The sequence below is a fragment of the Nyctereutes procyonoides genome, unplaced genomic scaffold (genome assembly GCF_905146905.1).
Source record: "Nyctereutes procyonoides isolate TBG_1078 unplaced genomic scaffold, NYPRO_anot_genome, whole genome shotgun sequence".
NCBI classification, from domain to species: domain Eukaryota; kingdom Metazoa; phylum Chordata; class Mammalia; order Carnivora; family Canidae; genus Nyctereutes; species Nyctereutes procyonoides.
In genome coordinates, this window is record NW_026575126.1 from 36,846,126 (window position 1) to 36,989,457 (window position 143,332).

Below are 143,332 nucleotides of genomic sequence, written 5' to 3' on the forward strand. Positions count from 1 at the left end.
AACTCTACCTCTGAAACTAATAATAAGCTATATGTTAATTAGCTGAATTTAAATAAGATAAAATTTATAAATAAATAGGGCAGGGAAGATGGAGTTGTGGGGTGCCTGCAGGGCTCAGTCAGTGAAGCTCCCAACTTGACTTCAGCTTGGGTCATGATCTCAGGGTTTGTGACACTAAACCCCACATTGGGCTCTGTGTTGAGCATGGAGTCAGCCTGAGATTCTCTCTCTCCTTCTCCCTCTGCCCCTCCCTCAAATGTGATGATTTGAAATATTCCCAGCCCATTCGTGTTACAAAAATAAAGAAATCATGTTTTCAAATAACACTAACTGTATGGCTAAACACTCTTTTAATAAAGAGATTATAGGTTTTTGTATACCTCAAAATCCAAATGTTGAAACCTATTCCCCAATATGATGGTATTTAGAGGTAGGGCCTTTGAAAGGTGCTTAGACCATTAGGATGGAGCCTTTATAATGGGATTGGTGCCCTTCTAAAAATGAGACCCAAGATAGCTCCCTTTCTCCTTCTTCCATGTGGTGATACAGTAAAACAACCAACTATTAACCAGGAAGAGTGCCCTCCCCAGACACCAAAACTGGTGGCATTTTGATTTGGGATATCTTAAGTCTCCAGAACTGCAAAAAAATAATGTATTGCTTATAAACCACCATATTTGTAGTATTGTTGCAGCAGCCTGAATGGACTAAGACAGGATGTTACTCATGGATCCAACCAGCTGTCTCAGCAGAAGCTAGGAATAGAGAGATGGGGTTATACCAGCAGAACATTGCAAGCTTGAAGGAGACAGAGATAGGAAAATATAAAGGCAGGCTATTAGACTTTAGGGGTACTACAGAATTAGACCCCAGGACTATCCATCTGTGAACATATTTTATACTTCAAGAAAAAGGAAGAATGACCCTAAAGGTATTCGGAGATCAAGAAGACTGCCACTGCTATTATGGGATCATAAGGCACAGGTCCAGGGGCCAAGGCTTTGTTTCCTCTGATTCCAGAGGACAGAACCACTTTCTGGTTTCAGATTGCCACCCAGGGCCTCAGAGGCAACACACTACCACCCTATCAGGCTAAGAAGGTGGGATTACTCCCCAGTGGAACTGGAAGACAGAACACTGAGCTAAAGAGGGTTATTCTCCAGTCTTAAAATCTAGTGAAATGTTCCCTGCTAGGTTTTGAATTCTTTTTTTTTTTTTTTTTAGGTTTTGAATTCATATGAGACCATGACTCCTCTCTTCATTATGGTTTCTCTCTTTTGAAATGGAAAGGTCTATCCTACACCTCTTCCATCATTGTATTTTGGAAGCAGATAACTTATCTGGCTTCAGTTTCACAACTGGAGAATTTTGCTTCAGGATGAATCATACTTCCAAGTCTTGCCCACATTTGACTAAGATGATATTTAGAGGAGATTTGGGATTTAGAGTTGAAGATGAAATGAGTCCAGACTTTTGGGCTATTGTGATGTATTTTGTATATAAGTACATGAATTTTGGTGGTTCAGAGTGCGGACTGTTATGGGTTGGATTGTGAGTTCTCAAAATTCATATGATGAAGTCTTAATTCCTAGTACCTCAGAGTAAGACTATTTTGGGAGACAGAGCTTTAAACAGGTAATTGAATTAAAATGAAGCCATTAGGGTGGCCTCTAATCTAATCTGATTGGTGTCCTTATAAGAAAAGGAAATTTGGACAAACACATGTGCATGTATGAGGACATGTGTAAATAACACAGGAAGAAGGCAATCATCTGGAAGCCAAGCAGATGCCTCAGAGGAAACCAAATCTGCTGACATTTTGAAAATGGACTTCTAGCCTCTAGAACTGTAAAAATAAATAAATAAATAAATAAATAAATAAATAAATAAATAAATAAATAAATAAATTTCTGTTGTTTAAGTCACCTAATCTGTGATTTTGTTATGGCAGCCCTAGCAAACTAATATAGGAGTAGAATTTTTCTATTATACATCACATAGAATTTTGGTTTGCTTTTTTTTTTGAAAGATTTTATTTATTTATACATGAGAGACACAGAAAGAGAGAGAGGCAGAGACACAGCCAGAGGGAGAAGCAGGCTCCCTGCAGGAGATCCTGAGACTCCAGGATCACTCCTTGGGCCAAACGAAGGCAGGCACTAAACTGCTGAGCCACCCAGGCTTCCCCTAGTTTAAGTTTTCTATTGCAAATTATATCAGTTTTGATAAACTACAAGTTCTTTTTTTAAGATTTTATTTATTTATTTATTCATGAGAGACACAGAAAAAGAGGCAAAGACACAGGCAGAGGGAGAAGCAGGCTCCCTGCAGGGAGCCCAATGTGGAACTTGATCCCAGGACCCCATGATCATGCCCGGAGTCGAAAGCAGACGCTCAACTGCTGAGCCACTCAGGTGTCCCAGATAAATGAAAATTTCTGAGAACTGACATTTTGTTGAAAATATCAAATTTATTGCTATACATTTATGCAATGTGGTTTATCAAATTTTTGCTCCTTCAATTATCTCCTTGATAGCTAGCTGCTTTTTGTACATTTTCATACTTTTAAGAATGAGTTTAGCTAAAATGTTAATTGATCATTCCTCACAGGATCAGCTTTTTTTTTTCTATTTTCTTTTTAAATCTTTACTTAATTGAAATAAATAAAGAAGTTTAAATCTTAAGCATTCAGTGTGAGTTGACTATTGCATATACCTGTTACTCACATTTATTACAAGATGGAGAATGTTTGCATCATTCCAGTAAAATCTTTGCATTCATTTACTAGAGTCACCATAACAAAGTACCAAAGACTAGGTGGCTCAAAGAAATTTTTCACAATCTTGGATACCAAAAGTCTGGATCAAAGCGCTGGCAAAGGTTAGTTTCTTTCAGGCTTCTCTCTTTGGTTTGTAGATAGCCATTGTTACCCTATACTTTCATACAACCTTCCCATCACATATGTCTATACTCTAATTTCCTCTTCTTCTAAGGACAACTACTAAATCAGATTAGGGTCAACCTAATGACCCTATTTTAACTTAATTACGTACTTAAAGACAGTATCTCCAAATACAGTCATATTCTGATGTACCAGGAATTAAGACTTTAAAATGTAAATTTTGAGGAGATACAATTTGACCCATATTATCCCTCCTGCCCATTTCCAGTTTTTCCCACAAAGGAACCACTTTGACTTCTGTTACCATAATTTTGTCCTATTGTGCTTCAAATAAATGAAATGATAATTATATTTTTATATCTGTGTGGCTTCTTTTGCTTAATACAATGACTTTGTGATTCATCCATATTGTTGTAATTACCTGTAGCTTTTTCTTTTTACTGCCAAGCGGTAAACCATTACATAAATACAACTCAAGTTGTCTATCCATTTTCTTATTGATGGGCATTAGGGTTATTGCTACACCTGGACTATTATTTAAAAAAAAAAGGTTGCTGGAAAGATTCTTGTTACAATCCTATTGTGAACATGTTTCTATTTTTCTTAGGTAAATTCCTGAATGGATTTTGTAGGGCCTCTGAATAGGTATATATTTAACTTTGGAAGAAATTACCAAGCTGCTCTCCAAATTGCTTTACCAGCAACACAATAGGTTATGCCTCATACTCTTATCAATGTTTGGTATAATTGGTTATATTTATGTATACATATGTATATATACATATACACATATGTATGTATATATTCCATATATATATACATACATAGATATCTAATTGGTAATACATATATATGGAGATTTCCACATATATATGTGTGTATATACCTCTCTATATATCTATATATACCTATATATATGTATATATCTCCATACTAGTGGGCATGACATCTGATTCTGGCACTTATTTCTATTACTCCATGGTGTGCATCTTTTCATGTACAGTTTGTCCATTCATATATTTTTCTGTGAAGTATATGTTCAAATCCTTTGCACATTTGACAAAAACAGGATGGTTAATTTTTTTATTTGTTCATGTTCTTTATATATTCTGCAAACAAGTCCTTTGTAAAATATACATAACTGTGAATATATTCACACAATCCGTGGTTTGCCTATTTAGATTCTTAGGGGTATCTTTTGATGAACAAAAACCTTAAATTTTGAAAAAGTCCTTTGTATCATTTTCTTTTATGTTTCTAGAAAAATTTTGCCTTCCCCAATGTCACAAATGTGTCCTCATACATTTTCATCTAGAAGCTTTATGGTTTGGGTTCTTTCCTGTAAGTCTATGAAGCACTTCAAAATGTCTGTTTAGGACTGGGTAAAGGTTGAGGTCACTGTTTTCCATTTGGGTGGTCTGGTTTGTAAAAGCATCAGTTGTTGATGATGATTCAATGATTCTCATTGAATTTTCTTGACTCTGGTTGAAAATCAACGGACTATGTAATGTGTGGTCTATATTAGGACTTTATTATGTTCCAAGGTGTATTTGTCTATCCATATGTCAACACTACATTGCCTTGTTTCCTTTAATTAGAATACATCTTAAAGTTGGATAGTGTAATGTAAGTTCTACAATTTTTAGAAGATTGGTTTTGCTATTCTAGATGTTGTAAATTTCCAAATTTTACAATCAGCTTGTCAATTCAAAATATCCTGCTGGGGTTTTGTTAGGAGTTACACTGAGTCCATACATCAGGTAGAGATTGGCATCTTAACAATATTGAGTCTTCCAACATAGGGATGTGATATACGTTTCCATCTATTTAGGCATTTTAAAATTATTCACAGAAACTTTTGTATCTTTTAGTATAAAGTCTCATACAGTGTCATTAGATTTGTTCCTAAGTATGACTATTTTATGCTATAGATCATATAATTTCAGTTTTCAAGTGTTCATTGTTAATATGGAATTAACAGCTTATTATCATTATCGAACTTCTAACCTATAACCTTTCTAAATTCACTTATTCATTCAAAATTAGTTTGGGAAATTTCATATAATCTTTGTAAATATACAATTATTTTCCTTTTTTCTTAGTCTTTTATTTCTTTTTCTTGCCTATTGTTTTGGGTACAGCTTCTAAGGAGATGTGGTATAGAAGGGGCAGGAGCAGATATTTTTGCCTCCTTTCCAATTCTAGGGGAAAAGGATTTATTTTGTGTGTGTTTTTATTTTTATAAATTTATTTTTTATTGGTGTTCAATTTGCCAACATATAGAGTAACACCCAGTGCTCATCTCATCAAGTGCCCACCTCAGTGCCCGCCACCCAGTCACCCCCACCCCCCCTCCTCCCCTTCCACCACCCCTAGTTCGTTTCCCAGTTAGGAGTCTTTCATGTTCTGTCTCCTTTCTGATATTTCCCACTCGTTTTTTCTCCTTTCTAGGGGAAAAGGATTTAATATTAAACTATTAAGCATGATATTAGCTGTTACACTTTCATAGATGTCCTTATCAAATGGTAAAAATTGTCTATTTTTGGCTTGCTAGGATTTTTTTTCATATTCAGTCTTGAATTTTGTCAAATTATTTTGTTATCTGTCATTTCCCCTTTATGTTAGTTTGCTGAATTATATTGCTGGGGTAAACCCAACTTGATCATGCTATATCATTTTTTTTCATCCTTAAGTTCTGTTTCCTACTATTTTAAATATTTTTGCATCTGTATTCATGAGGGATATTAGTCTTTTTCTTTTCTCATAATATATTTGTCAAGTTTTGTTACTGGGGTTATGCTGCCTTCATAACACAAGTTGAAAACTCCTCTTTATTTCTTGAATGAGTTTGTGTAGAATTGTGTCATTTTTAACCTAAATATTTAGTAAAATTCACCAGTGAATTAATCAGGTCTTCAAAGTTTTCTTATTGGAAAGATATGTAATTACAAATTCAATACTTTAGGGATCCCTGGGTGGCGCAGCGGTTTGGCGCCTGCCTTTGGCCCAGGGCGCGATCCTGGAGACCCGGGATCGAATCCCACGTCAGGCTCCCAGTGCATGGAGCCTGCTTCTCCCTGCCTGTGTCTCTGCCTCTCTCTCTCTCTCTCTGTGTGACTATCATAAATAAATAAAAAAAAATAAAAAAAACTTTAAAAAAAACAAATTCAATACTTTAATAAATATAGAAATATTTTTATATTTTCTTTTTCTTCTTGCATAATTTTTGACAAACTATGTGTTAAAAGGCCATTTTCCCATTTCATCTGAGTGGTTGAATTTCTTGGTAAACATGCTCTTATTATCTTTAACGTCCAACAAGCTATGTAGCGATGTCTTCCTTTTCATTCTTGATATTAGTAATTTGAATTTTCTCTTTTTCATTTGACTGGATTTTTTTGTTTGTTTCCTAGGCTGTCATAACACATTACCATAAACAGAGTGGCTTGAAACTATAGAGATGTATTCTCTAACATTTCTGGAGGACAGAAGTGGAAAATCAAGGCTCCTTTTAAAGGCTGTAGGAGAGAATTATTCCTTATTTCTCACTAGTTTCTAGTTGCAGGCAATCTTTGGCTTGAGGATGCATTAATCCAATCTCTGCCTTTGTCTTCACTTGGCTTTGTTTCTGTATCTATGGTCTTCTTATAAGGACACCACATCACTGGATTTAACACAATTCTCATATGATCTCATAATTAACTATATCTCCAAATACCCTATTTTCAGATAAGGTCACATTCTAAATTTCTAGATGGACATGACTTATGGGAAATACTATCCAAGCCAGTATATTAATCTTGCTAGGTGTTTATCAATTTTAATCATTTTCAAAATCTCACTTGTGATTTTGTGGATTTTCTGTGTTAATTTCCACTGATTGTGGATAAGTTCTCAGTCAATATCAAGTCTTCAAACATTTCTTCTGTACCATTCTTTTTATTTTCATCTTCAGAAACTCAATTATGAGATGGAAGGCCACTTCAAAACTCAAATACTCTGTCTTCCAAGTTTATCCAACCATTTCTTCTATCTGTAGTCCTATCATGTCAAATTCTAGAACTTTGTTTCCCATAGTTTACATGTCTCTGCTGATATTCCTCAACTTATCATGCATGTTTTCCACCATTTTTACCACTTCCCTCAGCGTTTATATCATAGTTCATATACCTCTGATAACTGCAACATCTGGGCAATCTCTGAGTTTGCTTCTATTGACCATTTGCTCTCTGGATCAGATTTCTTACTCCATTGTAGGTCTTATAATTTCTTGCTGTATCCTAGAGATTTTCTATAATAAAACAATGAATATAAAAATAAATAATAGTTACCTTCACAAAAGGGCATGCCTGTTCCTTTGTCAGGATCTTACAGCGGGAAGCTGAATTAATGTAATCTGTAGTTGAGGTGGAGATGAGTTTTGCCACTGATTTAGTTTAACTTTACCATTTGCTTCAGATATTTTAAATGAAAAGTTTCCTTTTAGCAGGGATTGGAATCTGAGTATTGGTGAGATTCTAGTGGAATCTTTGTGCTCTTCAGCTAAACTGCCAGGTTGCCAAACATGGGGACTTACCCTCTGAACTGCATTCCCATAGCATATTTTAGAATTTCTGAATTATTCAGGCTTCCTGAATAGGTGAACTCTCTCTCAAATTACCATGCCTTTTGGAGGATACAGTTGCTTACACTCACAATGCCTCAGAAAGATTTTCTTTGTTTTAGTTCTGTTCTATATTCTTATCTTCCTAGTAGATGAGTGGTTTACTAAAATTAGCAATCTGGCTGATTGAAAAGAAGCAAGACATGCATGGATTTACAAAGATACTAATGAACCAATGTTTGCTGAACTTCATTTCACAGTGAGTCTATATAGGACATTAAAGAGGAAATAAGAAAAATTCTCTTTCACAAATCCACTGAACACTTACAATATATGACACTATTCTGGCAACATACAATATAATCTTAGTAACTGGGATGAATAAAATTGGAGTTCCTAAATTATATATCTCGTTTGATTTTCTAAAATCTAAAATTAGAAGTGAACAGTTCAGGTTCATTTTCCCATGTGATTCTATCATCTCCTTAAATCTTGTCATCAATATCCATTTAATTTAAGGAGAAAAATTGGGTAAGAGCATTCCCATTTTTCAGAATTTTGATATGAAAATGACAAATGTCCATTTCATTTATATTTCACTGGCTAAAATTCAGTCTCATGCTCATATTTAATTGAAAGGTAGGCTGGGAAATGTAGTCTTGCTGTTTATCCAGGAGAAAAATAGATACGCTCAGTTCACAGAATCTGCCAATTTTGTCAGTTTAAGACCTTCTATTCTTTTTTTTTAATTATTTATTCATGATAGTCATACAGAGAGAGAGAGAGAGGCAGAGACAAGGCAGAGACATAGGCAGAGGGAGAAGCAGGCTCCATGCACCGGGAGCCCGATGTGGGATTCGATCCCGGGTCTCCAGGATCGCGCCCTGGGCCAAAGGCAGGCGCCAAACCGCTGCGCCACCCAGGGATCCCAAGACCTTCTATTCTTAAAGCTAAATATTCAATACAAAATTGTTGATTGAATTGAAAAGGAATGCCTTCTCTGTTTATCCAAGCTACTGTACAGACAGTGGAAGCAAGGCATATTTTGAGGGAGGGTGTGGTTATCTTCCATTACTTCAGCCATAAGTGAGGGATAAACACATATTCAAAAATCTCTTTACAATCTCCTTCCGAATTTATTAATATTTTCATCTTCTGTTATGCCTAAGGGTAAAGGTTAAATGATGAGATTAAAATACCATCAAAGTAACATTTTGTCTTAAAATAATTTCTTTAATGTGTTAGTGTATATGTTTTAGTGTATATCTAAGCCTAATATTCTAGGACAGACCTGTAAATCCAATTCTTCCCTGTGCCATCCTCCCTACATGTAATTTATAAACTTTGATTCTATCAATCCTTCTCTCACCACACCATGGTCCTTCACAACTTGAATTTCAGCTTTCCTGATGTAAAATAGCCAGGACTGAATGCTTTTTCTCAGGTGTGGTTGCACCATGATTTTCAGAGGCATGATAGAAATTTTTCATGGTTTGTATCCAAATGTTTTTTCTAGTGGTGCCAGATTTCAATGAATCAATGTTTACTAAAATATCTCCCATGTTTGCTGCTGAATCTTATACGTAAACAGTATTTTATTCCATTTTGTCTTATTAGCTCAGAAGTCTTCAGAAATATTATTTACACAGTCCTGTATCTAGCGACTTATTCCTAATTGAGATCTTGGATTCTACTATATATATATCCATTTTTCTTTAAAAGTGCTCCTTTTTGTACTTCAAACTTATTCTCACCACCTTTTATTTTGGCTATGGAACTGTTTCTTCTAAAATGATTAACCTTGTTAATCTTCTTCAATGACTCTTTTGAGAACCAGTCCCTGAGCACCTCCTGGATAAGCATTTTCTTCTTTTGAATTTTATCTGAATCTGTAAACCATTCTTTATCTGTATAGACAGGGATCCAAGCAGAAGCTATCTGATCATTTGCATGACAGAGAGAGAAAAAACCATTTTGGTGGATACTATATCACGATTATTTTGTACTTTTGGGGGGAGGGGGTTTTTTGGACTGATTTTTGTCCTTTAGAATTTGGGTTCTACAAAGATCACACCCTGTTTAAAAGACTTAATATCTGCCCATTCAAGACTACTTATAAATGATTGTAATTTGCTATAAATGAAAGTCTAAGACACTCAACTGCAGTTTGTGGTCATTTATATCAATCATATCTGCTGTTATTCACAAACTACTCAGCCTTATTTATGAGCACTAATCCTTGTTTTATGTAAAATGCGATTGAATAAATCTACCTATCATTACTTCTCTCATGTGATAGGGATTAAAATCTCATTTCAGAGACTAAGCCTCAGGAAACTATTGCAAGCATGTGTGACAGACCACTTGGTACAGTATTGGGCTTTGGGGCAGGAATCAAATCCATACCTGCAGAATCACTTGGGCAAATCTTAAGTACTGAAAGTACTTCCATGAATTCAGGTCTGCTCCCTTTAATAAGTGGATTCCAGAAGGAAATATTGTATAGACTTTAAGAAATGTATTGAAATGGTAAAACTATTACTTCAAAACCTAATTCTAAAGGAGCTGCTGAGCAACGCTGATGATCTGGGATCCTGGAAAATGTCTTATAAAAGTGCTTCCCAAAAAACATAGTTTACAATGCTTTAGAAAATATGAAAGGCTAGATTTTGTAGACTGCTTGGTACATTTCTTGCTGCTTCTCTTTAAATAAAGTAGGAAAAAAATCTACAATGTTGTAGTCCTTTGGCTTTATTTTCTGGGATTAAAAAAAAAGTATAGGCATTAATGTTTTTACATGGTCTTCTTGAAGATAGCCTTGAAAGTAACTTATCAAATGGCTTTGTTTATATTTCTTGATTATCAGTATTCATCAGTATCACTGTCAACCTTGATTAACTGGTTAAAAATGTCGGAGCAGAATAAGGAACTTTCATGAACATTTCCCCAATCCCTGAGAATCATAATCATCACAGATATATTTCATTCCTTCATCATAAATCTCTAGAAAGTAGCCGTGTTCGTTCATTGTTAACCGGGCAAGGAGCAGTGTCATAGAGGGTTAATCCATGTAAATTGGCTTCCACACGTAAAGAAATTTTCTGTAACAGAAAAGAAAATTATATATAGATGTTTATTCCTTAAAGACATCTTCAATGTCCTCGACATCACATCTTAAATATGTTCTGAAGAATATTTTTGGGATTGGAAATGTAAATCAATTCTTTAAATTTTTTTTTTAATTTTTATTTATTTATGATAGTCACACAGAGAGAGAGAGGCAGAGACACAGGCAGAGGGAGAAGCAGGCTCCATGCACCGGGAGCCCGATGTGGGATTCGATCCCGGGTCTCCAGGATCGCGCCCTGGGCCAAAGGCAGGCGCCAAACCGCTGCGCCACCCAGGGATCCCCGGAAATGTAAATCAATTCTAATAAGTAACAAAATTGAGATAGATGTCGTACTGCCAAAGGTGTCATCTATAGTACCAACAGTTAGGAAAACCAAGCTTTTCTACTCAGAAGTTCTTCGTTTTTCTTTGTTTTTTAAAAGGAATCAGTGAAACTAAATGTTGAGGTTGGCCTAAGTAAACACAGGCAGAGTTGATGAAAATTTGTAAAAAAAGTTTTGCAAATTTACTTGCTTTACAATCCTCTTTTCAAGGCTGAACACCTTACTAATGATACACTACTTCCCCAAACCAGAAACGATTTACCTGAGAATCTCCTCTTCTGGCATTGCTGCCTGTGAAATTAATTTCCAAAAAAGGATGGAGACTTGCCTATAGCAATTAATTTCTTTTATCCCACCTGAGGGAAGTTTGACTGTATATCTAATGCTGTGTTTTCTTACCTGAAAATCACGGATGTAAGTCAGGAAAAAACCAAAGAAGGAGAATGACATAGACCATTCTGCTGCAGTGGTGATCATGTGAAGCACGTAACCCTTGAGGGACAATGGAAAAAAAGAAGAGTTCTGTGAAATTTCATTTGAATGAAGTAGAATTTCTGTCAAATAAAAAACCCATAAAACCTATACAACAATCTGCCTTCTGAAAATCAAAGGCCATAGGTAAACATTAAGGACATATTAATCTACTATGGCCTTTTGTCAAAAACGTACCCATGTGAATTTATTAATTGTAATAAACATGCCATACTAATTAAAGATGTTAATTAAAGGGGTAGGTACAGAATATATTGATAACATAGAACCCTCTGTACTATTTTCACATTTTTTCTATAAATATGAAACTGTTTAAAATAAGGTTTAAAAAGTTTATTTTATTTATATTTAACATTTAATTTCATAACAACTTTCTAAAAAACAAAACAACCTTTAATTTATTAAATATATCTCAAGAATTAAAGATAGACATTAGGAAAGTCCTTCTAAATGATCTAGCTATTGTAACTTCAAATAGAGCAAATAAAATTTCTATCTGAAGAACCAAGAACAGGAGAACTTCTACTCTATAATTGGAAAGTTACTGCCTTTCCCACAGCCATAAGATTCATTAAATGACACTAAAAATGTTTAAGTAAAAAATGTTCATGATAAACTTAGTTTTAGAGCATTAAATAATACATGGATTATGACTGAGAGAATCTAGTAAATTATTTCATTCTTTCATTCTCACAAACATGCCCTATCCAAGGCTAATTCTTTTAAAATAATTCATAATGAAATGCCACTGAGAGGTTTGTGAAAACAGATGAACTTATTTTATCACCTATTTAGTATATGCTTCTCCTCCTTTTCCCCTCAGGATCAAAGAAGTTATCTCTATTCAGATATCCACTATATCGGTGTCCAAATGCAGAGTCCATAATAATAAACTTCTGGATAATAATTCAGAAAATAAGTATTCTAATAATAAAAGATCTCAGTTGGGTATGTTATACATGACATCCATATTTAGGGGAGCCAATTTCTGAGAAAACTCTTTGCCATCACAATTTTCTTCGTGTCTTGAAAATGTTCACTGTTCAAACGTGACAGAAGAATACAGGTGGTTCAACATAAACTCAATCATACATAGAAAATAATCCTAATTTAACAAATTGATTATTCTACTGAAAAAGTTTTTTGTGATGACATGAAAAATACATCAAAATCAACCAAAATAGCCATCTTTTTTTTTTTTTAATTTATGATAGTCACACACAGAGAGAGAGAGAGAGAGAGAGGCAGAGACACGGGCAGAGGGAGAAGCAGGCTCCATGCACCAGGAGCCCGACATGGGATTCGATCCCGGGTCTCCAGGATCGCGCCCTGGGCCAAAGGCAGGCGCTAAACCGCTGCGCCACCCAGGGATCCCCCAAAATAGCCATCTTAAATATAAAACTAAGTTTTATAGATTCCAAGTTCTTACTTTGTCCTCAGGATTCCAATGGAGTTTCTGTACTATATCTGTGCCAAAATTCCCACTGTACAAAAGTGATGAGCAAGTCAGCACTATAAAAAAAGTAAGTCAAGGAGAATCTCAGAGAAGACCTGTAAGTTTAAATTAGATTTAAAATAAAAATAACTTTAAAGGTCCACAAAGATTACTAATACGTTTGTTTCCAAGGTCCAAACCCATTTCCTTAAAGGTTGGATATTATACAGCTGTAGTGAAAATTGAAAATGAACCTGGAGGATTACTATGAAATGGTTTGCACAGTCATTCCCACTGTACTGTCAATTGGCAGTACTACCCTAAAATTCTTCTACATAATTGTTCTCAGGGAGGGCATTAACCCATCCTTCATATCTCTGAAATGAGTACGATCAGGCTAAATGTTATCTTTGTTCCTAGCTCAATTACCGAGGTCCTATGTAGAATGTGAATTTCAGATTTCAAGTCCTCTAATTTAGGGTCACTAACCGAAGAATCTCACCCATAAGATGTCAACAGCGTTCACAGTCAACTCCCTTCCAAGTGTAGCCACATTTTACAGCAAAGGATACTGCTTAATGCACTTACTCCACACCAGATAACCACCAGTAGTCTGATCCAGAAGACTTGTTTGCCATGTATTTTGGGCTGCATTTGGTAGGAAAGGATGGTCTGAACGAACATATATAACGAGCCCATACCAAAGGTGAGCACAGCTCCACATACATGTACAATGAAAAAGGCTGTTTTCTGAGAGGTAAAAAGAAGAAATAAGTAAATAACAGAAACTCAAAACACATTGCCAACACAATATTTAAAAGCACAAGCCAGTGATTTCAAGAGGACAATCACTGAATGGAAAAGCACTATGCATCCTACAGATTATTTCCTGAAGCAATTCTTAGAGTACTCCATATAAACCAGATTAACAAATTGTTCATATGTCACTACTGAAAATATGACAGTAATTATTCATTTACACATTGAATAATCTGTTTATTTCAGTGCCTCTTCTGTGTCAAGCACTGTTCTAAGTACTCAGATGTATCAGTGAACAAAACAGACAAAAATCTGGCCCTCAGAGTTTACATTCAAATGAAGAAGCACAAACAATAACTAACAAACTTTAGAAATAAATAGAGTCCATCATATGTTAGATGGTAATAAGGTCTATAGAAAAAGAAAAGCACACGGCAAAGGAGGATCAGGATGGTTAGGAAGCTGGAGGGAACGAGTTTCAACTTAAATCTAATTTAATGTAAATATAATTAAAGGCTCAAAAAATTAAAACATTCATTCCCTCTTGGCTCTCATTGATTGGTTTTGATAAATTATACAGGGGATTACCATAAATTCTCACTTTTTTCTTCTTTACCTCTTATCAATATCCATTTACATTTTATTATTTTTTTTTACATTTTATTTTTTACCACATATACCCTCTGCTTAAAAGTGACAACAGTAGCTCTCCAAAAATTCTACAAATATTTTCAGTTGAACCACTCTAGTTTTCGAAGCTGATGCAGCCTGTATCTCATTTGGTTGAGAATTCACTGTATAGCACCTGGCACAGAGTGTATGATAGGGTAACGAGGGGAGAGGTTAGGGCTTGGGTCCCTTCTTTTACAATTGGCTGTGCTAATTCACAAACACAGAGCCCAGATTTTTTAATTGAAGCTTTATAAGAAGTTTTTGGTGTAAAGAAGCAAAAGATAACAATGTTTTTGCCAAAGCCATTGGTTTTCTTTTGGAAAGAAAGGGATGCTTTGATTCAGTTTGGGGTGTTATAACTGGCAATAAGTTATGACTGCTGGGAAGGGAAAAAAATGCACACACTTTGGGTAACAAAGAAAGAAAATTCAGCACCTGTGAAACATAAAATGAAATTATCTATCTTCTTATGGGAATTTATCTACATATATGGATGGATAAAGGCTGGAAAATATAGGCAAAAATAAAATTAACTATTTTAGGGCTACAAGCAGGAATATGGGTGAATTTTTCCCCTTAAAAATATTCTCAAATATACTGATGAAGCTAAATACAGAGTAGCCTGATCGATGCCCACCTGTGATCAGTACACAGTCCCAACAAAATCCCGTGAATTAAAAAGTAAAAATAAAGAACGGAGAGCACTTACTTCTATATTTTTATAATTAAAATAAATGCATTTAAAACTGGTCTTAACTGGCAGTACTACTGCTTACATATTCAATTTTATCATTTTAGAGACCAGGAAAACAGCAAAAGATCTTGAAATAGGCCAGAGAGTATTCTTTCAGTGGAATGTTAGAGCCTCTGGGACTGGTTCTATACAAATGGGAGTTTGATTTGCCTTTCATCGAGCTATTTTTCACAGAAAATTTCTGTAATGATAGAAGTTATGTGCAGAGACAGAAGTTAACATATTGAAAACTTGGGCAGCCCAAGTGGCTCAGCGGTTTAGCGCCGCCTTAAGCCCAGGGTGTGATCCTGGAGACCCAGGATTGAGTGCCACGCTGGGCTGCCTGCATGGAGCCTGCTTCTCCCTCTGCCTGTGTTTCTGTCTGTCTCTCTCTCTCTCTGTTTGTGTCTCTTGAATAAATAAAAGTAAAAAGATAAAATAAAAACATTATTAAAAAAATATCGAAAACTGATAGTACTGTGAATAATCCATGTCTATATAAATACAAATTGCATCATTTTAAATGTTATTATCACTCTGTGAATAATGACCAGTTTTGCATCATAAATTTATTTTAGCATTCCTTATCTGACTACAAATGTGTGGTACCTTGACTTCTCTTTTGGGCTGATTTGTAATACCTACCATTTCCCTCATTAATTAAGAAGTTAAATACAATCTTTGACACATGTACAAAAGTCATTATTTATCCTCTTTAAAAATATCTCCTTTAACAAAACAAAGACAACCTGATTCTTTGACAAACACAAGAAAAATCATAGAGATATGTGTGGTCAGGAGCAAATGTCTGATAAAGAACTTATAAATTATATATTGAGTGGTCTGTAATCTTTACCTAAAAGCAGTAGATGAAACTTCAGGAACTAAATTTCTGCTTACTTATCCTCTATCCAAAGTCTTCTTGAAGATAAATTTTATAGGAAGAAAGAATGGCTTGTGACAAGAGAGGCACATATTATAGTTATGTTGCCATGAGCCATGCAATAACAAGGATTACTGGTAGCCATCAGAAACTAGAAAAGAGGCGTGGAATAGGTTTTTCCCTGTGTCCCCAAAAGGGACACATCCCTACTAACATCTTGGTTTCAGATTTCTGGCCTTCTGAACGTTGAGAGAACAAATTTCCATTATTATAAGACACTCAATTTATGGCATTTTGTTATGGTAACCCTAAAAATTAATGCAGATTTCTGCTTATTTAACCCTTCCAAGTTTCCTCCAGGATAAATTTTCTAGGAAGGGAAAAATTCCTCTAAGTAGGCACCGAGGACACTTACCATGTGTTTGTTTTGCTGAATGCTATTATATACGGTTGTTTTCAAAGAAATTAAATTTGTATTTTTTAAGTCAGAGTTTTTCTAACCTCATTAGGTCTCTTTGGCTTCTTTAATAAGTTACTAAGCAATGAGAACATGTTTGTTTGAAGTAGTATGTTAGGTGCTGAATATAAAATGGTGAACAAAACCACTGTACTTATAACTTATGGAGAAATAGATCAACTAAGAACTTTAAAAACCATAGATATAAAATTAGTAAGTGCTATGAAGAATTTGTTTCCAGAGGCTTAGAGAACACAAAGAGAACTCAAATTATATAGGAACAAGTCTATTCACAGAGAAGACCTCCCTGAGAAAGTAGTTTGTGTAGAGATCTTGAAGACATCTAGATATATTTAGGTTTGGGGTTGTGAAATGTCCAACAAAAGAAACATGTGAAATGGAGTGATATAAACTTGTCTTATTTAAGGAACAAAGAAACTCCGGTGCTATATACGGGGAGGACATTAAGTGAGGGAATGATGGGGACACCTGGGTGGCTCAGGGGTTGAGTGTCTGCCTTTGGCTCAGGGGTCTGGGATTGAGTCCCACATTGGGATCCTTCCGGGGAGCCTGCTTCTCCCTCTGCCTATGTCTCTGCTTCTCTGTCTCTCATGAATAAAGAAATAATCTTTCAAAAAAAAAGAGGAGGAATGATGCAGAACAAGGCTGGAAAAGTAGATCATGTGGCTAGATCATGCAAGACCTTTGAATTAATTAAGCAGCTTGGTAGTTTATCAAATTCCTTTTTCTCTCTTATTACATCTTTTTTTTAAATTTTTATTTATTTATGATAGTCACAGAGAGAGAGAGAGAGAGAGAGAGAGAGGCAGAGACATAGGCAGAGGGAGAAGCAGGCTCCGTGCACCCGGAGCCCAATGTGGGATTCGATCCCGGGTCTCCAGGATCGCGCCCTGGGCCAAAGGCAGGCGCCAAACCGCTGTGCCACCCAGGGATCCCTCTTATTACATCTTTTCATGGAACTTTGGAGCTATAGAGCTTTAAGCAGGGGTACAGGGAAACAGAGTGAGATGTATATATAATTCCAAAAGAGTATACTGGCTGCAGTATTAAATGAAAGGGATGTAAGAGTGAACACAAAGGAAGTATTTAGGAGGCTATCGCAGTAGCCCAGGTGAGAGATAATGAAGTCTGAACTGGTTGAGAAGGAGACGGTAGGGAGAGAAGCAGAGATGGAAATGTAGAGAAGCAGATATCTTCAAGAAATGTTTAAGAGGTAAAATCAACAAGTCGCTACTTTAAAACACAGTGCTAGGGGATCCCTGGGTGGCGCAGCGGTTTGGCGCCTGCCTTTGGCCCAAGGTGCGATCCTGGCGACCCAGGATCGAATCCCACGTCGGGCTCCCGATACATGGAGCCTGCTTCTCCCTCTGCCTGTGTCTCTGCCTCTCTCTCTCTCTCTCTGTGTGTGACTATCATAAATAAATAAAAATAAATAAAAATTAAAAAATTAAAACACAGTGCTAGACTCTCTTCCAAGTCAAACTCTAGAACTAGAGTTAATTTCTGCAAGAGATAAGTGGGAAGAGGAGGGAACAATGCACTCACCACTTAAAACAGGCAGTAAAAGTTTACATGAGAAAGGAAGGAAGGACATGAGGTGCTGTTACAGAGTCTGCTTATAAACAGTGCCCAGCAATCAAGCCATCAGTGAAGGATGTAGAGGAAATTCAAAAGGTCCAAAGTTGCATGAAAAGATATGATCAAGAGAGTAAAAGAAATTTGATTCAAAATTACAAAGCCCAGGACCCCTGTGGTGAAGGTAAATTAGAATGAAAGCTGAAAGGAAAACAGTAAAAAAAAAAAAAAAAAAAAAGTATATAAACTGTTTTTGTAGGTGAATGCAAAAAAGGTAGAAAGAAGGGTGCATGAGTAGCCCAGGAACTGCCATTGGAATTCACTGGACTGTATAAACAAATACCAGTTAGTAATAGGGGTAGCATCTTAAGTATGGAGGTCACTTTGGGATTCATTTTTAACATACAGTGATGAGAGATACTGTTAAATTGATAAAGGGACAACTAGAACAAAGAATCACCAGCCATATACTAAAAATTCCCCAAAACATATTTTTAACACTAAGCTTTAGAAATTGATGAGTGAAGGCAGGACACTATTTGGGTCAAGGACAGCTAACCACCAAAAATTTTGTGTCCCTTCTATAGTACACGGTTACCCCCAAGAACTGATGCTCAGTAAGACTTCACTTCCCAGCCCCTCTTGTGTCTAGCAAATAAATGTTAATAGAATGAAGTGAGTCACTGCCACGTCAAGGTTGTTAAGGAGGTGTGATTTCTGCATGTTCTCTTTAACTGTTTCAACTGGCTAGATGCAGAAGATAATAAGGACTTAAGGAATGGGAGAGCTCAAAGATGGACAGTCTCTGAGCCTTAAATCATTGTGGAAGAAAAGCCATCAGCCAAAAATACGTGCAGTGGATGCATGAATATGCCTCTATATGTGTATCTGCAGGAGTGTGTATAAATAATTATTAGATGTCTAAATAGGCTATCAAATGTCTAAACTGAAACTTTGAAGACTGCAAAGATATTAATCAAAAAACACCCATATGCCCAGGATACAACTGTTATTACCAAAGACTCATCTGAAAGAATGTCAATAGAAAGGTATGTGAAGAGTTTGCAAATATTTGTGAAGGTTGACCTGCTACTTTAAGAATTCCCTAAGAAAAACCTGGAAAAGCTCCATATCCTCTCTCTACTTCTGCATATGAGGGGCTCAGCACCTAGAGATAAAGGTGATCAATGGGAATATCTAAACAAGAATGTAAAATAGGTAAATGAGTGTAACTTATTACGTATAATTTTTTCCCAAATATCTTTATTTTTAAGTAATTGCTACACCTAATACGGTGCTCGAACTCACACCCTGGAGATCAAGAGTCACATGCTCTACCAAACGAGCCAGCCAGGCGACCCCTAGCCACATATTTTTTTAAAGTTTAAATTTATAATTGTGTCACTTATAATTTATACCAATTCTCTCTGGTCTTGGAGTAATCTCCAAATAAGTAGTAATGAAGAGTCTAATAAATAGAGGCCTGTGAATCCTTAAAAGGTCGGAATAATTTATAGGTGTTCAGGAGCTTACCGAAAATGCAGTTTTCTCATTGCATGTGTAATGATCTCAAAGATGGCCAAATCATTTAAAGGCAGGGGACTCTACTTTGCTAAGGCAAAAAAAAACAGTGACAGTGTGTAACTGAATGTTTCAGGTTTCCTTTTTAACATGTATGAATTTATGAACCTCAGGAAAATGCCTGTGCTGGTTTAAAACACAAACCTGGAAATTTGCCACAACAGAAAGTCCAAAACAACTCAGTAATCCGAGTACAAGGCCAGCCTTGTTTAATTTGATGATATGAGTCTCTTCAGGACTCAGAGCTTGAACTTGCTTGTAACGAACATAAATGGTAGCAATGCCTGGGAAGAGATAACCCAAAAGACAACAAAGTAATAAGTAACCAGGGAATAAAGTTGCCAATAAAGAGTTAACAAAGGTCACATAATATGAATCTTCCTTTCAAAGTTGGTTTGAAAGAAAAGAAAAAAAACAACAGGAACAGCTGTTGACCTTAAGAACATTTAAGGTTGCATTTTGGAACTAGTAATATCTCTGGCCTCTTGTGGGCCTCACATTTATAAATATTTAGGATAAAATTTAAGAGGTAAGTTTGATGCTTTTGGAAAATCTCTAATGATAAACTTTATAGAAAACAAAATATTCTATATGATTAGCATTAAAGTCTAAAGTAATTGGTGTTAAATATGGGGAAAAAAAACAGACCAAAAAAAAACCCAAAACACCAAAATATGATTTATTAGCCCCACTCTCATTTAGTTTTATTTCAAATTATTACAACAGGGCTGAATCAGATATACCAGTCAATTACACAGAAAACAAAAAAACAAAAACACTCACTTTACGATCCTTGTTAGTCAAGGAAGGGTCAAATCAAATTTTCCATTGCAAAAACATTGCCAAAGAACTTAAAAGTATAGAAAATAAAACAGATATGCTTTTGTAGACATATTTTTGAAAACTTTAGTCATAAGATAAACTTCTATGCACTGAATCATTCATTTCCTTAACTTCAATTTTTGACCCAAGCAGATAATAAATATATGAAGAATGCAAATATTTAAAACCATCATGATTGCTGGAAAAATATTTTAGTAAATTATTAATAAAAGTTTGATTCAAAAAATAAATAATGAACAAGAATGCAAAATACAGTAGAATTTCATTCCTTTGGTGACAGAACATTTTTCAAAACCCAAAGCATGGGGCAGCCCCGGTGGCGCAGTGGTTTAGTGCCGCCTGCAGCCCGGGGTGTGATCTTGGGGGCCCGGGATCGAGTTCCGCGTCGGACTCTCTGCATGGAGCCTGCTTCTCTCTCTGCCTGTGTCTGCCTCTCTTTCGCTCTCTCTGAATAAATAAATAAATAAATCTTAAAACAAAACAAAACAAAAACAAACAAACAAACAAAAAAAAAAACCATGGGGGATCCCTGGGTGGCTCAGCAGTTTAGCACCTGCCTTCGGCCCAGGGTGTGATCCTGGAGTCTCGAGATCAAGTCCCATGTCAGGCTCCCTGCATACCTATGTCTCTGTGTCTCTCTCTCTCTGTCTCTCTTGAATAAATAAATAAAATCTTTAAAATTAAAACAAAACAAAACAAAACATGGTTCCAATGCTACTCTGAAAACTTCTAAATTATTTACCCTAAATGAATTTAGTTGGTGTTAGTTGTGGTCAGTTGGTTTATAGCTTTTTGTCCTCTACTGGTCATGTGAAATCCACTTCACGTCTCAAGAAATATTTGGTTATACCTTACAACTTCTATTTGGAAAATAGCCTCATAGATATTTTTTAAAGATTTATTTCTATAATTTAGCATTTCTAGCAATTGCTTTTCTTTTAAAAGAAACATCTGTGATTAAAATTTAGTGATAACATTCCCTCAGGTATAACCAGAAAGTAAAACAAGTCACGCAAGTGTTTAAAGAAGGAAAGGCCAATTTCACTATTAATTTTGATTTTTAAAACAATTTTCATTACTTACACAGAACTGCAGCAATATTTAACATTGCCCCAAACAAGCATTTTTCTGGAGCTACTGTACCAGTATCACTGAAAGAAAAAAAAAAGAAGGTGTGTGGATTTCTCATACTAGACATACATGTGTATTTTTACTAAGGAATAAGAAATAACAGGGGTTATTTCAAATCCTATATCTTTTCATGTATTTGTAAGTTTAATTCATATAATTTTATGAGAACATGACAGTTTGAGCTCACAGTGCTTACATTGTTTACTTTTTTCTCCTATCAGTTGAAATTATTTCTTTTTCACATAACAGAAATCAATAGAAATTGATTTTAAAAAATAAAATATTTTTTTGTTTTTTACCCTATGCTGGGAACGTTAGGGCTGTGTTACTGATTTCCATCAGTTGGACAGGTATGTTCAACTGTCTCACCTGAATGTTCCCTAAACCAGGTCCTTTCACAACTCAGCTTTTTTCATCTGTTGTTAACCCTGTCTATAATTCCATTAATACCTACTCATTTCCTGTTAATTAAAAAAAAAAAAATACGGGATCCCTGGGTGGCACAGCGGTTTGGTGCCTGCCTTTGGCCCAGGGCGCAATCCTGGAGACCCGGGATCAAATTCCACGTCGGGCTCCCAGTGCATGGAGCCTGCTTCTCCCTCTGCCTGTGTCTCTGCCTCTCTCTCTCTCTCTCTCTCTGTATGACTATAATAAATAAATAAAAATTAAAAAAAAAAAAGAAAATTTATCAAGTACCTACTGTGTGCCCAACAGCATTTTAGGGACAGGAATATAGTAGTTAGTAAATGAGATAAATCTCTTGCCCTCCTGGAGCTTCCATGCAAGACCAATTTTTCCTCCCCCCCATAGCCTTGGCCAACTCCTCTAGCAAAATGAGGACTCACAGAGCATCTGTCCAGACTTCTGTTGAAATCACTTATCAAAATGTATTGGAATGCATTGACTTATATGTTTGTGTTTCAGGGCAGCATGGAAAACACAAATTCGGATCATCAGCCCACCCACCATTTACTGTGGAACCTTGGGTACTCTTTCATCTCTCTATGACTATTGTTTATCTGCAAAATGAGGCTATGCTATTAATTCCCTCCCAGCCTCATCAGCTCAACATGAGGTAACAAAACTGACAATACAGGTGAAGATCTAGCACAGCAGCAGACACAGGGGAGACACCCATTAGATGTTAGTTTCTTTCCCTTCCCTCAAACTAGTAAAGATAAAAAAGATAAAGCCTTTGGCCATGAATTGAAGTACTAGAGGAAAGAGATAATAAAGATCTCAACTAATGCGATGTAATGAGAATAGAAAAGAGATGGAAAGTCATGTCTGGTAAGGAATCAATAAGGTCTGGTGAACATTTGGGTTAGGTTTAGGAAAAGTAAAGTAACACATATAAATTCTAAGGATTGCTCCTTCAGATTCTAAGATGTATCTTTAGAAACAGAAGATTTTGTTACACTGATCATCTTCAGGGAGTGGAGATTATGGTTTTGTTGTTTGTTTCCTCTACCTATCAAATTTTCAAGAATAATGTAAATATATATTCTTCTAATCAGAAAAAATTTTCAGATTTCCTAAAATTTGACTACCTGTATTTCAAGAGACACTAGAGTTTCCAAATATCCCATAAGGAAATAAAAGCACACATTTCCGAGATGGTTAAGTGTGTTCCTGCCTTGGCTCTGGAACAGGCCGATACAAACTGGCCTACAAGTGAAAAGAGCCAAGTCCATCACCCCATCAGCACAGCACTCCAACTCAGTGGTCATCAAACTATTTGAATACCTGCCATCAAAAAAAAAAAGTCTGATTATGTAACTTCAAAATATATGTATTTATTATATAAGTTTAAATATTGAAATTAAAAAATATACATAGAGATTCTAATAATTTGTTCTCGTGCCCTAATACTCATCTTGTGCATTCTCCCTAGGCATCCACTACTTAAACCAACTAAGAGAACACCTGAGGCACACTTGCACTGAAATTGTCTTTGGAGTGAAATTAACATTTGGTTATGTCTTTTGGGACTATTAACAAACCTTTTAGATGAGGTCTATGAACTGAAAGGAACTTTGCAAAGCATCTAGTCTAACTTAATCATTCTGCAGATGAAGGAAATGAGCGAGAAGTAAAATTAAGTAGTTCTGAGTTTAAATGTATGAGAATGTTGAAAAAGATCCCAGGGTAATAATAATAAGGTCAGTAGCAGAAAAATAAAAGGGCAGGAGAGGGACGGAGAAGGAAGTGTCTACAGTACTATAAGAAAGTCACATGCAGTACCATCAGAGAACTGAAACTCTGAAAAAGAACCCAAAGGCCTCTTAAATGATTAAAAGCACTTTAAAGTGAAAGCAGACAAGTTCTCAAAGGGGAAAGAAAAATGCTGAAAGACACTCCAGAATAACAGATGTATGTTCTCTAAAAAGTTACTAAAGAATGAACTGGTTCCCTAAGCTACATGTTCCTCTAGCAAAGTGGTAATCAGGGGTGATTATTCGATTATTCACCATATTGTTCCTAGAATTGGAACCTTAAATTCTAAAGTATCTTTGGTTTTTTTTTTTAATATCTTTGGTTTTTGTACATATTCCCAAAGTGTACCAAATTTGTTGATATCCTTTGCTCCATACCATACCATTGTGGGAACAAATGTAAATGGTAACATTCGATCTTTTCTCAATATTCTAAAAAGATAAATTTATAGCCTCTTGGTTTATCATCTTTTAAAAGTTCATTATTTTCTGTGTTGGAGAGGTTATTTTTCAGAATGTAAACAAATAAATAAATGAAACAACTTATAACAACAAAACAAACTAAGGAAGGCAATCAACCAAACCATTAATTACCTCTGGATGGGAAGGAACTGGAGAGGGGTTGAAACAGACTTTCATTTTTTACTTTTATAATCAGTTTTACTTTTATAATTGTTTAAAATTTGTTAGGGTAAGTATATATTGTCTTTAAAATTGGAAAAAAAGAGTTACAAACATAGCACAAGCAACTGAGTACCCATACTTCCATCATTATTAGTTTTGAAATTTCAAAAATATTACTGATAAATTCTTTTTTTTTAATTTTTTTTAACTTTTTTTTTTTTAATTTTTATTTATTTACGATAGTCCTACAGAGAGAGAGAGAGAGAGGCAGAGACACAGGCAGAGGGAGAAGCAGGCTCCACGCACCGGAAGCCCGACGTGGGATTCGATCCCGGGTCTCCAGGATCGCGCCCTGGGCCAAAGGCAGGCGCCAAACCGCTGCACCACCCAGGGATCCCTGATAAATTCTGATACTTAATTTGCCAGAAAGATCTAGATAATATGTCATAAAGATTAAGAGTAGAGTCTCTAGAGTCAAATTGCCCAGACAAATTGCATTTTGGTTCCATCACTCACTAAGTCATGTGGCCCTCTCTCAAAATAATAATTCTTACTTCAAAGGGTAGTCGTAAGGTTTCAAGTATTCCTCACCTGAAGAATGCTTAGAACATTATTTTGTGCACAGTAAGTAGATCGAAAAATAGTTGTCATTATCATTATCTTATAATCTTATTACTGTTGTTTGCAGCATTTTTTGAATAATTCCACTTCAATCTTTTTAAATTTCAGTTTGCTGACATACATATATGTACATCATTATTTTCCAATGTAGTTTTCAATAATTTGCCAGTTGCATATAATACCTAGCACTCATCACATCATGGGCCCTCCTTAAAGCTAGTCACCCAGTTACCCCATCCGCCCACTGAGTAACCCTCAGTTTGTTTCCCAGAGTTAAGAGTCTCTCATGGTTTGTCTTTCACTCTGATTTTTCCCCACTCAGTTTCCCCTCCTTCCCTTATGGTCCTCTGCACTATTTCTTACATTCTGCATATGAGTGAGACCATATTCACTTTTATCTTCTGAGACAACCTCAAATACTTATTTAGAAGACAAGGCCCTTAAAGTGTCGTAATTCACTAAGTGAATCTTACCGCTGTTTTTACCCCACCTTCCTCTATAACATGGAAAGAGCCAAATGTAACTTCCTCTTTATATTCTTTTTTGGTGTAATGGCAAAAAAAATCTGAATTTTAAAATGTTAACATGCAATGTTTGCTTCGATGTTAAAATGTGAATGATATGTAAACAGCCTCCTATGAAAGAATATGTTTCACTGACCTGATATAAGGCAAAGCAGGGTCAACATGGTGAAGTGTTATGGCCGTAATGTACGAAAATATGAAAGCAGCAGCTGTCCAAATTACTAGGGCAGAAGGGAGGAAACTGAGACCTTGCTGAAACCACCACATCTCAAACAGGTCTTCTGAGGTGGAAAAAACAAATTAGAGATTATTCACAAGTATTTAATCTCCTACTTTAGCCATCCACTCCCACAATCTTTTATACTCATCACCATGAGCTGTTCCACTTCTGAAATCATCCCCCACACCATCTACTAACACCTGGTTGTTTTCAATTTCTCAGTAAATGGAACCAAGCTTCACCCACTGCCATACCCAGAAATATTTTTTCTCCTCCAGCTTTACACACATAATCTAGTAGTTAGTACTGTTTATTCAACCTCCTAAATTTCCTTCAAATCTACCCCTTCTGTCCATCTCCATTACCACTACTCTACCTAAAACATCATCTTTTCTTCTCCAGATTATTATTATAATCTCCCAAATGGTCCTTTTCTAGGGTGGACCACAACCCATCTAGACTCCACCCTAAAACCAGGGTGATCCTTCTAATTCTGAAATACCAATCTGACCACCTGTTCTCCTACAGAGACTCTTTCAGGGCCTCCCTGTGCCCTTATAAATTGTCTTTCCTCCTTAACTTAGTCTATAAGGTCTTTGAATCGTCTGATCTCTACTCACCTTTTGGTAATTCATCTCTGGCTACTTCTCTGTTCCCAATTCCATGCTCTAGCTCTCATCTTCATCACCATTAACAAAAGCAAACACAGAGTCTATTCTCTGTCAGCACGTGCTAAGCGCCTTAAATACACGCTCATTTACTTCTCACAACAGAGTTACAGAGGTTAAGAGAACTGTCCAAAGTCACAGGGCTGGGACTTAGTAGAGACAGAATTAAAACTCAGGCAGTCCTGTTCCAACACCAATCACTATGCTATACTGCTATATATGTTTAAATGTGTCAAGCTCTCTTGTACACTCGCAGACCTTCATGCATACTGCTGTCTGGGTAACAGACACCATGCTATCACCCTCCAGCCCCACTACCACCTATTAACTCCTATATATTTTCAAATACCGACTCTTCTGGCTTCAGCTGAGTGTCTCTACTTTGTTTCCAAGAGCACCCTTTACTTCCTCAATCAGGGCATTCATCTCACTTAACTGTTGCTTGTTTGCTTGGTTTTATCTTCCTCACGAAGCTAGGTTCTGACAGAGCAGGAACCAGCTGTTTTGTTATATTTCTAGCTCCTAACATAAGAGGGGAAAGAAAAAGAGCGTCTAAGTATACACATATCACACATCACCACCTTCTCTCTTAAATTCCAGACTGAGGATGTTATTAAGTAACCATAAGTGAATTTGGAAACGCTAATGTATCTGAATGCACTTAATTTTTAAAAATACAGAAATACCTTCAAATTTTAAGAAATTACCCCTATGCATGTGGAAATAATATCATGTTTGGAGGACTATCTTCTCATAGTTTGATGGACAGAAACTGAATATTTCCTGTGAACTTTATAAGAAAAATTTTTTTTGTTGTGGTCAGCCATTTTTGACTTACGCTTGTCATTTACTTTGATCATCTGACTTGTTGCTAAATATGTATCTTTATTTATTTATTAAAGATTTTATTTATTTATTCATGAGAGACCAAGAGAGAGAGAGAGAGAGAGAGAGAGAGAGAGCGCTAGAGACACAGGCAGAGGGAGAAGCAGGCTCTGCGCAGGGAGCGGGGATGCGGGACTCGATCCCTGGTCTCCAGGATCACGCCCTGGGCTGAAGGCGGCACTAAACCACTGAGCCACCCAGGCGTCCCTTCTTCATTGGATTAAACATGGCAATTCCTTGCCACATTCCTATAGTGCTTTCCCTGGCATAAGTTCCTGGGACAATAATTCTCAATTTCTATAAATTTTTATTTACTTCTAAAATCTTTAATTCTTCTTTCTTTGAACATTATTTTAATTTGTTTTGTATAATTCTAACATAATATCCTTAGAGGAATCTACTTTCATATTGTTGATTTCACTAACCCTTGCACCTGTTTTATTTTTATTTTTTTTTTAATTTTTATTTATTTATGATAGAGAGAGAGAGAGAGAGAGAGAGAGAGAGAGAGAGACATAGGCAGAGGGAGAAGCAGGCTCCATGCACCGGGAGCCCGATGTGGGATTCGATCCCGGGTCTCCAGGATCGCGCCCTGGGCCAAAGGCAGGCACCAAACCGCTGCGCCACCCAGGGATCCCTTGCACCTGTTTTATAGCTTTTGACTATAAACTTGTATTAGGACAATTTTAATTGGGAGTATTCTAAAAGGCTTGGTTTTAAGGGTAAATCATTCCAGGGAAGGTCTATATTTTTATCAGGCACTCTGGCATATTACCAACCCGGGCCAACTTTAATTTCCTAACTTCCAGGTTTTTTTAGACCATGCAGATATGTACATTTGAACCCCGAATCTGAGTGGTACCAGACTCTGTAGTTTCAAGTTCTCAAGGGGTAGCTTTACTCCCTGACCTGGATCTAGGTGAAAATAAACACATTTCTTTGTGATCCCCCTTTGCCAGGAAGGAGATACTTTTCCTAGCCCTCCTTTCACTGAGTAGATTTTTGAGGATCCCGGTCACATTTGGAGGAAGGTGGTTCTTCAAGGCCATGGGTTGTACAATTTCAAGTAGAAATACTCCTGTTTAACTTTTACGAAAAAATCACTCCCTGAAACACATTTATACAAACTACCACGTGAATGGTGCCTCTTGGAGTTATATACCTGGGAGGTCAAAGGGGTATGAATTCTCTTTCTACCTTGGGTGGTGAGCAAGAGGAAACCTACCACCTGTCCTTAATTGTGCTTTACTTCTGCTACCAGCCAAACAAGAAGACACTCTGCTAGTTTATTACTCTGATTTCTACTCTTTTTTGACCTTTTAGGCCTGGGGATTTCCCTTTCTGTTCTACAGGCCTGCAATGCATTTTAAAGGCTAATATAATTTATCCAGCATTTAGGTATTTTGGCAAAAGGAATTTTCAAAACATTTGTGTCCACCTCACTGCCAGAAGCATAGCCTCTTCCTCCTTTAACCATTGTTGTATGCCCACATCCTTCCTAGTCTTTAAAATCGAGCTCAAATATATCTTCTTCCACACATGACCTTCCCTAATCTCTTTGCATCTGTAAATAAGCATTCCTTCCTCTAAGAACACTTGATTTGCACATCTCTTATGACTTACTGTCTTCTACAGTATGATAAATAAGGAAAAGGTCTTAAGTGGATAAAATCCTTGATGAGAGACTCTACTACCTATACACAATAGAGGGCCTTGCCCATAGTACTCACTAAATATTTTCTGAATGAACAAACAGCCAAAAACAAATCCTCTTAAACTCCAAAAAGGTTCATGATTTTTCTATTTCAGTAAACAATATTGCCATTTTCCCAGGTTATCCAGATTCTAAGACCTTAGAGTAACCATAAGTCCCAAACAGTATCCTCTAGCCACACATGGCTATTTAAACTAAAAGTTCAATTGGCTAAAACAAAACTTAAAAATTCCGTCATTCAGTCATACTAGCCATATGTCAAGTCCTCAAAAGCCACATGTGTCTAGTGGCTACCACTAAAGGATGGTGAACATATAGAACATTCCCATTATCATGGAAAAGTCCTATTGGTCTATGCTGAACAGCTATTACAGGGATTGCATGACAGCACAAGTAAAGAAACACATTACTGATACATAATAAGGGGTAGCTCTTAGTACTGTTAAATGGTCTAAAACAGTACATACTCCAAGGTTTATGCAAGAACCATATGTAAAATACTGTCACAGATGATCAGTAAATGGCTGTTTCTCTTTTAGACTGTAAGAGATGAATTACCTGTTTTACAAGTTCATAAAATATTGGTCTTCAAATCTCCATAAACCTGCACCTTTTTAAATCCTGAAATCTACATACAAAGAAAATAAGAACGTTTCAAACCACATTCTTTTAAACATGGACAATTTCAAGTCAATGCACCAATATTTGTTCATGGGTGGGACACTATGCTATAGAATTGTTAATAAGCTATTTTTTTTAGAGTCAATACTTGTGTGTTTTTTTAAATTAGTTTGGTGAACATACAGGGTTATATCAGTTTCAGGTGTACGATACAGTGATTCAACACTTCCATACAACACCTGGTGCTCATCAGGTTAAGTGTACCAGTGTGCTTTAAAATAATGTACCATCTGAAACTAAGTACTATTTTAAATCTAGGATATCAATTTTCCTACCCTTTCTCACAATAGACACCTTTTGCTGATCTCAAAAAAGATAAAAGGGAAAACACTGAAATTTCCTATGGAAGGAAAGACAAAAATGAGGAAAGAAGGATAGATTAGGCAAAATAAAACATTAACTAGTCCATGTGGTGCAACGGAAAGAACACAGCTATGTGATCAGCTTTACCCAACTGCAAATCCTAGCTTTATCAAGTCCCAGCTGTATGATTTTAGAAAAGTTACTAAGCTCTGAGTTACAGTATTCTGATTTGTAAAGTAGCTATCTCAAAGGGTTTTTTCCTAGAGTAGAACAGAAAAAGCATACAATATAACAATGACAGCTAGATTTACCAATTCTGTACAACTGTAACTAGCCACAGGGATCCAGAACAACACTTACTTCTTTGCATGTATGAATCATCTGGGATTCCTATCTCCTCAGGCTTTGAGGGTTCTTATTGTTTAAACAGTTTAGGAGAGAAGCAAGGCTTGAAATGATTTACCAGTATGCTAATGACAACTGAAAAATTTAAGCGCACTGACTTGATGAGAAAAGACTCTTATGCCCATGCATTTTCATAGTTGAAAGCTGGAAGTAAGGCTGGCTAACTGCCAAGCAAACAAAGTTAAAATTTTAATGGTTAATAATTTAAGAAACCTTTGAAAATATGCAGGAATAACCTTCATACAGTAGTAAGAGTGCTTAACGAAATATTCTTGCATCTCTCACCTACCTTCCCTGCTTTCTTTGAAGATCCATGAAATCAGAACTGCAGTTACAATTCTTAAATTTCACAAATATTTGAATGGCACTGGTAATAGGAATTCCTTAATACTGTCCCCTCTACGTGGTGACTGCTAAAAAACAATAAGAAAGTAAATTCTGGATATTCCACGTGAAGAAAGCCCTAAACTCTTTATAAAAAATCCACAGAACCATAAGGCCCAAAGAAAGCATAAGAGAAAACAGTTATTTTTCTTAAGTCTAACTTGGTCTTCTGACAAATGTGATATTCTTGTAATTGTTAATCCTAAAGAGTCTAGAAGATTAAGTAACTTTTTTTTAGTAAATTGGATCAAATGGGTTAAAATCTGATGATGTCACAAGAACTACAGAACTGCCTTTGCGGACTGATTTATAAAATTAAAATTTGGGGGAACTGGACCAATCATTTCCCCGGTGTGTTTTCTGGTTTTCAAATGTATCCTAACGTAAAGAAAGCACAGAGTGAGGATGCAAAAGAGCAGCATTAGGCTTTCTGCCTTGGACCCACAGACCCCTCAGTCCACGTAGATGAGCTTCAGATAAACACAAGATCACCGCAGGTCTCAGCTTCAAATCTGCCCCCAATCCCTTTGCCAAGGAATCCGAGCCCAGCAGTGAAAACTGCAACGCGTACCTAACCGCAGTTTTTCTGGGACTGGGGCGACGGTTCTTGGTAGCCGTTTAAAACAAAACCAAGGCATTATTTGCCAAAGCCCCGGGACGCGGATTTCCGCCGGGCTCTGCCTGAGGCCCAGGAAAGGATGCGGGGGGCGGAGCCTGGCCCTGCCCGCGCGCCGGGGGGTGAAGAGGACGCGAAAGGAGCCGGGAGGCTGCAGGATGGGCAGGCGACGGGGAGGCGCGGAGAGCCGACCCAACCGCACCTGCCCGCCCTCCAGGTCCCCCAAGCCCGCACCTGCCCGTCCGCCCTCCAGGTGCCCCCAGCCCGCGCCTGCCTGCCCGCCCTCCAGGTGCCTCTAGCCCGCGCCTGCCCGCCCTCCAGGTGCCCCCAGCCCGCGGCCGCCCGCCCTCCAGGTGCCCCAGCCCGTCCGCGCTCTGGCCCCCAGCGGGCGCCTCTCCCGCGCCCCGCACCGTGCGGTCCGGTGAGGCAGGGCCCCCGCCACGCGCCTCGCGCTGCCCGCCGGCCCCCGTGCCCCGCCCGCCCGTCCGTCCGCGGTCCTCCACCCGCACCGCCCCCGGGCGCTGAGGCCGGCCTCGCCCGCTATTCGGCCTACCTTGCTCGCCCGCCGCGCCGGTGCGGGCCGCGTCCCAAGCCCGCGGGCGGGACGGACGCGGGGTGGAGCACAGGGCGCGCTCCCGAGCGGCCGGGCCGGGCCGGGGCACCACCCCCGAGGAGCGCGCTCCCCGGCGCGCTCCCCGGCGCGCTCCCCCACCCCCACCCCGAGGGGCGCGCTCACCCCCCAGGAGCGCGCCCGCGCCGCCGCTCGTTTCCGCCCCGTGTCCCTCCTTTACGGCAACGCGAAAGCGTCGCGAACGGGTCGCCGCCGCTCGCAGAGGCTCGGCCGTCTGGAGTCGGAGGTCTTATTTCTAGAGGTGTGATTCCGGGGTCGGGGTAAGGCTGCGGGGCTCGGCCCTGGGAAGATGGCCGGGTGCGACGGCCGTGCTGGGGGGCGCGACTGTCGAGAGGCTTGGCGAGCGCTGCGTGCTCTGGGGTGGGGCCCTGGAGGCTAGGTGTGTATGGGCTCGGCCCGGCGAACGCAGGGCTTCCCGGCGCCGCCGACCCCGCGCGCGGCCTTGTGGGGCGGGTGGGGTCCGGCCCGCGACCCGGGGGGCACGGGGAGGGGCACCGGGGGGCGGGCGCGGGCTGGGGCTCGGCCGGCGGGACGGGGGCTGCGGGGGCGCGGCCGGGGATGGGGGGGCTGCGGGGGGGCTCGGCCGGCCGGGCGGGGGTGCTGCGGGGTGGCACGGGGGCGCGGCCCGCGGGGAAGCCACCTGGCGCTGCCAGGCCCGCCGCCTCCTGCGCAGGTACCCCGAGCCCCCAGCCGTGATGCACCCGGGCCGGGCGGCCTGCCTTTCGGATGCGGTGCTGGCGATTCGCGGCTGGGCCGCGCTTCAACTTTTCTAGAAATTGCAGCGTACATTTACTTATACACAGCTAGGGTTTATTTCAGCAGTATTCTTTGGAGGAGGGAGGACAGGAGGGTTCCGAGGCTTGCGGGTGTTTCCAGGAACCCCGCATGAGCAGCATCTTTACAGCTCGCTGTATTCAACATGTTTTCTCCGACTCGGTGCTTGCGGTTGTGTCATTTTGCTGTTTGCCTCCTTGGTATCAAACGTACAGTTTTGTGTGACGGCTCTTCGTTCATTGATGAATCCGTATCATGATAGGCAAGTTCATAGTTGTGTTTCAGCAAATATCAGCGTCTTGTCTTGTGTGTGGGCAGAGAATATAGTTTCTACCCTCACACTAGTAGGGTAGGAATGTGTTCAGTGTGTGTGTTTCACCGTCCTAGGTACATTTAGCATAACTGCTTTAGAAAATTGGTGTTCGCATAAAGTTCCAGTGATTGACGTTCTAAAAGCGTTTGTTTTGCTGCATACTTGTTCTTTGCTTTGGAAAACCAGCCAGAACCCCTGTACGACTCGTCTGCACAGTGCTTCCACTTGAGAAACGAATTTGATAAATCTGCCTCTTGGTTTAACCTGTTCTGTCCCGCCAGAGGCATCTTTATTTCTTGTCCGGTTAATAGATTGTTCTGAATGTTTACAACTTTGGTTTCATGAATTTATTCTCCTTCCTTTCCCACACCCAATCTCTTTTCAAAGTTATATTGTAAACAATTAAATGTTTTTATATATAAACTCTAAACTTTTTTATAAGCCATATTACGTTTTATTGCATATTCAATTTGTTTTCTAGGCAGCAAAAGAGTTCTTTAAGCTGGCTAAAGTGCTGCTGGTGCTGTTGAGGGTCATGCTGTGCTGCCTTTTTAGAGGGAATATGAAAATCTATAAAATGACAGGCTTTTTGCTCTTTTTTCTTTTTTTTCTTTTGGAGGAGGTTGTTTCCCTTTTTCTAAAGAATGCAAGATTTCACTTCAGCAAAACAGTAGATCTAAATTGTATTACACAGTACTGTTTTTGCTTCCAAGTCTGCTGAAAAGGCTTTTGTTTTTCCTAACTTGTTCTGTGTATCACTTGTTAAATAATGCTGAATGTAATCCTGTGATCCTATTAGTTTTCCTTTTTTTTTTTTTTTTAGACTTTTTATAATTTGCTCTGCCTTCCAAATAGTGTTGGCTATTGTACTTCACTTTAGTAGTGCCATAGAGGTTAGAAAGAGCTGTGTAGTCACTAATTCCTGTGAAAGAACTGTAAACATACTGCTGAATCAGTGCAGCTCGAAACTTGGAGCCTTTAGACTTGTGGGGGAATGGGAATTCGGGAATTTCACACTACAGGTTGGATATTGTGTAAGCTTACCTTATGCTCTGCTGAGCAGTTGGAGATTCCTTTTTTAGTGGGCTACTTCTCAGATGTTTCCCAAAGCTGAACACAGGAATAATGTAGGCAGCATGCCATTTTCCTCAGCTGCTATAAGCACAGATGTTCTGTGACATAGATTTAGCTTTGTAAATTGTGTGTAATTTTAGTAAAGGTATTCATTAAATCTCTCCGATTATATTTTTGTACCTTTGTTGGGCTTTTCACATAAATATTCATGCCTGCACAAAGAAAATTTTTTGTTAGACCATATGTGCCCCCCCCTCCTCTGGACTCCCACTATAGTTTGTTCACAGCACATCATGACTGAGCTCCTTATAAGACTCCTCTTCACCCCCCTTGAGTTTCTTGGGGTCATGGATGGCATAGTTCAGTCTGTTTCTTCAAGGTCTAGAGCAACAAGGTGCTCATTAAATACTAGATGAACCATTTTTGTTCTTTGTTTCATGAGTAAGTCCTAATTACTTAATGTTAGATATGGTAGGAAAGTTTGGAGAAAGAATCTTAAGGGATCCCTGGGTGGCGCAGCGGTTTAGCGCCTGCCTGCCTTTGGCCCAGGGCGCGATCCTGGAGACCCGGGATCGAATCCCAGGTCGGGCTCCCGGTGCATGGAGCCTGCTTCTCCCTCTGCCTGTGTCTCTGCCTCTCTCTCTCTCTCTCTCTCTGTGTGACTATCATAAATAAATAAAAATTAAAAAAAAAAAGAGAGAAAGAATCTTAAGATGAGCATGGTCTCTGCATTTGTGGAGCTTATAGACCAGTGTGGAGAAAAGACCAAAAACAATACAACAAACAAAAGTTCAAAATGTGATGAAGTGCTGTGAAAGGAGTATTGCACTAGAGCCAGGTTATAACAGAAAAGGGGAATTTGCTGATTACAAGTGGAAAGGTTACAAAAGCTATGGCCCTGTGATCAATATTACACTAAAATGAATTCCATATGATGGGCAGTTTTTGAGTTTAAAATACTTCTATTAATGATTTATGAAAACATCCTGTTAATAAATAGATTTTGTATTACAAAATTACAATTTTTTTATAAGCTCATTGGTGACTTTTCAAAACATCAACAAAATCTCAATTCTTTATCATGGTCTATAAACCTCTGCATTGTCTGGCTTTTCAGACTTTATGTCACTCTTCCATCTGATTTATTGGACTACGGCTGTCCAACCGTAGTGATCTCAAAGGTACTTGAACAAGACCAGCTCCTTCTTGCCTCAGGACCTATTCCCTTTTCTTGGACTCTTCTTCTTCCTGCTTTTGGAACGGCTAGCTCCTTTTCTTCCTCAGAATTTGATTTAAATGCTACCTCTTCATAGATTTCAACCACCTTATCTAAAATGTGCACCCCTAACTATTTTTTGGCTCCACACTTTTCCTTTTAGCACCCATCACAGTGTGTAATGCTATTTGCTTGTCTACCTGTTTTTATTTTCCAATTGGACATGGGAACCAGGACCATGTCTGTCTTGTTTACTGCACTCAGTATTGGCTTGGAACTTGGAATTAATTTTCTCAGAAAATCTTATGACTGGTGGTTACCAGGATAGCCAGCAATAAATTTTAGCTCCTTATATTATTTTAGTTCCTTATAGTGTGGCACAGGGAAAGGACAGTTTTCTCTTCACTCTTTTAGGCATAGGCCTGACTCTAGGTAAAAAATCTCAGGTGGCTAGAATAACTTTAGTACTATTTGTTTCTCCATTTCATATTCCCATCCCACATCTTATTTCCCTTTTTCCCCATAAAGTTCAGTCATCTTGTTATAGTCACCTACCCTGTTGCACTCCCTTGAGATATGCTTACTTTCATTTGCTAAAGTTCAAAAGCTCCTGTTTTCCTGAGATGGTTTGAATGCAGTAACCTCTGGGTCTCAGATATGATCAGATGAAGGAAGAGTGGAGATGAATTTGTGGCAGTGATAGCAACCTCTTTGTTCATCAATGTGTATTGAAAGCAAAGTAGATACCTATATGTCAGGCTTCATGTGTCTGAATTTATATTTGCAAATTTGTTGCTAATAGCTTCACAGAGACAGTGTTGCCAAATTGAAATTAAAAACTCACTGGCTTTTTTATTTATGCATGAATTATGTAATGGATAGATCTAGAAAGGTTAGTCAAAATTTAGATTTTTCTAAAAGAGAAATAAAAGGTAAAAAAAAAAATCTAGGTCAGAAGGGGGAAACACTCAGAAGGAAGGTATCAGTTTATCATATAATCCTGCCAAATGCTCAAACTTAAAACCATAGGATCAGTTGCTTGTAGTTGTTTAGTGCCAAAAGCAGGCCAGCACCCTCAATACGTCACTTGTTTTTTTACAGTAGGAAAATGGAATGCTACAATAATAAAATATAAATTGAGATGACTAAACTTTTTATCCCATTTTAAGTTGAATTTTGCAAAAGCTGATGGATTATAGCTCACCAAACATGAAGATGCATCTTTTAATTTGACTATAGAAAATTTGCCTACTATAAAGTTAAGTTTTTGGCAGTTATCTGTCACTTTCTTTAAAATGATCTTATAACCAGTTTGACATTAGTCAATTGTTTTGTGATACAGTTGGGCGTGTGGAAGAATTCTTTGAAATAATAGTAATTTTTATTTACCTTGGTTTGAAAATTATTTCAGTATATTTTTTCAGAGCACCTTAAGTGAATTGTGGCACTGATGATTCTTTTAAGACTTTTGAAATTTTATTTAAGGCAATTGAAAATTACAGAACTTTTTTGCTGAGCCTATTATTGAGATACACAATTGAGATTTTGGTTGTCAATGTAGATTCTTAGTGACATTGGAACTTTGGAACTTGATATGTATGGGAATAGAGAGTAGTAGTCTTGGGCATGTTTGATACTGGGTCCATTGTTGAAATGTCCTACTTTCTGTATCACCTTCTGCATTCCCATAGTGGAACATTTCTGGTAATTTCATGTTGCATTCTAGATAGCTTTCTACCAAAAGATCAAAGTACACCTCTTTTGGTTTGATGCCACTACCCTTTTAGTTCTATTGAAATCCACCACCACCACCACCCCCGTTTGTTCTTTTATGGCTTCCATTTCTTCTGCTGTGTAACCCTAAGTTTCCTGCAAGTTCTTTATTATTTTCCTTTTTTTCTTCATACTTAATCCTTTTGAGAACTTTTCTAATTTAAGAAACAAAACAAAACTAGACTTCATCCAGAGTTGGTAACTTGAAATTTTCATCACTTGCTTAAACTCCAGGATTTTGAGCTTGTCTAAAACATGTCTCCTTAAAAGTTACTGTTATGTCTTTCTAACCTCCATTTCCAGATTCCCCTTCCATCACCCTCCAAGCCAAAATAATTGGTTTTCTTTCCTAACTTCCCTTTTTTAGTCTCTGTTGATTCATGTTTTCTCTGTTCCTTCCTCACCTTTCATGTTTAATTCCCTAAGTGCTTTCCCTTGATTCTTCCTTCTAAGTAGAAATTACATATAGATTTGACTGGCTTTCACATTTTTATTTTTATCACCCTCTTAGGTGCTTACCACTTCAAACATTTGAAGTCATCATACTAGTTTTTGAGTGTTCTCACTACTTTCCGCTGATAAATATATTTAATTACCCTTTAATCTTGAAAATAGTTTTGTCATTATTTTCTTATGTTGCTTAGGAATTTATAATAATTATATTATCTGTAATCTTTTCTAAGTCAAGTGTAAGTACCTCAGGGATTAAACTCAGTGTCCTTTATGAACAGTCATCACTTAATACACTTAACACTTCTTACTACCTCAGTTCATCAGGTCACTTTGGTAATACATATATTCTGTCCTCTGACACTTAGGGTTGTGGGGTTTGGTTTGGTTTTGTTTTGTTTTGTTTTTCCCCCCGCTCTTCATCCCTGCCTGATAGGTTGCCAATATATATCCCTTTCCACTTCATAAGTTTTTTCTTTCAGTTTATCTCAGGTAGAAATCCTGTGTTCGTATGAACCTCATTTACCAGCTGTATGAGTTTGGGCAAGTTAATTAGCTCCTGTGCCTTACTTTCATTTTCTGTAAAAATGGGAATAATTAATAATCCTTACCTTCTAGATAGAGTTGTTATAAGGATTAAATGAGTTAATATATGAAATGTGCTTCGAGTGTTAGTATATAAGTGCCCAATTAGCATGAAATAAAAATCTTATGTAAGACCCATGTTATTCAAATCATTCCTCTGATACACTAATTTGCTAGGTATCTTTGGGGATGCCTTTGGACCTGTTGTCCACGTATTTGAAATGATTAGGTTTAGAAATCATTTAGAAATGATTTCTAAAATTTGTTCCATTATATTACTGAAATTAGTGTGAGATAAAAAAAAATGGGAGAGCTTTGAAGTCAAACTATAAGGTATCAAGAAGCATATTACTATAAAAATCCCTTAATATTTTTCACCTGAGGGCAGCCCTGGTGGCGTAGCGGTTTAGCACCGCCTGCAGCCCAGGGCGTGATCCTGGAGACCCGGGATCGAATCCCACGTCAGACTCCTTGCATGGAGCCTGCTTCTCCCTCTGCCTGTGTCTTTGCCTCTCTCTCTCTAGCTGTGTCTCTATGAATAAATAAATAAAATCTTTAAAAAAATATTTTTCATCTGAGGGTGAAGTTATTTGACTTCTTTTGGCTCACACCATCAGTAAGAACAAGAACTAAAAACAAATTCCTGGTGTTCTGATAGCATTACTATTACCAGTTTTTAAAATTTACTGACATTGATATAAATAGTGATTGACAGATGTATCTTTTTCTCTTTTTTCAGGTAAAGATCAGCCACAAAAAGCTGTGAAACAAGATAAATTATTCTTTTAAATAAAAGGCAGCCAAGATCCATGAGTGGGCATCGGTCAACGAGGAAACGATGTGGAGATTCTCACCCGGAGTCCACTATGGGCTTCGGTCATATAAGTACTCCAGGATGTGTATTAAATAAATTGTTTCAGTTACCTACACCACCATTGTCAAGACACCAACTAAAGCGGCTAGAAGAACACAGATATCAGAGTGCTGGACGGTCCCTGCTTGAGCCCTTAATGCAGGGGTACTGGGAATGGCTAGTTGGACGAGTTCCCTCCTGGATTGCCCCAAATCTCATCACCATCATTGGATTGTCAATAAACATCTGTACAACTGTTCTATTAGTCTTCTACTGTCCCACAGCTACAGAGCAGGTAAGATTAATTTTTTAACAAATTTGAGCATCTGTTATATACCCAAAATGCTGTAATTGGGATTCTTAGGTTCATTTTAGCTAAAGATAAGACAATTTGACAGCTACATATCAACTGCTTTGAAATATTGTATCACCTATACTATTAATAAAGCTCATGACTACAATCTATTTTATACTCTGTTTATGAAAACTAGAAGCAAAGGGTAGAGTCTGATTCTAGTAGGTAAATTAATATTACCAAGGATTAATGTGTACGATATTCCTTTTAAAATTAGTTAATCTCAATATAAAAAAGTTTTTAAAAATGACTGAATTTTTTTAAAATTTTTTTAAGAGCTGAATGAATGAAATCTTAGCAAAGTTTAAAATGATGAGAGAAAAAGTCTCTGGTAGTGAAATGGCGCAGCTATAAATCAGTCTTAACAAAAGTGATTTGTTTCCTCTCCATTCCAGTGAGAATTGTTTGAATATCCTTTTTTTCTTCCTGTAAATATATGTGACTGATAGACCTCAGGTATATCTCTATTCTAACAAGGCAAAAGATATATAAGAAAATGTCAACATAACGCATTTCCTGTTCTGTATCCTGCAATGGCTGCTGTTAAGAAAGAGAGCAGTTGGGGATCCCTGGGTGGCGCAGCGGTTTGGCGCCTGCCTTTGGCCCAGGGCGAGATCCTGGAGACCCGGGATCGAATCCCACGTCAGGCTTCCGGTGCATGGAGCCTGCTTCTCCCTCTGCCTGTGTCTCTGCCTCTCTCTCTCTCTCTCTCTGTGACTATCATAAAAAAAAAAAAAAAAAAAAAAGGAGAGCAGTTACTGCTGACAAAGACTATTTTTCCTGGGCCTTCTTAAATACAAGTCTCTACTGCTGGTCCTTCTTTTATTTATTTTTTTTATTTTTTTTATTTATTTGTGATAGAGAGAGAGAGAGAGAAAGAGAGGCAGAGACACAGGCAGAGGGAGAAGCAGGCTCCATGCACCGGGAGCCCGACGTGGGATCCGATCCCAGGTCTCCAGGATCGCGCCCTGGGCCAAAGGCAGGCGCCAAACCGCTGCGCCACCCAGGGATCCCTGGTCCTTCTTTTACCCTCTCTACTCATTACTTAAAACCAAAACTGGAAACTAGAACACTTCATTGGAATAGGTAAATTAATGTTTATCTCTTTGGTTTTAAAATGTCCTTGATAAAAAGGAAATGAAAGTAGCTAGATAAATGGAAGAGAATCAGAAACATTTGTTTTGCCTATATTAATCCAAGTGATCAGTCCCAGATAACCAAGATAGAAGGTGATCCTCAACTAAAGGTGTCAGAGGTACCTCTGAACCTTATGAACTCAAAATGGTCACATTATGGACTTTACCTTGAAGTAATCATTTTTAAGTAGTCTTTTCAGATGATTTGTTCTTTGCGATAAAACTATCACCATTCAAACCTATCTATCCCTTTCTATTTCCATCAATTTATTTCCACTTATAGCTCTTAAAGTTAATGGCTACTGAACATCACAGTTACCTGTAAGATTTTTTTTATTCAGTCTTCTCCCAGGTGTTCATTTCCTTCTCACTCTTGAATACTTTTAATTCCTCTTTTACTATACAAATCCAGTCCATACACATTTTATGGGTATACTTCTGATTTTCTGTCATCTTATTTTGCTTTATATCAATCAGGAAACTTAAAAACCAAAAATCAGTATGGTTGTTGTGTCCTGGGATTCTTCTTTTTTTTTTTTTTTTTTTTTTTTTTTTTAGGATTTTTATTTATTCGAGAGAGAGAGAGAGAGGCAGAGACACAGGCAGAGGGAGAAGCAGGCTCGACGCAGGTAGCCTGACATGGGACTAGATCCCGGATCTCCAGGATCACGCCCTGGGCCGAAGGCGGTGCTAAACCGCTGAGCCACCGGGCTGCCCCATGTCCTGGGATTCTTTATCACATGCCCTTTGAACTATTTTATCTGTGGCTTATTTGAGGACCTGATAGATCCTTCCAGAGGAATTTGGTCCAGCTCTCACACATCCTTAGAGATTCAGCAGAAAAACAAGTTGTGTTGATTCAAAAGAAACCTTCCAACAATTCTAAGCTAGTTCCATGATCAGGGACTGAGGGCAAGTTCAAAGGTAGTTCAACCATTAATAGTCATTTCTTGAATACCCTAGAGTGTACCAAGTACCTACCATGTTCCTTATAGTACTTTTCTTCAGCCTTTGTACTTAAGTGATTTGGCATTATTGGAGTAATCCTATAATTAGTTTAAATCTTTGAGGAAACTTACAGAATGGGAACCATTCTAATCAGAATTGAAGAGAAAAGAGAACTTTTCAGAATTGCTGCTAAGAAGAATTAAGGTATGATTCTGCAAGGGAATCATATGATTGAGCCACTGTCTGGTGCTCTGCAAGGGAAGGTAGTGTCCTACAAAAGCTATGCCTAGATGCATTTATAGCTGCACAGTAGAAATCCTTGTTAGGCTTTAGATCACAGTGAGTTAAATAGGCCATGGTTGTCTTCCATGGTATGTCCTTATTATCTCTGTAATCTTCAATAATTTATGTAAATTCTCCAGGTCACAGTTTATCCTTTGAAATTTTATTTTGTAGTATAAGAGAAATAAGATTATCCATTCAGAGTGCCTAACATAAAATGTTCAACAGGTGGTTATATTTCATTGGTCAAAAACATTAAGTATGTACATTGTTCTTCCCCACAACCTCCCTCTTGTTGTGAAGAGGGGTCACAATCAAGAAATTCTTGATTTCTTCTAATAATATATATGGAATCACAATTTATATAAGTCCTTATTCAATTTCTTATATTGTTTTATTTATCACTGTTTTGGAGTCAAAGAGTTCCATAAATTCATTACCCAGGGAACTTTCTCATTCATTTCAGCTCTGATTCCTTTGGGCCTTGTTCCAGTGGGTGAATATTAAATTTCATATCCTCAGGTATTACAAACTTTCCATATATTTTTTGTGTTACTGATTTTTTTTTAATACATTAGCGTTTCAGATACTGATCTTTCTAGTAGAAAAGAATGTTACTATTGTGATGGTGTCAGTGGAGTTTGCCTTTTTGTCAGAAAAAAACCTCTTCAGATAAGAAAGGAAAAATCACCCCTTATTTTTCACATTTCTGAGGTAGAAATGTAAACTTAACCCCTTTTATATGGATACCAAAATATCCTCATGATCTGTTTCTGAGACTATTTAAATCTCATCAGCTAGTAACTCTGGCTTTAGTTTCATGAGTTAATTTGGAATTTATCTTGCAGTTGATGTGTTATACATACGCTTCAGTTACCCTGGCCACATAAGACAGGTAAAAGAAATTGGTGTTAGCTATTTTATACACAGGAAAACCAGAACTGAGCCATGTGCTATTACCAATAAGAGCTTTAAGTGTGTGTGTGTGTGTGTGTGTGTGTGTGTGTGTGTTTACAACTTTTTGGAATATGATCATAAGAGTTTTTTGTTTTCATTTTGTTTTTATATTGCCAAATTTAATGTTTTTCAACTAACTCACTGAAAAACTTTAGATTTTTTTTTTTAATCTAGAAGAATGGAAAGAAAATTAAAGTGCCACATTGCCCATAATCTCATTGCCCAGTTAATTCCTACTGACATTAAAAAGGAAAGGGGAAACATTACATAGATGAAAAATTCAAACAAAAGTATAAAACAAAAGTAAAATCTCTTTTACTCTCCTTCCCACGCCTTACCTCTAATTTCTCTTCTCATGCATAACATAAACAAGTTTTTTGATGTATCCTCCTAGAAAAAGAAAAAAAACAACACTATTGCATCAGCATAGGTACACATTTGTACATATGTAAACCCCACAGTTCTGTTTCAGAAGCTCAGTAAAACCATATTTCTTAGAATTTTTCACCTGAGTTGTCTCATATAAGAACACCTCTGCAAGATTTTGCAAGTCAGTTCATTGCCTGTTTGTGATAAGATTATTTGCCTATTCTGGTTCTTCCCCACCCACCTACTAGGGTGTGATGAATCCCTGAATGATACATGTGTTCCTTTATTGATTCAGTGTATCTCTCAGACTCTTAACCCAGCTGAGACCAGGCCTGTTGTTGAATGAGAAAGCTTTCTTCCTAAAACACTTCCAAGTTGTGAAACAGTGAAAACAAAGAAAAGATATATAAATATTAGTATTCTACAGATTGACAGTAAGAATCGTCTGAAGACCACAAGACCTTGCTTTCTCGGGATCCCTGGGTGGTGCAGCGGTTTGGCGCCTGCCTTTGGCCCAGGGCCCGATCCTGGAGACCCGGGATCGAATCCCACATCGGGCTCCCGGTGCATGGAGCCTGCTTCTCCCTCTGCCTGTGTCTCTGCCTCTCTCTCTCTCTATCTCTCTGTGACTATCATAAATAAATAAAATAAATAAATAAATAAATAAACCTTTCTTTAAAAAAAAAAAAAAAAGACCTTGCTTTCTCTTAAAATATACGTGGTTACTATCTCAACATTTTCTAGGATTGCATGTATACTAATAGTTGAAGTTGTCTCTATTGCAGACTAACACATTGCCCCCATTAAAATCCTAAGTTTAGACCCCAAGAAGTCCCTAGCTTTCTGGTCCTGTAAAACAGTATTGTCCGATAGAAATTTCTGTGATGATGGTTATGTTCTGTGTCTGTTTGATCCAGTATGATAGCCATGGCCACATCTAGCTGTTGAACGTTTGAAATGTGCCTAGTGTAGCTGAGGGACTGAGTTTTTAGTTTTATTTAATTTTAGTCTAAACTAAAATAACTGCACATGTCTAATAGCTACTGTGTATGACAGTGTAGCTCTAGAGAGTTACTAGATTGCTTTAGGAGCAAGAGGAGGTAGACTCAAAGTCTGGAAGGTGGGGTTCTTAATCATACAAGATTAATCGGTCCAGTGAGCTTGCAATAAAGCATGCTTACATAATCACAGTGATTGTTTTCAGGGTTTGTAACTCTGGCTTATGCTATGGTCCTTTTGACAGCTTCAGTGTTCTAATATGAGACTCAAGGAAAATGTTTAAGAGAAGATTCTTACCTTTAATATTGAGAACTAAATAGAATTTTGAGAGAAACCTCTTTGCAGTGCAGAATATGAATATTACTTGCAGCTCTGAGTAGTTTTAATTTGCTACTGTGGGCATTTAACACTCAGTTTAACTTGATAACTGATATTTGAGAAAATACCTTGTGATTATAGAATTTTTTTCATGGCTCAGGCATGGGAAAATAGTGAAAAGTAATATAAGACACTCTTCTATATTCTTGAAGAACAACATGTCAATTAGAAGCCCTCCTTTCTTAACACCCAACATTTAAATCTGTTATTAGTGGTTCAATTGCTGTCTGGGAAAAGAGAAATTATTCCTTGAAAATGTGACCATAAATATTTGAAAAATAATGTTCTAAGCACTCTGTGTACTAGCTCATCATTTCGCTGGTGCTGTTCCATGGAACATTGAAGAAGTGTGTTGAAAATAGGTTACATGCTCTAATAAATTTGGAAAAAGACAGCATATCATGTCCCCCTTCTTGAATATCCATAATGTACATGAGCAACCTGAAGGACTAGAAGTCGTCCTGCAATAGAGAAGTCTCTAACATTGTGTAACCCAGTGTTTCCCAGAGGAGGGTAGCATGAGATTCATTTTCTTCATGTAAGAACTGTAGACATCTTGAAAGATACAACTTGGAATAAACTATATTAGATTATTTTTTGATTGACTCTTAGAATTTAAACATTAAGAAGAATCTTATGGAAGTTACCTAGTCTGATCTCTTATATAACCTTATGAAGCAGTTATCCAACATCTGTTTGAGCACCTATACAAAGCACAGAATTGGATTCTTTTATAGTTCCGATTGTCTCAAAAAAAGTTTTTCCTTAATTAGCCTTTGGATTCTCTCCCATAGCTTCCAACCAGTAGTACTTCTCTGGAGAATGAAGATAAAGTATCTGCAAGTAAAAATGTATCAGTGAAAAAAAAAAAAAAAAACAAAAAAAAATAAAAATATCAGTGAAACATAGTAATGAATATCTTAATAACTCTTGTGTTTCTTTGTTTCACAGGCTCCTCTGTGGGCATACATTGCTTGTGCATGTGGCCTTTTCATTTATCAGTCTTTGGACGCTATAGATGGGAAACAGGCCAGAAGAACTAATAGTAGCTCTCCTTTGGGAGAACTTTTTGATCATGGTTGTGATTCACTATCAACAGGTATTGTTGATTTTTTAATGTTAATGATTAATAGTGATAAAGTAATGTGATGAACAATGTTGGAATAAATAAGAGGTTTATGTTATGCTAGTTATCAGAATAAGTGATTTATATCAAGCTTTAAAGTTTTCAAAAGACTATAAATATGGTTAACATTTGTTCATTATTGGCTATATGGGGAAATTTAGAAATTAAGTTAATTTCTACGTAAGTTATTTTTAAACCTAAATATTATTCTTTTGACATCTGTTGTTTTTAAAATCTTAGGGCATAGAGACACCTGGGTGGCTTAGCAATTGAGCATCTGCCTTTGGCTCGGGGTGTGATCCCGGTCTGGGGATCAAGTCCTACATGGACTCCCCGCAGGGAGCCTGTTTCTCCCTCTCCTATGTCTCTGCCTCTCTGTGTCTCTCATGAATAAATAAATAAAAATCTTAAAAAAAAAAAATCTTAGGGCATAATTGTCATCATCAAAAATTTCACAAATTATAGACTAGTACAATAGTGGGAGACTAGGAAATTCGTGGTCTTTATATTTAAATGGATCTTCTGTTGATGTTTAAAATTATGTTGCTGACCTGGACTGGTAATGGACTCAGATAAAAAGACTAAAAAGAAATATACTAAAGGCTAGCAATAGATGAGTTACGATATCTTACATTATAGATAGTATAATTTTGTACTTTAAAAAAATAATAATAATAATAAATAATATTGTACTTTTTTAAAGGGAAAAGAGATTTAGAACTAAATGACAGTTTCTAACTACTCTTCCTGATAGGAATACCCCTATCCCCTTATGCACACACATATTTTTTTTTAGGTTTTCTTTTGGTTTCTTGTCACTTGGCATAGCATTTAAAATATTTTTAAAAGAAACAAACAACCCTGCAATAGTTTTACCTCTTAAACTCAGTTTGCAGTTGTAGGTACATGTGAAAATCATTGTTTTGATACGTCCCAACAATAACCCACTTAGTAGAGGAAAGTGAGTAGCTAAGCACTTACAACTCAGTACTCAAGAAAAATTCAAGACTTCCACTGAATACAGAGGCTTGTTGGGCATCTTGAAAGGACATTATAATTGGGTGACTATGGAATGATAGGTATCCTATTTTTTAAATGATAATTTTTTTTAAGATTTTATTTATTTATTCATGAGAGATACACAGAGAGAGAGGCAGAGACACAGGCAGAGGGAGAAATAGGCTCCTTCTAGGGAGCCCAATATGGGACTCAAACCCAGGAGCCCGGGGACACGCCCTGAGTCGAAGGCAGACCCTCAACTGCTGAGCCATCCAGGCGTCCCAAGTAATGATCATTTTTGTTCTATAGTTTGAGTTCTAAACTTTTATAGGAAGTATTTTTCTATATAAGACACTCATAATTATATCTACTACATAAGAAAAGATAGCTATGAATCTAAAATAAAAATCCGTCGTTTTGTGAATTATTTAGGCCTTTAGTTTTTCTTTTTCTCAAAAATCACATAGTATTTCAGGCACTATTTGAAATCCTTTACGATGCTGATTTATTTTTTTCTGGTTTTTATCGTCATGTTAAAAGTAAGGAAACTGAAGTATAGGGGATGGGTTTTGTTTTGTTTCTCACTCTGGCTTGTAATTTTTTACCGTTCATTATTATCACTATCACTAAGTTGGGAGAATACTCAATAAAATGCTCAAGTATTTTAGTTGCTTTTGATTTGGTTTCACTATGTGATATAGTGAAGAAACTGAAATTTGAGGGGAAAGGTAATGTAAAAGATTATATCCTGCTTTCCTGGTACCCTGGATAACTGAGAGAAGATTGTACATTCATAGCAAGTCTTCTTTTTGCCTAATCTAAAATCATTCCCAATAAGGGAAGGGAGAAGAACTGTGTGGGAAATATCAGAAAGGGAGACAGAACATAAAGACTCCTAACTCTGGGAAACGAACTAGGGGTTGGTGGAAGGGGAGGAGGTCCAGGGGTGGGGGTGAATGGGTGACGGGCACTGAGGGGGACACTTGACGGGATGAGCACTGGGTGTTATTCTGTGTGTTGGCAAATTGAACAGCAATAAAAAATAAATTATTAAAAATAAATACAATAAAATAAAAATAAATAAAATAAAATAAAATAAAATAAATAAATCATTCCCAGCTCAGTTAATGTTGATTATTTAGATTGTTCAGTTTTTATTGTAATCTTTCTCTTGCAGTTTTTGTGGTTCTTGGAACTTGTATCGCAGTGCAGCTGGGGACAAACCCTGACTGGATGTTTTTTTGTTGTTTTGCTGGGACATTTATGTTCTATTGTGCACACTGGCAGACGTATGTTTCTGGAACATTGCGATTTGGAATGTAAGTAACGCTTGATGGTAATTTGTTTCCTCTTTCAGATATGGTTTCTGTTACAATTAGGTATTTCAATATTAGGAATTAATTGGAGTACTAAATTAATTTAGCAAATAAAATAAATTTAAAACTCATTATAGCTGCCAGTGGTCTCTGTTGTCCTATCATACTGTTTAAAAGAAAATATTAGAACCTCTCAACAAATATTTTTAAAATAATATGAAAAGCAGTAGCCCCTCCTCACTCATACCCATTTGTTTTTCCCCCAGATAAATTCACTGTATTTTCCTGTTGTTATTCTCCTTAACTCAGTTTTCTTTTGACATACCAAAATGCATTCTCAGGAAAGGTAAGATAGTTATGACAGCAAAGAGCAACTCTCATCTCTAAATATCATAGTTTAATTAGATTTTTTTCTTTTCATATTATTTATGAATCTATGAAAATCTAAGCTCTTGATAATTTGGCTGACATGACAAACCATATAAATTACTACCACCGAGCAGCCCCAGTGGTGGCTCAGCAGTTTAGCACCGCCTTTGGCTTGGGGTGTGATCCTGGAAACCCGGGATCAAGTCCAACATTGGGCTCCCTGCATGGAGCCTGCTTCTCCCTCTGCCTGTGTCTCTGCTTCTCTCTTTCTGTCATGAATAAATAAATAAAATCTTTTAAAAATATAAATAAATAAATAAATAAATAAATAAATAAATAAACAAATAAATAAATAAGTAAATAAATTACTACCACCAACAAAATGCCCGAGAATTTTAAAAATGAAATACAAATTCCTTTCAAACTCTAAAATGAATGGTTGCTACTTGGTCATCAGTATTTTTCTTTAAATATTAATGAGTAAACTAGTCTTGGAATGAGGTAAAGGATGGAATTCATCAACTAGTGTTTAATTAAGTATCACAGATCCTGTTTACACTGCTCAAGCTAGTCTTATTTTTTTCATGGTGTAGGATTAAAAGAGAAAACTTGAGAAAAGACTCTGAATACTTCATGAAATATCCAAATAAAAGTCTCTGATTGAAAATGATAGAACATCTTAACCTAGTCTTTTTAAGATCAATCATTAATGGATATTTAAATTTTAGATTTCTCATAAACTTTGTTATCTAGGTCTTGTAATAGCCAGAATGCACAGAAATTCTTACAAGTTTAGTTCAAATGATTTTTGCTACACTTATTTAAATAGAACTTAAGATGTCCTTAACTTACTACAGTAACAATAATTATTAATATTTTGGATGTTAACTAAAAGCTTGTCCTGGAAGAATTTCATAATAAAGAGGTTTAGAAAACATATTTAAGGCCTATCTTAAGGTACACGTTACTCTTAGTGACAATAGTGGACATGTGTGTCCAGTTGAAAATCATATGCCTGTGTGTTCTTCAGCAGTTTATAGAATGATCAGTGCTCAGAAAATATTAGGGATTTCTGATAGTAAAAAACAGTAAGTGAAATATTGTGTGTAGATATTTCTTCTCAATGCTGTTTTTATAGCCTTTAAGTAAGGTTTTTGTAGTATGATGAAGTGATGTTACAGTTTTCAAAAGTAGCAGAATTTGTAATATCTGGATTCAACATAGTTTATTTCAGTGTTTACTACCTCATAGTTAACTTTCAAGCCCTTATTTGAAAGCTTATTTATCATCAGCCCTAATTAATTTTCTTTCCCTTTCAAGTAAAGCAGTACCAACCATGTATTAGGGGAACTGAAGAAAGGAAAGTGAATGAACCATGGAAGTGGGGAAAGAGTAAATAGTGGTTTTTTGGATTTGTTTTTTTTTTAATATTTTATTTATTTATTCATGAGAGACACAGAAAGAGAGAGGCAGAGACACAGGCAGAGGGAGAAGCAGGCTCCATGCAGGGAGCCCAACGTGGGACTCGATCCCGGGTCTCCAGGATCATGCCCTGGGCTGAAGGCGGCACTAAACTGCTGGGCCACCGGGGCTGCCTGTAAATAGTGTTTTTAGGAGTGATTTGATATCACAGCTTTTTATTTGCGAGTCTTAGAACATCCTTTGTAATATATTCCTGTGATGAAATGTGTACTTTGACAACTATGAACAGTTCCATACTGTTAAATCATAAGATGCCTGTAGGGGAGTGGCAGGAGATAAGGCTGGAGAAGATCCAGAGAATCAGGGACTTCTGTGTCCTGCCAAGAAATATAGGCTTTTGTCCTGAATCTGTCTATTAGCCTTTGCAGGATCTAAACCAGGGAAATGACTAAAGGACCGTTTGGAAGAAGCAGGCTGGCAATATTCAGAGGGTGAATTATAGTGGACTGTGATAGAAGTAAGGAGACCCTTAGGAGTCATCAGCATCATTAACGTGAGGAGTGTGGATGCCTGAGCTAGAGCGGTAACAGCGCAAGCAGACAGAAAGTCATAGGTTGGAGAGAAGCCTAAGAGGTAGAAACTAGGACTACATTTCTATCTGCTTATGGAGAACAAATGAGCGAGCAGAGACTGGAGTAACTCCCTGTTCCCCTCCATGGGTGGTTAGAAGGAAAGTGGAGAAAGGCACCACAGGCAGAGGAACTTGCAACCTATTTGAAAGGAGAAGTTCTACCTAGAACGTGTATGTAAGAGATTTTAGACATCCAAGTAGAATGAAATAGCTTAGAAAACTTAGAAAGCAAGCCTAGGAAGAAGCCTATGAAAATTACTGAACAACCAGAGAAGGAGGCATACCAGAATGAAAAGCCAGAGATTTCAAAAGAGAACAACGCTAAGTGCTGCCAAGACTCAAAAGGAGGACAGAAAATTACATGCTGAATTTGGCAGTTTGAGGCCATCCAGTAGTGTAGAAGCCAGATAGTAGAGGGATGAGAAGTGAAAGGAATAAATAAGCACACATTTAGTACAGGTGACTTACAAAATATGTGGCTGTGATGATGGGAAGGAGCAAGGCATCTATTAGAAGAAAGAACATACGTTCAAAGGAAGGAGGGTTTTATATTTACACAGAAGAACTTGACTAGAGAAGAGATTGAAGATATTTGGGGGGAAAAAGGGAGAGATGGATATATGGAGCTTGAAAATGCAGGACCAGAGTTTATGGTGACAGGCAGAGGGGCTAGATGGGAGGACACTCTCCCACTCGGACTACAGTGCTTCTTTGTAATGCTGTGAATATATATATAGAAATATTGGGGCCAGTTTGAATTCAATATCTCAATTTAAATGACTTGTTAGTATTGCAAAGAATTGGTTTTGATTTGGGAAATTTGAATATAATTTTCTGAAATACTGCATTCATATTAAGGCTGCACCATTTTTTAGAGTAAAAGCAGTTCTCAACATTCATAGAAATGTGCTGCAAGTGCTTACATTTAAGGAGGTATTTATCAAAAAACTAATATAGTGGAGGCATATGGAATAATAGCGATATTCCTAAAGAAATTTTAAAAATGCCATTTTAGATTTCACATTCTTTTAAAGAGTGGAGAGAATAGGCAGATATATAATAGACTAAATATCGAAGTAAAGTTTATATGTATGGAGGAGAAAGTACAAATTTTATTTTCTTTAATTAGAAAAGAATAAGATAAACTCTGAAATGTAATTTGACTAAAAGAAGTTTTTTAAAATCCCTTGCTTTTTCTTACTCTTTTTTGGAGAAAAGTGAAAGCAGCTTTAGATACCTTAGGAATTTTATTTTAAAATACTTGTATTTTGTTTGTTTCATTTTGATGTTTACACACAAGTGAAAAGAATCACGAGGATTTCTTTTTCATAAATAATCAATTCAGGTTGTTGTGTGTTTAATAACCACATAGCATATTTACCAAATAAGAGATTTTTATTTTTTTCTTAATCTCTTAATGTCACTAATTTAGTTGCTATTGTTTGCTCATAGTATCTTGACCAAAAATAGGCACCGTAATTTAATTAATCTCTAACCAAACTGAATAATTTCCATTCAGAGTCAGATACTATGTGAAAGCCAATGTGATTTGGATACATTGTCCCTGAAATTATCAGCTAAATCTTCCAGTATTTTGCTCTGATCACAGCTGAAAGCTGCCTTGTACAGAGAATATTAGTACCTTTCACATCTAGACAGACCCCTGTCCTGACAGTGCTTCTGGACTGAGCTAGTAGAGGTCTGACGGAGATGAGTACTGCTCATCGGGACCCTTCTAGGCCCATCTTTGCCCATTAGGATTTTTGCTAGCCTGGATTTGAAAGACTGGGGAGGGACCGGGCTCAGAGGCTAGAACTTCACAGAAGGATCAGATCAATGGAAGAAAATAAGAATTATGAATTGAAGCTCATTTGTAAACATTTGTAAAATATTATTTAAGATGTTTATGGATTATATTGAATGTAAGAGATCATGTTTCCTCTCGTAAGGCTTAAACCCTATATATCTAGATATTTTAAAATCTGTAATTTATACATGTATGTGTATAGAATCATTTTTTATAAATTAAATGCTTAGAAACTAATAAAACTGTTCATGCAGAAACACTCGCCTTAAAAAAAATCCTCCACCCTATGAAAGGTAGAATTCTACCATTTCAGGGAAAAAATTTTTTTCACAAGACAAAAAAATTATCGTAATAAATTGAACTAGGTCGACCATACCTTGTCTCAAGTGTTATCTCCAAATTATTATCTGTATATTCAGCTTGAGCAAGGCCTATTTCCTAATTTGTAAATCAAGAATTTTGGATTTGATGGTATCTAAGGTTCCTTCTATAAGTCTATTAATTTCACAAATGTTATTTCCAATGTACTTATTATTTATAGTTATAACAGGCAGAGTATTTCTCTTTATTACATTTTCTAATTCGTGCTTCTAATGTTTCACATTTACATTAGCTAAAAACTCTGCCACCACATGTTTATTTCTATGTAAGTAGATAACTTCTGACTTTTTCTTTTCTAGTTAAACGAGAAAAGTGAATAGGCTATGTATTCTGATAGTCTGACCAATCCAATTCAGTTCTTACCCAAGAAACCTTTAAAGAATAAGTATTTGAAAATATCCTAGTAATTAAAAACTGTTAATGTTGTAATCCAAACTGTCTGTTAACATATAATCCACTTTTTGTGGATTAAGAATTAGGAAACTTCCTCTTGAATGCCTATATAGGATATTTATATCCTTAGAAGTTTAAGATTTATCACATAAACTAATAAATATCAGAGATTTTTCCTTTCAGTTTCTAGCTTCCCTGTGTATTTTTTGTTGTTGTTTATAGTGATTCAGTCATTTAGATTGTCCTCATTTTAATTTTATTAAATTGCTGTAGAGCATATCTTAAAATATCTTAAGCATATTAATGTAAAGCCTAGATTGCAGTTTGAACTCTCAGATCATCAGGTAATATTTTAGACTTTTTATCTCCTTTAGCATTCCTCAGCTCTTAATTTTGATTATGTGGTTTTGAATTGAAGCCTGTTGTATACCGCTACTTTTTCTGTCAACAGCTGTGTCCCAAAACTTCTTTAGTGATTGAATTGGACATCTTACTTTTTTTTTTTGAATACAATGCTGATTTTATTCAAAAATATGGAACGCTTCACGAATTTGCGTGTCATTTTTACCACTAATAAACTCATCTGATAAGGAGTTACAATCTTAGTATGGAATTAAAAGAAGAGAAAGAGGAAGAAAGATAAGATTCTGGACTAGAGATTATCAGGAAAACAGGACAAGGAGCTGACTGGATTGATTTGGTTCTAGCCATATCCAAAGAAGTCAGTTTCCCCTTGCCCTTTCCACATACATGTACTAATTCTACTAAGATAGCAGAGGTAGGAGCATGGTGAGATATATGTGGGGCGGTGAAGGGGTGAGGGACAGGGGCTTCTGGGAGCACTCCTGTCCAGAGAAGTCTGAATAGGTTCTGGCACTGAAGGGACCTGTGTCAAAGATAATATGGTTATTTGGCAAGTAGTATTCACTACTTGGGTAATTAAGAGTTGATGGTATTTTTAGTTTTAGTGTTTCCAGCTCCTATTTACAAGTCATTTATTCAGTATGTTACAGTTTGAATTTTTAAACTTTTCTACTATTTTGGTTTGGGTAAGAAATATACATGTTTACATAAGGATAGTAATAGTACTGTATAAATTGTATAATTGAATCTTTAGATGTCTTTATAAGGGTAATGCTACCTTTTAAATCTGTTTTTGCTACCTATAAGGCTCTTTGGCAAAAGCTCTGAGTAAAGTTATTTTGAAATGTTTGTTTCCTTATGCATAGATTCGATGTTACAGAGTCCCAGATCATAATTATAATATGCCAGCTTCTCACAGGAACCCTGGGACCTTGGTTCTGGAACTTCACGGTAACTGCTAGAATATTCATGCTGTCCGATGAACAGTGGCGTGAACTTGATAAAGACAGCACCTTTGTCATGCACAGAGTAATTAAACTACAAAAATTAAAAAGTCTTCTGGTGGTATTTCACAGACAAACAGGTTAATAGAAAAACCATTTAAATATATATAGGGCAATAAAAATCCACCCTATTAAAATTTTTTTTAAATAATATTTCTAGTGATTTGATGCTAAAAACAATGATCTCTCTCACGTACTATACCTAATACCATTTTTGCTCTATGTAATATTTTTAAAACAAATACCTTTCCACCATTAACTAGATTTTTTTTTTTTGGTATTTATATTTTGAAAACAATAAAGCAAGCAGTTTCCCTTTAGACAAGTAAGTTGAGAGGACTCTTAATAGTAATGTAGGAAAGGTTCTATGTATTCTCTTAACTCCTGTAGAATATTGTTTAAGCAGTCTAGTACCTCTTCTTCTGTTTTCAATGACCTTGGTTTTTTAAAAAATTAATCCTTGAAGCTATTCTCATTCCTATTTGTATTGTTTATTGTTTTCTTCTCTTAGTTGTGCTTTTAAAACTAAGTATCCTTTGCTTTTCATGTTACTATAGCTATCTTTTGAATACTCTCCTTTTTCAGATTTGGTTTGTTTTTAATAAAATACATATTTCCTTAGTACCTTTTTCCTCTCACATGAAAATTATAATTTTGACCTTAATACTTTTAAAAGTAAATAATAAATAATACCTTTTTCCTCTCACATTAGAATTATAATTTTGACCCTAATGACTTTTAAAAGTTCAAAAAGATTTGTTAGAAAATGGTTTCCCAGTAGAATAGTCCAGAATCCTTCACACTTTAGTATGAAAGATTTATTCACAAGAAAAATAGTTTAAATTCCTTTTTTTTTTTTTTTTGCAGTTTATGGAGTGTTGGGGAACTGTTCATATGGACACATAACAGATCATTCTAGCAATACAAGGCTGCATTAGGTTTTCTATATTGAATCTCCATGCTTTAAAATGTTTCAGTAATGTGATAGAAATAATAAGTCTGGTAGCAAAGTTCTTTCTGAAAGATATCTTGCAGCATTGTAAATCCATTTATCCAGTGGCAGAAGTGACATCTTTGGGGACAGATTAATAGTGAGGGATAGTCTACATCTTTTTTTCTTTTTTTTTTCAGAATAAGCTTAGAATTTGGAAAATATTGAGAAATACTATAGGCATGATATAGAAGCAAAACGAGAGCCATTTTCATTTGAATTTATAATGTGTTTGCATAATTATTTGTGGGAGTCCTTCCTATGGTAGAATAATGTGCATAGTTCAGAATGTAGCATCTTTTTAGCACCACCCTACCTATAACCTGTCTTCTGGTACTTTCCTCAAAGACCTGAAACTTGATGCTCACTGCAGTTGTCTAGATTTATAATTTTTAATGGCTTTTTATGTTGTTATTACACTCACCGAAGGTCTTTTCTCTCAGTGTTCTTAGTGAAAATAGTCAGGATATACTTACTTTCACCTTGTCTATGATAACAAAGTACCTGTACATATGAGGACTTTTCTATTAAAATGTTTCTAGAAACTAATGCATTTTAAATTTAACATCCTGAAAAATCTTTTGGAAATACATTATTTTATCAGTTGCTAACTTGCAGAGATTTTCTTTTGCTTCTAATATTTGTTGCTTTTAACCAATTTTATCACTGAAATGAGACTGTTGTATGTTTCTTTGTGGGTCTTTTCCTTTTTTTTATAAAGTTCAGGGGGAAAAATAAGCTTAAGAAATAGTTGTTCATTATATTTTGTTTCCAGTTAATTTAACTTATTAGCATCTGAACTTCCTATGCTATTATTGCCTGTTGTTTTCTACCATTTTAAGGAAAGGTGTGTTAGAATACAAGAAGCATCATCCTGTGTGGGCTCCTTAGTGATAACAAGTTAAAAACTTAGGAGTTTTTACCCCAGTTGATCACTAAACGAAAGATTTTTAGCACTGTGTAGGTACAACATTTCCAATTTCTTTCGAGGCTCTGCCATGTATTTCTGTAACCGTGGAAAAGTCAATTAACCTATCTAACTGAATTTCCTCATCTATAAAATGGTGGCAATAGTTCCTACCTCCTAGGATAGTTGCAAAGATTAATAGTCAAAATGTAAAATGCTAACTATAGTGCCTGGCATATAGTTAAGTGTTTGTTACCACTATTATCATATTAATTTTAAGACCTGTGTTAGTAATTCCAAGCAGTTTCCAGATTTCTTCCAGAATTGATTATGCTAGCTTGAGAGGAAGAATAGGTCCGTGATCCCTTCATTTTACTCCATCAAGATTGTTACTAAATGAGATGAGAGGACTCTCCTAATTCTTCTGTTTCCAAGGGTATAAGGGCCTGCTGTCCTCTTAAATATGAGACCTAAACTTTAGTTCCTCTTAGAGGACTCACTAAATCTTCTAGCCTTTGGCTTTTTTTGTCTTCCTATTCAAAAAAATCACTGGATAGATTATTATTGTTTGGTTTTTAGTCTTCCAGATAATTGAAAGATCCATATAGTCATTCATATGGTAGATAACACGGTTTTAAATAATTCAGCTTATCTCAAAAGTAAATGCTTAGACTTTGTATGTACCACTTGATCATAAAATATCATAGTTATCATTCGCCAGTCTGGTTAATGTTGTTTAACATTTAGCTTGCCATGCCCAGTTTGCTTGTCAGGGGTAAAAAGTAAAATATTGGAAGGCAGTATGGTCAATTTCTAGGCCAGTCTTCATTGAAATCTGCCAAGATTTCACCCCACCCATGGTATTTCTAGTATAATAAAAGTTGTGGTTATAAGTTCCAAGAACTTCCGATCCATTTACAGATAATTGCAAATCGGTAGTTAATAGCACTCTAATACTTGAATAGGATTCCAGACACACTAAGTGGATGTCTTTTCAAACAAAATTCTTTTTAAATAATAAATAGCTCACAAGTCAAGTTGTACAAATCTGGGTTTTTTGGACATTGTGAATTTAGCCCTAGTGCATATTCTGTGTTAACCGAGCTAATAGCCAACCCAAATTATAACACAATTACATTTTAAACTATGTAGTTTAACAACAACAAAAAAATGTTATAAATATAGCTGCAAATATATCTTTGAATGTGTATGTCACACATAGGAAGAAAAATAGATTAACTTGTCTTATTTCTGATATTAGAGTGGAAAGACATAAAACATTCTGGGAAAAGATTAACATGCTTACCAGCTTTCACAGAATGTCAGTTAAATCCCTTCACATCCCTCAGTTAGTCTGTTGGAATTCAAACCAAATGCATTTGTTAGGTATCTTGCTGAACACTGGAAAAAATAAAAATGAAACTCAAAATAGAAGTTTTCTTCGTAATTAGTTAACTTAGGTAGTTTGGGGTTGTTACACCCAGGCCACATTTTAAACCTGTAATTCTGATGCAATAACTGATCTAGGCTGCCTTTCTGTTGTGATGAAGGCCCCATGAGTTTCTCATTCCAGCTACAGAGTTTCTGTTTTCTGTTTAGTAGTTAAAATTACTCATATTAATTTGAGATCTCTTTACCTCTTAGTCAATAGACCATTGAGATGTTGTTAGGAGATTTATTATTGAATATTCAAAGTTGCTTTGCCACATTAGAGTCTCCCCATCAGAAGAGGGACCTTAGTCTCTACAACTGGTTTGCTTCTTTTCCATTTTTCTTCTGGGACAGCCATCAGAACATTGTTTATTGATGGCTTGCTATAGTAATTTAAGTGGATTGTACACAGCAACTAGGAACATACCTTTTGTACTTTGATAACCTAAACTAAAATAAAGTAGAAGTAAATTATTTAAAGCAATATCATTCAGGAAATTCAAATACCTTCATGGTTACAGAAAATTAAGTCTATTTTCATCTAATTTTCCCCCTCTGAAACTTTTATGCTATGGTAATCTAATGCTGTAGAAAAGAGATTTATTTTCCCATATGTCTTTTTTGGTGTGGTTATGGAGGATTTTTTGTTTTTTAGTTTTTAAGTAGTCATCCCAACATTTGGGAATTTTATCACCCATGTTATTATTTTGAAAATAATAATGAGGAATTGACTATAGAAATGCCAGATTCCTGCCTTTATATAACATTCTTCCTTCTGGATAATTTTCTTTCCTCCCCAACCAAAAGGAGTGAAATGAGCTCCCTCCTAATATATGTTACAGTAAATTCAGCTTATGCTAAGAGATTTCTTAGTGGAAAGGTGGGAAAGGGGACTGCCACATAACCAGCTCTTTTCTAAATAGAATCATTGACTCTTTTGTTCATTGTTAATCGCTTCTGCCACCTGTCCTCTTGGCTTGCTTAGTTCCTGTCTCTGGGGATGGCCTCTTACTGCACCCTTTTTCATTGACAGTCAAGATTAGAGCCACACCTCCAGGAGTGGTGATTGGCAGTTCTCATGATTCAGAGCAGGAGAGGCTCATCCAGGAGTACTGAGTATTCCTGTAAATCAGATAAGCAAACAGGAAAATATATTCTTAACTACCTACAGCTGGTAAGTAAGTTATTTTGGACTGTCTCTAACATTAAGGCATTGTTGGTCTAAATACAGTGACAGTATCTGAATGGTTTAGAGAATTCTGTCTTCCGAAATTTCCAAACAAGCTAATCCATAAAACTACCTAGGAATCCTAGTTTGGGACTTTGTAAAGATCTTTCATGTTTCCTATTCTCTTTTACATTCATCCAAGGTACAAAGATTAATTGCATGAGGTTCCCTCCATTTTTATTTTGTAATTCTATACTTCTGGCCCTTCCCCTCCCAGAAGGCTACTTCATATATCCAGCAAAATGTTGTAAGATGTCTGCCCTCCTCCACCCAAGACAGAGTCGATCATCTCTGACACCTGCTTAGTCTCCTGAATCTGCTACTGAGTGTAATTCCCCTTATTGGCAACACCACTCATCAGGTCAGCTCTACAGATTCTTTTTAGCCTAATTCAGTCCATTTTTTACCCCCAATAAATGTGTATTTAAAGATAATTACATCACTATATGTTTGCAACTTAAGCTTCTGTTCAGTAAACACTCGAGCAAACAAAGCTCAGTTTTTTAGTTGTGAGATACTGGTTTCAACTTAGTCACTTATTATGGGTGTGAGGCTTACATACCTATCTCACATTATGTTTCAAGTGTCAGTTTTGGAAATGGGGGCTACATTCTGCTCTGGGAATTGAATCCCCTTACTGCTTTGATAATCTATTTTCCATAGACTAATATTTTTAAAAATTACCTTCTTAGTAATTATTCACTTTGTTTAAAATTAACATTTTAAAAAAGGTATGCAGTGTATGGTCTCCTTCCCATCCTCATCTCCCAGCTGTCCATTCCCACACTGTCCTGTCCAATAGGTAACCACAGTTCTTACTTTGTAATATGTCCTTCCAGAAATATGTAATTAATTGGCAAAATATAGAATATTTATTTTCTATATCACTATATAAGGAGCTGCCCACTTTTTTAAAAAGCTACCAAATATTCTGTTGTATGGAAGTACCAGGATTTCTGTAACTGCTCCCTCGCTGAGGCCTACTTTAAAATTTTTCCTATTATAAATAATGCTGTAATAAATAACCTTGTACAAACATTTTGTGTGAGCGTATCTATAGGATAAATTCTGAGAATTTTAATTTTGGATCCAATAATCTGAGAATAATAATCTCAAGATTATACAAAGTGCTAGTCTGTAGAAGGAAAGGAATACCAGTTTGTGCTTTGCTCCTCAATCTTTTTGTCCATATTCTTTTTTTCCAGACTTTCAGACTTCTAATTTCTACTGCCCTGTTTTTATACCAGGTTTGTCTTTTCTTGACTATAAGATCATTTTCAGCAACCTTAAAACTAATTCTTGGCTGCTTTCAGTTCTTCTTTCTAGAAATCTTAGGGTAGTTGACCTAATAAGCATAAGAATTTGATTGAGAATTGAAATTTTTTTCCACACCCCTACCGTGGAAGACATTAAATTAATATAACTAAAGGGCAGTAAGTTTTGTAAGATCTCAGTGATTTATGTTACTTCAGTAAAAACTCACCATTTCCTCCACTTGGTAATACAGAACACTTATTTCAAGATTTCATATTATATAGCAGTACAATGCAGTCCTCTGCTTGACGCTCAAAATTTAATATACACATATCCTACCCCAGCCCCTTTTTTTCTTTTTCTTGGTTTTTGTAGTTTTCTTGGTTTTGGTTTTTGGTTTTTGGTTTTTTTTGTGTGTGTGTGTATGTGTGTTTTTTTGTTGTTTTTTGTTTTTGTTTTTGTTTTTTTTGGTGGGAAAGGTTAAGCTATAGTTTCAGCCCAACTCAATAAGTCAGAAATTTCCTTGTGGAAAGGAGGGGTTTTTATTGCTCTGTGAAATTCATCAAATTAAATTAAAAGCCTCTGGATTTTATTTGATTTTGCTCATAACAAATTTTTGACACCTCCTTTTCCCCCTCTCCTCAATATTTGAGATTTTTTCTATTGTGCATGATAGAGGAATGCTGCTAAGCTTGCAAGTAATTAACTTGAAATTGTTTTGAGTAATTCTGCTTTTTTGGCTTTTTGTACCTAATCAGAATTGATGTGACTGAAGTGCAAATCTTCATAATAATCATGCATTTGCTGGCAGTGATTGGAGGACCACCTTTTTGGCAATCTATGGTAACTTTGTTCACATTGTGTATCCTATGTAATGCATGTTGTCTTTTGCTTGTGTTTTCTAAAACAGGATAATTCAGTTAAAGGGTCATGTGTAAAATTATTTTATTCTTTCTGAAAATGAAAAACCACAGCAGTGGTAGGACACAAACTTCTCTTTGGGGCATGGTGAATTTTAGTACTTGGAGTTAGGTGGTACATTAGGTCCATTCCAGGGCTATTGTTTTTAAAGGCTGTTTGAATTATTATTTGTCATTCCATTTTACATCTGAGGAAACAACAGATAGTATAGCAAGTTAACCAATGACAAGATGAGACTTTTTTCTCTTTCTGAGGTATATGAGTCTACTAGTTTTTCTATCATATGCTTAAAGCTGAATAACAAATTTGGGGTAGTAGATAAACTAGCCCCCAAACAGAACAAATGCTTATTTAAGTCAGTGCCATAGAATTGTTGTAACAAGCCAGGACCTTGATTTTCAACCTGACCTATAAACACAAAAATTTTTTTCCCACAAAATTCTGAAAGAGAGATCATAATATGTATAATATCCAGACCAAGACTTAGGAACCAGACTGCCTGAGTTCCATCTAGGCTCCACTGCCTATTATGTGGTGTTCAACTCTCTTTGGCTGAGTTTCCTCCTCTGTAAAATGAGGACAGTCACAGTTTTTATTTCATAGGATTATTCTTTTTTGCTAAATGAGTAATACATGCAAGGCATTTAGAACAGTGTGTATCAAATGCAGTATCAGTGAAAGCTGCTCTTACAGTTGGAATTTCTCTCTCCAAATTTGAGTCACGGTAGTTTGTAATCTCTGGTCCAGTTAACTGCTGATCACTACCACCACCCCTTCAGAATTTACAATTCATTTGATGTGATCTTACCAAAATAGATACTACTCCTAAACAAACAATTCTTAAAAATCAGGTTAATTTTAAAATATAAGGAAAATTGACCTAACAAGATCTTTTCCATTATGATAGTAAATTAGATACTTTAGGAGGTATAATTGACATACTTTTCTGAGTATTCATCACTAGAGATGGTTTAATGCCTTGTCAAGAGGATAGGGGTGTGAGGAAGGAGGAGATAAAGGAATAAAAATAATCCATAGTTAACCAGGAAAATTCTGAAACTATCCAGTCACATATATAATATCATTCAAATTCACATCTTTCCTACACATTAGTCTCAAAAGCCAATAGGGTCTTTAGTGAAATCTAAGATATATTCTAGTGAAATCTGAGCTCTATGGATAGATATATGGATATAGATATATAGAGAGATATATAGATACAGAGAATTTTATTACTTTTACTTTTCAGTAGGTTATAGTTATTTTTATATATACACTTGACCCCTGAACAACACAAGTTTAAGCTGCAAGGGTCCACTTACATGCAAAAAAAATTTTTATAGATATAGTACAATAAATGTATTTTATCTTCCTCATGATTTTCTCAATATCATTTTCTTTAGCATCCTTTACTGTAAGAATATAGTATATGATACATATCCAAAATATGTGTTAATTGACTATGTTATCAGTAAGGCTTCTGGTCAACAGTATGCTACTAGTAGTTCAGTTTTGGGGGGGAATCAAAAGTTCATGCAGATTTTCAACTGCATGGGGGGGGGCACTTGTAATCCTCATGTTGTTCATGAGTCAGTTGTAGGTTGACTTAAATATATTTGTGTCTCTTGACCAAATTGATTATGTTTATAGGCTTTGAGTTTTATACCAAAATCTCCCTTCTTCCAAAATGTTTTAAGTATCTTAAACATATATAAATTACCTATAAAGTAACCAAAACGGTAACCAAAAAAACTGTGATTTCTGACTTGATCATTGGAAATCAAAGTATCAGGTATATACCTGATTATCCTTATCAGTATGGAAATACATAAAGCATGATTGCAAATGAAGTTATAGGCTATGAAGTTTTAAGAGAGAGAGAATGCATGAGTGAGGGGGGAAGAGGCAGAGGGAAGGAGGATTTTTCTTTTTAATTTCTTTTTTTTTTTTCGTTTTTTTAATATATATATAGAATGGGTGGGAAGAGAGAGAGTGCACATGAGGGGAATGGAGAGAATCCTAATCAGGCTGTACATCCAGCACAGAGCCCACCTCCGGGCTCAATCTCATGACCCTGAGATCGTGACCTAAGCCAAATTCAAGAATTAGACACTTAACTGAATGAGCTCCTAAATATCCTTATTTTTTAGGTGGTTCTTGGCAGTGAATTTGCCTCAGGTACATTTGTTACCTTTTTTATTAGGATTTATATATATGTACTTAACGGAAGTGATTTTTTTTTCTTTTAAAAGGATCAGCTGGGGATCCCTGGGTGGCGCAGCAGTTTAGCGCCTGCCTTTGGCCCAGGGCACGATCCTGGAGACCCGGGATCAAATCCCACGTTGGGCTCCCGGTGCATGGAGCCTGCTTCTCCCTCTGCCTATGTCTCTGCCTCTCTCTCTCTGTGTGTGTGACTACCATAAATAAAATAAAAATTTAAAAAAAAAGGATCAGCTGTTTAGTCTTTATTGATAATTAAGATAAGATAATCATCCTTTTTTACTATATGTTTTAAAAGTAACATTAGGAACTCTCAGATCCAAGACTGAAATAAAATCCCCAGCCCAGCAATCCAGTTCCAGTAATAGGCTAGGTTGCAAAGGGAAACAGATTCTTGGGCCTTTGTCTTAGTGTTACTGGCCCTACTGTTAATTAAACTGAAAGGGAAGGGCCTAACTTCTCCAGGAGTATTTGAAGGCTCAGTACAGATTCCCATAATTGACCTCAGACCACTATATTTCTTTTTTTGTGCTGTTTCAAATTGCATTAGGAAAGATTACATGGAACACTTTAACTTATTTTTGTGTCAAAATGGAGAAAAGATATCTGTTTAAGGCACAGCTGTGAAATTCCCATCTCTTTTGAAGTTGAGGGCATAAAATGGAAATTGTTTTCCAAATCCTTGTTAAAAGGCTTTTACTGATAGTTAAGAAGCAAATTTAAGTTAACAAAATCACTACAAATGTCTTCATAAAGCTGATCCAGATGATCAGCTATTTTGCAAAAAGATAAGTGATTTATATCTGCTGCTCACCTATTTCTTGTTTTGTTTTTTGTTTTTTTTTTTTACTTCAGAGGTAAGTTTTTACCAAAGTTTGTAATTAGTTCTATTGGTTTTAGTTGTTTGTTTTTTTGTGGGGTTTTTTTTTTTCATGCACAAAAGTCAGTGCATGGGTTTATACATTGCAAGAAACAAAACAACAATCCATATTGTTGACTTTCTGTATTGTTTCCCCCAAAAGAATGTATAATCTTTTGGGATGTCTCGAAACTATCTTTTATCATATCACTTTTTTTTTTAAGAAGAATATCATTCTGAAAGGGACCCATATGTAATCCCTTCATGTTTACTTTCACTGATGTTTGACTCTTTTAAATGTAGTAGTTGATTAAATGTGTACTCAACCATAAGACACTTTTGGAATCCAGTTAAGACAAGTCATGAAAGACTACAGGTGAGCACTTAAAATATTCGTGGCTTTAGAGAGAGTATAAAAATCAATACAAACAAAATCCTACAATCAAGAGCTTAGGGTTTGGTGTATATAGCTATACTGCTATATGAAGTGGAAAGGATCCTAAGAATGTTTATGACACCTTCCTTATTTTGTGGTCCAAGCCATTTACTAATTTGCCTGGCTTTTTTAATGTTTCTGTTTATTCTTCTTTCAACAGGCAGTAGTTTCCATTTACCTAAAGCATTTTCACCAAATTTTAATTATAGTTGTGGTATTATTCAGTTCAGTTGTGGCACAGATTACTGCTATGCCAGAGTTGGCACTCATTCGAAACCCTGGCCCTAATACAGGCATGCCCCTGTAATGGATTAATGCTTTGTTTCTTTTGAAATCTGAGGGAGTATAGTATTTTTTCCCCTTTGCCATACAGGTCTTTTGTCTCTGGAGGGAAAAGGAAACTAGCCAGGATATTAAATTAAGCCAGGTGCATTAGATTAAGATTGTACTATCCCTAGTTTTTTGAACTAGAGCAGAAAAATCTTTTGGAGCTCAAAGTATCCATGGTGTTGATTTTCTTCTTGATGGTAAACAAGTTTTGATTTGGGCTGTTGGGTTTAGAAATAAATTAGGGAAGGAAGAAGACCATTTAGGATGCTCTGTAAAGTTCTGGGCTTCATTTTTAAGTTGACCTACTTCATTTTAGAAAACTAAGGACTGCCATAGTACAACTTGAAATTTGAACAGATTACAATTTTTTTTAGAGCTGAGTTTTGCAAGAGGTCATAGAGTTGTGTAAAACTGAGTTCTTCAAAGTTTTGAAGAAATAGTATGTAAACATTAAGATTTATGTCTGTGCCAATTTTACTTGGGTTTTATATGTACAAAAAAAATAGGAAATGTGACATTTCCTATTTGGTTTTGAAATAGTGGCCCTAAAAAGTATATAAACAGCCCTAATTAAAACGTTTTCATTATAACAACTCAATGCCTATTAAACCCTATGGGCTTCTGGAATTTTGTACCTATACTCACTTGTTTCTATTAATAGAATGTATCACTTTATGTTGCTTTATTTTCAACCCATATTGGACAAAATGTGAGCTTTCTTGAAAGCTGAATGAGAGATGCAAAGAGGAAGAAAATCTTAAATGATTTTCTAAAAAGTATATTTCATTTGAAATGGTGGATATCATGCTTGCAAGATTGAATGCATGATCCCAGTGCACTGAACCCTCCTCACTTTAGGTAAATCAATCCATATTTTGGTACAATATAAAAATATATTATTTGCTTCTTCTGAAGAGGAAACTTGTTAAAATTTTGGATACACAATTGTACCTGCTTCAGTGTGCTTGATGTCTCTTTTGCCTGTATATGAATATCTTTGTGGCTGCCCTCTGTGTTTTCAAGCTGCTTGTATCCTAACAGTTTGGAGTTGGGAGCTCTTCTGAGTACAGCTTTCATCTTCCATTCCCTAATCTGCAGATTTTTAAAATCTACTTGCAAATATGTATAGTCTTTAATGCTCCACGCTTTCTGTATCATAACAATTAATTACAAACTACAGGCTTAAAGGTAGATTTCCAAAAATGTATTAAGAAAAAGGCAAAGTACACTTCATTTATACAAAGTCCAGAAGACAGCCTGTTCCACTGTTGCCAGACTTCTGGAGTACATTAGGTGAACTCTACTTAGCTTATGGCACAAATTAATAAAGTTGGATCAGTAATTTTTTTAAAGGTTGGAGTCAGAAGTGAGATTAATTTCTACATACCCTTTTTTCTTGGTTACATTATTTATAATGGAAAGAGGGAAATGTTCATTAAGGATTTGCCAAACTGGAGGGAATGGAGGATATACGGGGTATGAATCAAATGTCTGTTACATTTTCTTATTTTAATTTGTATATATTTTAATTGTTCTCTCTCTCTACCCATTAAAGATTCCAGTGCTGAATATTCAAATGAAAATTTTTCCTGCACTTTGTACTGTAGCAGGGACCATATTTTCCTGTACAAATTACTTCCGTGTAATCTTCACAGGTGGTGTTGGAAAAAATGGATCAACAATAGCAGTGAGTACATCTTAAGATTTCCAGCGATTATTTATACCAAGACTTGGTTTTGTAGTTGCTCTTTCATTGGAATTGTATAAAATACTTCTTAATTTAGAGTTTCTGCTTAAACAAATAATATCCAGAACTTCTCAGTTTTACCTATATATGCATATGTTTATATGCTTACATACATTTTTTTCACACAGGCACAAGCACATTTATACACATACATATGTTTTAAAGTATGATTGGGACCCCTGGGTGGCTCAGTCAGTCGAGCATCTGGCTCTTAGTTTTGGCTCAGGTCATGACCTGGGGGTCCACAGTTGAGCCCTGCATCGGGTTCCGTACTCAGCTTAGAGTCTGCGTGGGATCCTCTCCCTCTCCTCCTTCCCCACTCATGCTCTCTTTCAAATACATAAATAAAGATAAATGTAAAAGTAAATAGAAGTATGATCTGCTTTGTAAAATAAACCTGGCCATGTAAGTAAAATCCTCAATTTGCCTAACCAGCCCGTGCTGCTCTTTTCTTCATTAGCTGTTCTGGTATTCAGTTATAGGAACTGCTGGCTGGCAGGTACCATGAGGTTCTTAAAAGTTTGAGCTGATCTGTCTTACAGCAGATCCACATAGTATCTGACAATATTGAGTGCCATTAATCTCTCCCCTCTCTTTACTCTGCACAGGGAACAAGTGTCCTCTCTCCTTTTCTCCATATTGGATCGGTGATTACCCTAGCTGCAATGATCTATAAGAAATCAGCAGTTCAGCTTTTTGAAAAGCATCCCTGTCTTTATATACTGACATTCGGTTTTGTATCTGCTAAAATCACTAATAAGCTTGTGGTAAGCCCCAGAGTTTTTATTTGTTTTTACATTCATCTCATTTTGATTTTATGGCACCAGTTTTCATTCTACAGCTTCCTGACCAGTTCTAGAGTTCATTCTCCTCCATCAACAAGTGAAGCTATAACCTGAGGTTACCAGAAGCTCTGTGGATCTCCATAACTCTTCTTTCTGCTGCAGTTTATTTGTTTTTTGTTTTGTTTTGTTTTTTATTTATGATAGTCACACAGAGAGAGAGAGAGAGGCAGAGACACAGGCAGAGGGAGAAGCAGGCTCCATGCACCGGGAGCCCGACGTGGGATTCGATCCCGGGTTTCCAGGATCATGCCCTGGGCCAAAGGCAGGCGCCAAACCGCTGTGCCACCCAGGGATCCCTCTGCTGCAGTTTAATTTGGTGCTTTAGTTTATCTGCCTTTTCCAGTCTCAGTCTGTACATTCAGATTAAGGCTCTTTATGAAAAGCATCTTTGAGGGGCTCTGCTACATGGGCTGTTTGGTGTGTAACTCTCACACACCTTGTCAGTTTTTTATTTTTGGAAATTCAACTTTTTATCCAGCGTTGCTAAATAATTCTTGAAATTTGTGATTTGAGCACAAAAGTGATTTACTGTACACCTCACAGTTACTCTAGTGTAAAAGCACCTGCACATCCATTTCTCTTTTATTTGCAGGTGGCACACATGACTAAAAGTGAAATGCATCTGCTCGACACAGCATTCATAGGTCCAGCACTTTTGTTTCTGGACCAGTATTTTAACAGCTTTATTGATGAATATATTGTACTTTGGATTGCTCTGGTAAGTATCATACTGTGTCTTATTTTATGATTTGTTTTCTTGTTTCTGTGGGCCAGTGCTGAAAGATCATATAATGGTAACGATTTGGTGTACCAAAAAACCACAATTACAGGACTTGGCAAGAATTCGCGTGGTTTCATCTTTGAGCCATTTTTTGCATTATTCTTATTTGTGTTGCCTTCATCGGGGCTCAAAAATTCCAGATTTCTGACTGTGTAGAGCAGGAGTGAAGTTTTATTATCGGAACACAGCCATGGCCATTCATGTATTGTCTGTGGCTGCTTTCAAGCTACAATGGCAAAGTTGAGCAGTTGAAATGAAGATGGCATGGTCCATAGAACCTCAAGTATTTACTGTCTCTCCGGAAAGGGTTTGTTGATCCTTTGCGTAAAGGAAAAATCCGTGAGGAAATTGAGTTGTTAAATCGTATGGAATTGAAAACAAATCTGAAAAGAAGGGAAGAAAGTCAGAGGAGCCCGTCCTCTTTGCTTTCAGGAAGCTGAGGTATGACCTAAGCAGGTCCTGAGAATCTAATAGTCTCTCTTCTTTCCAGGTGTTCTCTTTCTTTGATTTGATCCGCTACTGTGTCAGTGTTTGCAATCAGATTGCATCTCACCTACACATACATGTCTTCAGAATCAAGGTCGCTACGGCTCATTCTAATCATCATTAATGAAGTTAACTTGGTGTCGTTGTATAGGAAACTCATGTTTTTTGCAGGAAAGAATCTGAACATATTAAGGAGAATGGGGTGTGTAAGAACAACTATAATTTATAATAATCAATGTTGTATAACTTTTCTTTGTTCTTGGTAGCACTCCTTACCTATCCTGTGTGAGAATGAGAATTTCAAGTTCCATCCTGTAATTGTCCATATTGTCATGCAGGATTTGGCCAAAGGAAGCATGCAGGAAAAATTGCCATGTGTTTGTAATTATCCTGGATTCAGGGAACCAGGGATCCTGGGGAACCAATCCCTAGTGGTGGAGATTTCTAATGTAGAATATTTGCAGGCCAAAAAATGGTTGCTTTATAATTTTAACAAATCATCTTTTAGTGACATCCTTGTTTAGTGTCTTCTCAAGCTTTCTTTAACTAAGGAGCTCAGCTTGTGGCACAGACATATCCCACTAGCTTGTGAGTTGGAATTAGTGATAAAGACCTTGAATTTGGATTGAAAGGTTTCCTATCTTTACATTGTTGAGAAAGTCATTTTTTTATTGCTCAAGAAATGGTATCTCTCATGGGTTTGGGAAATCCTGTTAGCATGCAGAGTAATGTGATAACTTTGTTGATCCATTTTATTTTTTTAAATAAATATATGATCTGAAAGCCAGCCTTTTTCTGTTTTATTCAGTGGAAAGATAACTGAGTTTTAATGTCATTTTTTAAAATTTAAGCAAAATTTATTTCTGTTCTTTAATAAATAAGGAAATTCAGTCAGCCACTTTGTCATGTGTCCTGCGATCTATTTTGTATAAGCTACTTAACTTAAACATAGAACTAAAAAATAAAATAAAAAATCAAATGAAACAGAACTATATTCATTTTCCCTCTCAATAGGTTTTTTTGCTGTACTTGTTACCTTTGAGATTATGTCTTCCCCTAGATTTTCAAGAAGGGAGGTTTAGGCCTCTCTGGGGCAGTTAGTAAAAAATTGTACGTCTATTCTGGCTCCATAATATACTACAGTTTGAAATGAGGACCAGATATCTTTAGTAGATATAATCCAGATCTGTTTCCATTGTATGTAGATAGTACAGTTGCTTGAAGGGAGGGGGACCGCAGAAAAGAAACAAAAGAAAATAAACTATCGTCTTGAGTAGCAGTGACAGTGAAACTTTCAATTTCTTTGCTCGACTATAGCAATAAAGAGAAATCTCTCTTTATTTTTGCTTGTTAGCAACTTCTTCAGCGTCTGGGGTAGAGAAGTACATAGAGGAAAATGCCAGAGCAGGTCCAGTTTAGGACAAAGCAGGAAAAAAGAATGATTCTACTTATTTGGTACAGTTATACCTGTTGCCTTGCTTGATTATTGCAATAGACACAGCAGATGTTAGTTACCTACAGTGGGAATTGAGGTCTGGGAGAGGCTAAGTGGCATACCAATGACACACAGTTGTTACTTTTCCAAATGGAAACTAGACCCCGTATCTTCTGAATCCTAGTCCAATGTTCTCTCCTACACCGTAGTAGGTTTGGGTGGCAAAAGCTGTAAACTGAAATGTTCAAATCTTTTTCAGCATGAAGGGAATCTGGAAAATGCTCAGATATTTGGTGTGTGCTTCCTTAGCTCTTGGTACCATTGTCATCAGGTCAAGGGTATGTTTATAGAAAACCTCAGCTGGCCTTGCCTCTTCTTGAGATCATATATACCTGGTAAGATAACAGAATCACCTGAAGGAGCTTTAAAAATCACCGCTTCCTGAGTCCTATCTCTAGAGATGATTGGTAGGTTTGGGATGAGGCCTCAGAAAGTACTTTCAGAAGCTTCCCAGGATTCCAGTCCTTACTCTCAAACTTTTTGAGGTACAGTTAGGTTTAGGAACCAGCGCTGTAAACTAATCTACCTAAAAAGATGTGGTGATTCTTCACAAAAAGTAGCAGCATACTTAACAGGTGGTGTGTGGACAGTGGGACACCGGTAGTGTGTCTCTGTGCTTCCCACATCAAATTCCATTGGCTTTAACTTCAATTTGGCCATCCCAGTCCCCTTTCTCACCCCCCAAAGACATTTGTGTTCTGTATAGAATTCAGGGACCTCTGAGGGCCACACATACATATACATTAAAAATACATTAAAAAAATGAGAGTTTTGAAAGACAAGAGGCTTCCCATCCCTTACACTGTTGAAACAGAAGCTGTCATTGGTAGCACAGAGGGAAGGGGCACTTGGGTAGCTCAGTCAGTGAAGCCTTTGATTGGGCTTAGGTCATAATCTTCAGGGTCATGGGATCTAGCCCATGTCGGGCTCTGTGGCTCAGCACTGAGTCGGCCTGTTCCTCTTTCCCAACTGCGGGTCCTCTCGCTCTCTCTCACTCTAATAAAATCTGGAAGAAAAAAAAATTACAGAGGGAACATGGACAAGGTGATTACTAAACTACTTTGGGTTCTTAAGATGATGATACTATTTCCTGAAAGAGGGAAAATGACAATGAAGCAATCCCTCTACCTTTAGCTAAAGATTGAACTGGGCTTCTCAAAATAACCAAGTAGGAAGTTGGATTGAAGGTTCCAAACCGGAAGTGATGGGCAGACAGACCTGGCTTTGGAGGCAATGTAGAGGCCTTCACTGGCTTCTGGGAACTGAAATTTCCTACCTTCAAGTTGCCCTAGATGGCAGGTGCTTCCTGGCCAGCAGCCCTTCCTCCCAGATTCTGGAAGACACACCTGACTGGAACTGAGAACTGTTGCCCTGTCCAGTACTGTTGCTGCCTCTACCCATGTCCCCCCACCTTCTTGTCTGAAGTGGAGCTGCCGCCCCAAAGTTCTGGGCCACTACGGCCAGTCCCCTCCCCTCCCCCAGTCCAGCTTTTCATACCTGTTGCCTTGTGCTCCTGGTTCTCTCCCTCTCTGCCCTGGAATGGAAGTTAAGGATAACACAAAAACAACAAGAAGATTTTTATCTTTATTCTTATCTTCACACATCCACAGACTTGTTTTTTTATGTGAAGAGACTGAGCCTTGGGCCACAACTGCTTTCCCTTTTGAGGATTTTGTGATTGTGGTTCCTGGAAGAGGGCAGTCCCAGCAACTTCTGAGGCTCCATAGCACCTGTGCCACTCTGCCACTCTGTGTCACCTGTGCGGAACATGCAGCTTGGAGCCCAGCTCTGTGAGCACAGATGTCAGAGCCTTCCAGAGTCTGGAGAAAGTGGATTCCAGGGACCCCGAACTCAAGACAGCAGCCTGAAGCGAGACCTGGTTACCAGGTCTCAGAGGAGGCCGTGGATTCTGGAGGCTGTGAGCTTTGCCAGTCCCACCATTCTGGCAGGGGCCAAAGTCCAAAACTGGCCTGTGAGTCCAGTCCCTCCTGTTGACCACAGTTCTTATTTCACAGTCTTTTCCCTTGATTTCTTCTGTTTCTTCTGTTCCTCATATTCAAGTATCTTACGTTGGAAGTAGCCTGTGGGTTCAGACACCAGTGTTAGAGGCCTGTAATCTAGCCAGGTGGATGATGATGAGTTCAGGAGTGAGGATCAGAAATAACCTGTCTGTTTCCTGTGCTCCCCCTCCACACCCACATTCCTATCAAGATTCCCATCTCCTTATGGGCCTTTGGAGATCCAGATATTCATTTTGGCCCAAAGCTGGAGCTACAAATAGAACAATTAATAGAAATTAGCTCCAGATTAAAATAAAGAGCAACTTTTACAAAATGGCAGCTCAGAGGCATCTTTTGAGACTCCAGGTTATTTCAGTTCAACCCCACCAAGACTACATTTTATTTTGTGGGCCTCCAGAGCCAGTGCTCTTCATCATAGGACCATGCCCAACTTGGAGGCAGTGACCCTTCCTGGGCTTGGAATGATAGGGGGCTGTCACCATCTACCTGCAGGAGGGTTCCTGCTCTTCTCTGCTTCCTGGATGAAAAGGGAGAAGAGCTGTGTCTTCACAAACTTCTTCACGAATCGGCGGTTGGTCTTGGAGGTCAGAGCCTTATAGAAGGCTCGTTCTTGGAAGTGGCCTTGCCCGTTTGCCTCCCGCTTGATATAGGAAGCATAGTGGCCCACAGTCTTGACAAAGAACTGCACAAATGGGCCCGAAACATGCTCGTTGAGCTGTTCTGAAGCTGCAGGAGACACAGAGGCCAACTCAGAAAAACCACCCACTTCTGCCTCCAGGGGCTATGAGGCCGACTGAGAACTCCTGGGGAAGCAGCTAGGATTAGGGTCATAATTACAGATTAAAATGGGAGACAGGGTATGGATTCTCCACTATTTCTTGGGAAGAATCTCACACTCAGACTTGCCTTAGAATCTAGGCCCCTGGGACTGGCTCAGGACTGCTGGGTGGGATTGGCAGGGATGGTTGGGAATCCTGCCCTCAGGTTCTGTGAAGAAACCCAAAATAAGGGGCACCCAGGACTTACTCTGTGACTCACTGGTCCCCTGACCAAGGGAGTCTAAGATGTCATCCTGAAGCTTGGGTGGAAGGATATCTTTTTCGTCACCAACCTAGGAGAGGACAGAGCTAAGAAGTCAAGCGGTCTGGGAGGAGGAGTGCAGTGTTGGCAGAAAGCCTGGGGAGGTGTGAATTCTACACTCCGACTCCACCCCCAAATAATTGGCCACATAGGAAAGAAGCAACAGAAGCTGCTTCTTGGCCTTCAGTCTGACTGTAAACATTAGCAAGTCTCCCCTGTACCCTTGGGGCACTGGGTTTCCATCCCTGAGCCAAAGGCACCGGCACTGACTGTCGTTCGTGAAGCCGTGTGCATCTTTGCCGAGGGCTCCTTGGGGGAGCTCTCCCTAGCATGAGTTCTCACCCAAGGAAAGCACTTCAAGCTCAGAGGAGGAGGAACTTGGGAGACATGAGAGTGATGGAGTCAGTGGTGGGCCTGGGAGCCCAGACACTTACTGACATTAAGAAGGTTCCTTCACAAAGATTCACCAGCAGGACCTGAAATAAACACAGAACGAATGGCATTCACATTCCCTGCACATCAGAGACCTCAGGAGCACTCAGCACCAGCAATTCTCCTTTCCTGCCTGACACCCTCCTCTCTCCATCCCTGGAAGCCGCAGTTCCCCTCCTTTGGAGAAGCGATGAGGGTGTAGGAAGGGAGAGGAGGAGCGCTGAGGTAGGAAGGAATGTGATGAGGGAAATCAGAGCCAGTCGCTCTCTTAATGAAACACTAATGGTAGGCACGGCTTCTATATATGGAATGCTCAGCACACGGCACACTTGAACCAGCTTTGCACATTTTCTCTCATTCAATCCTCCCCCAGTGCACTTAGAGGCAATATCCCCATTTTGCAGGTGAGGAAGCAAAGAAGTTGCCCAAGGTCATACCGTAGAACCGGTTTCCAAGCCTAGATCCAGCTGTCCTAGCTGCTGTATCCGTCTCCTCCCCACTGTGCTCCCTGCCCTCTGGTCAGATCTAGGCCAGCGTGGACACCTTTTGATCTTTTAAATGCTTACCACAACTTTATGTACAACTGCCCGGAGTCCTACTTTTAAAAAATTCCCTGGGATCTTTGGGCCTTCCTGCAGGAAACGAAGCGAAGGGAGTGAGCCCAGGGCAACAGGAACAGGGAATGAAAGGCAGTGAGGAGACCACGTGTCTGCAGGCTGCAGGGGAAGTGAACACAGGGCTGGCACCTGAGCGTGTCACTGCTGGAGGGGCCCTCAGTCCAGACCTGACATGACAAATTGGCGCCCTGCTGGTTAGATTCCAACCTGCCCATCTGTTTCTTTGAGCCTCAGAGTATTTTTCAATAGTTGAGTTGGTTTCCAATATTTAATTTGGAAAATTTCACATAAAATTTGGTTTGGGGGCTTCTGAAAAGTCAGTAACTCTAACATTGGCTGGTCCATGTTTCGAAAGGACCAGGCTTGGATGGAATGGAGTGCAGCTGCCTCTTTAGGCAGGGCATGTGCTCCACAGTTTACCAGGATCCTCCCAGAGCCTGGGTTGGTCACTTAAATTCCTGTGGGGCTTGTCTTTTCACTTTAGACTTTTGGTCTGGTCAGTACAGTGAATGATCCTTCTAGGCACCCTCCTTCCAAGTAAAAAGAGGGCCCGGAAAGTGTGCCAAAAGACAGAGCAGGCCCTATAATTATTCATCATCAGGAGAAAAGCTGAACTCATCCAGGCCTGAGACCACTTGACTACATAGGCTCAAATGCCTATGTATTATTCAGGGAAGGCTGTTCATTTCAGGGAACTAAGAATGTACATGCAGCATATTTTTGGGAAGGTTCCCCAGAACCTTTCTACTATTCGCTGTCTTCCTGTCCCTTGCGTAATCCCTCCCAGGGCTCATGTGAGCAGTCAGAGAATCCCCACACACCCACAGTGGTCGCTGGCCCTTCCCCTTCTTCATCCCCTGCCCATTTCACAGAGCAGCTGCTGAGGACTAAAATAGGCCAAGGCTCTTGGATAGCAGGAGCTGCAGCCTGGCTGGCCTTGGGGTGTCTTCCTGCCGGGCTGTCAGGGGAGGAGCTGGAACTGCAGCATCAGCGAGTTTCATAACTCTGAGGGTTGGGACATTTTAAGTCATTGCCAAATGTGGGGCTGATACTCTGACCCAGTCAGTCACATGGCAAAGACTCCTTCAAAGGGCCTGTCTACTCAGCACTTCTGAGGAAGGCCAGGGAAGCTACGAAGGGAAACAGCCTGCTTCTTGACTTCCCAGCAACACTTTGTATAGGAGGGCTTTGGTTCTATGGTGCGAGGTTCCATCATTACTGGGGTGGCCTCCAATAAGTCCATTGAGTTCTCTGGACCTCCATTCTTTCTTATACAAATGGAGGAAGTCCTCCCACCAGAGCTGGTTTCTGCCTCTAGTAGTTTATGATGGGAGCCCACCTCTTCCCTTGGCCAGCCCTATGCACAGAGGGGTTAATGGTTAGCCAATGCAGACATACCTAAGTAACTCTTGTAGCTGGAGATAGTGACATGCAATCTCTGGGAAGTTTCTACTGACAAACCAGAGCTCATGTTTTGAGTTGTTCCTATGCTACCAGTGCCCATTTTCACCACTGAGCCAGGCCTCTGGTGTGTCTGGGGCATTGACGAGAGAGATAAGCTGACAAAAATCAAGGGGGATCTGGACCTGTAGCCTCATTAGCCAGGTGAGTTCTGAGATGATCAAAAAATGGAGGCACCTGGGTGGCTCAGCGGGTTAAGCACCCGGCTCTTGATTTCAGCTCAGGTCATGATCTCAGGGTTGTGAAAGGGAGCCCTGCATTGGGCTACGCACTGAGCGAGGAGGAGCCTGCTTAATATTCTTTTTCTCCTCCCTCTGCCTCTCTCGCTGCTTGCGTGCACACACACACGGATGCTTTCTCTCTCTAAAATAAATAAATTTAAAAAAGAAAAAAGATTACCTACAAAAATCTGCAACTTTTAAGACTCACAGTTTGCAGGAGGGCTATGTTAGCTCACTTGCAAGGAATGTGAATGAATTCTAGTGAGCTGTGTATTGTATAGACCAGCTGTGCTTGTGCATCTAGATGAGAGATGGGACGCCCCAGAGCCTGCCCTTGGGAATTAACTGGCTTAGGACAGCTGGATGACCCCTGAATAAGCTGCCCCTTAGGTCCAAAAAGAAATCGTTCAGGGGGAGGATGCAGCCACTTACTGAGCATCAACTATGTGTTAAGCACCAAGCTATGAGCTTTTTGCAGGTTATTTCCCCTTGCATCGCTGGCACTTGAACCCTGCCATCCCCATTTCATAGATAAGAAGCTCAGCCTTAAAGAGGTGAAGCACCACGCCCCCTGTCACACAGGTCACACAGCTGTTAGTCGCAGAGCCCAGGTCGGACTCCCGCTGTGCCCGGCTCCGAGTAACACCTTCTTCTTGCTGCACCGTACCTCTTCCATGGGGCTATCCATAACCTGCTGCTGAAAGCGCATTTGTACTCCGACCATGAAGGGAGTGGGGCAGCAGACAGTGTCCAGAAGGCTCTCGGGGACAACGGGGATGTAGGTGTGTGCCCAGCTGAAGGGGTAGAGCAGCGCAGCAGCAGCATGGATGCACTGAGACAGGGTGCTGGGAACAGGGCACAGGGAACACGAGTCAGAGAGGCCTCCCTGCGCCTCTACCCCTTCACACGCCCTGTCCCCCCACCCCCTGCCCCAGAAGTAGAAGCAAGTCTGGGAGCTGTGCTGGTCGCAGAGCTTGTGGCTACTGGTAGCTGGGAGGAGAGGGAAGAGGGAGTGCCATCGCTCCCGCAGATGGCTGGGTGAGCCCTTCTATATGCGCACCACTGCGCTAAGCGTGTGGACACTAGGAAGTTCAAGGCACTGACCCTGCTTAACGAACTCACACTGTAGTCAAGGAGACAAACATGTAAACAGTAGAGCACAGCAGAGAGGCCAAGCCTTATTTCCTCCTTGTGGTTCTCCACCCTCTCAGCCCCAGTCTTTACCTCTCACAGCTCCCTCTGGCCACTAGAGGTTATTTCAAGTTAACAGGTTGGTGCCTGAGCTAGCTTGGGAAATTCCTAGATTCCAGGAACCTTTGCTGCGCAATTTCTACCCGGAAAGTCCCAGAGAGGTGGCTCCTCCACCCTTCCAGTGAAGCATTCCCTGTGTGATTACTGCCTCCAGCACAGCTCAGCCAACTCCTCACCCCACCCTCCAACACACACAGCCCTGCTCTCTGGCCTCTCTTCTCCACGGCTTCTTCATGGCTCTTCATTTCTCCAAACAACCCTCATGCCAAGGCCAATAAAAACACAGAAGCAGAAACCCTGTTTCAGTTCTTGGTATGGAGCTTATACTTCCTGAGTTAGAAAGCTTGAGTCTTTGAGGGTCTAGCCAAGGCTTAGGCTGACTGGAAGTCCCCCGCACCCCCCACCCCGCCTGTGCTTCAGGGATCTGACATGCTCAGTGTGGGAAGGAAGTGGGGAGTGGTGGGATCTCCTTGGAGAAAGTGAGCACCTCCAAGGCAAATCCTGCCAGCCTTGGCCCGTGTCCAGGTCAGCTGGCACCTGGAGTCACCTTTACTTCCTATACACTGGTCTCGGGAAAGACAGGAGCCCCAGCTCTAGCCACAACAGAAACTTCTCATTTTTCTCCAGGGTTCAAAGTAGAAGCACTATTTCCAGAGCAATAAATCACACCACTTCCCACAAGGATTAGGCCTACAACTAGTGTCTTTTTGGTTATCACTGATTTTAGAGAATGCTCAACCCACAGCCCTCACTCCCTGCCCAAACTTCCTTTCCTCTAAAACCCACGATATTCACCTGACCCTCTGGCCTAACATTTGAGTCCCTAACATCCTTTTCTTCCTCTTCCCTAAAAGACAGAATGAGGGTTGTCAGCCCAACATCATTGGCTTTCTCCCCCGTACACAGCAATAGGTCAGTCTCCTACTGTTTCATGATATTCTCCTCCATTCTGTCACATGTCTCCCCATATCTTTCTCAGACTTAAGGCCCCTAACAGGCAGAGACCAAGACATGACAGTACCCTTCTTCGCCTGTGCCCAGGGATATATTCAACTGTGAACTTATTATTAAGGATAACAGGTTTTGTACAGCAAAGGAAGCCATCAATACAACGAAAAGGCAACCTACTGAATGGAAGATGTGTAAATGATATATCTAATAGAGGGTTAATATCTACAATATATAACGAACTCCTACAATTCAACACCAAAAATCATCATCATCATCATCATCATCATCATGTGACTAAAAAAATGGGTAGAGGACCTGAATAGACACTTTTCTAAAGAGGACATACAACAGACACAAAAAGGTATTCATTGTTAGTAACTGTCAGGGAAATGCAAATTAAAACCACCATGAGGCATCACCTGACAGCAGTCAGAAGGGCTAGGATCACAAGGACAAGGAATAACAACTGTTGGCGAGGATATGGAGAAAAGGAACCCTTTTGCAATGCTCATGGGATGCAAACTGGTGCAGCCACTATGGAAAACAGTATGGAGGTTCCTCAAAAACTTAAACATTCAAACACGGTACAATTATTGTACAGTAATTCTGCTGAGCGTATACCCAAAGAAAACAAAAGCACTATGTGAAAAGCTGTATGCACCCTTATGTTCACTGCAGCAATATTTACCATGGCCAAGATATGAAAAAACAACCTAAGTGTCCATCGACTGATGAATGGATAAAGAAGATGTATATACCATGGAATATTACTCAGCCATGTGAGATAGGAAATCTTGCCATTTATACCAACATGAATGGACCTAGAGGATACTACGCTAAGTGAAATAAGTCAGACAGAGAAAGACAAATACCATATGATTTAACTTATATGTGGAATCTTAAAAACAAAACAAACGAAAGCAGAAACCTACTCATAAATACAGAGAACAAACTGGTGGTTGCCAGAGGGGAAGTGTGAGGGAGAATGGGCAAAATAAGTGAAGGGGGTTAAGAGGTACAGACTTCTAGTTATAAAATAAATAAGTCACAGAGATGAAAAAAAGTACAGCATAGGGAATATAGTCAATAATCTTGTAATAATTTTTATGGTGACGGGTGTTGACTACACCTATCTTGGTAAGCACTGCATAATGTGTAGAATTGTTGAATCAATATGTTGAAACTAATGTAACACTGTATGTCAACTATACTTAATAAAAAATAATGATTAAAAAGTAAAAATTAGTAAAATTAAAAGACAAAAAAAAAAAAATCCCAGCTAGCTCTTACCAATAGGTGTGCGCCTGGCAGGGTGGTAGGTATGGTATGCACTGTTTCAATTAATCCTCGACACAACCTTATGAGGTAGTTGCAATCATTATCTTGATTTTACAGTTAAGGAGATAATGACTTTAAGAAGTTAAGAAACTGACCTAAGGGGAAGCACAGAGCTACAGGTGGAAGAATATATTGGACTTGAACCTTGTTCTGCTGATTTCAACACCTATGCTTTCAAGCATTACAGGAGTCTCCGTACCCTAAGGTCAAAGACCATGTCTTGTTTGTCTGTATCTTCCTGATGTTTGGCATTTGGCAGACAGTTGACACATAACAAATGTTTTTTGAATGAGTGAACAAATGGATAGATGAGATGTGTTGGCCATTAAGGATGATGAGCTTGACCTCAATACCAGTATGCACCTTCTTACCCTGTCCTGTACCCTCCACCCTCCCTCCCTTCCCTAAGCCATCAAGAGTAGAATCACAACTGCACCCATCTGGACCACTCTCCACCTGGGCTGGCCCAGAACACTTCATGCCCTGGTCAGAGCTACATCTGGAATTTTCTTCAGGCTGAGGAAGCAATCAAGTTTGGAGGCAGAAGCAGGGGAATTGCAACAGCTGTTTCTCCATGAGGCTTGGTGCAGAATCAGACCCAGAGGCAGGAAGGAGAGTGCAGGGGTCCTACAGCCTGATTCCCTTAGAAAGCCCTCTGACCTGTCCCCTGAACCCAGGGGCACCGGTCAGCCCAGGAGAGCTGCTCAGCAGCCAGACCCACCTGAGACCTTCTGCCAGAAAGATGATTCTTCTCTCCAGCACAGCAGAGGCAAAGATCTGAAGGATCTGCTCAAAACTGAGACAGCGCAGCAGAACACTAAAATCCACGTGTTCTAGGTGGGAGTCCAGGGGCCGCGTCAGGGAGATGAACTGCAGGGGAACCAGAGAGAGGAGGCATCACCACCCTGGAAGGTGCCAGAGTCCTGGAAGGCTGGGTCTCTGCTGGTCTCCACTCGATTCTCCCTGCCCGTCCCCTGCTGGAAGCCCGTCCACGGTTGGTTTCCCTCAGCACCAAAGGTCACGCTGACCCCCGTCCCTGGCCTGGCCCACACTGTGCTCTTCCTGCCTGAGGGCCTTCTCAGGCTGGCTCCCCCACCCCACCCGGGCTCAGTCTTCTTGTCTCCCCCTCCCTCTGCCTCAGAGGCCCTCGCTAATGTGTGTTTCCCATCGTGTTTCCTCCCTTTTGTCACTGCTGTGCCTTGTTAAACTATGCACTTTATCCATGTGTTTACTTATTTAATGTCTGTATATCCACTAGACGGTAGGTGCCAGGTCAGGAATCACACTCATTGTATCCACTATTGCAAGCATTCTGTGCTTATTTTTGGAGAAAGGGAAAAAGCCTGACCCCTCCCCTTATTTTATGTGGGGAAGACAAGGTTCAGGGAGACACACCCATCTTCCAAAGTGCCAAGGGTCAGGACTGGGATTCTTAAAATAATGTGCTATTTGCTGCCCCAGGCTGCTTAGTAGCATCCCTCTAAGGCACGGATGGGGACACAGGGGTGGGGACACAGGGGTGGGGATGGATGATAAGAAGTAGACAGGTGGAGGCCATAAGGTAAAGGCACTGAACACACACGGGAAGATAAGGGGGTGGGGGGAATGATGAAAAGTGGCAGTGTGGGGGGCACTGGTTTTCTTTATTATAAATACAAGTCTTGGTGGCTTTAACGAGGTCTTTGAGAGCATCAGATTGGGAGAATCAGAAACCTTGGGTTTGATTTTCAGCTCTGCCCCCAAATTCCAGGTGGGCCCCAGTCCCCGCCCGGCTCATGTGTTAACCCCACGAATGGCAGGGCTGTGAGAGTGGTGCCATCAAAGCCCACCCTCTCCAGCCAGGGAGGGGCTCACGCTCAGGAACCCACCTCAGTGCCCGAGTCCGGGATGAAGCTTTTGAGAGTGACGGTCTTCCCCGGAGCAGGGAAGGCCGCCTCTCGGAGGCCCTGCATGAACGGGTAAATGACCGCCATGGAGATTTGGTGCCTCTTCTCCACCTCATCCAGGATCTGCAAGGCAAGGGATGGTGGGACTCAAGGCTCAAAGGAAGCCACTGGGAGGCGGTAGAGGCCCCACGTATGAGTGTCCCCCTGCCTCTCCCCACCCCACAACCCCACCCTCCAGCTGCTTCCCTCTCCTCCAGGCAGAGCCCAGTCTGTGGTTTATCTCCTGCAGCTTCTTCCTTTTGCCCTCATTACCAGTCCACAGTCCTCCCTTCTCCTAGACCGACATAAGCTCCTTTCTCCCAGGAGCCATCCCAGAGTAAATGGTCGTCCACAATGGTACCATGTCCCATCATGCTAGATGCAGTGGGAGCCCAGAAGCCTGGGCCTCTTGGGTGACTCCCCGCCCACAGGGCCAGGGCCAGGACCAGGGCCAGACCCCATCCCTCAGAACCCTGCACAGATGAACACTCCACCAAGCAAAGGCTGACAGTGTCCTGCCCTCATCCTCCCAAGGCCTGCTGGAGGCAGAGCACCCTGAAGCTTTTGCGTGGCCACCGAGACACGCCCCGTCCATTCTGAGAACTGACTCAGATGTCCTGGCGCTCCAGGTAGCTCCAACAGGAGAAGCCCTGCAGACCTCCACCCTCAGAGGAGTCAGAGGGAGTCTCAGGAATCCTAGTGTATAGTAATTGTCTTTATATTTGTTCAGTGTCCCATGTTTCTCATGTCAGTTCATTGGAGCCTCACACCAGAAAATGAGTCAGGGAGGTGAGGGATCATTGCATGCATTTGCCTGATGAGGAACTGGAAACTCCCACCCCCTAACCTGGGGCTCTCCCCGCTGTCCTGCTCCAGCTGCTTTCTTACCTGACCAGAGGGGGAGCATGGGCTCTCTTCAGGGGAGACAGTCCCTGGGCTCAGTTCCCACTCTTCTCGAAAATAAAGTGGAGCCCAAGCACCTCTCTGCCTCAGTTTCCCCAAGTGTGCCTTGGTTTGACCCCAGCTGTGAGGGAAGAGCTCCACTAAAGGCCCAGGGAACACAGGTGGGTCAGGCAGCCAGGATGCTGAACAGGCCCAACAGGCCCCGAGGAATCCCACTCCACCTCTACCTTGGAGAACAGGCCGAAGCAGCCGATGCAGCTGATGATGCAGTACACCTTGGGAAGACGAGGGCCACGGCCAGCGGGCTGTGGAGGGACAGAGAGGCTCCTTCAGCGCTGCTGCCTCCCTAGGGCTTCTCCCAGCTGGCGCTGATGGGGCAGAAGGCTGGTGGTGGGGCTGGGGGAGTCGTGGGCAATGGTGGGTCAGATGGAGAAAGGCCTGGCTGGGTAGAGGTTCTGTTTGTGGCCCAGGCAACAGGGAGGCCAGAGCAGCCACCAAAGCCAAAAGAAGATGGCCCTGAAGGGGCCAAGCACCGCCACCATCAGCACCAGCGCCATCTGGGGTCTGCAGAGAAAGGGAGCAAGTGTGGTGTGGAGAGAACACTGGCTGGAGAGGACAGCACTGTAACAGTGACTTGGAGAATCCCCTGGAGACCCAAGAACTACCGTCTGAATCCCAGTCTCTGCTCTGGGAGGCTCCAGGAGCTGAGGCAGACAGGCCTGGGTACAGAAGGTGGAAAGAGGATGAGGAGCCGCCCCCAGGGTGAGCTGTTGAGAGCTTGGGAAGGGCAGAGACCAAAGCAAGGCCAGCAAAGGTCCCCTGGGCAGCCAAGGAGGGGCTTGTGTCCCCGTTCCTGCAGGGTTGCAGAGGGCACTAACATGGCAGCCGGTACTGGGCTGTGCTCTCCCTGCAACCACCACTGCCAGGGAGCCTTGGCTTTTGCAGCTGAAGCTCGAGCAAGCCCAGCTGCGGAGCAGAGCGGGCTGCAGAGAGGAGGGGGCAGTTCTGAGCAGCACAAACCAAGAGGCGCCTGCAGTATCCAATCTTCCTGCTCCCATCCACGTTGGTCAGAACAAAGGAAAAGGTCTCCCTGCAAAAGAACAGACACATATTTGCATTTACTCACTGGATCCTAAAATCAGAAGGCAGTCAGTCAGTCTCAGAGAGATGCTGAGGGGGGCGGGGGTCAGGAGGGCAGAGGGGAGCTGCCGATTAATCATGAGAGTAGTAACCACATCAGTAACTTATTAAGTGCTTATTGGCATCCAGCTCTACACAGGCCACCTCGTTTAATTCTCAAAACAACCCTTTGAGGTGGGTTCAATTACTCTTCCCCACTTGAAACACAAAGGAACTGAGGCTGAGGTGATTCTTATCCAAAGTCATTTAGCTCAAAAGTGGTAAAGCCAAAATCCAAACTCAGGCAGCCAAATTCCAGGGCTGACACTGAAAGGGACTTTGCCACATTGCTTTCTTAGAAGCCAAGGGCTTTCTGCAAAGTCTGGCTTCTGCCAGAGGCAGTCAAAACACGGCAACGGTCATTCCCAGGATGGGTGAGACAGCCTTGCCCTTCTCTGGACATAGGCGACTGACTGGTTAACCTAGTTGGCCAGGATCCTTGACCCTGGGGGACTCCAGGCAAGATGTTCCTAAGTGAATCAACTCTAGTCCCACCCCGTCAGGAGGGAAGCTGGTGAGAACCCCGCACACACAGCAGGTGAGGGAGCCAGGGGACCCACAGAGCTCACACCTGTCCCTTCCCCCCCAGAACCAGATTCCTCTGTCCCAGGCCCAAGCAGTCACCTGGGGTACTCAGTGAGCGGTGCCCACGCATTCCCATCTGGGAAGCAGAACAAGGGAATGGCTCCGAGCAGCCGCTCCTCCTCCTCCTGTTGGCCCCGAAGCAGGTTCTCCCGCTAGAAGGAATGGCAAAAGAGACCAGTGACTTGTGGAGGTAGGGGCAGGAGAAGAGGGCTGGGGGGTTGGCAGGCTTCTTTGGCGGCTCCGAAGCAGTTTGAGAATCAGCTTTCCTGGGGGCTCAGCAGGTGCCTCTGCCTGTCCCTCTGCACAGGGACTTCATTCCGGGGCAGGCCAGCTCAGGCTGAAAGCCCCTCCCAGGCCAAGTCTGCATGAGCCTGAGTGAGACATCAGCACCCTACACATCCACACAGGCAGGGAGGAGGCCAGGGCCTCACTGAATCCAGAAAGGCCCAGAGGCTGCCTGGTCTCCTGGGAGGGCCGCATGAGAGAACCACCACATCAGAGCAGCGGCCACCTCAGCTGTTGAGCTGTCGAGCTGTCCTGTCGGGGTTAACGGGGTTAACGAGAAGGATGCCCTGTCCCCACCCCTCCCCCAGTGCGGAGCAGACAAGAAGGAGCCTGGTGTTTGGGCTGTGGCCACAGGCTGAGCCTGCCCACCAGCTGTGAGCCTGCCCCACCCTCTCCTTCCCACCCACCCCGGCCCAGGGAGGCCTGCTAGGGGCCTGGCACAAGGCAAGCCTCTCTAGACAAGGGGACTGAGAGGGGAATTTGGAAGAGCGACGAGGCCCAAAGGGGCAGAAGAACCAGCCTGGTTTCCCAGCTAGGGAGCCCAGGTCAGTTCCTCACAAAGAAGCCAGACCTAGATTCTGTGGGTGATAACAGGAAACAGGGCTGGGCCCTAAGGAAATAGGAGCACTGGGCACAGGGTGGCCCTAGACTCAAGCCCACAGGGTGGAGTGGGGGAGAGGGCACCTCCACCCCTACCCTCCTGCCACCCAAATCCTGGCTCCCCCTGCCCTCTCCTTCAGCCCTTACCTTGGGAAACTGGTAGATGATGATGGGCTCATAGTCATCCCCTGAACTCTTTCTTTTGAGGGAAACCACCAGGAGGTATTCAAAGAAGTGTTGCCCTCCAGCAAAGGTGGGCAGACTGATCTCCTGAGCCCTTTCCGGTTCCTTTACAGCTTCCCTCTCCTGGAGAGATCCTGAAACCAAGACACCAGGGCCCACTTGGTATCTCAGTGGCCGGAGCCCCGAGTGGTCTGTGTGGCTCCAGGCAACTTCTGCACCTCGGACCCCACATGCCAACGCTGAGGTCCCTGGAGCCTGCCCAGTTCCTCCGGGCCTGGAACAGGGTCAGGGCCAACTGGGCAGTTTTGGAGCCTACCCTGGGAGATATGTGAAAGCACAGGGAGCCAAGAGGAGGACAGAAACCTGATTTGGAAGCCAAGGAAATGTACTGGGGAGCCAGCTGGGAGGCCCTCTGCCCCAGAGGTAAAAACTGTGCTCACCCATGGGTGCCCAGGGCAGTACCTGAAACAGTAAGCCCCAAATGGACACATACCCAAATCAGAATAGATCCCAGGGCCATGTGTCTGTGACCAGAGAGGGCATGACCAGCTCTAAAATCTAATAGGGGAAGGAAGCATCCTGGCCTAGTCACATGGGGGACCAAGTGGAGGTCAAACTATAAAAGACTCTACACTTAAGAGGAGGAGGAAGAAGCATTTCAAGGAAGAAACAGCCTCATCGAAGAGGGTCACCCTAGAAAACAGGAAGTGGGCAATCCAGTCCAGACCTGCTCGGAGTCGAGGCAGCCGGTTGCGGAAGAGCCTGAGCATCCCGCCTACCACTTGTCCTTCCATCTTCTCCAACTTTCGGGGCATGGAGTGCTTCCCCTTCCTCCAACACAGACTGGCTACTGAGAGCCTGAGAGAAGGGCTGCCGCTTCAGTCTCCAACCACAGCTCCATGAAGCCACGCCATGTGCTGCCTTCCAGATAGGGGAGGGCGGCTTCCATCCCGAGCACCCAATGATTGAGCAAAAAGGATGTGACGGGACCCAGGAAGGCAACAAAACGACCGCATCAAGAAGGCAGCATCCTGGCACTGCAGCTCAGACCTCAGCTCCTCCCAAGAGCCCCAGGGTGTGGCAAGAGAAAAGGTCAGGAGCAAACACCTCCAAGGCCCAGCTGCTTCTGGGCTAAAGGCTTTGAATTCTGGGCTGCACACTATGCAGTGAGTTTATTCACAACCTCGGGACAGGGAAGAAGGCCCAGCAGCAGACTGTGGACACTGGAACCTCACCAGCCCCAGGACAGGGATCTTAGATCCCATAACTTTGACTCCTGACCTTTCATATCTCAACTTGATTCACTACCACCAAAAAAACCCTGCAAGGCCCATCGCTGCACTCTGGAGTCTCCAGAGCTTCAGGACTGCAAGCAGGGCACAGGCCCAAACATTCCCCCACAGCCAACATGGCACTGCCTCCCCTGAGGGAGATAAATAGACTTGGCCCATTAATTCTCCAAATGGAAATTTTTTTCTAGCGAGAGAGTCCTGGAAATTGATCCGAACCTAAAACTCTCCTCTCCTGGAGGTAAAAATAGGAGCAAATCCATCTCCGAGCTGGAGAATTCCTGACACCTCAGGATGATGTACAGTGGTCCATCTCTCACCCCCTGCAATATATCCTAAGACTGACTTCTCTCACGGGACCCGTTCCCAGGGCTCCAGCAAAGAATCCCTCTTCCCAAATAGGAAGCACCGCCTCAGGTCATCCTCCCTGGCCTACAGGAGGGGACTGGATGCATCAGCAGCCTTGGGGGTCACTCAGTGATGGTGGAATGCAACTGGGCTGATCTCTGCCCCACTCCTGTTCAGTCGTTTTTGCCTGCTGGGCCAGGTCAAAAGTTCTGCCCAAGCTAAAAGCAGAGTACCTGGCCCCTTGGGCTCTAGTGTTGTCTAGAGGCTGTGTCTGGAGGCTGGAGAAGAGAGAAAAAGAGCAACAAATCACCTAGGATTCTCATGTAAACTGCTGCATGACTAAATGCATGGGGTAAGAGCCAGGAGGTGAAAGGGTTTGGTGTCAGCCTCTGCCACTCCAGCAAAGAATTAGCAGCCCTCTGGGGGAAAGTGGGTTGTTGGAAGAGGGAAGATGGCTGCCTTGTTCTTAAGACCAGGACAAACATTATATGGTCTCATTCATTTGGTGAATATAAAAAATAGTGAAAGGGAAAAAAGGGGAAAGGAGAGAAAATGAGTGAAAATATCAGTGAGGGTGACCGCACATGAGAGACTCCTAACTCTGGGAAATGAACAAGGGGTGGTGGAAGAGGAGGTGGGAGGGGGGTTAGGGTGACTGGGTGATGGGCACTGAGGGGGGCACTTGACGGGATGAGCATTGGGTGATATGCTGTATGTTGGCATTCGAACTCCAATTAGAAAAAAAAGGGCAGGCTTTTGTGGGACTAGTGAAAGCCAGTACTCAGGGGCCCAGACGTGACTCATGGGGAGAACTCCAAACAAGTAAGGATGTCACAAATGCTGTAATGGTGAGGACAATGACCCAGAATACTCAAAACTGTCATCACAAAGGCAAGATTTGCCTTACAAATCTGCACAGACTTATTGCCCAATCCCTACCACCTATCTGAGGAACAAGTATCTGCCTGATACAGATGGGGAAACTGAGGCACAGAATAATCCAGGGACTATTAATAGAATCTGTTGGGAGTAGGAATTACGAGAGTTCCAAGTCTATGCTCCCACCTTCCGGAGGCAGTACATACCAAACATCCCACAAATGTGAGGTGCCTCCTGTTTGCAAGTCTTTGAGAAACCCAAATCGTTTCACTGATCATTCCAGAACCTCAGGAAATTATTCCTTTCCCTAAAGCCTTTGAGTTGCATTTTCAGCCCATTTCCTCCTGTTTTTTCAGGAGAGCCAGGAGAACAGCAAAAGTCACAAAATCAAACAAAAGAAGTTACTAGATTTTTGGGCTGAAGCCCAAGAAATCTGGAAAAAAAAGAACTTTTTTTTTCTTTTTTTTCTTTTCAAAAAGGTTTATCAACAGAAGAGAAAAGCCAAAGAGAAAGCACTCTCTCCTACTAATATAGGTCAGCTCATTTAATCCCCAGGGCCCTGGGATGAAATTACTATCTTGAGTTTTTTAGTTGAGGAGGGAGCCACCCTTTCTAGGGAAGTCAGGAGTCTGGTTACACTTGTTCCTCCAACAGGATGCCCCTCCCACACCACCTGAGTAGTCACAGAACCAGCCAGAATATAGGTGAGGGGACTTTCTGGAACTTTGATTTGGAAAGCGAGCCCTTCCTTTTCTAGCTCTGTTGCTCTCAGCTTAGGAACACCACCACTGCCACTTCTTCCCACCAGGATGGTTTACAAACCATGTACACACATACACACACACACCCTCTTACCACACAATTTCCCTGAGCCCGAAAGGACAAAAGAAGGGGAACACCCCAGAAAGGTGGAGGATGGTATAATAGATGGGGAGGGCACGTTCTTCTGGCCTGACAAGTGGCTGACCTCAGGACAGGTAATACAGGCTGCTCATCTCACAGCTACCCCATGCCCAGGAAGCTGCTCCAGACACAGTCATCAGCCCAGTTTTGGGGCTGGGGTGGGTGGGAACAACTGCAATGTTTCCTCTGAGCTGCAAAAAAGCAGAACTCTTCAATTCACACACATTTCGGAGGCGATGGAGCCCTGGAAAGACCAGGCCAGTACCCTCCAGAGAGCAGAGGACACCAGGCCCGCCAGAAGGGCTGAACTCTGCTCCAGCCATTGGTCCCGCTCCCTGCCCCCACTTCGGTCTCTGGCCTCTCCTCCTTGAAATGACCTGATACTGGACGCCTGTGTTTAGGGGGCGCAGCAAGGACTGGGGGTGCCCGCCCGCGCGGCCACAGAAGGAGCGCTGATGCCTTCACGGGGCCTCCGCCATTCCGGGGGCTGGAAGAGGAAGGGGTCTCCTTCAACTCTTGATTGCCAGTGTCTGAAGGCACCCCGATTTACTTTCAATGCTCCTTTCTCCTCGGTAAGTGGGGCCTCTGGGCAAAGGGCTTACGGGGTCCTGTGCGCAGCCTCAGGACGGGCTCCTGCAAGCCGGAACGCAGGAGCTCCCGCCAGCAGCGCCCAGCGCGCTGGGGGTCGCAGGGGGCCGCAGCGGAGCCCCAGGGCCCGGGGTTGCTTCCCTGCGGGGGAGGGGGGCGTGAGGAGGCCCGGGGCCCCGGAGGCAGCGGCCGCGGGGCGGGCTCGGCCGGGGGCGGGGGCGGGGGCGGGGGCGGGGGCGGGGCGGCACTGGCCGGGCCACGCCCCCAGGTGCAGGCAGCGGCGGTCGCGTCGGGAGCCGGGTTTCCGGGAGCCCAGCGGCGGGGCGGGGCTGAGGCCGGGCCCGGGGCGCCTCGAGCACCCCGCGGTTACGCCACGGCTTCCTGGCTGGAGGGACGCGTGGCCCCGGGGCCCCACCATGGCTTCCTCGGCACCCCCCCCGCGCCCCCAAGGGCCCGGCCGCTCCGCTGGCCTCCGGCCGGGCGCCACCTGGCCCGGCCCCCCGCACCTGCGCCCCACCTCGCGCACCTGGCGGCCGGCCAGCGCCCCCCGCCCCCCGCCCCCGCCCCGGGCCGCGGAGCCAGCGCCCCCGCACCCCGCGCCCCGGAGCCAGCGCCGCCGCACCCTCCCGCCCGCACCCCCGCGCCCCGGGTTCCCCGCCCCGGGCCCCGGAGCCAGCGCCCCCGCACCCAGCACCCCCTACCCCCGCGCCCCCCGCGCCCGCACTGACCCCCGTGGCCGCGCTTCCGTCTCAGGCTGGCTCGCAGGCGGCGGCCGAGCCCGTCCATGGCCCGGCGACTGCGGGCGGGCGTCCCGGGTCCAGGGCGGGCCCCGCACTTTCGCTTTCCCGCGGGGGGGCGGGCGGCGCACCTGGGCGGGCCGGCTGTGCCCTCGGGCTGCGGGCGCGGGCTGGCCGAGGGCGCTCACGCGCGTCCGGGACGGGGCGGCGCCACCGCCCCCCCCGCCCCCAGCCGCGGGGCACCCGGGACGCGCGACCTGCCCGGCGACCTGTCTCGCCGCCCTGCTCCGGGGGCTCCCGACCCAGGGGGCGCGGAGCTCCGGGAGGCCGCTCAGCCCTGCACCTTCCAGCGCCCCCGCCCCCGCGCCGTCGGTGTGCCGTCCAAGCTCCCGGGACCGTCCGAGCCTCCCGGGGCCGTCCTAGCCTCCCGGGGCCGTCCTAGCTCCCGGGACCGTCCGAGCCTCCCGGGACCGTCCGAGCCTCCCGGGACCGTCCGAGCCTCCCGGGGCCGTCCGAGCCTCCCGGGACCGTCCTAGCCTCCCGGGACCGTCCGAGCCTCCCGGGGCCGTCAGAGCCTCCCGGGGCCGTCCGAGCTCCCGGGACCGTCCTAGCCTCCCGGGACCGTCCTAGCCTCCCGGGGCCGTCCTAGCCTCCCGGGGCCGTCCGAGCTCCTGGGACCGTCCGAGCCTCCCGGGACCATCCGAGCTCCCGGGACCGTCCGAGCCCCCGGTGTCCTGCGCCCGCGCGGCACGTGCCCGCACTCCTCTCCCTATTCCACTTCCCTGAGAACCAGCGAGCCAAGGGCTGGCTACTCTTTGGGCTCCAAGGAGGGACAGGAGCGCCGAGGATTCTGACCCTGCCTTTCCTCCAGAGTGTTCTTGGGCAAATCAGCCAAGTGGGGGTAATCCCTCCCCTTCCACCCCACGGAGACGTGGAAGCTAGGGAACAGAAAGCTCTCTGTGGACTCTTATGGGACCCAAATGCAAGGGATGATAATGATGTCAGATGCAGCTGTAGGCACTCCTGGTCTAACGGGAAACCCCCTACAGCCTTTCAGCTCCTTCTCCATCCTTCTTATATTCATTGGTTTTCAAACATGCAGAGAGTACAAGCTTTCGTTGTCCGACTAAAATTTGCATCCGATTCACCCCGCTTGCTTCTGCGCCCTCTGTGCGTCTCCCCTCTCCCTCCCAGACCTGCATCTGTAGGGTGGGAAGTGTGGAAGGTGTGCAGAATCCAACTGAAGTGTCTCCACAGAAGTTTTAGTCTCAGTTTCATGTGTGGGAGGCAGAAGACAGGGGCAGAAATGTGTTTGGGATCCATAGAAATGACCCTCAGACCTACAGCTCCTTTCCTTCTCCTAAGAATGGCCTCCAGGTACCTCTCCTGTCACAGACAGGGTGGATGAGCAGGAGTAGAGAATCCAGCCCTGGTATTAAACTGTCTAGTCTTTGCCAGGAGGTTCTAAAAGTTGTCTGTATTCTGAGCCTATGCAATTTTGTACATAATTACATGGTCTGTTTCTGTTCCCTATTCTCTGCATGTTACATCCACATGCAAGGACATATCTCTTCCCCAAGTATCTTCTTTTGGCTGCATTGTTGTCCTATGCTTCTCTGTCTAAGTACAGTAGTTGTTCATGATCGACCTGTCCAGCTGGCTGAATATTGTGGTGCCTTAATTTTCCCAACCTATTCTACAGTGGTCCCAACCAAACTAGTTCCTTCCTTTGAAAACAGATGAAGAAATATGTGCACATGTACACTAGAAAGACATGCACAGATGTTCATGGAAATCCTATTTGAAATAGCCTCAAACTGAAAATGATCTCGAATGTTCCTAAACACTGAAATGGATAGATCGTGGCATATTCTTACAATGGAATACTGTACAGCAGTGAAGATGTAAATAAATCCCTGCTGCTTGTGACACGGCTACACCACATAAACGTGATGTTGAGCCAAAGAACCAGACACAGAAGAGCACATAATGTAAGTTTCCATCTATATAAAGTTAAAAACAAGCAAAACTAATATATGGTATGAGAAGCCAGGATGATGGAAGACTCATGAAGGAAGGATTTATGAAGTAATGATTGGAAGAATACCATAGGGCTTCTGGGGTGCTGGGATTGTCCTAATTCTTTATCTAGTGGCACATACATAGATGTGTTCGCTATGTGATCATTCTTTGCACTGTACACTTTCATGCATTTTTCCATATGTATATGAGTTTAATTTAATTTATTTTATAAAAAGATATTTATTTTTTTAGAGATACTGTGTGTGTGTGTGTGTGTGTGTGTGTGTGTGTGTGTGTGTGTGTGAGGTGGAGAGCAGGAGAGGGAATCTGAAACAGACTCTGCACTGAGCACAGAGCTCCACACTGGGCCCGATCTCAATGACTGCAAGATCACAACTTGAGCTGAAACCAAGACTTGGCTGCTCAACTGACTGAACCACCCAGGCACCCCTATATGAGTTTAATTTTAAAAGATTTTTTAAATACTCATTAGGACCTTAAGGTGACATAAATAGAAGTATAAGCCAGTTGAGAATGAGAAAATACAGATAACAGTAGGAAAGTTAATTGTTGCTTAGTTCGAGGGACATATGGGTTTGAAATGGCAGGTTAAAATGGTAAAGGTTAGTGATAAGCCTAGTTATGAAATAGCAGGAACAAGATATAAAGTATGAGAGAGAGTGGCAGGTGGATCAAGGTCTGAGAGGAAGGGAGAAGGTGAGGGTACAAGATTGGCTTCAAAAGAGAACTTTATTTGAAGGGGAAAAGAGATGAGAATGGGTATGGATGCTGACTGATTTGGTAGATAGGAAAGTTGAAAGTTACAAGATGGAACAAGAGGCCTCAGTTTCTGCTAAGAGAATGTTTCTCTCCCCCCTCTTTTCTTCCTTTAACTGTCATTCCCCACATTATTCCACAGATTATTCTTCCAGAGTCTGGCTGTAGAGTGGAAGAAAATGACATGAGCCTTTCTTTCTTGAAGATCTTGAAAGGAAGCTCCCAAATGAGTTTTGTTCAGGGAGGTAGAGTGATAGGAGAAGGATATTGCCAAAGACGGAACTTAAAAGCAAAGTATCACTGCTTTTGGGGTCTGCAGTGGGGTCCTCTCCTGGATACTTCTCTGCCTACCCTCACATCTGCCCCTATGCTTCAGGGGCCAGCTGACCTGACTGCAGTAGAAATGCTCTGGAGTCCAGCCTTCCCTCCATATTCACATATTCTAGAATAATCAATGTTTATTACACTCCAGGGGGAATGAGGATACATACACAGGATATGATATTGCCCTTTGGCACAAAGACACCAAAACAACAACAAAATCAAAAACCTGTCCGGAGGATGGGCTTTCTGGTACAGAATAACATTATCAATAGTCCTGTACAATTCCTCTTCATAGCTTGAGATGAGCAGCTCAACTATCTATCCTTCAGACTATCTTGGAGTCTTGGCTTCTGATCTCCTGTGATAAATGACTTGGAGGACAACCCATACATCTGTCAGGAAAAAGCAATGGTGGCCAGGATTTGTAAAGGACATCTGAATAATGGAAACAAAGATGACCTTTGATTTACAGCAAAGAGCTTCTGGAGCCAGTGTTCTCAAACCACTCTCTTTTAGACAAGGTCTGTGCTCTATATTTGTATAACCTTGACCAGACCTTGACCCTTTCCCATTTAAATCAGATCTTCCTGTTAGCCTCAATCACACCATTTCCTTTGTTTCTGTAAAAGCACTTATTCGTAGTTACATATATATTTCTGAGATTATTTAACTACTTTCTCCTTTTCTAGAGTTTTCCCAAGAGGCATCAGTTTTGTCTCTTTTGCTTGACTCTGTGGGTGCACACGAGGTAGTCAGTAAATATTTGAGTGAATAAATGAATGGATGACTCCAAGGGTACTCTGCCCTAACCTTTTGTCTCTAAGGAGACAGGAAATTGCTGGAAGTATGTTTGTTCTGGGTTCTACTCAGGGCAAACACTCAGGTTGCTTAACACCCATTCTGCCTTTATCTTGGCTAAAGTTGTATCACGTGGGCGGAATCTGATCCTTGAAGTCCAAGTTTCCTATCTCGAGCTTCATTTATAGTGGGCATGCAACTCAGCTCTGACTAGTAAGGAGCTATCTATTCTAGTCGGGGGGCAATCTGCTGGGGATATCTGGTACAAGTTTCTCTAGAAGGGATGGTATTTTTCTGCCTCTGGACATCACTGAGTTTGGACATGACAGGAGCTGCTGAGATGAAGCCAGCACTTGCGCAGAACGAGGTCAACATGCTCTCAGAGTAAGGCGGCAGGTGCCAGGGGTGGCTGGCAGGAGCTGGCAGCTGCCTCAGCTCTGCATTTCTTACCCGAGATAATAGTTCTCACAGATTAAGGTGGTGATCTTTCTAAATACATTTTGCATGGCATCCAACACAAATACACATGCATGTAATATACAAAAAACATAAAACTTTCACAGGACAATACCACTCCTACTCTGTGCAAGGTATTTCTCCTTTTTTCTTCCATTCCACTATTACATTTTTTAAAAGAAATAATTGAGTGGGGCACCTGGGTGGCTCAGTTGGATAAGGGTCCAGCTCTTGATTTCAGCTCAGGTCATGATCTCAGGGTTATGGGATCATCCAGCCCCTGTCAGGCTCTCCGCTCAGCCGGGAGTCTGCTTCAGATTCTCTCCCTCCCTCTCCCTTTCCCCCTCCCCACCCCTGTGAGCTCTCGCTCTCTCTCTCTCTAAAAATAAATAAATAAATAAATAAATAAATAAATAAATAAATAAATATTAAAAGCTATAATTGAAGCACCCTAAAATAATTACACCACTCCCCCAAAATGTGTGTGACTATGCTTTAAAAATTTGGGGCTTTTCTAGTACTTTTTCTGCAAATTCTGTAGTCAGACTACCTGGGTTGGTATCCCAGCTCTGCCAGTTACTAGCTTTGTTAAATCGGACATGTTTCTTAACCTCTCTGTGATTTAGTTTTCTTCTATCTGGTAGGAATAGATGGAATAAGAATGGTACCTACTTCCTAGGGTTGTTTTAAGGATTTAATGAGTTAATACATGTAAAGCACTTGGAATGGGCAACCATTGGGAAGTCTGAACAGAAAACTGGCACTATCTCAACGAAGATAGATAAGGCATGGTCCCTGTCCTTACAGAGTTTACATTCCTATGGGGAAGATATTTTAATGCAAAAGTACTGGGATTAAGAAAAATACGCAGCTATCTAGGGCCATGAAGGAGAAACGTGCATTCCAGCCCAAGAAATTAAGTCTGATCTCCAGGAGGTAGGATTGTGAGATAAAAGTGAATTTGGAAAATTCTATTTACGGGAAAAATACAATAATTTTTAGAGTAATTTCAGGTATACAAAAATCAAAAGGAAAGTACAATACAGAGAATTCCTATGTATGCCCTCACCTTCACCCTCATAGTTTTCCCTATTATTAACATCTCGCCTTTGCCTCCTACATTTGTTGTAAGTGACAAGCCAATACTGATACACTTTATTCACTGGTGTCCATAGTTCACTTTAGAGTTCACTGTTTGTCTCATACATTCTGTGGATTCTGCAAACCTAGAGTAACATGTATTCATCATCACAGTATCAAGTGGAATTTCACTGCCCTAAAAGCCCCATGTGCCCTACCTATTCGTTCCTCTCTCCCTCCCTTGAAGTCCCTGGCAACCACTGATTCTTTTGTTGTCTCCATAGTTTTGCCTTTTCCAGAATTTCATAGAATTGGAACCATACAGTATGTAGACTTTTCAGATTGGCTTCTTTCACTTAGCAATGTCTACTTACTTAAAAAAAAAAAAAACAACTTTCTAAATACAGAATACATTCAGAAGAAGAGCGAACAGAATTTGAGAGTTTTGTTTTGGCACTATTCAGGGCTCTGAGCAACTGATAGACATGACCAATTTTCTTACAAGCAACTAATTTATAGTATTTGTTGAATAAATATGAATAAATTCCCAGCAGTACGACTGCAACATCAACGCATGCTCAACATGTATCTGTTGAACTGAACTATAGTCCTAAACCCTTGATTATACTTAGGAAATTCCCAGTTCTTCCTGGCCATTCATTTAATAGGAACAGACCACTCTTCGTGGATTGAACTTTTTCTATATGTAGGCACTACACTAAGCATTTGATAGATATCAAATCAGCTTTACCAATAATCCTTCCAGTTAGGCATTACTATTCCAGCTTTATAGATGAAGAAACACACTCAGAAATGTTAAGTAACTTGCCCAAAGTCACAAAGCAGATAGAGTGCATCTTTCGTTCATACTCAGATGAACCTTATTTCCAGGTTCTTGGGGTGGAGGGGGGCACTACTGGTGAGTATACCCCAGCAGTTGTCGTAGAGTCTTCTGTGAAAGCCCAGTACTCAAAGCCTTCTCTGATGCCCTCAAACAGATATCCTATGTGGTGATACTCAGGCCAGACGGCTCATTGCTCCCAGTGTGCCCTATCTTCCACACTGAGGAATTCCCCAAACTAGATATATATTTTATAATAATATATTTATTTTTTATTGGTGTTCAATTTACCAACATACAGAATAACACCCAGTGCTCATCCCGTCAAGTGCCCCCCTCAGTGCCCGTCACCCATTCACCCCTACCCCCCGCCCTCCTCCCCTTCCACCACCCCTAGTTCGTTTCCCAGAGTTAGGAGTCTTTATGTTCTGTCTCCCTTTCTGATATTTCCTACCTACCCCAAACTATATATGAGGACTTTTTTTTTTTGTCATTGTTGCTTCCTACATGGAACAGAGGCTCATCATAATAGGTGTCACACACAGCTACTGGCAGTCCTTGAGATGTAAATGACAGCTCCAGAGATAAGGCAGATATATAGTTCTGTAATGCCAGGGAAATGAGCCCATTGTTCACCATTGTAGGAGCAAAGAAGGCACTCAAAGATCAGGGAGGGCTTTGTAATTCATCAAAGATCATTAGACATTTCCACCTACAATTAGATATGAGAAATACCTGATCTTCTCCACTTCTTCCAACTTCTGATCCAATAAGCACCTTCCCAAGCAGGTGGACAAGCCTTGTAAATCAAACATATCCGCCTGCCAAACGTGGTATAAGCAGACAGAGCATAACCAAAGCAGCATCGCGAAGACAAATTACTTTACCTGAATGAACACAATTTATAAAGGTACTGATCCTGATTCATTTCTTTACGGTCTCCCTGCTTCTTTGTGCAATTTCACAGAACTACATATTTTTCACATCTGACCAAGTGAAACTTAAAAACCACCTTGGTGTCATGATGGCAGTAACAGACATTTCAGAGTCAGGGCTTGGTCTGAGACTCTGGATGGGGAAACAAGGCTTATGCAATAATTCCAAGATCATCCTAGATGAGCCCTACATTAATAAGCCGAACCCTTCTTATAGTAATAAAGTCTTCTCAATCCTACACCTTTGTCATCTATACCTGCATCTTCTACCACTGTTTTGATTTTTTGAGTGATAACCTTTTTTTTTAAGATTTTATTTATTTATTCATGAGAGACTCACAGAGAGAGGCAGAGACACAGGCAGGGGGAGAAGCAGGCTCCCTGCGGGGGAGGCATGGGGGGCATGATGTGGGACTCGATCCCAGGACCCCAGGATCACGCCCTGAGCTGAAAGCAGACGCTCAAGTACTGAGCCACCCAGGTGCCCAGAATAGTAGTAACCCTTTCACCAAAATGTCTTCCGCATGAACTCTAATTGACTAATTTGAATCCAAATTCAGCTTTTCTTTATCTGAATTGCAGTGAAATATTTCTATTGTCTGCTTGAATTCCACAACCTCTTTGATCCCCTACAACTCACTTGTCTCATTAACCACCATATTCTGGTCATTTACAGACAGAAGAAACCTAGAATCATAGAATGTCGAGTCAGGAGGAAGTGTATCCAAGGCATTCTTGTGCTCCAGGCCGTCCCTGTCATGTGCTGGCACCTCTGCTGGCATGGTCTCCACAATGGGAAGATCCCTGCCTTGAGAAAATGAGAGTCTTCCAGTTCCTGGCCTTCCCAGCAGGGGCAGGGGGTAGGGTGTAGGGGTGTGGGGGGGATGGTAGGGAAGTCTGGTCACCACACAACTAGTTAGTGGCTGTCAGGATCAGAACCTAAGATGGCTCTGTCCAAGCCCTTGTGTTCAGCCCAGTGAAGGGATCTGAGGAAGAACTAACTACCTTCTATCCTTTCCCTTTTATTCACTTAATGAGCAGAGACAGGAGCACGTAGCACTGCCCTACGACATGGAAATCAGTATATATTTGTTCACTGACTGATGAATGACATTGACACCCAGCTGTCCACGTTCACCCTCATTACAAAACCCAAGAAGGTATGACCTCCATGCCTCCACAATTCCCCGTCGTCTTCCCCTGCCCAGCCCAGGAAGAAGCTGTGCTGAACAATGGTGGCCATGGCCATTGTGGGGGAAGCTAAGGAAATGATGAAAGGCTTTGAAAGACAAGCATGTGAAGAAAGGAGGAAAAGAGGGGGGAGAGTCACAGTGGAGAGGGATGAGGAGGGAAGAGAGGAACGTGGGGTAGAGAGGCTGGGGGCAGGACTGGAATCACCCACAACAATGACTCCCCACCAGGGTCTCAGAGACTGCCCTCTTCTCTTCCCTTTCGCTCCTGCAGAGAATATCATTCCACCTTATGTCCTGGTCATACTTAAAGAGATGATGTGCATAGATGTATGTACGGAGTGATGTACACACTCACATAGGTACCTACGGGTCTATTTACCTATATGTCTCCAGTTGACACCTGTTCCAAAACTGGACTCTACTGAATACAGCCACTCAAACTTGGTGCCCTTAGGAGCTTGCACACTTGAAATTAGACACCGACTCAAGGGTAACGGTTAGCCTCAGACTTGGCAGGTGCCCTTACCAGACCTAAGAGCTGAGAAGGGCTAAGCCCACTTCCTCATTTCTCCTCTTCCCAGCTCCCCTCAGTTGTCACTCTAACACCTCTTCCTGCAGCTGTCCTTTGCTGAGCGTCTCCTGTATCCCAGGCCCGCTGCCATAGATTGAGTCGCGCCAACCCGAACTCAGCCCCAAGAAGGCACCGTCTCAGCTCTCAGAGTTTTCACACCCAGCAGAACCTGTGGGCTACTTGCAAAGGCCAGGGGAGACTTTAGTTGTGAAAATGCTCTGAATAAGCTGTATCTGAGCTAATATTATGCTGTGTTGTACTTCAGTGTTGTATATAACAGAGCTCATGAGGGAGCTTACCGCTGAGAGGAAGCAGAATGTAACAGCACTTGGCACCTTCTGGACCGCATGACAAGTGGGAGGTCTGAACAGCAGTCCAGGTGTGAATACATGGGAGACCACGAGCATCAGGTTCCCAGGGTGAATGGGGTTATGAAATGAAAGCTGCTTTCTTTTGCTTTTGCTTTATCATTTTTGCTTTTTGTGACACACCAAAAAAACAAAACAAAACAAACACACAATAACAAACAACCCCAAAGGATACCAAATTCAGATTGCTACTTATTCTCAAGGGGCCCAGATACCTGTTCCCTGCTTATCAGGAAATTAAAAGTATCGGTTGCCCTAGTAACAGAGGCCTGGCTGCTGGAGACCTGGGGGGTGGAAGGTAGGGCTAACGTTGTTTACCAGCATGTTCTGGGGAAGGAGGTGGAACCGTCACCCACAGCACTAACCAGAGGAAACTGCCTGTTCCCCAAGGTTGTCACAAAGCTTCCTGCCAGAGCCTCTGACTTTACAACTGAGGTGGGCCGTCACCTCAAAGTCTTTCCATAAATGTAGACAGGAGGGTTTGTGAGTGACCAAGCACTTGCCGCCTCCCTGTTTGGACCCCAGCTCCTTCATGCTGGCTGGGGTAGGGTTGCAGGTGGAGACAGCACCAGGCTTTTGTTTGGTTCTGGGTTTGGGTTTGTTTTTTTCAGGCCTTTGAATTTCTGTGTTTAAACCCTGGGTCTCCTGTGGGAAAGCTATGGGATTCCTTCCCTGTAACAGGCAGGCAGGCTATAATGTCCACCAGCTGAGGGTCATGGAACTGTCTTTCCCATCCATCTTCATTTTCCCCTTCCCTTTTGGGTTCCCGGGATCCCTTTACCCCTCCTCTTGCATGGCCGGCCGAAATTCAAAACTCTTTTTTATTTGGCAAAGCAATTTTTCTTAATTTGTGTCATGTGTGGTTCTCTAAACCAAATCCTGGGACATAATTTTTTACAATCAAGTGCTAGGCAAGTGCTTTGCTGACAACAATGACGAAAGTTCCCTAAAAGTGATTCTGCCTCCAGCTTTAATATAATATAACACATCCCCACCCCCTCCTTGGCTATACTGGTTCTTTATTCTGCATTCCCTTGTTTCTCAAGATAATCTTCAACAAATGAGACAGTTCAACAGGACAGTAGACCTGGCCTACCCTCTTCTATAGACTTCATGAATCTCCAGTGCATTGCTCCCCTCACAGGCCGGGTTCTTCTTCTTCTTTTTTTTTAATTTAAATTCGATTTGCCAACATACAGTATAACACCTGGTGCTCATCACATCATGTGCCCTCCTCAGTGCCCATCACCCAGTCACCCCATCCTCCCACCCCCCTCTCCTTCTGCAACCCTTTGTTTCCCAGAGTTAAGAGTCTCTCATGGTTTGTTTCCCTCCCTAATTTTTCCCACTCAGTTCCTCCCTTCCCTTATGGTCCCTTTCACTATTTCTTATATTCCACATGAGTGAAACCATATGATGATTATCCCTCACTTACTTCACTCAACATAATACCCTCCAGTTCCATCTACGTCGCAGCAAATTGTGGGTATTCGTCATTTCTAATGGCTGAGTAATATTCCACTGTATACATAGACCACATTTTCTTCATCCATTCATCTTTCGATGGACACCGAGGCTCCTTCCACAGTTTGGCTATTGTGGACATTGCTGCTGTGAACATCGGGGTGCAGGTGTCCCGGCGTTTCACTGCATCTGTATCTTTGGGGTAAATCCCCAGCATGGCAATTGCTGGGTCATAAGGTAGCTCTATTTTGAACTTCTTGAGGAACCTCCACACTTTTCCAAAGTGGCTGTACCAGCTGGATGTAGCTTGTAGGAAAGCTTTTGCTTTCTTGGGTAAAAAAGAGACATGCTCAACTGGCAGGGCGCCTTGGCCATTTCTTATTTCCTGAAATACTGATAGTATGCCTGGAAGTACAGCAGCCACCTTGGGACCATGAGGCACAAGAACAAGGGTAAAGAAACAATCTGTTAAAATATGGTTTAATAGAAGGATAGCAAGAGCCTGGGATACTATGGCAACCTTGAGTAGTGGACCAACCTGGGTCTAACCAGTAATGTGAAATGAATAGGCCTCCATTTGTTTATGTCATTGGGCCTTTTGTTATGCATACTTAAATGCAGTCCTAACTGATACATAGTTTTTGCTCTTAAGAAATAGTCAGTGGCTCAGTGTATATGACTTGACATCACTCTTCATTGTAAATCCAGGACATGAAAAAATCCTGTCTGCTCTACCACCAGATATATCCAAGGGGGTGCCTGGCTGGCTCAGTCGGTAGAGCATGCAATGCTTGATCTTGGGGTCATGAGTTCAAGCTCCACATTGAGTGTAGAGCTTACTTAAAAAAAAAAAAAAACAACTAAAAAATACATCCCAGATTTCAACCATTTCTCTTGCCGTTCTATTAACCTAGATTAAGCCACCATCATTTCTCACTCAGAATATTGCTGGCACTCTGCTGTCTGTTCTCCACAGGAGCCAGAGTGATTACACTCAAAGGTAAATCAGATGGGATCACTTCTACCATCAAAACTCTCCGGTGTTGTCAGGTTACCCCGAGTAGAGGTCGCAAAATCCTTAAAGGACCTACAGGACACCTGCACTATTTAGCTCCCGGTTTTTTGTCATTTTGTTTGGTTTCTATTACTCTGCTTTGCTATTTTCTTCTCCAGAATGTCATCTACTCCTATGCTCATCCAGTGAATTTTTCATTTGAGTATTTCATTTTTCAGCTCTTGAGCTTCCCTTTTTTTCTTGGTTTTTCTCTTCAATTGTACTCACAATTCCCTTACATCTTTGAACATACTCATGAAAGCGGCTGCGAGACCCTTGTGTGTTAATCTCTGTCACTTCTAGGCCTATTTCTAGACAGAAGTTTTTCCCCTGATTCTGAGTCACATTTCCTGTTTTGTTAGCATATATAATAATTATCATTGGATGTCGGATGCTGTAACTATTCTGTCGACGCATGTTTAGAGTATGTGGGCAGGCAGTTCATTTACTTACAGATTGACTGGAGCATTTTGCAGCTCATGTTTCAGCTTTGTCAGGGAAGGGCTGGAGTTGTCTTCAAGGGCCAGTGTGTCCTTTACAAGCACTGAGCTTTCTGAGATATCAGTTTAATTTCCTCGCTGCTCAACCAACACTTTCCACTCTGGCCAGTCTGACAGAGAGAGAGAGAGAGAGAAAGGAAGGAAGGAAGGAAGGAAGGAAGGAAGGAAGGAAGGAAGGAAGGAAGGAAGGAAAAGAAAGATAGGAAAGAAAGGAAGGAAGGAAGGGAGGAAAGAAGGAAGAGAAAGAAAGAGAGAGAGAGAAAGAGAGAGAGCACGCAAGCACACAAGCAGGAGGAACAGCAGGCTTCTGGAGAAGCAGGCTCCCCATGGAGCAGGGAGCCCGATGTGGTGCTTGATCCCAGGACCCTGGGATCACAACCTGAGCTGAAGGCAGACACTTAACCCACGAGCCACCCAGGCATCTTGCCCTGGTGTTCGTTCAGTTTTCAGCTGTCTGGGGATTCCTGGGTGGCGCAGCGGTTTGGCGTCTGCCTTTGGCCCAGGGCGCGATCCTGGAGGCCCGGGATCGAGTCCCACGTCGGGCTCCCGGTGCATGGAGCCTGCTTCTCCCTCTGCCTGTGTCTCTGCCTCTCTCTCTCTCTCACTGTGTGCCTATCATAAATAAATAAAAATTTAAAAAAAAAACAGTTTTCAGCTGTCTGATGGCGAGTTGGTTTGTTTGTTTTTATCATTGTTGTCTATTGTTCTGGAGCTACACCCTGTGTACATACAGCTTTGCATTCAGCAGAAGATCCAAGGGAGGACCATACAGGTTTCTGAAGCTCTTTTCTTGGATTGCTCCCTCAGCTCTGGTATTCCATAGCACAATTTCATACAGCTCCAACAGCTCAGTGAGACTTCCAGACTCTTCAGTTTCCCCTCCCTTGTGTTGCAGTCTGAAGTTATCCCAAAGCAGAAATCTGGGGTCGCAGTGGGGATCACCTCATCTGTTTTCCTTCACTCAGAGCTCACAATCCTGCAAAATGTGTTGCCTAACATCTGAAAACATGGTTTTGTATATTTAATCTAGATTTCTAGTTATGGCATGAGGTTACTCAGTTGTAACAGGAAGTGGGCACAAACATTTCTTTTTTTTATGATTTTTTAAAATTCCATTTTGCCATTTTTACCTTCACATGACATGATTTATAATGATGCTGAGAAGGGAGGTGACGGTGGCAACAGCTCTTTGGAATATGGTTGTAGCTCAACTGGATTTAAAATTATGAAGAGCAGAGTGACTCAGAGCACTGGTCCCCAGGTCCTTCCTGCACAGCAACCACCAAAAGCAAGTATGTGTTCAGGCTGTGTAGAAGACAGAGTATTTCATGTTTGTTTCCTTTTTCAAGTTTTTGTTGAGATTCTAGTTAGTTAACATATATGGTTAGTTGTTGGTTTCAGGTATAGAGTTTAGTGATTCATCACTTACATATAACACCCAGTGCTTATCACAAGTGCCCTCCTTAATACCCATTGCCCATCTAGCTCATCTCCCACTCACCTTCCATCAACCCTCAGTTCATTGTCTGTCATTAAGAGTCTCTGATGGTTTGATTCCCTCTTTATTTTCCTTCCTTTATGTTCATTTGTTTTGTTTCTTAAATTCCACAAGTGAGTGGAATCATATGGAATTTGTTTTTCTCCAACTGACTTATTTCCCTTAGCATAATATTCTCTAGCTCCATCCACATCATTGCAAATGGCAAGATTTCATTCTTGTTGATGACTAATATTCCATTGTGTATATACACCACATCTTTATCCAGTCATCAGCCGATGGACACTTGGGCTCTCTCCATACTTTGGCTACTGTTTATAATGGTGCTATAAACCTCAGGGTGCATGTGCCCCCTTTGGATCTGTATTTTTTATCTTTTGGGATACTACCACCTAGTAGTGCAATTGCTGGCTTGTAGGGTAGTTCTATATTTAACTCTTTGAGCAACCTCCATACATCCACAAACACTTCTTAAATGTGTAGTGTATTTCAGCTTCCATGCTAGTTCCTAGGATACCAAGTTGAGTGTAAGTCCATTTGCATGTAGTAGAGTAAGTGAAACTCAGAGTGGGGAAATAACGTGCCTAAAGACAAAGCTGTCCTCAGAGCTAGGAGTAGCACCCAGGTGTTTTATGCTCTTAGGATGATCTTTATGCTCAAACCGTATCACCCTTCCCCCGACTTAGTGCCTCTGAGCACTCCCTCCCTTTCAATTCCTGCCTTCTAACACTTGCAATACTGACTTCTTCAGTCAGCCTCCCGTCCAATACCTACCCGCACTCTCTTTCAGACTAGCTGGGAAAGGTCTTTCAAGCCCAGTGGATCAGGCCATTTAGAAGGACTGAGACCCACTCCATCACTAGCCAGTTCAGATGAGCTTTCTGATTCTTCCCAATTTGACATCTGCCTCAGATTCCCTTAAAGGCCCCTCTTACCAGCTTGCAACATGATGAGACCAGGTCTGTGATATTGTGTTGTGAACAGCAATGCTGAAGCAAATAGGATTCATCCAAAAATAATTACAGTAGAAAATATCTGCTTTTGTGTGTCAGGTGATGAGGTGCTAAGGGTCACAAAAAGCTTATTTTCTCCAGAAGGACTCCTTTCAGGGACTTGCTGCCCAGTTGCAGAGGTGCCTCTGCTGCTGGTTTTCTCAATCTGCTTTGATGCAGATATCCTTTTTCCCAAGGCCGTGCCCTGACTAGATGACTGAATAAGGTGGAAATATAAAGGCACAGGCATTTTAGTGTGACGCAGGACAACTCTGATGACAGCACTTGTTCTGGAACTCCTGGCTAGGTTGGCCAAAGCTTTGTCAGGGCTGCATCATGACTCAGCTCCTCTCCCTGCCTGCTCCTGCCTCCTCCTCAGTCTTTCACAGGTGACAATTCTTGGTGAATGATCTGTGTCCAAGTTCTGCTTCACATCCATTTCCAGAGAACCCAACCTGTGAGTCCAGGAACCATCACTGGGCCATATAGTCCAGGTTTCCTTTAGCCAGAGCCTCAAGGTTAGGGAATGGGTGATAATTCCATAGGACCGTCACCCTAATACAATGAGGTATGGGCCCCTCCCAACTTTCCACCTCCCTCCTTTACCAAAGTGATAGAGAATCGAAGTGAACCTTCAGAATGTTTTGGAAAATAATATCAGATATCTATTGAGTGTACATTCAGAGCCCAGGCACCATGCTATGCACATGTGATCATATTTAATCTCCACAAATGATCCCACAGGGAAGGTAAGCCCACTATCCCCACTCAGTAAAGACCTTTCTTAGCCTCTTTCTGCAAAGAGTCAGGGCAGGTACGTGGGTAGGTGATGAGTGACTATCTCAGGTTCCCTCCAGGGTCCTGGCCCCCCTCTTCTACAGCATGAGCCCCTGATAATGGTTTCCTTCTCACCTCTTGCTGGCTCCCTTTCCTCCTTCCTCCCCCAATTCTTAATTCTGCAAGTGTAGCAGCCCATGCACTGGCCCCACTAGCAAAGCAGAGGCACTTTCAGTGCCCAACACCCACCCTCGAAAGTAGCAACATGCGAAGCTCTCAGCCCACATCCTGTATCTGAGCAAAGTTCTCACAGGTGGTTCAACCCAGGCAAGGCTTTATGCAACATCTTTGAGCTTACCACCAGTCTAGCAACCACCAAATCTGGGCTCCCAAGAGGTCATTCATTCATTCATCCATTTATCTACACTGAACCACCAATGATGGCCCTACTGGGTACAGGGGCCGGCTGGAAGTACACAGATGAATCATCTCTTCTGTTACTCATATGCTTGTTTATTTAACAATGACTTACTGAGATCCTGTGCTTTCTGAAGCACACATCCTGGCCATATGGTGGGAGCAAGAAGCAATCTTGACCTTGCATTCCACAGGAAGGGAGAAGGCTTAGAGCATATTATTCAACTACACACGAAGTCCAAAGGGACATACAAGAGATGTTTAGTTCAGGTTGGACAGTGACTTCTCACACAGAGGGGTTCTCTCAGACAAGGTGGGTGTTTGGGCATCTCCTTTGGTTGGTTCCTTCTTAGTTCTTTTTTTTTATTTTTAGATTTTATTTTTATTTATTCATGAGAGACACACCGAGAGAGGCAGAGACAAGGCAGAGGGAGAAGCAGGCTCTCCGCAGGGAGCCCAATGCGGGACTCGATCCCAGGACCCCGGGATCATGACCTGAGCCAAAGGCAGACACTCAACCACTGAGCCGCCCAGGTGGCCCCTCCCTAGTTCTTTTGGGGCTGGGAGTTTTCAGTTAGGCTGAGTGCCTCACAGGTGCGCTCTTCTCACCAAGAAGCAAGTCCCTCTCTCAAAACCTGCTCTCTCCTCTCTTCCCTCCCAGGGCTCTGTCTTGTAGACAGGCCTTTCTTACGATGCCTCCTGTGTGTTCCCAAGGCTGACATGCTGAAAAAGCCCATGCCTTCCTCTGCCTAGAGGCACATAAACAAAATGCCCCTTATTGTTACACCAAGTTTAGGCCTGAACCAGGTCCCAGAAAGCAAGGTGGGGAGGTGCCAAGCCTTAGGAATGCATGCATGTTGGGGCAAGCAAGGAAAACCTATCTTGCCATATTTAAAACAGAGTGCTTCTTCCTCATTTTTTATGCATTTTCTCCTTGGACTTTCCCTGGGGTTCTCCCTCTGCTTCCTTCTTTTTTGGGGGTCCATACCTATTTCCACAATGAGCCAGGTTATGGACTCATTCCTCTCTCCCTATCTATCCTCCCAACTTTTCAGAGACAATCCTTATCCCAAGAAAAGACTTGAGAGGCTGGAGGAGACTACCTCCCCGGGCGCCTCCCCGGTGTTGAGCCGCCTGCCAGCCACCTCCAGAGGGCTGGGGCTCCCGTCCAGGCAGCGGGTGGTTCAGGGGCGCGGGGGTCGCTCAGGTCTCCGTCAACAGCGGTGCTGCCTCTGTTGCTTCGATGATTTATAAAACGCCGTCTTCCATTTTTATTCCCTTCTTTGGCAGAGCAGGCTTCTGAATTTCCTCCTCAAGCCAATCACTAAAGCATATGTTTTTTGACCAAACCTTGGATTAATAATATGGTTTTCTCCACTTTTAGGGATTCTGATTTTCTCTGGGGTTTCAAACAGAGCTAGGTTTAGCCTTCTTAGGCCCTTGTAAGCCAAGGTGACCCAGGACTGGCATCTAAGTCTGACCTGACCGTGTAGGGTCCCCCCGGTGGCCCAATGGTTGAGCATCTGTCTCTGGCTCAGGGTGTGATCCCGGGGTTCTGGGATCCAGTCGTGCATCAGGTTCCCCACCTGGAGTCTGCTTCTCCCTCTGCTTCTCTCTCTCTCTCTGTCTTCATGAATAAATAAAATCTTAAAAAAAAATAAATCTGACCTTATACTAACCAAAAGTGGATGTCCTCACATCTGGCAATTCTCAGTTGCTGTGAGGCCCCCAAAGGCTCTTGCTGCCCCGTCTTCCCAGGGAGACCATATCCATCCCCAACACTTCACTGATGGGTGAATGCTGAGTATGTTTCTAACTTTTCTTCTGCACTCTGGCCATGCCCAGACCCTCTTTCTAATTCTATCTCAAAGTTCACTGCCCCCCCACTTTTTTTAAACTTTTAATTTAAATTCCAGTTAGTTAACATACAGTGTAAGATTAATTTCAGGTGTACAATATAGTGGTTCAACATTTCCATATGACACCCAGTGCTTATCACAAGTGTCTTCCTTCATCCCCATCACCTATTTCCCCTATTTCCCCCATGTCCCGTCTGGTAACCATCAGTTCATTCTCTAGAGTTAAGAGTCTGTTTCTTGGTTTGCCTCTCTCATCCCTCCTTTGCTCTTTTGTTTTATTTCTTAAATTTGATATATGAGTGAAATCATAGGGGATTTTTCTTTCTCTGACTTTTTTTTTTTAAGATTTTACCTATTTATTCATGAGAGACACACAGAGAGAGGCAGAGACACAGACAGAGGGAGATGCAGGCTTCATGCAGGAAGCCCAATGTGGGACCCGATCCCGGGACTCCAGGATCACACCCTGGGCCGAAGGCAGATGCCAAACCGCTGAACCACCCAGGGATCCCTTTTCTCTGACTTTTTAAAAAAGATTTTATTTATTCATTCATGAAAGACACACAGAGAGAGGCAGGGACATAGGCTTCTTAGGAAGCCCGATGTGAGACTCAATCCCAGGACCCCAGGATCACGCCCTGAGGCAAAGGCAGATGCTGAACCACTGAGCCACCTAGGTGCCTCTCTCTGACTGACTTATTTCCCTCATCAAAGCTCAGTTTCCAGAGGAAGCCAACCTGATTCCTGCCTGAGCACACCCCTTCGTTCCATTCACCAGTCTGCATCTCATTTGTACTGCTGTGCTGCTTGGACGCAATCCTCTGCTCCTTCCTCCTGGATCTTACACAGGTTCCCCACTATGTCCTCCTTCCCAGGTTCTGTCAGAAGCCATAAATGAAGATTGACAGATTGGACTCCATAAAAACATTTTTATAATCGCACACAGTATAAACAAACTATGATGGGAAAATATGGGGGAAAATGGAAATAAATATGAGAGAAAAGATCAACTTATGTAATACAGAGAGAACTCCTAAAAGGCAATACCAAAAAAATGGACAATCTGATAGGAATGGACAGAAAACTCAGAGTAGCAATAATATTGGCCAATAAATGTATGAAAAACTAATTTCTAAACCTTTAATTTTAATATAAGATAAGAAGGTGTCATTGTTTAATATAAAAGATATAGAAGTGATAATACCCATTATTTGTTAGAATGGGAGTAATGGGTATACTTCATACACTGGTGGAACGAATATAAACTGAAGTACATTTTGAAGAGTGGTATAGAAATAGTAAGTGTGTGTTCTTTTATACAAACTCATTGCAGTATTGTCTATTACTGTGAAATTTAGAAACAACATCAGTGGGAGATTGTAGCCATTAAAAGGGCATAACATTGACATATCTAAATTGATGACATGTGAGAATGCTTGATCTTAAATTGTTGAATGTGTGTGGACAGAGATGGAGACAGAGGCAGAGAGAAAGAATAAAGTTAGCAATGATAAATACTAAACATTAATACTGGGGTTTTTGGGGGGAGAATGAGTATATACTTATCCTTATATATTTTCATATTCTTTAGGGTTTGGTTGCAATGCACATTTGCTATAATTGTAATTTTTTTTCAAATTTCCAGTTTGAGGAAAAAAGAAACAATTTGTTTATGTATTTGTGTCTTTCACTAAGAATATGAGATATTAGAAAGCTGGAACCAAATCATATTTATATTTATAAAGTAGCTGGCACAAATACTCCACTTATATATATATGCAAATATATAAATTTTTTTGAGAGAGAGAACACACATACATGCAAGCTGGGTGAAGGGGAGAGAGGAGGGGTGGAGAGAGAGGGAGAGAATCTTAAGCAGGCTCTATGCTCACTGTGGAGCCTGATGAGGGGCTCAATCTCACAACCCTGAGATCATGAACTGAAATAAAGATTCAGACACTTAACCAACTGAGCCACCCAGGTGCCCCACCTATTCACATATTTTGAACTGGTTATCTTTTACACATTTTAAAGATTGGTACTCTATTTAGCATATCCTCATTTTATATAGTATTATATTTAGTTGTATTTACATGTTTGCCCCCCTAAGTGGAGTCAAATTCCTTGACGCAGATCAGATGCATCCCTTATAAGCTCCTAGGAGTTCGTTGCAAAGTGTAGCTCTCCCATAAAGTTTGTTGTACTTGCTGGATACTGAGTGATTAAAAGTCTTACTCCCTTTCCAGACTCTAACCCCTTCAGCCATGTTCTCTTCCTCTTCCATGGTGGAGCTTTGAGTTTAGAACATACTACTGCCTGTTTGGGAAAGAGCACAAGTCTGAGAAGGAATGTCCTCAGCTTAGGCTTTGAGTTCAGATAGGCAGTGTAACAGTAGATCAGAATCCACAGCTTGGACCTGGAATGAGACTTGTTTAAGGTCTACAAACAATTGTCATGACCTTGAAGGTAACAGGATCCCAGCCGGGCTGGCAGCGGGCAGAGAGCTGGGCAGAACGGGACACAGGAGCCTGGGGGAGGGCCATCTTCATATACTACGGCTGCTCCATTCTGACATTCCTTTGCAACCATCTGCTTGTTTTCTTACTGACTACGCTGGTTCTGTTCTATTGATGGGTTTTCCATAGACTTTTAAAATAATAACTGTGATAATTTTGATTACCATTTTCTGTGCATAGTCTGAATTAAGGGCTTTTTCTCATATGTGTAGTAGGGAAACACTGATTCTACCATAATCCTTCATTACAAAAGCATCAGTTTTAATTTTCTAAATGATAATAAATCTGATCTTGTGCCCTTAACTCACTGGGCTGATGAGAAATACAATCTCAATCATGAGTAATGCTCCCTCCCCCCCATTCCAACAGTTGATCTTATTTTAGTCCAGATATTCAGGAGTTCCCATAGTCATTGTTGCTATGCTCCTGCCCAAGCCTACCTATTGTTCTAGAGGCAGGTGGTTTGGTGGCCCCTTCATCCCTGGGTCATAGGTATCCTATGGCCTCTTTGGTAGGTGGGAGCTGTTGCTGACTCACCAGCCAGGACAAGATGGTTAGAGTGGAAGCAGAGGGTTGGGGCCCCCTTGCAGACAGACCTCTGGAGAGGACTGGCCATGCTTTCCTGGAGTGGAGCCCAGAGCAGTTTGAATCTCCTGGAGTAGATGGCTGGGCAGCCGCCTTCCAGGTCTCAGCATCAACACTTTAAGTGACTTGGTTCAGGCCTCAGGTTACTAACTTGGGCTTTGAAATATTTTTTTTTCTTTGTTTCCAAGCTTGACTTATTTCAGAATAGGCAATGTGACCTTACTGTGTGCTTCCTATCCAAGAATTCTTGTGTAGGATTCTTGGAGGCTATATGAGCCCTCCAGATCGCCCCCTCCAGGCCTTCCCTTGACTTCCTCTCAGACCTTGAACTTGGCTTTGTTCTCCTACAGCTGCTGACTTGTTACACACACACACACACACACACACACACACACACACACACACACACATTATTTTGTTCCATTGTTCCAGCAAGTGTGGCCTCATTTGTGCAATCTTGACCCTGTGGTGTAAGGCTGTCCTGTTCCTACTGTTTGTGAGGCCCAGAGCTAGGGTACAAGCAAAGGTCTGCATATCATATGTTTAAATATTTAAAAAAGCTAACTGTTAAAATAGGATTTATAGCCTATATTAACAAATAGGATTTCACAACAGCCTAGAAGATCAGGTTTGGATTTAGCATTGTCAGATTCCTGAGAATTCTACACCAGCATGTGTTTGGCAATTAGCTCGCGGGCAACCCCCCACTTCTCCTTTTCAGCTTCTCACAAAGCAGGGGCTTTACACGCATACTTGTGGGCAACTCAGTCTTTGCATCCAAGCTTCAAGTCTACCCTATCCCCATCCCCCAACACACACACACACACACACACACACACACACACACACACACACCACAAGATCCTCTGGGCCAGGCATGTGTACATCAGCTTTGGGGACCACACTCAGGATGACAGAACCAAGGAAAAGGCCTATGCAGCCCTGACAGTGGGCACCAGGCTATTCGGACCGGAATCCTGGGTATCTAGGTCATAGTTTACAAGAGGAGAGATGTGAGTTCCAGGTGGTCATGCTCTTAGCACTGGAATCTTGTCTCATGGTGAGGGGTGCAGCTGGAGGAAGACAGAGAAGAATCACCAAAAGCAGAGGGCAGCCAACTACAGCCCATAGATCAAATCCAGCTCACTGCCTGTTTTTGTAATTACATTTTTTGGGAACACAGCTATGCCCAATTTGTTGATATATTGACTATGGCTGCTTTCTCTCCACAGTGGCAGGGTTGGGAAGTTACAACAGACACAGTATGGCCTGCAAAACCTACAATATACCAGATGGTCCTTTATAGAAAAGTTGGCAGTTCTTTCTCTAAAGCATGGTCCCCAAATGAAGGACTAAGGCTGTCAGGGTGTAAGGCTGTTTCTGGGTCCAGACACCTTCATTTCACCATAAATTTCCCCTGATTCTCCTACCTCTCTTCTAATCTTTTCCTTCTAGAAGAATAATTTTTAACCTAAACTTTGAACTACACTTTCATGAGCCTATTTAATCCTCACAGCTTATGCAGGAGGTCATACAGGCCTGATATGCAAATGAACTAAGTGGGGCTCAGGGAATGTAAGGTCATATATCTAAGGCGTGGCAGCACCAGAATTTTCTGCAGAGGAGTGGCTGCATATGGCTATGCACTCCAAAGGGGAGTGAGAGCCATTCACTTGGGGATTTATTTCTGAGGGGCTTTGAATATTTCCTTATGGCTGAGAAAACACCAGATGTACGTCCCAAAGAATGGGGGGGGGGGAGCACTGCTGGAGTAGGGGAACTTAGTCCCCAAAGCTCCCTAAACACTGCCCTGGCTCTCAGATTTTCTTATGATAAGGTAGACATTACCTGGGACAACTTTTTGACTTTAGTTTAGTGGTTTCCTCAGGGCATTGTGTTCTCAAGAATCAGAAAAGCAGAATAATCAAGAGTACAGTCTAAAATCAGACTGCCTGGTTTCAGATCTTGGCTTTGTTGCTACCTTACTGGCTGTGCAACCTTGGGCAAGTTATTTACCTTCTCTGTGCCCCAGTGTTCCCATGAGTAAAATGGGAATAATAAGCATATTTATCTCCCAGAGCAGCAGAGCTCTCAGCATCATTCTTCCCAGGACCGTCAGTTGCTGTCATTTTTCCTGGATCGTCCTCTCACCAGATCCTTGGAACTACATTCTGTGTGTCCCAGTGTCATCCACAAGGGATTCGCCCCTTGGAGTCAGCCATGTGCAGCACAGCCTCACACCAACATAAGGGCTAGCTGCCAGTTCAACCTAAAGCGGATCTTGTGTCAGTTAAATGCTTCACATATTTACTGGATGGCAACTGTGTGTCAAGCATGATGCTAGATGCTTTTCATTTATTAATTATGTAACCCTCACAACAAACACCACGAAGCAGGAGTTTTAAAGTTTTGAAAAACATTTTAAAGTTAAGAAAACTGAACCACAGAGAGGTTAAAAGCTTTCTTTGGCCCACAGACTAGCGAGTGCAGAACCCAGGAATGCTTGATCAGATAGGTTAATTGACACTTCAGTCTAGTTGGGAATCCAATGGGCAGGATTTAAGGTCAAGCTCTCAGGACCTGAGTGCTCGCTGGAAGATAGCACGGAAAAGAGAAATTTGGTTTGAATCCTGGCTCTGCCACCTTAGTAGTCAGGTGATCTTAGGCAAATGGCTTAACTTTTCAGAATATCGCTTAAAGGTCAAATGAGATTGTTCTTTGTGCCAGTGACTGGAAGCAAAGCAGGGGACCTAGGGTGAAAATGGAACCATGAACTCTTTATTTCCAGCAAGGATTGGTGGAGTACAGAGGAAGAAAAGGGAGGCACAAGAGGAAAGTGGCCCTAGCAGAGCAGGCCATATCTGATTGATAACTATTCCTTCTGCACCTGCCCCAGGTCTGCTCTTTCCTGAAAGGAGCCACCGAGTTGTGGAACATTGCCCCCACCTCTTCGAGGAGGTGCCCTGTGCCTAGAAGGGGAACCAGTGGATTGTGTATGTCAACCTTAAAAGCTTCGCCCTCAAGGTAAAGCCCTCTGCGCTCCTTCTTCTGCTCAGTTGGGAGAGACGGAGTGCCTCCCAGTGCATTTGGTGAATTACAATCCCAGAAACACCTAAGAGAGGTAAGGCAAGGTGAGACAAGACCAGGGAGGCCCTAAGGTTTCAAAGTGAGCCAATGACCTAGCTGCAGAATGTGGCAGTTGCAGGAGCCCCTCTGCTCCTGTACAACTGCAGCTGGCTTCCTTTCTTCCCTAAATTCCTGCACCTTCTCGTCCCCCCAACTCCTGGAGACTCCCTTTAGGTCTCTTCCCCTGCTCTGCTCTGGTCCTGACCCAGCTCAAGGACCAGAGTGTAGTGATCTACACTACACTGGAGTTTCTTCCTCTCCTTTGCTCGCCTCCTGCTTATAGCAAATATGTACAGGAGACAAGAGATCTTTCAGGCCATTAGGCTTCCGCCCCCGATCTTTGCATGCTCGGGTGTGGGTGGTAATTATGTACCAACCCCAGGGCCCTTCACTCTGTACTTCCACATCTGGAGCCCTATCTCTTTGCCCAGACACCTGCTATATGAAAGGTGCTGCTGTATTTCTTATGACACTGCAACCCACGCAAGTCCCAACTCAGACAAGCCTTCTCAGAAGGTGGTTGATAATAACTGAGGGCAGGGAGAGAGGGATGCTTGGAGTCCAAGATGCATTCTACCTGATTCAGCAGTCCTAAAATCTTTCCTTGTAAACAAATAAGTCCACGAACCCCCCAAAGTCGCTGTGAGAAAGCCACTCTCCTATTCCCTCCTCCCCATTATTGGATCATCTTCCTCCCACCATCCTCCTGGATTCATCATAATAATAATAATTCTAAGAGATCGTACTATTATCCTATCATTAAATGGAGGAAATAGAGGCACAGAGAAGTTAGTGATTTGCTCATGGTCACATGGCTCATGGCAGAGCTGGGCTGTGAATTTGGGTAACATAGATTCAGGCCCAGAGCACTTAATGACTGGTCCGGGCAGGATGTTCCCTTGGCTGAGAGGAACCTCCAGTGTTGGACACAACAGTCACGCTGGGAAAGGAAGCCATTCCAGAACCCACAGGGGCCCTTTTCTTATTCTCTTCAGGTTGCAGAGTGCTCACCTCTGCTGGGGTACCAGCTCAGCCACCATCATCACTGCGGCTCCTGGGGTGGAGCACTGGTGAGAGTGGATTCTGTGCCAGGAGGTCCAAGAGTCTCTATCCCAGTTCCTTCCCACCCCCCTCACCCTCACTGAGTGCACCTTCTATGTCCATGTGGATGGGCACACCCATGAGGAGGCTTGTCAGATGGGCCTGATCTTTGAGCCAACTGCTCTTGCTGTAGCTTAAGCCATCCACCTGTTGGGTCCACTGGGGACTATGGAATAGAAGGATAGTTAGATGGAGGTTTTCCCTTAGAATACCGGCTGTCTCTTTGGATTGATAATTATGCGTGCTTCTGCCCTGCATGTAAAGGAGAAGCCCACCTTCCTGATCTGCAGAGATTGGGGCTGGAAGGAAGGCAGGTATCAAGTCCTTGTTCCTTCCCACAAATATGCTTCCAAAGGGTCTTACAAAAGGACCTAGAAGAGTGGCTGGACTCAGAACACTTAATTTACTTCCTTACCTCCTTGAGGAACTCTTCCCTCATCAGGTTTACATCTCCTAACTCCAGGGCTCAAACCCCACAGAAGCTGTACTGGTTGTTTGAGGACAGAGCCTGGTGTCAGGATAGTCTGAGCATTCCACTTCCACACCCTCGAGGGTAAGAACAAACACTATTAGCTCTGATTCCAAAATTAGTTCCCTTAATAAAAAAGTAACCTCCTTATCATCTTTATTGCCACACCACACCCAAACGTTCCTTTCAGTTCCCACAGGGAAGGCATCAAGAAAATTAAAAGAAAGGGGCCCCCCGATGTTTATAGCAGCAATGTCCACAATAGCCAAACTGTGGAAGGAGCCTCGGTGTCCATCGAAAGATGAATGGATAAAGAAGATGTGGTTTATGTATACAATGGAATATTACTCAGCCATTAGAAACGACAAATACCCACCATTTGCTTCAACGTGGATGGAACTGGAGGGTATTATGCTGAGTGAAGTAAGTCAATCGGAGAAGGACAAACATTATATGGTCTCATTCATTTGGGGAATATAAATAATAGTGAAAGGGAATAGAAGGGAAGGGAGAAGAAATGTGTGGGAAATATCAGAAAGGGAGACAGAACATAAAGACTCCTAACTCTGGGAAATGAACTAGGGGTGGTGGAAGGGGAGGAGGGCGGGGGGTGGGGGGTGACTGGGTGACGGGCACTGAGGTGGGCACTTCACGGGATGAGCACTGGGTGTTATTCTGTATGTTGGCAAATTGAACACCAATAAAAAATAAATTTATAAAAAAAAAAGAAAAGAAAGGGGGTGGGAGTCTCGTTCCCACCATCCTCAGAACAGCGCGGCCTCTGTCCGTCCTCGGGCCAGGTTCCAAGCTGAAGAAGCTGAGGAAGAATGCAGCTCCCAAGCAAGGACGTGCTTTCACACTAACTAGTTCTGGGTTGGGGGTGCTGAGGTTTAGGCTCTTTTGACAAAGCCATAAGAATAGTAAGGGGAAGCAGGATGTGTAGTCATCTGGGTCTGCTTAAGGTGGTCCTGCCTGTTAACTGTGGTTCCAGCCTCCCATTCACTTACTGATTTTGCTGGTGTTTCAATTTTATAAGAATGTTTTTGTCACTGGTTGGAATGAAATGATCTGGAATGGGCTTTATAGACTTCCACTTTATACTTTCACTTTCTGCTGCGTTTTGTACACAAGAGTTCTTATTTTTAACACGTGGTTACATCTAAATGTTCACTAGTGATAGCCAATTTTTTCTTTTCCTGGCCCTTTCAGACAAAGTGTAAATTATAGCCTCTTGCAGTGACCACTGGCAGGATGATCACTGATGGACTGACATTTGCTTGGGTGGACATGGCAAGGCTCAGCTATCAGTCTGTTCTCCAGGATTGGTTGGGAGATGCTGGTGACCCCCCCCCCCCCCGCCCTTGTGCCATGGCTGAAACTTTACATAGCCTGCGAGGTGCACAGTCCTCAGGCCGCCAGTAGTGGGATCAGTGGGAAATGTGGGAAATTTTAGGTTAGGGGTATGTGGAATATTATAGGGAAACAGAAGCCAAGCATTCCTACCACGGAGCTTGTAGAATAGTCCAAATGCTTTCGCTACAGGCTTTGCCACTTTTTGTGTGGCATAAATCTATAGCCACTTATTTATTTTACTGTTTGAAAACATATTTTATTTTGCAAGTAAATGCTTTTGTCAGTAATGAGATACGAAAAGTAAACTTAAAATGCCTATTTAATGAAAAATTAAGTATTCAATATCTATTTTCCAAGAAGGTTCAGATGAATGTATAACTTGCATAAAGATAGTAGTTGGCATTTACTCTCTGCCATGGAACTGTCTGACACTGCATGAAAACCAAAAGACACAGATCCGCTGAACAAGCACCAGCATCTACATCAAAAGTACTAATTATTTTAAGGGGATTTTTACCTCAAGAGAACGACTTAGTAAAGGTAGTTGTCAAAGGTGTTTTTCATATCACCCTGTAAAGCATAAATTTACATTTAGGTGAATCTAGTAACAGCTGTGCCAAATTAATTTTTCCTTTTTCTCTATTCTTGTTCCGTATGTGTTTGTACATATATAAAAGTGAAGCTCTATTTACAGAACTAATTCACAAGTTTTTAAGTAAGATCAAATTGATATCAAAGTGATCAGATGCTTCAGATAGAAAATCAGATAAGTTAACTGCAAAAATGGGTGAATTTCTTTCACCCAGTTCATAAATTAAAAGTAAGGCTCAGGTGGCACATTTTGTCAAACATGAAACATCTGACATTACTGTAAGTGCTATTGTAAATTCAGTGAAAAAGCTCAACATTGAAAATAACTTTTGATGATAATAATAAAGTCCAATATTAATGGAGTACATTATGTGAAAACAGTATTTTTTTCTAAATTAAAAGAAAAACAACATACAAAGTAGAAATGCCCTGGGGATTGAGTGTAGGCCACAAATAACTCATTGATGTGTCAAAAACAAACTGCAACATTCTGTTGTGCAAAATTAAAAAAAAGTGAAATTTTCAAATATTTTTAGATACATAGAATAACTGGCCGATAACTGTGAAGAGGTAATTGGTAAAACAAAATCATTAGAGTGGGCCCTCATGACTAGTCCAGTATGACTGGTATCCTTACAAAAGAGGTTATTAGGACTGAGACACACACAGAGGGGACTATGTGAAGACACAGGGAGAAGATGGCTGTCTACAAGCCAAAGAGAGAGGCCTCAGAAAAAGCCAATCCAGCGGATACCTTGATCTTGGACTTCTAGCCTCCAGAACTTTGAGACAATAAAATTCTGTTGTTTAAGCTGCCCAGTTTGTAGCATTTTGTTATGGCAGCCCTAGTAAACTCATACAGAAGGTATCAGCATTTTCAAAATAATTAACTATGAAGAGTGACTTTGAGGATTTCAGGAAATATTATGAAAAAAACTAAAAATAATAAAACCCTATTGAAAAACTCCATTCTTCAGAAAATGTCAGTGATACTGAATTAGAAATATGGATGAGAAACTGACTGAAACTTGTCAGTATATAGCAAGAATAGTTACTTAGGTTATTGTTCATTTTATTAAAATCATTTTCTTTTCTTTTCATCATATGTGTACTCTTTAATCCCCATCCCCTATTTCACCCATTCCTCTACTCACCTCCCCTCTGGTAACCTTCAGTTTGTCTTCTATAGTTAAGAGTTTATTTCTTGTTTTATTTCACTCTCTCTTTTCCTTTGCTCTTTTGTTTCTTAAATTCCACATATGAGTGAAATCATATATTTGGTTTTCTCTGATTGACTTATTTCAGTTAGCATAATACTCTCCAGCTCCATCATTGTCATTGTAAATGGCAAGATTTCACTCTTTTTTATGGCTAAATAATATTCTATTGTATATAAACATCACATCTTCTTTATCTATTCCATCAATTGATGGACGTTTGAGGTGCCTCCATAATGGGGTTATTGTAAATAATGTTGCTGTAAACACAGAGGTGCATGTATCCGTTTGAATTAGTGTCTTTGTATTTTGGGGAGTAAATATCCAGTAGTATGATTACCGGTTCATAGGGTAGTTCTAGTTTTAATTTTTTGAGGAATCTCCATGCTATTTTCCACAGTGTCTGCAATATATAACAAAAATGATTACATTTTTAAATTTCGATTTACTCTGCAGACGTATATTATTTTTTTAGAAAATATATTTTTGAAAGGTTTCATTGGAAGTATTTAATAAGTTTATTTGCATAGCAAAGCAATCAAAAATCAATATTCCTAAAGTGAAATAATTCCAACGTCCCTTTCACTCTCCAATGTCTGGGTTTGGATGATGATTCCGTGAAGGGATTCAGAATTGTAGGTCAGACCTGGCATCACAGAGCCCGGCGCTCGGCGCATCCCTGCGGGGCCGCCCCGCCCCGCGCCCTCGGGGTTCCCCAGCCTTGGGCTCCACGCCCCCTCCCGCCAACCCTTAGACGGGCGCTGTCCGCAGGCCCGAGCCCTGCCGGCCGCGCCTTCCCTCGCCCCAACCGCAGCCCGAGGCCGCCCCCGCTCCCAGCGCACACAGCCGCCCCGGACCGCACCCGACCTGAGGAGCTGGCGCCGCAGGCCCGGGGCGCCACACGGACGCCGCCGCCCTCCCCCGACTTCTGCGCAGCACACCCAGACCCGGGAGCTCTGGTGCCCGACACACTCCAGACGCCTCTCCGCGCCCTCCCCTGCGGAGCCAGCGCCCCGCCCCCGGGCCCTGTCCGCCCCGCCCCCTGGGCCCTGCCCGCCCCCGCCCCGCCCACGGGCCCTGTCCGCCCCGCCCCCGCCCCGCCCACGGGCCCTGTCCGCCCCGCCCCCGCCCCGCCCCCTGGGCCCTGCCCGCCCCGCCCCGCCCACGGGCCCTGTCCGCCCCGCCCCCGCCCCGCCCACGGGCCCTGTCCGCCCCGCCCCCGCCCCCCTGGGCCCTGTCCGCCCCGCCCCCGCCCCGCCCCCGCCCCGCCCCCCGCCCCTGCCCGCCCCCGCCCCGCCCCCCGGGCCCTGTCCGCCCCGCCCCCACCCCGCCCCCCTGGGCCCTGTCCGCCCCGCCTCGACCCCCGGGCCCTGTCCGCCCCGCCCCCGCCCCGCCCCCGGTCCTGTCCGCCCCCGCCCCGCCCCCGAGCCCTGTCCGCCCCGCCCCCGACCCCGCCCCGACCCCGGGCCCTATCCGCCCCGCCCCCTCGGCCCTATCCGCCCCGCCCCGCCCCGCCCCGCCCCGCCCCCGGGCCCTGGTCCGCCCGCGCCCCCAGCCCCGCGCCGCCGGAGTTCAACCAGAGCGCTCCCTAGCGGCGGCCAGGAGAGCGCATTGTGGCTCGGCGCTCCGTTCCCTCCCCTCCGCCCCTTCTACAGGCCCCATCCTGCGGGTGGCGGGGGCCCTCTCCCCAACCCCTTCAAGGAATGTCTTCAAGGGTGGTGGAGCGTTGAGCTGAGGGCTCGGCCGAGGCGCCGAAATCTCCGCTCATGGAGATGAAGTGGCCGCAGGAAGCTGGCCTGTGGGCAAGGCGGCTTGGGATAGAAGGCGACAGGGTGGGGTGCGCCCAGCAAGGAAATCCCCATCCCTGTCCCCGTAAAGAGGTGACTAACTGTAAAGTGACACTCCGTGCATTGGAGGTGTCGGTGACCAATGCCTCGTGCACTAAACAATTCTCGCAGCTACCTGCGCCCTTCCTCCAGCCGCTGGCTGGGTGATCTATTGCCAAAGGCTGTTAAGAGTTTTTCAGGACCTCTGCGCGAGCATCCAACATCCCTGACGTGGCCTGAGCCGTCAAGCAAGACAAACGCTGGCCCGAATTCATGGGAAATAGCGCACCTCCAGCCGATTGGAGGGAGCGTCAGGCTCTGCCCAGGAAACTCACCAGGGAAGTACAGACCCTTACTGGCACCACTCTGCCACTGCGGCTCTAAGGACTCTCTGGGCCCTGGGTGCTAGCCCATGTGGGCCACCACCGTGTAGCCAGGGGCAGTCACCACTATTCTCAGCAACATGGGGCAGGGTTTAAAAACTATATGGGAGGATCCCTGGGTGGCTCAGCCGTTTGGCGCCTGCCTTTGGCCCAGGGCGCGATCCTGGAGTCCTGGGATCGAGTCCCGCGTCGGGCACCTGGCATGGAGCCTGCTTCTCCCTCCTCCTGTGTCTCTGCCTCTCTCTCTCTCTCTCTCTCTCTCTATCATAAAATAAATAAATAAATCTTTAAAAAAATAAAACTATATGGTCTCATTCATTTGGTGAATATAAAAAATAGTGAAAGGGATTAAAGGGGAAAGGAGAGAAAATGAGTGAAAATATCAGTGAGGGTGACGGAACATGAGAGACTCCTAACTCTGGGAAAGGAACAAGGGGTGGTGGAAGGGGAGGTGTGTGGGGGGGTTGGGGTGACTGGGTGACGGGCACTGAGGGGGGCACTTGACGGGATGAGCACTGGGTGATATGCTATATGTTGGCAAATCGAACTCCAATAAAAACATATACAAAAAATAAAATAAAAATAAATAAAAACCTTCTGGTCAAAATTTCCAAGTGCCCAGAACTGATCAGGCAAGACTGTGGGACCAGATGCCCAGACCAAAGTCTCCTCACTGACATTTGTTCCATTCTTATACTGCTGTCTCTAGGTCCTCACTCCACTCTCTTTTTTTTTTTAACCTCCCTATCAGAGTTATCATTTGGATCTCAATAGGTGGCCGCTTCCTTCAGCTGAGGCATTTCACAAAATGGGTTCTAAATAACACTAGCATTTTGTAAGCTAGTAATAGACTTAACACATTTGGGGAAATGCTATCCTATATTCATGCTATGTGGGGGGCACAGATTTGATTCTATACTTTTGGTAGCTAATGAAAGATAGGAAGTGAGTTACACAATTTATACTGTCCAGAAAGTCAGAAAAAAAGAACACAGCAAAACACTTTAGATTCTAGAAGCAGAAATATACTTCTCCCATGATATTTATAAAGAGAACTCTAACACTGTATAATGTTAGGATGAACAGTCTTATAATAAACACAAGGCCTATTTTATATATGGATGCTCCCAATAGCATCCCTCAGAAGAAAGGGAGGACCTAACTGCAACCAATCAAAGCAAACCTATGGGAAGCCTGTAACAGAAAAGCCATATCTGAGCTCTCTGCCAGGCTCTCTAGAGCCGGATTGTCCAATACAGTAGCCACTAGTCACGGCTGATTACTGAACACTTGAAATCTGGCTAGTCCAAATGGTAATGGGTATTTAAGTATGAAATACACCTCAGATTTTGAAGACTCACTAGGGGAAAAAAACCTCAATAACTTATGTATAAATTATATGAGTAGAGCAGTCCCATGATGAAATGATAATAGTATAGATAGATTAGATAAAACATTTAATTTCAACACTTCCATTTTACTCTTCTGAAGGTAGCTATTAAAAAATTAGAGTTACATATGTGGTTCTTAATATATTTCTATGGAACAGAGCTGCAATGTTTCTTGAAATATAGACTCTAAGATATCAATAAATACGTATGACAAAAGGATACTATGGCTTAATGATTTGGGAAACACTGTTTGCACTTAGCCCCTTCATCATGTGTTCTGTAGGACGATAATGCAACGTCATAAGTTTCAAACTTGGGGGGAAATTCAATAAATTAACACATTTAAGGAATGCCAGAATAAGCATAAAGGGTTTCTCACAACTTTTTTTTTAAGATTTTATTTATTTATTCATGAGAAACACAGAGAGAGAGGCAGAGATAGGCAGAGGGAGAAGCAGGCTCCCTGCAGGGAACTCAATGCAGGACTCGATCCCAGGACCCCGGGATCACAACCTGAGCCAAGACAGACGCTCAACCACTGAGCTACCCAGGTGTCCCTCTCATGACTCTTAATATAATGATAATAAGGATTTTCCAAGAGCTGTTTCTCATACATGGTATTTCTTCAACATCATCAGTCAAAGAACTCCTATTCATCATGAACTAAACGTTCCATTGATGTCATTCTGAAGAGCAATTTAGGGAACCCAGGGGCCTTACCCCAGGCCCTAAGCTTCCCTATATGGCTTGTGGTTTGGCTCTGAAGTCTTTCCCCTGGCTTTTTTTCCTCCAACTAACATCCTAACTGGTATTTTCACCTGATTTCAAGTCCTTCTCCCAGACTAAACGAATTTGATTCTTTGAGACCACCCTTTTTATGTTAACTTTAGCTACGTAATAAACCACCTCAAAATATAATGCCTTTAAAACAGCCACAATTTCACTTGCTACAACATGGGTGAACTTTGAGGACATTATGCTGAGTGAAATAAGCCAGTTGTAATAGTACAAATACTGTGTGATTCCACTTACATGAGATATCTGGAGTAGTCAAAAGCATGGACACAGAAAATAGAATGGTGGTTGTAGAGGGCTATGGGGAGAGGGGCTGGGAAGGCGTTCAATAGGTAATACAGAATTTCAGTTTGGCAAGATGAAAAAGTTCTAAAGATTTGTTACATAACAATGGGATTAGAGTAAACACTATTAAACTATACCCTTAAAAATGGTAAAGAGGATAAATTCTATATGTTTTTTACTAAAATTTCAAAAAATGAAATTTAAATTTAAAGATGCCAGCAGCAATTGGTTCACTACTCTATGGGTCAGCAGTTTGACCTAGGTTGAACTGGGTACTTTTTCTATTGGTCTTGGCTGGGCTCCCTCATGCATCTATGGTCAGAGGCAGTTAAGGAGATGGGCTTCTGGGAGTTCCCCGGCTGTCAGCTAGGGCCGTGAGCATGACTAGCCACATGTTTCTCACATTTCCTCTATCTAGCCCTGCTCAGGTGGCAATCTTGGTATTCTAAGACTGTGAGACCCAAAGCATCATGGACTGTTCAGGACTAGGCCCCAAAATCACCAGTGTCACTCCAGCTGCATTCAGTTAATCGAAGCAAATCACAAGGTCAGCTCAGATTCAAAGGGTGTGGGAAGAATCTCTATCTCCCAGTACAAAGAGCTCAAAATCACTGTGGCCATTTTTTTAATGCTCCACACTTGTCCCATATTCCCACTGATGAAGGAGAAAGGACTGTCTCTATGCGGCAATGAGGAGCCATTAAAATCCCTATCACCACCACCACCACCACTAGGGACTTGGGGCCATACACTGACCAGATTTAAAAGGAAATGAAATGTGAGGCCACAGTACAGTGTCACAGATGATAAACTCTGAGAGCAGTGGTAGTGGATAATGGAATGGAGGGTACTGAGAAGAGGAGACACTCTGGCACCAAAAGGGAAGAGCACTATATCTCGGTGGTCAATGGGTTGTGGAGAGTAGAGGAAGGGATAAGTCAGAGAGACTACTGTGCTGTGAGCCTCAGTAACCAGGAGAAATTTGGAACCATTTACAGAAATGACAATGGGAAGAGTGCTGGACTAGGTGAAAAACCCACCTGGGGAGGGGCACTCATTAGGCTCAGGGTCTGGTGGGCAGGTCTGCTATGCTGGGGGCAGCCAAGACTGTGGGATAGAGCCTGAGCAGAGAGAAACAAAGCTAGGGCCACTTCAACAATAGAGGTCTAGGAGAAAGTAGGAAGAATAGGAACAGGGAAATAGAGGAGTAAAACAGGTAATGAATTTGGGGGCAAAATGACAGAGTAGGCTACATGCCTCTATGCCTTTGCTTAAGGAGGGACCTTTCTTCTTACATTGAATGAATGCAAATGATGACTGCAAACAATGAATGAATACAAATGTAGTCAATGCTTCTGCCCATCAAAGAAAGTGTGAAATAGTCAATTAGTGCTTCACTATCAAACAGAGCATAATCCACTACATAAACCGTTTTGAATTATGTAACCTACTCTGTAATGGAGCTTAAAGGTGTGGTTTCCTGGGCTTGAGGCCAATCTTTTCTCATAAAGTAAAATCAAGATAGTATCGTTTCCTGGCCAACAATGGGACTCTTAAATTGGTTTGAGCTTTGTGAGCACTACCAAGGTCAACATTTACTTTAGAGGCAATCACAAGAAAGAAGAATCTGATAAGTCATGAGAGAGGAGGAGAGTCTTAGAAGGTAGGTTTGATGGGGTGGTGTCTACTACTGAAGCAGGATGACCAATCTTACTGTCCTCACCGGCAAGAACCATCACAACTCTGTGTCTGTGAGACACTCTCTCCCTCTTATTTTTTTGCCCCTTTAAAAGTTTCAAACAAATTACCTGAGATGATTATCTTTGGCAAAAGTACAGGGACATAGTCTCCTCCCCAGTGATAGGGGACTGCCCCGCAGCCTCCCTTCCTTCGAAAGCCTCAAGGATGGTACCTTAATGGTCTCATGAATGGGAGAATAGGGGAGTGGGCTTCCAGAAGAAACCATGAAGCTTTATCAGCCTCAGTAGGTTGGGAGTCTATAGAGAGTATTAAAAAGACTCACGGAGTAAAACAAGAAAATTTTCCTACTATAAGTGAAGCACTAGTTTACAAAGGCTGATCTTCCTCTAGTTCTATTATTCTCCATGTCGCTTTAAGATCTGCTTCTTGTGGGGAGGTCTGGGTGGCTTAGCGGTTGGGCCTCTGCTTGGGCGTGGTCCTGGAGTCCCGGGATTGAATCCCACATCGGGCTCCCGGCATGGGGCCTGCTTCTCCCTCTGCCTGTGTCTCTGCCTCTCTCTGTGTGTGTCTCTCATGAATAAATAAAATATTAAAAAAAAAAGATCTGCTTATTGTGTTTGCAGTTAGCATAGGTATGCATTCTTGCGATGGATCACCATATTATTTGTCTTTGTCTTCATAATTTGGAAATTCAGAATGGCCCTTTGTCCTTCTACTTCAAACAAAGAACATTAGTTAATCTTTTTAGAGAGTTTGAAATTCCTTAACCAAATTTATGAGATTGGGATTATGGACCTAAAAATACCAAAGCTGAAACCAACTGGTCTTAAAAATGAATGTTAACAATGAAAAATAATATGGAGAAGCCATACACATGCTGCCTTCAGCGCTGTTAAAGCGTTTTCAAATCTTCAACTTACTGGGTCTTTAAAACAACTCTTCCCTGAGAGGAGGACAGGAAAGGCATTAACACCCCAGCTCACAGACCAGTTAACTAAGAAGTGAGCCGTAGGACTCATCCTAGGAGATACGGAGTTTGTGGAGGAATCCGCAGCAGAAGCCAGGACTCTTGACTGCTAGTAGATGGCGTATTTCCCCAGGTGAGATTCTCCTTAGGGAGCTAGCTTTTTTTTTTAATTTTTTATTTATTTATTTACGATAGTCATACAGAGAGAGAGAGAGAGGCAGAGACACAGGCAGAGGGAGAAGCAGGCTCCGTGCACCGGGAGCCCGACGTGGGATTCGATCCCGGGTCTCCAGGATCGCGCCCTGGGCCAAAGGCAGGCGCCAAACCGCTGCGCCACCCAGGGATCCCCGGAAGCTAGCTTTAAGTGCTGGATAGACTTACACCATTATCCTTTCTGCGTTTAATTTCCAAATAGATAAAATGGAAGTAATAATAGGACTTACCTCATAGGGTTTTGGTGAGGATTAATAAATGAATTTAGTAAATTACTCAAAGCAGTGCTTGGTATATAAAAGTGCTGAGTAAGCATTAGTAATTGCTATTGTTAACATGTAGAAGAGGCTAGAATACATCTAAATCACAGTTTACTAACTATAAGTTTTCATTTCAGGCTTACGACATTGATTTCTAAGGTTCTTTAATTTTCCCTTGGAGGGACAGAGCCACCTCTAAGAGATATCTTCCTGAATTGCCTGCTAATTATGGGTTTGCCACAGTACACAAGGTTCTCATGCAGATCTTCCCCCTCCCTTTGAGACTTAAACAGGAAAGTTATCCGGAAATCTGTGTTTTCTGAAGCTACTTATGGTCCTCTGGGCAGCTTTCCTGCAATAGTTTCTCACTCTTCCAGTAAAAGGTTCTGCCTACCAGCTGACACTACTTCACCACCTGGGCCTAGTACTGGTCAGGCCTGGGGCACTTCAACCCTGAGGTTATCAACCCCTGCCTCTGTACTCACCTGATGTGGGATACAAGATGAGATCACTGTCTGTGAATGCAGTATGTTACTCCGGGAAGCTTTCAATGACCTGAAAATGAGTAAATAGTGAAAGGATCAAAATCCTTTAACCTTCAAGAACAGTTTGAGCAAAACCTTCCAGAGTAGGCTCTAGGCTGCAATTCCAAATAGGCCAACAAAGCAGAACACAGTTCAGTTCCAAGCTTTCTTATTATTTCCAGCAGAGTGGTGACTCTAAAATTAAGAGGAATGGATGACTTTCAAGAGGTGGTTGTCAATTAGTTCAGTTGCCAAGGAAATTTAGCAAAGTCCAAGTACTTGTAGACTCAGATGAAAACAATCTTCCACTTGGAAACCACATAAAGCTGGCATTGATGACGCACTTGGTGTCCTTAGGGACTTCACTCCAAGGGGAGTAATTGCAACTGTAGAGAGATTGAAACATACCAATCCCAGGCCACCTACTCCAACCACTCTCACAACAACGATGAGAATGAAGAAAACCAGTATGAGAGACTGCATCAGACTTTTCCTGCCTTCTCAATCCCTATAACTAATGTTGAAATGAATGATCTTTTGTTCTGACCAACAAATCTTTGCTTTTTTTCCCTCAGAAACAGCCAACTGAAAAACTCTCCTGGCTTTTGGTGTCTAGAAGTTTAGAACTGTTTTTCGATATGACTTCCTACAGATTTTACTACAAGGTACTGGGACCACCAAGGCATGTTTTCTTTGCGTTTCCCTCAACTTCTCTGCCATGGTTTCCACTTCTGAGAACTGCAGAACTTCATTGCCTCAGTCATCAAATTCCTGCATTGGGAGGAATGGGAGTACTCTGGCTCTCACGGAACCTCTCCTCAGGACAAGCATTTGGTACAGGGAATCCATATTCCGTATCATTTTGACTGGAAAGCCCACAGCTAGTCTCCTATGAAAAATCACTGAAAACCTAGCTTGTTATGATCTCAGTTGGAGATGGAGGATCCTATTCCAGTAAGGATACTGAAGAATGAAAAATGGGAAAGGTTAATTTAATTCAAAGAGTAGTCGTGGAAGTCAACTCAGAGTTGATACTCATAGACTTTCTCCTATTTGTATATAAGAAACATGTGAAGCTTATGAATAGGAAGCCAAGCAGATCAACAAGCCCAAGTTGATGGTTACTGCCATGGTAATCACTGGCATCTCCAACATCTAGTCTGGCTATGAGATCCCACAGCTCTCCTGGTGAGTGACAGCTTATCCCCATCTCCTCTGTGTGTCACTTGTTCAAGACATACTCATCTTTAGTCTGCCTGCTGCTCAGAGAACTTGTTTAGAAAGCGTTCATGAACTGAACCCAAACAAATAAAGCTTTATTATCCAAAATAAAGTTAAAATATGAACTTAAGTAACTTTTAAAAACTAGAGGTTGTATTAATCAAGGTTCTTAATTTTGTTTTTTTAGAGCACATAACATAAAATTTTCTACCTTAACCATTTTTTTAAAAGATTTTATTTATTCATTTGACACACACAGAGAGGAAACATAAGCAGTGAGTAGCTGCAGAGGGAGAGGGAGAAGTAGGGAGCCCCACCTGGGGCTTGATCCCAGGACCCAGGGACAATGACCTGAGCCAAAGGAAGACTCTTAACTGACTGAGATACCCAGGTGTCCCACATCTTAATCAATTTTAAGTGTACGGTTCATTAGGGATAACTATAATCACATTATTATGCCACAGATCTCTAGAACTTTCATCTTGAAAAACTGAAAGTCTATACACATTGAACAGCAGCTGGCCCTTTTCCCTCACCCCCAGCCCCTGGTATCCACCATTCTAATTTCTGTTTCGAAGAGTTTGGCTACTTTAGGTACCTTGTGTAAGTGAAATCATGAAGTATTTGTCTTTTTGTGACTTCTTTCACTTAGCATAATGTCCTCAAGATCCATCCATGTCACAAATGGCAGGATTCCTTCTTTTTCATGGCTAAATAATTTTCCATTGCATGTGTGCCTGTGAGTATTTGTGTATATTGTGTATATTGTGTACCATAGATAGATAGATAGATAGATAGATAGATAGATAGATAGATATAGACATATAGATGTCACATCTTCATCCATTCATCTATTGACAGACACTTTTGTTTCCATTATCTTGGATACTGTGAATAATGCTGCAATAACATGGAGTGCAGATGTCTTTTCAATATCCTATGTTCATTTCCTTTGGATACAGACCCAGAAATGAAATTACCAGTGGTTCTATTTTTAATTTTTTTATGAACTTCCTTACTGTTTTCCACTGTGGCTGAGCCAATGTACACTCCTACCAACAGTGCACAAGCATTTTTCTTTTCTCCACATTCTTGTAAACACTTGTTCTTGTGTCTTACTGATAGCCACTCTAACAGGTGTGAGGTGGTATCTCAAAATGTTTTTTTTTTCAATATGGTTTTGATTTGCACTTCCCTGATGATTGGTGATGTGGAGCATCTTTTCATCTACCTTTTGGTCATGTACCTTTAGATGATTTCTTTGAACATTTTTGCCTATTTTTAAGTTGGATTTTTTGGAGGGTTTTTTTGTTATTGAGTTATAGGAGTTCTTTATATATTTTGGATATCAACCCTCAATTTATGGTTTGCAAGTATTTTTTTTCCCCATTATGTAGGTTGCCTTTTCATTGTGCTGATTGTTTTTTTGCTGTGAAGATGTTTACTTCTTTGTCTTGCCTAATGTCTCTGGCTAGGACTTCCAGTATTATGTCAAGTAGAAGTGGCAAAAGGAGGAATCCTTGCCTTATTCCTGATCATACAGGGAAAGCTTTCAGCTTTTTACCATTGAGTATAATGTTAGCTGTAGGCCTTTTTTTAAAAAAATATTTATTTATTCATGAGAGACAGAGAGACAGAGGCAGAGACATAGGAAGAAGGAGAAGCAGGCTTCCTGCAGGGAGCCTGATATAGGACTCGATCCTAGGATTCTGGGACCATGACCTGAGCCAAAGGCAGGTGCTCAACTGTTGAGCCACCCAGGTGCCCCTGTAGGCTTTTTATACATGGTCAGAGTTCCTAGTTTTTAGTAATAAATTATACTCAGGCTAATGGAGCTTATTAAAGATATGTTTTGACCCACAGAGTCTCTGGAAGACTGAGAAACAGTGCCTTTCTACTGTGGGAGCAGCTCTAGTTGAGATAGCACAGTGTCTAACTGTCTACAACCAATGACACTCAGGACTGGACATCAGCAGCTTACCAGTGCTGCCCTGGAAGAATAAGTCACATCCACCATTGCACTTCTTGGAAGGTGGATTCTCTCACATAAGGCCACTTCTCATGTTGCTTACTTTGTAATGCAAGACTCCCACTGATTGGCAGATTGTGGGTCACAGGCCTGCTCACTAGCTGTGTGGGAGACAGGAAATATAAGTTTCTTACTTCTACTTGGAAAAGTGGGATTCACAAGGAAGAAATTATCAAACCGTAGGTATAGTGTACAAAAATGTTGGATGACCACAAACGACAAATACCAACTACAGTAATAAAAGGATTAGAGTTAGTATGTGTATTGCAGATAAACACCACACTTTCTTATTTTAGCAGAAGTCAAGAAAATTCTACCTAGATAGTATAAATCAACAGTGAGAGCAACTGGGAACATGCAGACCTGGCTAGACAAAGATCCCTCAGTGCTTACAAAGTTTTGCACAAATAAGCATACCAGACCGAAATAAAATCAATAGGACAGAGTCCTGGATGAAAGCTACTTTTCCCATTTTGCCTGTTTTTACTCCCTAAATCATATCTCTAATAATGAAGAATGCTTTGCTCTGAAGAGCTTTATGCTATGGTTTTTGAAGATAAGAAAAGGATTCATTGAAGTATATGTCAATTTAATCATTGTTATTTCTTTCCCCAAGATTTACTATTTCTCTTCAATGAAGTTCTGCAGCTTCACTATTTTAGTTTATATTTACTTTTCTGTTTAGGTATGGTTTTATTTTTTTCCCTTTGACAATGTCATTTTCAATCTGAGGACTCACACTACTTTTTTCAATTCTCACCCTTTATCTTTTTAAAGATCAACCTTAGTTTTGGCGGAAATAATACATGTACATAAATTAGGAGTTGAAAATACTACAAAGTTACAAAATAAAAACAGCAGTTCCTTAGAACGTTATCTCCATCAGCTATATTTCTTAGTACTTATTAGTGTCATGTATTCATTAGCCATTATTTGTACAAATGAAAGAAGAGACAGAATAATTTTGTAAATCACAAGTAGAAATGCTCTTTATAATAACAAAGTATTTTATTTTACTTGAGTTTAAAATAATAATATGAAAATTGCTGAATTTTGTACACTTTTTCAATAAAATTTATACGCTTACTTACTGAGCACCTACTATATTTCAGGCACAATTTAATGTATTAGAATACAAAAATGAGAGAAAGATCCCTGTCCATCATGGAGCTTACATTTTAGCCAGGAAGGCAGATATTAAATACTAAATATAATAAATACATGAACTATACAGTATGCTGGATGCTGAAAAGTGTTATAAAAAATGGAAGGAACAGGGGCTGGAGGCTTCCAGGGGAGAAGTCACTGTTTGAAATGGGGTGGTCAGCCAGTTTCTTAGGCACATTACCTATGTGCTTGCTTTAATGCTCTGCTGTTAACGTGTCGGATTCTTAATAATTTTTGAACATGGGGTCCCACGTTTTCATTTTATATGGAGCTCACAAATTAACTGAATAAAGGGATGAAGATGTTAGCCTTGTGGCTATCTGGGGGACAGTGTTGTGGTGGGAAAGATTCATACAAAGCTCCTAAGGAAAAATTACTGACATATTAAATGAAGGAGACCAGTCTGGAGAAAAGGGAGCAAAGGCAGAGGGGGTTGAGGAGCAAGTTATAAGAGATATCGTCAGGAGTGAGCAGATTGTTTAAAGCAGCAGTTGGCAAACTTGTTCTGTAAAGGGCCAGTTAGTAAATATTTTAGGCTTTGTGGGCCATATGGTCTCACTGCTACTACTCAACCCTGCTGTTGTAGTGGTGAAAGCAGCCAGAGACAATGCATAAACGAATATACATGGCTGTGTTCCAATAAAAGGTTATTTATGGATGCTGAAATTTGAATTTTGCATAATTTTCATGTGTCACTACATGTCCTTCTTTGTTTTTTTTTTTCCCCACCCATTTGAAAATGTAAAAATCATTCTTAGCTCCCAGGCTACTGTACAAAAAATAAGCAAAGGTCACATTTGGCCCTCAGACAGTAGCTTGCAGATCCGTGGCTTAAGGCTTTACAGAGCATTATAAAGACTTCTGCCTTTATTTTGAAGCAATGAGGAGACATTGAAAGCTTTTAAGCAAATGATTTGACTTCTATTTTAAAATAATTTGGCTGCTTTGCTGAGAATGTAGCTTGAAGGCTATTGCAGTGATTTAGGCGAGAGATGATGGCTCAGAATAGGGTAGCAGCAGGAGAGGGTGGTCAGAAGTTATTGAATTTAGGCTCTGTTTTAAAGCTTTTTTTTTTAAAACTAAACAGATTTCTTCATGGACTGTATGTAGAGTATGGCTGGGAGAGGGAAGGATTCAAGAATAATCCTAGCATTTTGACCTGAGAAATTACAAATATAGAGTTGCCATCGACTGAAATGAGAAAGGCTAAAGGGTTCTGGAGGAGGATTATGATCTCAGTTTTGGACATGTTAAATTAAGATTCCTATTGGATTTCTAGTAGGAAATGTTGAGAAGGTAGGTGGACATGAAAGTTTTGGAAGTTGAAATGTAGTTAATATTTAAAGTCAATAAACTGGATGAGATCTTTATGAGTTAAGTATGGAAAGGGAAAGGAAAGAGTCCAAGGCCTGAGCCCTGGGCATTCCAGAGGCTGCAGAGAAAAGTAGCAATGAGTAATGAAGACCAAAGAGGGAGAGATGCATGAGGGAGAACACAAGAGAGTTCAAGAGTCTGGAAAGAGGAAAAAGTGATCAACTGTGTCTAATACAGCCAGTTTGGTTAAGTAGGGTGTGCTCTGTGAGTGACCATTAGATTCAACATGTCAGTCATACCCAGAGCAGAGGCAGTACCTTGTTTGGTGGCAAAAGCTTGAGTGGAGTAGGTTTAATAAAGAATGGAAGGAAAAGAATTGAAAATAGAATATACAAATCCATCTGATGTGCCTCAAAGGAAAGCAAAGAATTGGGTTAAGAATGAAAGATGATGGAAAATAGGAGCTGGACTTATGTGTTTAAGCTCATGCTTCAATATTAGAGGTATGAAAACTAAACATTTAACACTCTTCCAATACTTTCACCTCTAGACTTTGTTATTTTCATTTGCTCAAAAATTTTAATATCACGTCATTTTATAGTAGAACTAAACTTTTATGTTTAAATTAACACAATGCTCATGATGAGTACTTTTACTACAGCTTCTCTAACACTGAATTCTCCAGTTCATCTCCTCCTTTGTTTTGGTTTTTCTTACCAAGAAGGGCTTGAAGTTGTGGTCTTCTGTTTTCCCACAGGTATGAAAATGCCTGACTATTGCTTTTATACTTGATCTATGGCTTGTTAGACATAGAGTTCTTGGCTCACTCATTTTCTTAAAATTTTATATCAGTTCTTTTTAGAGAAAAATATGCCATTGCATATTGAGATATTTCTGCTCCTATGGCTATTCATTTACTTTTTGTTACTGTTGTTGTTGGCTGATTTTGCAGCTGAAAAGTTTTGTTTAAGTTGTGTTGTGGCTGCTACAGACAGAGTCCCCTCACATGTGAGAATATCTGCCTGTTCCTTTTTTACTTGCAAAATTTCTCAACAGAGTATGATATGACAGGTTAATACTTTCTTTTCATCAGAACTCTGTAGGTGTAGACAAAACCTCTTAGCACTATTTCAAAGTTTCACTGCCTTACTTTTTAACTTCAGCCACAACTGCAACAAGCAGTCTGCATAAGTTTCAATCACCTTCATGGAGTTGTAGTACCTTGCTTCAGGCATGTGTGATGCATTTCTGGCTCCTTATATGGGGCTTCATAGATATAGGCTTCCACTAAAGTATGGACAACCTACACATGCAGAGGAGTTAATGTCATCTCTGGGATGTCAAAGGACCATGGTCTTTGCACTTTCCTTCTCTGGGTGGTCTAGAAACACATTTCATAAGACTTCTAAGACACTCCCAAGGGACTGAGCATCCAATTGCCTCTAGCAATAACCAACTTAATAATATATTTTTGTAGTGTTCCTCCCTTTTCTCCCTGCTTGATTCTTTCATCTTTTATTCCTCCTTCCTGGATGCCACTCCCAAATAAATTACTCTCATATCAACTACTTCCAGAAAAACTTAGCCTTAGATAGTAGGCATTGCTCTATTGTGCTCTGACATCAAATATTATTGTGGGAATATTTCAGGCCAGTGAGTACTCACTACCCCTTCATCAACCCACACATTTTAAGTTAGTTGATAAATTTTTCTTTCTGGTGCCTGAAGAACTCAATAACTTTTTTTTTTTAGAACTCAATAACTTAATCAAGATGTGTCTTTTTTTAATAATAAATTTATTTTTTATTGGTGTTCAATTTGCCAACATACAGAATAACACCCTGTGCTCATCCCATCAAGTGCCCCCCTCAGTGCCCATCACCCATTCACCCCCACCCCCCACCCTCCTCCCCTTCCACCACCCCTAGTTCGTTTCCCAGAGTTAGGAGTCTTTATGTTCTGTCTCCCTTTCTGGTATTTCCTACCCATTTCTTCTCCCTTCCCTTCTATTCCCTCTCACTATTATTTATATTCCCCAAATGAATGAGAACATATAATGTTTGTCCTTCTCCGATTGACTCATTTCACTCAGCATAATACCCTCCAGCTCCATCCACATTGAAAGCAAAAGCATATTTGTCATTTCTATTGCCTGAGGAATATTCCATTGTATACATAAACCACATCTTCTTTATCCATTCATCTTTTGATGGACACCGAGGCTCCTTCCACAGTTTGGCTACTGTGGACATTGCTGCTAGAAACATCGGGGTGCAGGTGTCCCGGCGTTTCATTGCATCTGTATCTTTGGGGTAAATCCCGAACAGTGCAATTGCTGGGTCGTAGGGCAGGTCTATTTTTAACTCTTTGAGGAACCTCCACACAGTTTTCCAGAGTGGCTGCACCAGTTCACATTCCCACCAACAGTGTAAGAGGGTTCCCTTTTCTCCGCATCCTCTCCAACATTTGTTGTTTCCTGCCTTGTTAATTTTCCCCATTCTCACTGGTGTGAGGTGGTATCTCATTGTGGTTTTGATTTGTATTTCTCTGATGGCAAGTGATGCAGAACATTTTCTCATGTGTGTGTTGGCCATGTCTATGTCTTCCTCTGTGAGATTTCTGTTCATGTCTTTTGCCCATTTCATGATTGGATTGTTTGTTTCTATGGTGTTGAGTTGAATAAGTTCTTTATAGATCTTGGAAACTAGCCCTTTATATGATGGTTCTTTATCAATTTTTCTTGGAAGATAGCTGACTTAACTGATGATAGCAACCCTTTAACTGATGGGTAGGTTGGCCTCCTGGAGAGGAAGTTGGTTTGCTGCCTCTAGCACCAACAATAGCCTATGACCTAGGGTGTGTTGTAATGCATTCTGGCAGAGAGCTGACATGTGGATCAGGACATCAGCCAAGTTTCCACCTACTAGCAATGCTGTAATCACAAGGGTTAAGATCACACCTGTGGAAAGCCAAATGTTCTCCCAATTGATGAATACTGAGATAGTGGGTAGAGCGGAAAGCCAAGGTTCTGCTGTTAGAGTCTATATCCTAATATGACTAGGAAGAGGTTGGTTCTTTAGAAATTAAGAAGGTTAAAAAAACCCAACATCTAAGGCCCAGGATCTCTCCCTCAGACCTAGATTTATAGTCTGCTGTATTGTTGTGGGCTTCCTGAGAAACAGATGGTCATGAGAGGGTCATTCACATGTATTGGGGATAGAATTCCTTTAAAGGAGGTACTTAAGGTTAAATGAGGTTACAAGGATGGAGCCCCTGATCCAATGGAACTGTGCCATTATAAAAAGAGACACTAAATCTATCTCTGTCTCTATATCCCATGTGAGAATACAGCCAGAAGACTACTGTCTGCAAGCCAGGAAGAGAGCTCTCACCAGAAGCTGAATCCTGCCAGAACCTTGATCTTGGACTTTCCAACCTCCAGAACCATGAGAAAATAAATTTCTGTTATGTAAATTACCTGATCAGTGGCATTTTGTTATAGCAGCCAGAGCAAACTAAGACAATCTACAAACCTAACCTGATAGCTATTTCGTGTTTCTTATTACCCACAGAGGATGAGAGCAGGAGAATGCAGAGAAGTGAACACAAAGACAAATTGCTTAAGCCTAGTGTTCACTCCAACTGGTGTGCTAACTGGATTGCTTTCCAATACTATAAATATCCTAAATAGAGCCATTCCCAGCAACAATCCATCTGTTCTCAGCCATCTGTTAGGAACCTAGGAGACTGAGGACAGGAAGTTTTCTGGTGCTGAAAAACTGTGATTTGGGGACCCAATCCAGATATCCCTTCCCACGCCTTTTTCTTTTTATTCCCCCAACCCTGTCTTAGCAACTGTGGAATCAGGACTGCTGCCCTAAAGGACAGGTGGAGAATAAGCTGGGTTGCTATCTCACCTGTTGTTGATGGCTTACCTGATTGCATCTTTGCCCATTACCTTTCCCCTGCTGTGGTCCCAATACTCTCCCATGTGGGCATTGAGAAGCCATTTTTACCATGATGTTGGTGCAAAGGAAGTGATCCAACTATTGCATGACCATGGGAATGGGAAAACTTTGGTGCAGGATTCTCACCAAGGTAATGGTCCCAGGTATAAGCAAAATGCCATGGATATTTATGGAAGTAGAAAAAGTCCCTTGCTGTATAGGAAGGAAACTTTTGAAATCATGAGATGTGGAGAGGTGATGCATTCTCACTGTCTTGCATTAGATCCTCCCAGGATAATTCTCAATCAGGTTGTCCCAAGTTCTTTGATGCAACTCTCACAGGTAGTAGACTCTTCTGTTAATTTTCATGCTACTAAATCTATTTTCCCCCAAGCTTGTATTTAAATTCCAGTTAGTTAACATACAGTGTAATATTAATTTCAGGTTAGAATTTAGTGATTCATTACTTACATACAACACCTGGTGCTTATTGCAAGTGCATTCTTTAATCCCCATTACCTATTCCCCCATCCCCCCACTCACCTCCCCTCTGGTAACCATCAGTTTGTTCTGTACAGCTAAGAGTCTGTTTTTTGGTTTGCCTCTTTTCTCCCCTATGTTCATTTATTTTGTTTTTTAAATTCCACATATGAATGAAATCATATGGTATTTGCTTTTCTCTGACTGAATCTATATTCCAGAAGTAGATGCAGCCAGGGAGACCCAGGTGCCATTTTGATGATTCCTAATGTCACTCTCCTTTTAGAATATTCTATGGAGTTATACCCCCGGGATCTGCCAGTGTAAATCACTGTCAGTGAAAGATCATAGGTCCTAGGCCTAGTAGGCCATGCAGGAGAGATTTATTTCCCTCTGGGATGTTATTTGCTCCATGGTCATTGGAGTTGATATGGGACCAATGTAGTAGCTATTACTTAGTTATATCTTGACCTTTGCACTGCATCTCCCAATAATGGCCTTGTTCAACTCCACAGAATGCTTATGTTCATCAGTAAGGAGAACAATCAATGACTGGATGACACTGGCTGTATGTGGTACTTTCTGGCCTGTATACCATGTCCATGAGGGGGTCTTCCTCCTTATGAATGCACATACTCCCTGGTCAGTCTCAAGCAAATGAGACCTGTACCCTGCAGAAAGTTCACACAACCACTCTTAGTTTTCCAGTACTTCCTTCCAGAACTCTATGCCCATTATTTGTTCTGGATAAAAAAAAAGTCACCTTTCTGTGGGGTGGGAGTCATAGCATTCCTCAACTTCACCTATAGTCTCATCTTTGAAATGCCAAGAACTATCAAATTCACTAGAGATATGAAGATGCATAAAAAATAGTACTTGCCTCCAAGGACCTTACCTATTAGTAGGAGATGTAAACTGTAAACAAGTGACACAAAACACAATGATGTATATAATGAAAATATGCCTTGGGTTGTAAAAAATCAATTTCTCAATCACACAATGAGTGAGATTTGAGTCCATTTCGTGAAAGAACCTCCGTATGAAGCAACAATATGATAAAGTTGTTGCAAAAGATAATACAGTCACAGGCTGCATTAGTAGAAACATAGAATTCAGCAAAAAGAAAGTAAACAAACATAGGACCAGGAGTCAGCAAGTCTGAGCTTCAGTTCAGGCTACATATCTGACTGTAAAATTTCATCAAGTTCTTGTTATCCATTTCCTCATCTGTATATATGAGCAATAGAATCTAGTTTGCCTCCCTCTTGGGAGAATGGTAAGAATCAAAGGGGTCAGAAGAGTCTTTAATGGTCAGCAAATCCATTGTCTGTTGACCATCAAAAGTCCTTTACAAGGTGACCTCAGATATCTTCCAGTCTATACTTGAACACCTCCAGAGCAGGAAATTTACCACTTTTGAAAAGTCTGTTTCCTCTCTGCCAGATTCTAATAGTAGACTTTTTGACATAGGGAGAACCATTTCTAAAATTAAAAAAAATTAATTTATAGACTCCTCTCTGCAAACACATAGAGGGAGAGTGGTAGTTGTTTTCCTCCTCTATCAACTGAGGAAATACAGGAAAAAGCAACTAGAATTTTCAAATGAGTTGGTATTTTATTTAAAATCTGTATTAAAAACTAATAAATTCATGTTTGAAACATGTCATTTAACCCATACACAAAGATTAGTGTGCAAACACTCCCAGCACCCATCATTGCTCCTCAGCTATCCAAGGAATTCAGATCCTCAACCTGGGAATAATAACAATGGCTAAAATTTATTAAATACCTAATATGTGCTAGGCACAGTACAAGGTGTGTTACATAGGTGATCTCATTCAATCCTCACAATGGTCCTATAAGAACAATTATTATCCAGAGGTGACGGGTGGGGAAATTGAGGCTAATGGCTAGAATGACTTGTTTAATGTACATATATACTAAGAAGGAGAACCAGGATTGGGATCCAAATCTGTGATGCTAGAGTCTACCTTGTTACTCTGTTCTGTTCCAAGGCAACCACAATATCAAGTCAGTGTGGGAGAATGCTTTATGACAGTGGCTATTGTGCTAGTCATGCTCCTCTTTCTGTGTGAATAAACTGGCATCCAAGCATCACCTTAATTCCAAAACCAGACAAAGACCCCACCAAAAAGGAGAATTACAGACCAATATCCCTGATGAACATGGATGCAAAAATTCTCAACAAGATACTAGCTAATAGGATACAACAATACATTAGGAATATTATTCACCATAACCAAGTAGGATTTATCCCCGGCATGCAAGGCTGGTTCAACACTTGTAAAACAATCAATGTGATTCATCATATCAGCAAGAGAAAAAACAAGAAACCATATGATCCTCTCAATAGACGCAGAGAAAGCATTTGACAAAATACAGCATCCATTCCTGATCAAAACTCTTCAGGGTGTAGGGATAGAGGGAACACTCCTCAACATCTTAAAAGCCATCTACAAAAAGCCCACAGCAAATATCATTCTCAATGGGGAAGCACTGGGAGCCTTTCCCCTAAGATCAGGAACAAGACAGGGATGTCCACTCTCACCACTGCTATTCAACATAGTCCTAGAAGTCCTAGTCTCAGCAATCAGACAACAAAAAGACATAAAAGGCATTCAAATTGGCAAAGAAGAAGTCAAACTCTCCCTCTTCGCTGATGACATGATACTCTACATAGAAAACCCAAAAGCCTCCACCCCAAGATTGCTAGAACTCATACAGCAATTTGGCAGTGTGGCAGGATACAAAATCAATGCCCAGAAGTCAGTGGCATTTCTATACACTAACAATGAGACTGAAGAAAGAGAAATTAGGAGTCAATCCCATTTACAATTGCACCCGAAAGCATAAGATACCTAGGAATAAACCTAACCAAAGAGCTAAAGGATCTAAAAACTATAGAACACTTCTGAAAGAAATTGAGGAAGACACAAAGAGATGGAAAAATATTCCATGCTCATGGATTGGAAGAATTAATATTGTGAAAATGTCAATGTTACCCAGGGCAATTTACACGTTTAATGCAATCCCTATCAAAATACCATGGACTTTCTTCAGAGAATTGGAACAAATTATTTTAAGATTTGTGTGGAATCAGAAAAGACCCCGAGTAGCCAGGGGAATTTTAAAAAAAGAAAACCATAGCCAGGGGAATCACAATGCCAGATTTCAGGTTGTACTACAAAGCTGTGGTCATCAAGACAGTGTGGTCCTGGCACAAAAACAGACACATAGAGCAATGGAACAGAATAGAGAATCCAAAAGTGGACCCTCAACTTTATGGTGAACTTCGACAAAGCAGGAAAGACTATCCTGGAAAAAAGACAGTCTCTTCAATAAATGGTGCTGGGAAAATTGGACATCCACGTGAAGAAGAATGAAAGTAGACCACTCTCTTGCACCATACACAAAGATAAACTCAAAATTGATGAAAGATCTAAATGTGAGACAAGATTCCATCAAAATCCTAGAGGAGAACACAGGCAACACCCTTTTTGAAGTTGGCCACAGTAACTTCTTGCAAGATACATCCATGAAGGCAAGATAAACAAAAGCAAAAATGAACTATTGGGACTTCATCAAGATAAGAAGCTTTTGCACAGCAAAGGATACAGTCAACAAAACTCAAAGACAACCTACAGAATGGGAGAAGATATTTGCAAATGACGTATCAGATAAAGGGCTAGTATCCAAGATCTATAAAGAACTTATTAAACTCAACAGCAAAGAAACAAACAATCCAATCTTGAAATGGGCAAAAGACATGAACAGAAATCTCACAGAGGGAGACATAGACATGGCCAACAAGCACATGAGGAAATGTTTCCCATCACTTGCCATCAGGGAAATACACATCCAAACCACAATGAGATACCACCTCACACCAGTGAGAATGGGAAAAATTAACAAGGCAGGAAACAACACATGTTGGAGAGGATGTGGAGAAAAGGGAACACTCTTACACTGTTGGTGGGAATGTGAACTGGTGCAGCCACTCTGGAAAACTGTGTGGAGGTTCCTCAAAGAGTTAAAAATAGATCTGCCCTACGACCCAGCAATTGCACTGTTAGGGATTTACCCCAAAGATACAGATGCAATGAAACCTGCACCCCGATGTTTCTAGCAGCAATGTCCACAATAGTTAAAGTGTGGAAGGAGCTTCGGTGTCCATCGAAAGATGATGGATAAAGAAGATGTGGTCTAGGTATACAATGGAATATTACTCAGCCATTAGAAACGACAAATACCCACCATTTGCTTCAACGTGGATGGAACTGGAGGGTATTATGCTGAGTGAAGTAAGTCAATCGGAGAAGGACAAACATTATATGGTCTCATTCATTTGGGGAGTATAAAAAATAGTGAAAGGGAATAAAGGGGAAAGGAGAAAAAATGAATGGGAAATATCAGAAAGGAAGACAAACATGAGAGACTCCTAACTCTGGGAATCGAACTAGGGGTGGTGGAAGGGGAGGTAGGCCGGGGGTGGGGGTGACTGGGTGACAGGCTCTGAGGGGGGCACTTGATGGGATGAGCACTGGGTGTTACTCTATATGTTGGCAAATTGAACACCAATAAAAATAAATTTACCAAAAAAATTAAGTGTAATAATGGTTTTTATGGGCTAAATGAAATAATGAAGTAGACCCTCTGATGAATATTCATTGTTTTTCAGTGACTCAATATTAGCCTTCCACTATTTTAGGATTTCATTTAGTGATCAATCCTGATGGAAATTTGAATCCAAGTGCCCTGTTTTTTTCCCTAATCAAGTGTCTGATGGAAGCTCAAAGATACACAGACTATTTCTCCTGGGACTTTGATTCTTATGTGGAATGAAGCATGGCTAAAAACTAAAATTAGAGTTTATCCTAAGACCCCTTCCACTCCATTCCCCCAAGAAATACTTGATTTCTGTCTTATCAGAGGCCGTCCTATATTCTTATCTTTGATTCTGTGAGCTTCCTCATATTTTTTCAATATACCAATCTGTGCTTGTTATAGTTGGTTTTAGCCATTTGCAAAAATAAGTTCTTAATGATATAAAACACCAAGAACAATCTCTAGCACATATTTTCTGTTGTAGAGTTTGTTGATATTACTATTTTCACAACTGAAATCCTCCCTGGCAGCACTTCTACCAAACCTTCTCTGGTCCTATGTGTGGGAACTAAGCACTCAGGACCTAATTATCATTGAGTGAATGGATACAATTTAGTTTCTAAATGTGATAGAGTAGTCAGTTTGCATTCATAGTCAGTCAGTGAAGGCACCCATGTGCCCACCAACTACCTTTCCGATATTATATGAGTGCAGATAATAGGTACCAGAGTGCACAAGGTATTTCAGAGGAAGAAGAGATAGATCTTTGAGCTTTGAAGAGAGGGTCTGAGCTAGGCTTTACAGCACTGTAACACTGGGACAGGCAATGAAGAGAAGGAGCAGATGTTACAGGCAAAGGGTGGAGAGACAGTATAAGCAAAGGCATGCAAGACATGTTTGGGGACAACAAATAGGCCATTTGGTTTGAAAACCAATCTCTGGCTGAAGCAGAAATTTATTATAGGATAGTGGTAGTGGATAACGTTTAGAAAGGCAGATTGCAATTAATTTTAAACATAAAATTCTAGACATAGTCAAGTTGCAAACACTTCTATTAAAAGAGACTCCTTTCAACATCATCAGCATTATCTCTACCCATTGCCAATCTGAAAATATTTTTTTAACATCTTCTGGATGTAATTTGGAACTATAGAATACTAGAGAGTTCTTGTTGCCCTTCAGAGAGGACATTTTGGAAACCATACATTCTTAGATAAAATTATCATATAATGACGACTTAGGGTCATTTCAAAGAACAGGTGCGGGTAAAATGTTCAGAAAATAGCACCTAAAGATGGAAAGTTTGTA

General features: G+C 41.4%; 3 protein-coding genes across 20 annotated transcripts; 1 reads left to right on the forward strand and 2 right to left on the reverse strand.

The window, feature by feature from the left end:
- Positions 1–10,240: 10,240 nt before the first annotated feature.
- On the reverse strand, positions 10,241–32,101 carry DRAM2 (DNA damage regulated autophagy modulator 2). Of its 14 annotated transcripts, XM_055339455.1 has the most exons (10): positions 30,690–30,813; positions 29,570–29,639; positions 26,849–26,934; positions 25,661–25,805; positions 21,492–21,559; positions 19,710–19,849; positions 13,457–13,634; positions 12,879–12,961; positions 11,357–11,449; positions 10,241–10,606 (listed from the first exon to the last, which is right to left on the reverse strand). In XM_055339455.1, the coding sequence occupies exons 4-10, from the start codon at positions 25,789–25,791 to the stop codon at positions 10,499–10,501; spliced, it is 801 nt and encodes a 266-aa protein (XP_055195430.1). In that variant the 5' UTR covers positions 25,792–25,805; positions 26,849–26,934; positions 29,570–29,639; positions 30,690–30,813; the 3' UTR covers positions 10,241–10,498. The 14 variants fall into 14 exon arrangements, with proteins under 14 accessions (XP_055195430.1, XP_055195431.1, XP_055195428.1 ...); XM_055339456.1 differs by lacking the exon at positions 26,849–26,934 and having other exon boundaries at positions 25,661–25,802; XM_055339453.1 differs by lacking the exon at positions 26,849–26,934.
- Positions 32,102–32,180: 79 nt separating this feature from the next.
- CEPT1 (choline/ethanolamine phosphotransferase 1) lies at positions 32,181–69,527 on the forward strand. Of its 4 annotated transcripts, none has more exons than XM_055339451.1 (9): positions 32,181–32,272; positions 38,956–39,364; positions 45,445–45,592; positions 47,796–47,937; positions 60,874–60,958; positions 66,437–66,568; positions 67,237–67,395; positions 68,066–68,191; positions 68,745–69,527. In XM_055339451.1, the coding sequence occupies exons 2-9, from the start codon at positions 39,026–39,028 to the stop codon at positions 68,862–68,864; spliced, it is 1,251 nt and encodes a 416-aa protein (XP_055195426.1). In that variant the 5' UTR covers positions 32,181–32,272; positions 38,956–39,025; the 3' UTR covers positions 68,865–69,527. The 4 variants fall into 4 exon arrangements, with proteins under 4 accessions (XP_055195426.1, XP_055195425.1, XP_055195424.1 ...); XM_055339450.1 differs by lacking the exon at positions 60,874–60,958 and adding an exon at positions 54,167–54,251 and having other exon boundaries at positions 32,195–32,291; XM_055339449.1 differs by having other exon boundaries at positions 32,196–32,291.
- A 2,273-nt stretch (positions 69,528–71,800) lies between these two features.
- DENND2D (DENN domain containing 2D) lies at positions 71,801–90,190 on the reverse strand. 2 transcript variants are annotated; one of them, XM_055340375.1, is made up of 12 exons: positions 90,003–90,190; positions 85,232–85,401; positions 84,239–84,351; positions 83,456–83,525; positions 82,663–82,740; positions 81,476–81,616; positions 80,329–80,477; positions 76,735–76,912; positions 73,771–73,812; positions 73,283–73,367; positions 72,743–72,982; positions 71,801–72,316 (listed from the first exon to the last, which is right to left on the reverse strand). In XM_055340375.1, exons 1-12 carry the CDS (start codon positions 90,058–90,060, stop codon positions 72,240–72,242), a joined length of 1,401 nt encoding a protein of 466 aa, XP_055196350.1. In that variant the 5' UTR covers positions 90,061–90,190; the 3' UTR covers positions 71,801–72,239. The 2 variants fall into 2 exon arrangements, with proteins under 2 accessions (XP_055196350.1, XP_055196349.1); XM_055340374.1 differs by lacking the exon at positions 90,003–90,190 and adding an exon at positions 85,995–88,725.
- Positions 90,191–143,332: the final 53,142 nt, after the last annotated feature.

What these genes read in the sequence shown, in the direction of transcription:
- DENND2D (XM_055340374.1), bottom strand. Translation starts at nt 86,082, where the DNA reads ATGCCCCGAAAGTTGGAGAAGATGGAAGGACAAGTGGTAGGCGGGATG. An exon ending in TCATCTACCAGTTTCCCAAG is followed by an intron (nt 84,352 to 85,231) that starts GTAAGGGCTGAA and finishes CATTCCTTCTAG; the next exon opens with CGGGAGAACCTGCTTCGGGG. An exon ending in GCTTCGGCCTGTTCTCCAAG is followed by an intron (nt 81,617 to 82,662) that starts GTAGAGGTGGAG and finishes CTTGCCTTGCAG; the next exon opens with ATCCTGGATGAGGTGGAGAA.
- DRAM2 (XM_055339457.1), bottom strand. Translation starts at nt 25,791, where the DNA reads ATGTGGTGGTTTCAGCAAGGTCTCAGTTTCCTCCCTTCTGCCCTAGTA. An exon ending in AAATATTGCTGCAGTTCTGT is followed by an intron (nt 19,850 to 21,491) that starts GTAAGTAATGAA and finishes ATCTCTTCCCAG; the next exon opens with GCATTGCTACCATTTATGTT. An exon ending in ATTGGAATCCTGAGGACAAA is followed by an intron (nt 11,450 to 12,878) that starts GTAAGAACTTGG and finishes TTGTCCCTCAAG; the next exon opens with GGTTACGTGCTTCACATGAT.
- CEPT1 (XM_055339451.1), top strand. Translation starts at nt 39,026, where the DNA reads ATGAGTGGGCATCGGTCAACGAGGAAACGATGTGGAGATTCTCACCCG. An exon ending in GTCCCACAGCTACAGAGCAG is followed by an intron (nt 39,365 to 45,444) that starts GTAAGATTAATT and finishes TTTGTTTCACAG; the next exon opens with GCTCCTCTGTGGGCATACAT. An exon ending in TTGTGATTCACTATCAACAG is followed by an intron (nt 45,593 to 47,795) that starts GTATTGTTGATT and finishes TTTCTCTTGCAG; the next exon opens with TTTTTGTGGTTCTTGGAACT.